At 41.9% G+C, this 143662-nt stretch overlaps 3 protein-coding genes and 1 long non-coding RNA gene across 6 annotated transcripts in view; 3 read left to right on the top strand and 1 right to left on the bottom strand.

The window, feature by feature from the left end:
* KIF13A (kinesin family member 13A) overlaps positions 1-11617 on the top strand; it is a 197838-nt gene extending 186221 nt beyond the window's left edge. For 2 of the 3 annotated variants that reach the window (XM_032861617.1, XM_032861616.1), the window contains 4 exons: positions 638-789; positions 1317-1421; positions 7344-8132; positions 10556-11617. In XM_032861617.1, coding sequence (XP_032717508.1) covers positions 638-789; positions 1317-1421; positions 7344-8132; positions 10556-10576 — 1067 coding nt within the window. In that variant the 3' untranslated portion in view covers positions 10577-11617. The remainder of the gene's footprint in view (positions 1-637; positions 790-1316; positions 1422-7343; positions 8133-10555) is intronic. The other variant, XM_032861618.1, reaches the window with a different exon arrangement.
* An 18422-nt stretch (positions 11618-30039) lies between these two features.
* LOC116869961 lies at positions 30040-43288 on the top strand. The gene is made up of 4 exons (XR_004383156.1): positions 30040-30245; positions 34925-34997; positions 42393-42449; positions 43246-43288. It is a non-coding gene; the product is annotated as an uncharacterized LOC116869961 (long non-coding RNA).
* A 781-nt stretch (positions 43289-44069) lies between these two features.
* NUP153 (nucleoporin 153) lies at positions 44070-114625 on the top strand. Its single transcript, XM_032861615.1, has 22 exons — positions 44070-44202; positions 58242-58467; positions 67887-68135; positions 68253-68392; positions 68476-68604; positions 74136-74252; positions 74344-74388; positions 74498-74554; positions 76685-76828; positions 80263-80315; positions 80568-80694; positions 87925-88062; positions 89022-89120; positions 90165-90255; positions 94699-94824; positions 96712-97329; positions 100322-100516; positions 103742-104626; positions 107018-107374; positions 108033-108305; positions 113953-114127; positions 114408-114625. Exons 1-22 carry the CDS (start codon positions 44092-44094, stop codon positions 114490-114492), a joined length of 4440 nt encoding a protein of 1479 aa, XP_032717506.1. The 5' UTR covers positions 44070-44091; the 3' UTR covers positions 114493-114625.
* A 5420-nt stretch (positions 114626-120045) lies between these two features.
* FAM8A1 (family with sequence similarity 8 member A1) lies at positions 120046-127849 on the bottom strand. The gene is made up of 5 exons (XM_032861614.1): positions 126970-127849; positions 125707-125827; positions 123968-124091; positions 123101-123240; positions 120046-121616 (listed from the first exon to the last, which is right to left on the bottom strand). Exons 1-5 carry the CDS (start codon positions 127685-127687, stop codon positions 121472-121474), a joined length of 1248 nt encoding a protein of 415 aa, XP_032717505.1. The 5' UTR covers positions 127688-127849; the 3' UTR covers positions 120046-121471.
* Positions 127850-143662: the final 15813 nt, after the last annotated feature.

Genomic DNA, 143662 nt, shown 5'->3' with positions numbered 1-143662 from the left:
TAAATGACATTGTACCAGTGAATTGGGAAGAAAATACATTAGGAGGGAAAGAGGCCCCTAAAAGTAAAACATGAGTCAGAGCAGGAAAGCGGAATTTCTCTTCCTTAGTCAAACGGAGCAGGTGGCTTGAGGAAAAACGGGGCTCGCAAGAAAACATATACAGTATCCATTCCTTGAATATTTATTGAGCCTCTACTTGCTATCCACAGTGAAAGATTCAAAAAGGTGCCATTCTAGATCCTGAAATGGAACTGTGGAATGAGATACATAGAAAATAAGATAGTGCAATGACAGAGTGCCCAAATGCATGGAAGGGTCACAGACTCCAGGATTTCAGAGCAACGGAAAACCAGCACGAGTTGAAATCAGTCTCGTAGGCAGCGCTTCTTGGGGGGGGCAGGGGGGCGGATCTTGAAAAGAAGTAGAAAATTCAGTTTCTTGCTTTCTTCCGTGCTCCCTCGCCCTTGGCTGACTCTTTGTGACTCCGTCACCACCTCTCCGCTCTTGCCCACACCGGTTTCGGTCTTTAGCCAAATATTAGCCTTGTTGATTTCTCTGTCAAACTGGATATTCCCGTGTCTGGGGATGACCTTGCTTCTGGTGTGCCTGTCAATCCGTTCCTGTTTGTCTTCCCCAGGTTGTCCGTCAGAGAACCCCCACGCCTTAACAGTCAGTCCTTTTAAAGCATTCTCTCCCCAGCCACCAAAGTTTTTCAAACCTTTAATGCCGGTGAAAGAGGAGCATAAGAAAAGGATAGCTCTTGAAGCCAGGCCACTCCTCAGCCAGGAGGTAAGTGCCGCTGGTCTCTGTAGGGGGCGGGGGGGCGGGCGAGGAGGATCATGTTTGGGGGCTGGTGGGGGACGGGGCAGTAACCATGCCCGTGGACGCATGGGGGTTCCATGGGGTCATGGCAGGATTTCTTGCGTGGTGCCCTTGATGTTCTTTTCTGTGTGTTTCCGGCTTTTCGGAGTTTGGGGTTTGGGGGGTTTTTTTGTTTTGTTTTTTTTAATCTTCCAAGTGAGAGAGAGAGAGAGAGAGGGAGAGATGTTCCCTGGGTGTTTTGAAAATACGACAGGTTTTTTTTATTTGTTTGTTTGCTTATTTTTACATTAATAAAACCAAGGGTGCGATTGGCCATGGCGTGTGTGTAGTCTCGTCAGAGTCCCTCGGTGATTTGACCGCAGCCTGCCAAACTGCACCCCGTGCATGGGATTAGCAGTGTTTGCGTTGCTTTTCTAACCGGCACGTCCGTGCTGTGTGTTCCGGCTGTCGGCGTCTTCCGTATGTGATGCATCTGTGTGTCTTAACCTTTGCAGAGCATGCCTTCCCGACAGGCACTTAACCCGGGCTGCACTGTGCCCTCAGGAAGCAATGGCAGCAGCATGCCCATAGAGCACAGTAGCAAACGGGACAGGAAGATTGTAAGTTCTGGAACCATGTCTGTCGTCTTGCCTGGTGGTGGGTGTAAGGCGCTTTCACAGACAATCATCCAAATCCTGTATAAGACGTTAAAAGAATGTATTGGGTCTCTGCTTTTTTTTTTTTTTTTTTCTTTTCTTTCTTTTCTTTAAATGTGATCACCGGTAATGAAATTTTGCATGAATGTGGCCATGACCTGTGATTTTTTTCCCTAAGTGTTCATTCTGTTTTATTTATCTTTCTGCTCAGTAGCAACTTGCTTAGAAAGGGGAACAAGGCACTCTCACGGGTTCTAGTCTTTAAAAAGCATAACCATGAGGTCACTGTCACTGATTCTGAATCTTTCTGATGTGCCCATGCATACTGAGCAGATTCTGAAGTTAATCTACCTAGAGGAGTTGCACTTACTCGGAGTGAGTACTCGTGCACTGAGCCCTGGGTGTGTTTGAAAGCTCTTTCCGCATTGCCTGATGCCCTTGCCCAGCTCATTCTGTAGCTTGTAGCCCCCGCTGTCTGTTTGCCATCTCAGGGAGCCTGTCCTCATTTGCTGGCAAAATAGGGCCCAGCTCCGCTGGTGTCGGTCTTGCTTCTGGGATGGCTTACCTGTACCTCAGCCACAGGTAGGTAGAAACTCTACCTGTAAAAGTCATTCCCCCAGCATTTGGTTTTCAAATTACAGATTAGAAAGTAATTTTTAAGACACTGTATACTTTTGGGTTATCAAAGATACCTCTGTTAGAAAGGAAAAACAAAAAACCTGTATTCTCGGGCCTGGAAACAGTTGTCTTAGTTTGTGTCTCAGCTTTCGCTTTCCCATGGCTTCCTAGGTGTGTGTGTGGTCTGATCTGCAGGCAGTGCACGGGAGCTTTCCTCTCCCAGCTGCAGCGTGGCAGACCCAGTCCCAAGACTCGCTGGTGTGAGATCCTAATGGTTCTAAAATGTGCCCTGCTCCACACTGTGTGACCCTAACCGGAACCAAACCCGGCTATGCAGTCGGCCAGCCGTCTGCATGCTTGGAGTGCTGGCAGGTCCTCAGAAATGACCTCATTCCTCCTGCCCACTGAGGTCAAAGAAGAGCCACCATTTCTCCCTCGCCTCTGTCCCTCTCCCCACCATTGCCTCTGTGTTCTCCTGGCCCTCTATTCCAAGTCCCCATTGTAGTTCCTGCTGGAGGAGAGGGTGAACGCAGCAGCCACCCCTGTATCTCTGAATCCTAATGAATTGCTAAGTCACTTACTTGACTTCCCTTTGCTTAATTAATAAGGCAGCACCATGGGCTAAAAAGGCCACGTGGCAGCTTGTTACCCCTTCAAACACTCTGGCTCTCTGGCTGATGGGACCTGCCTGTTGGTTGACGTGGAACTTGCCGCCATGTTGCACGAGTACTGAATTTACTCCTTTGTTACTATACATTTCTGTAGAACATCCCATCGAGAGACTGCTGGATGACCCTTCTGGGTCTGCCCGGCAGATGGCTGCCCTGTTGACAGAGTTTGCCTCATCATTTACTTTCCTTGTAATGTTTTTAAATAAAACTCACCTCGGGACTTTCAGCTAGCAGAGGGTAGGAGGGAACCAGCCTCTCATAACTCAGCAGCCCTCAGGTAGCGGGGAGGCTCTGTGTGATCCAACACACCTTGAAGTCTGCTGAGCAGGGTTGGTCTTTCTTGCTGGAATCTTGAGCGATCTGCCTCGATCCTCTGTAGAAATCTGGCTCAAAACAACAGCAAAAACAAAATCTTTTTAAAAAATGAGAGAGAGTGGTGTTCAGCTGGCTCAGTCGGAAGGATATGTGACTCTCGATTTCTGGGTCACGGAGTTCTAGCCCCAACTTGGGTGTAGAAATTGCTTAAATTAAAAAACCTACAAAAAATTTTTTTAAATAAGAGAAAGAAATCTGTCTCAATACTCTTCATCTCTGAACCTGTTTTTTATTTGTTTCAGATAGCCCCGTTTCCAGGATGTTTTGGTAGATTTTAATGATATTACTTGCTTGCTCTGAGGTTCTGTTTCTTTTCAGGAAGTTTTCATTTTATTTCTTCCTTTTGCAAATGGACATAAGCTGCTTTATTTCTTTCTATTTCTTTATTTCTTTGTTCTCCATTCACTCTCCTTCCTTTTCCATTCTTAAAAAATCAGAGTATGAATCAGTGGTTTGGTCTGATCAAAGGAGGTTGAAATCATTTTTTACAATTTCACATAAAATGTGGTATTCTATAGCTACTCTTGATTCTTTTATTTTGTCTTATGTTCACTTAGCCAACATATAGTACATCCTTAGTTGTTTTTTTTTTTTTTTAAGATTTTATTAATTTATTTGACAGAGATCACAAATAGGCAGAGAGGCAGGCAGAGAGAGAAGGGGAAGCAGGCTCCCACTGAGCAGAGAGCCCGATGCGGGGCTCGATCCCAGGACCCTGAGACTATGACCTGAGCCAAAGGCAGAGGCTTTAACCCACTGAGCCACCCAGGCGCCCCCATCCTTAGTTTTTGATGGGTTCAATGCTACCCTTGATTCTTAAAGCAGCGTTTGTTGTCTCATTAGTTTGGGAAGATACACAAGTGTACTTTGTGTCTTGTTTGAATAAGATAAAGGCAACAATACATCTTTGGAGTCCATCTTGTTTTTAAGTCATGAAGCAGAGAGAAGGGTAGAAAGGAAAGCACTTCTCCCTGGAGTCTTGCATAGATAGCATATGGTTTATTTCTCCATTTTACAGAAGATGAAACAAAGGACTTGAGTGGCATGCCCAAGGTCTCCCAGTTACTGAGAGCAGAAGAACAAAGGCCCATCCCTCCACAGAGAATTGGGCTGACCCCAGTGACTTTAGGTGCTCCCCAAAATGGTGCCGTTTCGGTTGGCCTACTGCTGTTTCTAACAAGGGCTGCTGGCCTCCTAGCACCATGGACAGAAGTGCTGGGGCCTAGGTTGATACCAGTCCTTCCAGAAAGAGAAGGTCTCCGTGCAGGACAAGTCCCCATTGCAGTGGAAATGAAAATCACTTTAATCAAGTGAAACTCCTTACGGGGAGTCACTGCTTTCATGAGGGTTTGGATCCCTTCTTAAAATCAAGCTGTTTCGTCTCTAGGTAAATAGTTGCATAAACCGAATTGCAAAAACCAAATCACGAAGACTGTAGCTAAACAGGGGCTGGAGAGCTGGACTCCATGTTTCCCTTCTAGGGTTAGGGTTCTCATGCTTTGTGTCCTTAAGACATAGTAGGAAGGTGTTAAGCTTAGTCTCCTTTCAGATGATGAGTATTTCTGGAGTTCTATCTAACCACATTCCCTTAAGGTGCAGTTTAAACCAATTAACTGCTCTTCCCCTGCCCCCCCTTAAAGGCAATAACTTGATAAACCTTCAGTCTGTTTACATATTGGGAGATGTTTCATCTCTATTCGGTTTTTCTTTTTTTCTGGAATTACTTGTCCCTACTCTGCTAGCCTCTCTCTTTGGGTTATTCCCCTTCCCCCAGTCCCATCCCAAGTGCACAACTATGTGCTGATCCCGATTTGAACTTAATCTCTTGAGGCTTTTGTGGACTCTTCAGTTTTTCCCAAGCTCCTTCTAATCCTTTAGGAATAATTTTTTATCTTCACAAGTTTGACAGATGTGCACGCGCCTGTTTCTACCCAGTAAACTCATGACTGAACGTTTCATTCAGCAAAGCTGTAGTTTAGGATAACAGGCCTTTCCTCAGTCTTCAGAAGAAATACCTCCAGGCATAAAAAGAGCTCCAGATTACGAATTCTCACATTCAGATTTTGTTTTTCTTAGAGCACCTAATTTACAGTAACTAATTACATCAAAGACTCCCAGTCTTGGGAAATTGTATTTCTTTACCATAAATCAGAAGGACATATAAGGGGGAGGGGGGCACCTGGCTGGCCGTCAGGAGAGTATGCTACTCTGACTTGGTCTCAGGTGGTGAGTTCAAGCCCCATGTTGGGCGTGGAGCCTACTTGAAAAAAAAAAAAGGAAATGTAAGGATGCAAACACTAGAAATTCAATTTTGAGTCCAAACACGTCAAGTAGAGAATCTATAAAATACAGGCAAAATTAGTGATTCAGTTCTGTCCAGTCTTTGCTCCTTTCCAAACATTCTCCCCCTCCCCCTTTCTGACAGTGCTCCCTAATGTGGAGGGTTGCTAAAAATAAGATGGCAAGATTAGTGTTGCCAAAAATTTTGTTTTGCCAGTTTCTGGAATTTTTATCACTGGTACTTAATATTCACCTTTGATTAATAGCCACGGAATTAAGACAACTGATGCTTTTACATAACGTATATTCAAGTTATTTTAAAAACTAAGGAGCACTAAAGAGTATTATAGTATTGATTAGGTAGTTAACATCTTACGCAAAAGAAAGTATTACTCTAAAATTCAGTAGATGAAATCGGTGTTCGCTTGTGAACCGCTGTCTGCCGTAGCCTTCAAGCACGCTCTTCTTCCCCAGCCTCTCTCTCCTCCTCGGCCTCTTGAAATGACACTTTAGTGAGTGAGGTTAATGTTTTGGTTGCCAGTCTTCACAGTCTCCCTGTTACTATACTGAATCAACTTTCCATCCAGTGAGACAGGGTCCAGGATTGTTCTAAGAGCAAGGACCCAAAGCCGGGACACCCGGGGACCATGGCTATTTTTGCTCCACACTGGTATTCCCAGTTCTTAGGACAGTGACTGGCATATAGTGGATGCCTGATGAGAACTCACTGAAAGTCATGTTTCAAGAGGAATATTTGCAATGTCGCCAGATGTTTATGAGGTTGATTAAAATGGCTAGATAGTAATATCATCTTTTTCTGTTTTTAATATTTTATATATTTATTTGAGAGAGACAGAGATAGTGAGAGAGCACAAGGGGGAAAGAGAAGAGCAGACTCCCTGCTGAGCGGGGCTTGATCCCAGGACCTTGAGATCATGACCCAAGCCGAAAGCAGACGCTTAACCGACTGAGCCACCCAGGTGCCCCCATTTTTTTTTTCTTTTTAAGTACGCTCTACATCCAAGGTGGGGCTCGAACTTATGGCCTCGAGACCAGAGCCACATGCTCTACTGACTGAGCCAGCCAGGTGCCATTTGTCATTTATTTCTATTTGAACAGAAAACATCCTTATGCTTCATGCTGTTTTCCACCACATACAGAGGAATTATCCACTCAGGGACTGACTGGGGCATTGAGAATACCCCCTTCTGTGTGGGTTTACCGGTCTTTACAAACAGAATTCTAAAGCTGTTTGACACGGAGATACTCTGTGACGTCTCAGCACCTTCCTCACCTTCTGGTTAAATCGTCTATCCCTGCTTCTCCAAACCCCTAGAAAGTGTTAACGGTAAGACTGTTAGTATTTCACAGCCTTACGGTGTTTCCTGTAACCCTGGGAACCAGTGTTGAAATTGCGTTCTCTGCTCTTTTTGCTGTTGAGGTCTTCATTTTGCTGCCTTCTCCCCCCATAAAATATCAGAAATCTTCCACAGAGTACCTTACTCACCCGCCCTTGGCTTCCCAAAGTGAGGATTGTGAGAACAAATGAAGCAACGGCTTTTCTCTGCCTCCGTCTGCCTCCCTCATTTAATTCCAAAAGGGAAAACATCACAACTGAACACCATCATTAATTAACATTAATTAAAAGTCTCCTGCATCTAAGCCAGTGAAGCAAGCATTTCCAGTCAGCACTGAGTGAGCACAGAAGAAATAAATCTCCTCCGTATTAGGTGACAGTGGGTTTATGCTCACAGATCTCTGAGCATAATGTACTTGTAGGCACAGTAGGTGACAAAATTTAACGAAACTCAGAAAGAAAGAGAAAAAAAAAACTGCTAAACATGTGAATGTGAATGCCTTTAATGGGAATATATTTGAAACCTGTCTCGACAGTAAAGTCCCTGAAAGGCGCTAACGAGTGACTTTACCTTCATTGCTACAGGACTCCGAGGAGGAGGAAAGTGACCTGGAAGCACTTAACAGGAAGCTGATAGGTTCACAGCCTTACGTACCTGTGGAGTTTGCTGACTTCAGTGTTTACAACGCCAGCTTGGAGAACAGGGAGTGGTTTTCTTCTAAAGTCGATTTGATGAACTCGCGGGTCTTGGAGAAAGAAGTGTCCCGCAGCCCCACCGCCAGCAGCATTACCAGCGGGTACTTCTCCCACAGTGCCTCCAATGCCACGCTGTCCGACATGGCGGTCCCTGCCAGTGACAGCTCAGACCAGCTGGCCGTGCAGACAAAGGATGCGGATTCCAGTGAGCATTACGGGCCGTCGCTCGCACATGATTTCAGACCGTCCAGCAAAGACTTGACAGAATTAGAAAGAGGCTTGGTGAAAGAGAAGATGACTTTGGTGCCACTCAAGGAAAACAGTGCCTTAGCCAAAGGGAGCCCATTGCCCCAAAGCATCCCTGAAAAAAATCCCAGAATCCTCTGTAGGACTGGCTCCTGTTCAGAACAAGATGCGTGCTCCGGCAGAAATGGCCAGCCAGCCAGAGAGTTCTGTCCCGGGGAAGTGACCGTAGAACACACCACAAAGATCCTTGAGGACCATTCTTTCACAGAGTTTATGGGTGTATCCGATGGGAAAGATTTTGAGGGTTTGACAGATCCTTCTGCTGGAGAGCTTTCGAGTAGAAGAAACCTACCAAATAAAACGGACCAGAAGAGTATCTCAGACGGGCCGCAGGACCCTGCCCAGCTGCATTCCTCAGCGGAGAGTGACAAGGTAATACATTCCAGGGGCCGTCCGTTGTCGTCCATGTCGGTGAGCCTGCCTGATGGTGCACCAAGCCCCAGAGGCACCTCGCCCCGCACACAGTAGGAGAGGTGGACTGCAGCACTGCTGACAGGGAGGCCGGGCCCCCGGGGAGCAGGCTCGCTCACTCAGCTGCCCAGCTGGCTCTGTGGGGCTGGGCGCCTGTTCCCGCCAGCTCCGAGTACAACGACAGAATACAGAGACCACTGGCGTTTCTTGGTGGCCTGCGGCTCGATGCCGAATAAGGATCATTGAATCTCCTGTGCATTCCCAGAGATGTTTAATTACAGGCTGTCCCACGCATTCAGATCGCACCCATCCTATTTCATCAAATCTGTAATTTCTGTAATTTTTAGATAAACCATTGTTTTATGTATTATTACCAAAAAAACACTTCCAATTAAACTGCAGCACACCAGTAATTGTCAGACGCATGCCAGTTTCAGACACATTAAAAAGGGGCGGGGGGAGGCCAGGCACGCATCACAGAATGGATTGAAAAAACAGTCACTTGGTGCCCAGCGCCGTTGAAGTTTGGGCTTTGGAAGTTAGCGGGTTGGTTTATTATGAGGTTGCATTTTATAGTTCCATCATTTAATTTTTTAGTTTAATTCCTAAACTAATGGAGCAAAATGCATGTTTGCCAACAGTACTGGTGAAAAGAGCAAATGATGTGGATAGGAGATCGCCCGCTTCTGAGGGCTCTTCTCCAGAGCTTCCCCTTCGGGATGAACATTTTGGTCCCACAGCCCCACTGCAGCTGTGCGAGGGCTATGAGAGTTCCCGAGTGGAGCAGAACAAAGCTCGGACCGAAGGAGAAAGATAATCTAGGAGGGTCATCATGCTGCCATTCGGTCTCTGCTTTGTTCAGGAAGTGATTCCGGTTTGGTGGCTTTTCCCCCACAAGCTTTACTCCCTTTGCATACCAGCCCTTAAAATTTCTGTGCGTGTCACCTACACAGCACACGCCTCCCTACACTGCAAAAACCTACAGAGGGATTCCTTACAATTAAAAAAAAAAAAAAAAAAAAACTTTTTCCGCAACATAAGGCTAGGAGTAAAGTGACTCGTGACTGTCCTTGGAAACAGAATTTTCGTTGGTTTCAAAGTCTTCGGCTTCCTTACCCTGGTCTTCAGGCGAGCCTGCCCCGCTGGCCTGATCGGCCTGTCAGTCCCTCTTGCAAGAATTCTCGTCCAAGGGCTGTTTCTTCCACCTCAAACAGTGCTTCTCTCTCTCTTTTAAAAGATGTTATTGATTTATTTGAGAGAGAAGATGAGAAGGTGGAGAGGGAGGAACAGGCTCCCTGCTGAGCAGGGAGCCTGACCCGGGACTTGATCCCAGGACTCTGGGATCATGACCTGAGCCAAAAGCAGTTGCTTAACCGACTGAGCCCCCCAGGCGTCCCCGAGTCGTGCCCCTCCAGTGCCCCTCAGCCGACTCACCGAGCAGAATTCAAGGCCCCAAGTCGCTGCCCTCTCACCTGACGTTCTGCTTCAGCACGGGATGGAGCGGGGGTTGGGTTCCCACCCTCTGCCACAGTGACAGGGCGTCCGAAGGCTGCACTGGGAAAAGCTGGGGCCACAGGGGAGGAAGCGGCAACAGTCCCTCCTCTCGTTCCATGGCTTCTACTGTTTAGAACCAGCAAACAGGAACAGAACAGACTGATTTTTGTTTTCAGAGGCTCCAGAACAGTGTTTTCCTGCCGAAGATCCTGCTTTAAAAGTGGAATTTAACAAAAATATTTGCGGTTATCAGGGTCATGTGGGATTATGGCAATTCTTTTTCTTTTCTTTCTTTCTTTCTTTCTTTCTTTTTTTTTAATTGCTTTAGTATTTTTGTTATAATACTCTTGGGTTTTAGTAAGTTGCCATAACAATTTTTTACCTTAGCTTTGGGTCTTACTGTCATTACTTTTCCTAGAAGCCTCCCCTCTGGGCTAGGTTTCTCCCTCGTAGAGTGTAAATCCTAGAACTGGATTCCATAATGAATCAGATCCTGTGGGTCCCTACAGGGAGAGCCCCTTGTGTGCGGTGGGTGATGTCCCACTGAGTGATCCCTGTGTGTACGTGCATGTGTGTGTGTGTGTGTGTGTGTTAGAGTTGGGAGAGGGAGGCCCTGTGCGTGTGTGTGTGTGTGTTGGGGGTAGGGAGGCCTGTGTCTGTGTTGGGGGAGGGGGGCCGTGTGTGTGTATGTGTGTATGTGTCGTGTGTGTGTCCGTGTGTGTGTGTGTTAGGGGTGGGGGGCCCTGTGTATGTGTCCATGTGTATGGGTGGGTGTTAGGGGTGGGAGGCCCTGTGTGTGTGTGTATATGTGTGTCTGTCTTTCTCTCTGTCTATGGAGTTGGGGGTGGGGGGTTCCAGAGCTTGAGCTCACCAGCCTCTCTGCTTTCTAGGGCAGCACGACCGCTCGGTGAAAGGCAGCCCATGCTTCCTCGCAGGCCACGGCCTCTCTGCTCCGATCGCCCTGTGGAAGCACCAGCACCGTCTTTAAAACCTGCTGCGGCCCAGCCGGGGACCTCAGACCAGCGTGGAGAAGCCGTGTGCTCCGTGGGCCACCTACCTTCTCCTCCCGAGCTGGGGGCAGCGGCACTTTGTCACTCGGGTGAATTGGCCGCCTCGGCCTTCCCAGAAAGCCAGAGAACCGAAAATCCCGGATTGAATTAAGTGGCAGTATTTTTGTTTTGCACTTAACTACTACACACACCCACTGTGTAGAAACCTCCACAGAGTCAAACAAACTCTATTCTTGTACAACAAATTTTAATCAGTTCTTACTGTAGAATCTGGAGTCAATGCTCTTTTTTTTTATAAATAATATATATGATGTATATGAAATGTATATCTATGTATGTCTGTTCAGAGACAGACAAGACTGCACATGAAAATGCAGATAAAAGTGGTTTGTAGAAAATCACAAGGTACTGGATTTGGATACACAGCAACTTAGGTCATCCTCCACTAGACGAGCAGATGGAAAAGATGGGGTTGCCTAAGAACAAGGTTGCAAACCCCTCTTTGCAGAAAAGATTCCAGAAGGCCGTTCTTTACAACCAAAGAACTTACGTAAGACTGAACGTGTCTGCTGTCCGTTCTTATTTCATGTGTACACATATGTCCGACTGCAAGTTCGGTGCCATGTTCCCCTTGGCGACCAGGCCCCTTGTAGCTAGCTGTTCTCTGTCCCGTTTCATAAGCACACTGAGAAACCCCACAGCTATACTCCGTGGTCTCCTGCCGGCCCAGCACCTGCCAACATGACCCGGGATTGTAACTGTTGACCGTGCCTGGGGCTCTGACTCCAGCCGTCCTTGTCCCTCGGTTGGGCCTGGCTGGGCAGGTGGGATGCGGAGAGCAGTATTACTGTAGGAAAACACGAGAACACGCCTGGAGTTGGGTGTGGGAAGGGAAGGGATGTTGATTTTTTGTCTTTTTGTGGGGTGTTTTGTTGGTTTTTTTTTCCCCCCGCTTCGGATTGGTAGGTTTCGTTATGTGGTTTTGCTGTTAATTATTTTACTTCAGTTCTGGAAAATGCTGAGGAGCTGGGATGAGCTCTGCGGGCCACAGGTGCCCGCTTCGCCACGGTTGCAGCAGACGGTTGAGCACAGAGCGCCCCGCCATCCGCACCTTCGCTTGCAGAGTCCCCCTGCTGACGGAGACATTGGAGGATGACGTGTGTGGGGATTCCGGCAGGAGTCCTTCGTGCGCCTGTCTGTAGAAGCCCGTGGAACTGGTGCGGACGTACAGCAGTACATGCCTGCGGGATGGAGAGAATGCGTACAGCCTGCTGTACCTTTTTCTTTACGTTCTCAGCATCAGTAAACGAGTAAGATTTTGGAGACGTTAATGAAAAGCTGCTGTTCATGATTTTGTGTATAGTGAGCTGACTGTAGTATTTTACTATTGTCTGTTTAAAAAAACTGTAATTTATATCCCCTTTCAACTTTATTGTATTTAATTGGTACAGATTGTGTGTATGTGTGTGTGTATGTGTGTGTGTGTGTGTGTGTTTTAGAATACAGACTGTCTAATTCAGATTTTAAAAAACATCCGTGGTTTGTCTTCAATAACTCTGCCACTAGCTACAGACCTAATTTCCCATGTTTGTATGTATATGCATCTAGCCTGAACAGAAGTAGTAACAGCCAGCATTCATTGAGGGTTTACTGTGTACTAGGCACGGTTCCCAGCATTCGCTCTTTGTCATCTTGCTTAATCCTCACAGCATCGGGTGCCGTGGGTGCTGCGGTTATGAAGTGTTTGATGCGGGAAAACCAAGGCAGAGAGGTGGGTGAGAGGGAGGGTGTCCTGCTTGCCTCAGTCTCCTCCCCGTTTCGTGTCTGATGACATGTCCTGGAAGAGCAGCCTCTGAAGGGAGGATGGGGCACCTTCAGAGTGCAGAAGGGTTGGGCCGGGTCTCACAGTTCCAGACTGACCAACTAACATGACATCCGCAGCAGACAGGCCATGGGGTGTCTTTTTTTTTTCCTTTTTCCTTTTTTTTTTTTTTGAGAGCGATCGAGCAAAAGCACCAGTGTGGGGAGAGGGAGAAGCAAACTCCCCGCTGAGCCCGAAGCCCTATGCAGGACTTGATCCCAGGACCCTGAGATCATGACCTGAGCCGAAAACAGACGCTTAACCAACTGAGCCACTCGGGTGTCCCATGGACAGACGAGTGTCCTACACAGACTTCCGGGACAAAGTACAGAGCAGGGAAAGTCCAAAGTTACTTGAATTCCATAGCATAGGATTGAGGGAGGAGAACAACTATTGAATATTTAGATAAATGATGAGTACAAATAGAATTCAAGACAAAATGAGCAAATTGTCATTCCTTCTGCTAGCATGAGATCTACAGTCTTTGGTCATCAGCTTTGTCGTTATGATTTGGGGAGAGCAAACTGGTTTTAGCTTGTGGGATAGTTAAATACAGGCATGTGTTTAACAGCTAACTTCCAGAATTACTCACATTTGCTTGTAGTTATTTGGACACACATTATCATAATGAAAATGTAGCCTTGCGTTTTTAGGGCACCAACTGACAGGAAGAATGACTTCATAAAAATACCTTCAGAGTTAAGTAAAAGCAAGATAATAATTCTACTTACCTTGCTCTGATCAATACTTATTTTGAAAATTACAATATTGAGGTTTTTTGAATGACTTGGGGGAAGAAAAAAAGAGCCAACTAATGACCTGATTGATCTTTATTTCTAAAAAGTAAAGCTTTCTGGTCATGTCATGAAGAAGTCCTGACAAAACATGTAATTGAGTAAGAGTTCTTGCTTCCGTTTCTGGAACAAAAGGAGCCCCAAAGTAGAGGGAGTGTCTATTATTATTAATTATTATTAATAATTATATTATTATTATTAATAGAGGGAGTGTCATTCTCTATATGCCTGTGTCCCTGTACACAGGCATATAGAGAATGTTTGTGTTCATCCTTGAACTTGCTACTAGCATGAGTTTCTTTCCATAACATTGAGCCCACCTCCTACATTTTTTTTTTTAAGATTTTTATTTATTTATTTGACAGAGCACAAGCAGGGAGAGCGGCAGGCAGAGGGAGGATGTGGGACTCGATCCTAATACCCTGGGATCATGACCTGAGCCGCAGGGAGACGCCCAACCAACTGAGCCTCCCAGGCGCTCCTACCTTCTACATTTAAAAATGAGTCAGCCTGCGATACGCAGGTGTTTGAAGCTGGAGGGAAGGGAGTATGTTCTAAAGCCCGACAGTCTCCTTTCAGAGGGCCGGGTGTGACAACGCAGCCCTCAAGTGGGGAACCAGGAACAGAGTGGGCCCCGCAGGAATGCCAGGCTGGCCGGCGAGCTCTGCCCTTCAGAACATTATGAACTGGAACGAAAACATAATTCAAACTTCTGAAATTCAACCAGCTAATCCCTTAAGATGAGGGGAAAGGTCATTGTAGATCCGAGTGCCACTTAACGGCCATTCCCCCCCCCCCCTCCAAGATACACTGAATTATTTTAAGTTGAAATAAAACTTAGTCTTTATCTTTCATATGTTCTGGGGTGCGAATCACCTCGGTGTTCTCTTGGAAAAACAAGTTATTTTTGCCCTCTCTGAAGCTCATTGTCATTGCCCATAGTTCTTAGAAGACGTTAGCTCCCTCCAGACGATGTTTTGGGTGACCCCAGCACCATAACGAGAGCCCACCTGGCAACAGCCTCCATGTCGGAGCTTACTGCAGGTTTTCTCTGTGCCAGATTGCACCCGAGAAAGGAACTGTTGACTCCTTATGGCACCCTATTCATGAAGACATTGAGAGGCTGACTAGTAGAACAATGAATGTTTTACAAAGAAAAAGGTAAGTTTTCAAATTGGAGACTCTGGAAGAAAATCAACTTGAGGAAGGAAAAAAAGATCCGGTTTGGTTTTAGAATAGTATAAACCAACTCAACGACCCTTCACCATACCTGAAATACCCATGACTAGATTTTTTTTTTTTTTTAAGATTTTATTTATCTGATAGAGACACAGCGAGAGAGGAAACGCAAGCAGGGGGAGTGGGAGAGGGAGAAGCAGGCTTCCTGCTGGGCAGGGAGCTGGATGTGGGGCTCGATCCCAGGACCTCGGGATCATGACCTGAGCCGAGGGCAGACGCTTAAGGACTGGGCCACCCAGGCGCCCCAGACTACTTAGATTTTAAAACTGGGACACATGGGTGTTTGTAACGACTCCAAACCATTATTTTGGCTCTTCAGTCTCCTCAGTAGCTACCTGAACCAAACCACACGCACACGTCTTTACATTGCTTTGCTAGAGTTTGTCTTAGTCTGGCATGGGCTTTTGGGAATAGCACAATAGAGTAGATGTATTTTTCTTTGACTAATAATCCGAGCCAAAAACCACACCTTCATGTAATTGATTAGTCACCCTCGTTGACCCAACATAATCTGTACCTCGCGCACAGTCAACCACAAATAAGCCAAGCTACTTAAAAACGCCAGAGTTAAAATACTAGCCCCAGCAACTGCCAAGATAGGAACATTTCAGCAAGAATGAAGCTGTAAGATGTAGCCTCACTTGCCTTCAGGACTGTCCTACTGATGCTGTGAATGCCAGCTTCCCACTTCTCCCCTTGTGCTTTTACATGTAGAGGTATGTATTTGTGAGAAAGCTAGAGTGTTAGTTACCTATTGCAGCAAAATGAAGTACCCTTCCGCTCAGCAGTTTAAAATAGCCACAACCGTCGCATGCGATTTCCGTGGGTCCGGAATTCAGGAGCGGGCAGTTCTAGGTGGTTCTGGCTGCAGTTTGCTCAGAAGTGGTAGTCAGGATGTCAGAGCTGCCGTCGTCATCCGAAGGCTTGCCTGAGACCAGTTGCTCACCGGGTAGACCCCTCCGTGCTCTCTGAGTGTCCTCAGGACGTGGCAGCTGGCTTCCCCAGGAACTGGTCCTGGAGAGCACACAGAAGCCACCTTGCTTTTATGTCCTGGACTCACAAATCACGCTGTCACTTCCATCGCATTCTACTCATTCAAGTGAGTCACAAGAGCAGCCCCACTGAAAGGAAGGAGATGAGGCTCTTCCCCTGAAAAGAGGAATGTCTAAGTATTTGTGGACATATTTTTAAATCTCCGTAACTAGTTAAGGGTTACATCGCTGAGGTTTTGGGCCAGAGCAAAGCTAGCTAGAACTTAGGAGTGAATGTAGGAACTCACTCTTATTCATATAAGCAGTAGGGTCAAAAGGAAAGCCACGTTTTCATGGGGTAAAAGACATTAGTAAAAAAGTGAAAATATTAGGATTGTTTGAATGTGTGAGTTATGGCCAATAATGAAACCGCACCAATATTCCCGGCAGAGGCAAACGACCAGAAACTATCATGTTTCTATTTATAGTTACATTTTCACATTTGATTCTTTTCAGATTTGCTTCATTAGAGGCACAAGCACATGAATATATTTGATGGTTTTCCTCAAAATAGGAAATGAATCTTAGGAAAGTCAATCCCATCTTATTAAGGCAAGTAATGGTAATGATCAGCTTTAGAAATAAAACTGCCAACAAAGGCTTTTTTTTTTTTTTTTTGGCTAAAAATATTGACAGTGGGAGGATTGTCTTATTGCAATGTGATACACACCCAACTGTTTGGATATAAGCAAAAGGATTCAAAGCTCTTGAAGCTTATAAAATGAAACTTTTAAAAAATTTGTTTATTTTTGAGGGAGCACAGTGGTGCTGGGGGGGAGAGAATCTCAAGCCGAGTTCACTGAGCACAGAGCCCAATGCCAGGCTCCATCTCACAACCCTGAGACACGACCTGAGCTGAAACCAAGAGTAGGATGCCTTATTAACTGTGCCACATAGGCACCCCTATAAATGAAATCTGAAATCCCAAACGAGATAACTGGAAAAAGGAATTTGAGAAGCTGGGATTTGGGGGGAGGAGCTGAGACGGAGTAGTGGGAGGAGCCCAGGCCTGCCTCACCCCTCGGACAGAGATAAGTCAGATCTTTCTGAACAGCCAAGAAATCGATCTGAGCACCTACAGCACAAACCGAGTAACTGGAGGGAGAGAAGAGGCCACATCACAGGAGGTTGGCAGGTGGGGGGGACGCGGCTTGGGGGAGAAATGGATTGCAGGTGCCATAGACGGGAAGGAGCCCTTCGTGGAGAGAGGCAAGAGAGAGAGAACAGTGCACAAGGGATTGCTTAAGGAAATCACTTCCCCAAGGCCACTGAGGTTTTGCAACCTGGGGTGGGGGTTGCAAAGACTGGAGTTTTAGAGGTCAGTGGTGTGGCTGGTACAGAGCCCTGAGGGTGCTGCATTGCTCCTGTGGAGAAGGGGTGACAGGTAATCAGGGGGGCAGACCGCGTGACCTGCAGATCACAGGAGACGCACCGGGAGAGACTTTGCTTTTCTTGGAGCACATCTGAGAGAGGTGGCATTGCCTCTCTAGGGATGAAGCCCCCGGCAGGTACCATTTCCCTTCCCCCGCCCCTCGGCACAGGCACGGAGACACCTGCGGAGAGAGGCTAACAGGGACCCTGGCTCTTTACTGCACTTTGCTCCCGCACACTGCTGTGAGCGCCCTTCTGGGTCAAGCCTGCATTAATCCCAGCAAGATGAGAGCCTCCCCTTAAAGGCCAGCACAGGTCTCCTCCACACCAGGTGGTCCCTAAAGTTTGGAGTTTTAAAACTCAGCCAGCCTGGTCGAGATAGAGTCCAGAGTGCAGTACACAGCTGCAGGCAGGCAAGTAACCGGGACACAGACAGTGTGAAAACAGCCACCTGAAACACCTAGGATGCACAGGGGGATATTACGCGCTCTTCTGGGAGGGCTTCCCTGACAGCAGCAAGCATGAGCTCCCCTCTGAGGAGCTGGCCAGTGCCATTCCCTCCCCCACCCCTCAGTGTAAACCGACCTCAGTAAACAGCACAGCCCCAACACTGGCTGCCTAACCTGTGACCCCAAGCCCCACCCCCTGCATTCAGCTGGTACTGCATCTTTCTGGGAAGTGAGCCTGAAAACCGGCAAAGCAGGCCCCTCCCCGAGAAGCCCAGGGCAAACCTGCACGGGCACATCTACCCACCAGAGAGTTCTGCAAAGCTTCAGCCCTAGCGGGGATTGCATCAGGTCTCTTAGCAAGCGGACCAGAGCACACCTGGTTAAAACTCACCGCACTCCGGCCAAGGTGCAAACGCCACTCACTGCAGGCAAGGACAAACTCTGCAGAGGACAGACCTGAGGGATCCGGCGGCCAAAACCCCGCAGCAGAGTGCACCCAGCATACACCAGAAGCACCATCCTGCACTCCTGAAGCACCAGACCCCGGACATCCCATGACCTCTTCATCAAGTCATCACTCTCAGGAGCAGGAAATATAACAGGCTTTCCTGACACAGAGGAGACAAGAGATTTAGACAAAATGCCAAGGCAGGAATTCACCCCAAAAGAAAACAAGAGAAGGTCACAGCCAGCGATCTCATCAAAACAGATATAAGTAATTCACCTGATCCAGAATTTATTTTATTTTATTTTATTTTTCAGATTCAGAATCGAAAGCAACAATCATAAGAATACTAGCCGGGCTTGGGGAAAGCAGAGAGGACATGAGGGATTCCCTTACCACAGAGATAAAAGAGCATAACACCAAGCAAGCCAAAGTGAAAATGCAATAACTGAGATTCAGAACCAATTTGGATGCAATGACCACAACGATGGAAGAGGCAGAGGAAGAAATAGGTGATAAAGAAAATAGAATTATGGGAAATAATGAAGCTGAGCAAAAGAGGGAAAGAAAAACCATGTATCACGGAAGTAGACTTAGGGAACACAGGGACTCCATGAAACAATAACATTGGTATCAAAGGAGTCGAAGAAGAAGAAGAGGGAAAGGGGGGCAGAAGGTTTATTTGGGGAAATTATAGCTGAAAATCTCCCTAATTTGGGGAAGGAAACAGACATCCAAAACCAGAAGGCACAGAGAACTTCCATCAAAATCAACAAAAGCAGGTCAACACCAAGACATATACTGTAGTTAAATTTGCAAAAATTTAGAGATATAGAAAAAATCCTAAAAGCAGCAAGACAAAAGAAGTCCCTGACTTACAAGGGAAGACAAGTAAGGTTAGCAGCAGATCTCTCCACAGAAACTAGTGGCATGATACAGTCAATATGCTGAATGGGAAAAATCTGTAGCCAAGAATACTGTACCCAGCAAAGCAGTCATTCAGCATAGAAGGAGAGATAAAAAGTTTCCCAGACAAAAACTCAAAAGGAGTTTGTGGCCATTAAACCAGCCCTACAGGAACTATTAAAGGGGACTCTGGGAAAGAAAGACTAAAAGCAACAGACTAGAAAGGAACAGAGAAAATCTTCAGAAGCAGTGACAAAACAGTATTAAATGGCACTAAATTCATATTTATCAGTAATTACTCTGAATATAAATGGACTAAATTCTCCAATCAAAAGACTTAGGGTGTTAGAATGGATTTAAAAAATGATACATCTAGGGGCTCCTGGGTGGCTCAGTGGGTTAAAGCCTCTGCCTTTGGCTCAGGTCATGATCCCAGGGTCCTGGGATCAAGCCCCACATCGGGCTCTCTGCTCAGCAGGGAGCCTGCTTCCCCCTCTCTCTCTGCCTGCCTCTCTGCCTACTTGTGATCTCTGTTTGTCAAATAAATAAATAAATAAATCTTAAAAAAAAAATGATGCATCTATATGCTGCCTACGAGAGACTCATTTTCACCCTAAAATTACGGCAGATTGAAAGTGGGGGGATGGAGAAACATTTACCGTGCAAGTGGACATCAGAAGAAAGCTGGAGTAGAAATACTTGTGTCAGACAAACTGGATTTTAAACCACAACTATAACAAGAGATGAAGAAGGGCACCCTATCATAAAGGGGTCTATCCAATAAGAAGATCTAACAATTGTAAACAATAACAAAGAGGAAGTCATTGATAATAATAGTAATACAATAATAGTAAGGGACTTCAACATGCCACTTAGCTCAATGGACAGATGACCTAGGCAGAAAATCTCAAGGAAATGATGGCTTTGAATGACACACTAGACCAGATGGACTTAACAGGTATATTCAGAACATTCTATCCTAAAGTAGCAGGGTACATTCTTTTCAAGTGTGCATAGAGCATTATCTAGAAGAGATCACATACGAGGTCCCAGATCAGGCCTCAACAAGTACAAAAAGACTGAGATCATACCATGCATATTTTCCAACCACAAACCTATGAAACCTGAAGTCAACCACAAGAAAAAGCTTGGAGGGGAAAGAACATCCTACTACAGAATGGATGGGTCAACCCGAAAATTAAAGAAGAAATTAAAAAACACATGGAAACAAAGGAAAATTAAAACACAACAGTCCAAAACCTTCAAGATGCAGCAAAAGTGGTCATAAGAGGGAAGTATACAGCAGGCCAGGCCTACCTCAAGAAGCAAGAAAAATCTCAAATATGCAACCTAAGCTTACACCTAAAGGAGAAAAAGAACAACAAATGAACCCTAAAGCCAGCAGAAGAAAAGAAATATAAAAAAGATTAGAGCAGAAATAAATGATTTAAAAACAAACAAAACCCTGGTAGAACAGATCAATGAAACCAGGAGCTGGTTCTTTGAAAAAATTAATAAAATTGATAAACCCCTAGCCAGACTTATCAAAAAGAAAAGAGAAAGGACCCAAATAAATAAAATCACAAAGGAGAGGGCGCCTGGGTGGCTCAGTGGGTTAAGCCGCTGCCTTCGGCTCAGGTCATGATCTCAGGGTCCTGGGATCGAGTCCCACATCGGGCTCTCTGCTCTGCAGGGAGCCTGTTTCCCTCTCTCTCTCTCTCTGCCTGCCTCTCCATCTACTTGTGATCTCTCTCTGTCAAATAAATAAATAAAATCTTAAAAAAAAAATTAAAAAAAAAATCACAAAGGAGAGAGAAGAAATCACAATCAATATCACAGAAATACAATTAGAATATTATTTAAAAAATTATATGCCAACAAGTTGGGCAATCTGGAAGAAATGGATAAATTCCTAGAAAGATATAAACTACCAAAACTGAAACAGGAAGAAACAGAAAATTTGAACAGACTGATAACCAGCAAAGAAATTGAATCCGTAATGAGAAATCTCCCAACAAACAAAAGTCCAAGGCCAGATGGCTTCACAGGAGAATTCTACCAAACATTTAAAGAAGAGCTAATACGTATTCTTCTCAAACTATTCCAAAAAAAAAAGGAAAGGAAGGAAGACTTCCAGTTTCCTTCTATACAACCAGTGTTACCCTGATAGAAAAACCAGATAAAGATGCCACTAAAAAGAGAACCACAAATCAATAGCCTTGATGAAAATGGATGCAAAATTTCTTTTTTTTAATTTAATTTTTTAATTTTGGGGGATGCTTGGTGGCTCGGTCGGTTAAGCTGCTGCCTTCGGCTCAGGTCATGATCCCAGGCTCCTGGGATCGAGTCCCGCATCAGGCTCCTTGCTCAGTGGGGAGCCTGCTTCTCTCTCTGCCTCTGCCTGCCACTTTGCCTGCTTGTGCTCTCTCTCTGTCTGACAAATAAATAAATAAAATCTTTTTAGAAATGTTTAAATTTTTTAATTTTTAAATTAACGTATAATGTATTATTAGCCCCAGGGGTACAGGTCTGTGAATTGCCAGATTTACACACTTCACAGCACTCACCATAGCACATACCTTCCCCAATGTCCATAACCCCACCACCCTCTTCCTACCCCTCCTCCCCACCCCCCACAACCCTCAGTTTGTTTTGTGAGATTGAGAGTCTCTTATGGTTTGTCTCCCTCCTGATACCATCTTGTCTCATTTATTCCTTTCTTACCCCCCAAACCCCCCACATTGCCTCTCAACTTCCTCATATCAGAGAGATCATATGATAATTGTCTTTCTCTGATTGACTTATTTCGCTCAGCATAATACCCTCTAGTTCCATCCACGTTGCTGCAAACGGCAAGATTTCATTTCTCTTGATGACTGCATAGTATTCCATTGTATATATATACCACATCTTCTTTATCCATTCATCTGTTGATGGACATCTAGGTTCTTTCCATAGTTTGGCTATTATGGACATTGCGGATGCAAAATTTCTAACAAAATACTAGCAAATCAAATCCAAAATTACATTAAAAGAATCATTCACCATGATCAAGTGGGATTTATTCCTGGGTTGCAAGGGCTGTTCGATATTTGCAAATCAATCGACATGATACACCATCTTGATAAAAGAAAGTATAAGAACCGTATGGTCCTCTTAATAGATGCAGGAAAACATTTGACAAAGTACGTCATCCATTCTTGATAAAAACCTTCAACAAGGGGCACCTTGGTGGCTCAGCTGTTAAGCGTCTGCCTTCAGCTCTGGTCATGATCACAGGGTCCTGGGATTGAGCCCCACATCAGTTCCCTACTCGGCAGGAAGCCTGCTTCTCCCTCTCCCACTCCCCCTGCTTGAGCTCCTTCTCTCACTGTCTCTCTCTGTCAAATAAATAAATAAAATCTTAAAAAAATAAAAACCTTCAACAAAGTAGAGATAGAACATACCTCAACATTATAAAGGCCATATACAAGACACTCACAGCTAAAACCCTCAATGGGGAAAAACTGAGAGCTTTTCCTCTATGGTCAGGAACAAGACAAGGATGTCTGCTCTCAACACTGTTAACATAGAACTGGAATCAGCCATAACAATCAGACAACAAAAAAAAGTAAAAGACATCCAAATTAGCAAGAACAAAGTCAAGTTTTCACTCCTTGCAGACCACATATTATTCCGGGTAGAAAACCCAAAAGACTCCACAAAAAAATTTCTAAAACTGATAGACAAATTCAGTAAAGTTACAGGATACAAAAATCAATGTACAAAAATCAGTTGCATTTCTATACACCAATAATGAAGCAGTAGAAAGAGAAATCAAGGAATCAATCCCCTTTACAATTGCACCAAACCTCGTAAGATACCTAGAAATAAACCTAACCAAAGAGGTAAAAGACCTATACTCTGAAAACTATAAAACACTTAAGAAAGAAATTGAAGATGATACAAAGAGATGGAAAAACACCCCATGCTAATTGATTGGAAAAACAAATATTGCTAAAATGTCCAGACTACCCAAAGTAATCTACACATTTAATGCAATTCATATTAAAATACCATCAGCATTTTTCACAGAGCTAGAACAAGCAATCTTAAAATTGGTATGATTTGTAAAAATTTATACCACAAAAGATCGTGCAGAGCCAAAGTGGTCTTGAAAAGGAAAAAGAAATCTTGAAGCATCATAATCCAGACTTCATATATTACAAAGCTGTGGTTATCAAGACTGTATGGTACTAGGGGCGCCTGGGTGGCTCAGTGGGGCACCTGGGTGGCTCAGTGGGTTGAAGCCTCTGCCTTCGGCTCAGGTCATGATCTCAGGGTCCTGGGATCGAGCTCCACCTCCGGCTCTCTGCTCTGCGGGAGCCTGCTTCCTCCTCTCGCTCTGCCTGCCTCTCTGCCTACTTGTGATCTCTGTCTGTCAAATAAATAAAATCTTTAAAGAAAAAACAAAAAAAGACTGTATGGTACTAGCACAAAAACAGACACATAGATTAGTGGAACAGAATTAAAAAAACCCAGAAATAGACCCACAACTCTATGGTCAATTAATCTTTGACAAAACAAGAAAGAATGTCCAATGGAAAAAAGACAGTCTCTTCAGCAAGTAGTGCTGAGGAAAACAGACAGCAACATGCAAAAAAATGATACTGGACCACTTTCTTACATCATACACAAGAATAAACTCAAAATGGGCAAAAGACCTAAATATGAGACAGTAGACCATCAAAATATTAGAGGAGAAGACAGGTGATAACCTCTTTGATATTGGCCATATTAACTCCTTACTAGATATGTCTATAGAAACAAAGGTAGCAAAAGCAAAAATGAACTAGTGGGACCTCATCAAGAAAAAAAGCTTCTGCACAGCAAGCGAAACAGTCAACAAAACTAAAAGGCAACCTTTGAAATGGAGAAATTTGCAAAGGACATACATAATAAAGGGTCAGTATCCAAAATATATAAAGCATATGTAAAACTCAACACCCCAAAAAACAAATAAGCCCGTTAAAAAAGTGGGCAGAAGACATGAACAGACATTTTCGAAAGAAGATGGCCAAAGACACAAGAAAAAATGTTCAACATCACTGATCACTAGAGAAGTACCAATCAAAACTACATTGAGATATTACCTCATATCTGCTAGAGTGGCCAACATTAACAAACAGGAAATGACATATTGGCAAGGTTGTGGAGGAAGGGGAACCCTCTTACACTGTTGGTGGGAATGCCAGCTGGTGCAGCCACTCTGGAGAGCAGAATAGAGGCTCCTCAAAAAGCTGAAAATAGAGCCTCCTGACGACCCAGCAATTGCACTACTAGGAATTTTCCCAATGTTCATAGCAGCATTATCAATGATAGCCAAATTACGAAAAGAGCCCGGACGTCCATCAACGGATGAATGGATAAAGAAGACAGTATATAGACAATGGAAAACTACTCAGCCATCTAAAAGAATGAAATCTTGTCGTTTGCAACGATGTTGATGGAGCTAGAGAGCCTTACGCTAAGCCAAATCAGTCAGTCGGAGAAAGACAAATACTGCATGATTTTGCTCATATGTGGAATTTAAGAAACAAAACAGATGAAGGGGGAAGGAAAAAAAGAGGCCAACATAAAACAGACTCTTTATAGAGAACAACCTGAGAGTTGCGGAGGGGGTTGGTTAAATGGGTGATGTGCATTAAGAGCTAATTACTCTCTGAGATGGGCACAGGGTGTTGTATGTAACTGATGAGTCACTAAATTCTACACCCGAAACTAACAAAAAATAAAAATAAAACAATTTTTAATGAACAGTTTAAAAAGGAAAACAGGTTAACAAAAATTTAAAATTAGCTAACGAAAAATGGTACAGGTATAGAGAAAAGGATTTCTGGATGGCTTCTTCCTGTTTTAGTGTTCCGTCAGCTCAAACTCAGCACTGGGGCTCTTTTCACCTCCCTGTGGTCTGTCACCCAAGCTCCCAGGATGGGTCTCCTCAAGATGGCTCTTATTCTGTCAGCTGGAGTAGGCACCTCTAATTGGTTGTCCTCTGCTGCCTCCTGCTGACCCCTGGCTGAGGAGTACCTTCCCCCACCTAATTTTGGGGCACAGACCTCTGTCCTGGCTTCATCCACCATTGCTGTCAGTCATGGTCAGTCTCCGGAGAAACTTAACTGCAGGGAAGGTTCTCCCAGGGAACTGGCAAACTCCCTGGGCTGACCAGGTTTCCCTGCTGGCCTGGCACCAGGCACTTTTGAGACTCAGCCTTTCTGACACCCAGACCTGGGTTGTCCGCCACACAGTCCCTGCAATGGCACCTGGGACTGTGCCTTTGTATGGTGAAGCCTGGACTTCACCATAGTGAAGTGACCTTTAACTCTGGGCTCTCTTCCGCAGCACTCATGGGGTTTTTCAGGAAGTCATCCAGGCCATAAGAAGGCAAAGCTGCACGCTTTCTGCAGCTCGTCTCTCCAATCTCTCTGTACCACCAAAACGAGGCTGGGAGGGCACCAACAGGGAGAAGCAGAGCACTGGCCTAGGCAGTCTCAGATTCTCTCTCCAGCTATCTTAGCTTCTAATGGTTTTGCTGATGTCTTACCCCAAGACATGGGAGACTGGATCCCCTCTTATGGTCCAGGAAGCACCCAAATCACAGGCAACAAAACAAAAATTTAACAAGTGGGACTACATCAAACTGAAATGCTTCTGTAGAGCAAAAGAAATGATCAGCAAAATGAAATAGAATGAAAGAAAATATTTGCAAACCACATATCTAGGAAGGAATTAATTTCCAAAATTTATGAGGAATTCATACAATCCGGCAGCAAAAAACAATCTGAATAAAAAATGGACCAAGGACCTGAAAAGACATTTTCCAAAGATATACACAAGGCCCATAGGTTCATGAAAAGGTGCCCAACATCACTAATTATCGGGAAAATTCAACCCAAAATCACAGTAAGATATCACCTGATGTCTGTTAAAATGGCACAAAAACAAAAACAAGAAATAACAAATGCTGGCAAAGATGTAGAAAAAAGGGAACCCTGGTGTGCTTCCGGTGGGAATGTAAATTGGTACCACCAATATGGAAAACAGTATAGAATTTCCTCAAAAAATTAAAGGTAGAACTGCCGTATGATTTAGCAACTCTGCTTCTGGGTATATATCAGAAGGAAGTGAAATCACTGTCTCGAAGAGGGATCTGTACCCCCATGGCATTGTAGAATTGTTTGCAATAACTAAGACACCGAAATAAGCTCAGCGCCTATCAGTGGGAGAACGGATTAAAAAAAACATGAAAAAAGAAAGAAGGAGGGAAAGAAAGAAGGAAAGAAAACAAAGGAAAGTGTAGTGTATAAATATAATGGAATGTTATTCAGCCATAAAATGGAAATCTTGCCATTTGCAACAACATGGATGGACCTTGAGGACGTTATGCTAAGTGAAGTAAGTCAGACAAAGAAAGACAAATTCCGTATGATCTCACTTATATGAGGAATCCGAAAAATCCAAACTCAAGAAACAGAAAATAGATTGGTGATTGCCACAGGTGAAGGACAGGGAGTGGGGGAAATGAGTGGGCACAGTCAAAAGGTACAAGGTTCCATTTGGAAGATAAGTAAGTTCTGGAGATGTAATATACGGTATGGTGACTGTAGTTAACAACGCTATATTTTTATGTCTGGAAGTGGCTATGAGAGCAGATTTTAAAAGTTCTTAAACAATGCACGTAATGGGATGGATGTGTTAACTTATTGTGGTAACCATTTTGCAATATATACATATATCAAATCATTACGTTGTACACCTACACTTATACACTATGATATGTCAATTATACTGTAGTGAAGCAGGAGAAAAGAAAAGAAAAATTTTTAAAATACCGATCTTCCTACTTCTAACCTCGTACTTCTCCCACTCATCATATAGACAGCAGAGTTAGCACTTCTGCTCAAAGAACATTAAATACCCACTCTGTAGCATGTCTTTTATTATATCATCCCATTTTAATCCCCGGAACAGTCCCTACGATAAACATCATCACGCCCATTTTACAGATGAAGAAACGGAAGAAAAGAGATTCGAGAAAACGTCTCAAGGTCAGAGTGGATGGGAATGGCCATCCCAAGTCTGTCGGACCCCCAGCTCAGCTCCTCCTGCTGATCCATGCTAATCCTGCTTAATCTGACTTCAGACCACCTTCTTGGCTCTGCTTTGTACAATCACGTCCTTGCTCCAGGCTCACTGCACTAGCGTGGACATCTTTTCTCCGCTCTTCATCAGATCAGGTGCTCGCCCTCTTACACTACGATTGTCCTTAGTTTTCAAGGACTACTTCAAAATCAACTCAGAGAAGCATTCCCTTATCCCCTTCACCTATCTCTCTTTGTGCTTTTTTTTTCAGGATTCAGATTTATTCTCGAAAGTTTTTAGTGTATTTTGCATCATAATCGTATTTGCATGCCTAGCTCGCCAATTAAACTTTCGGTTCCTTTTCCATATTCGCACACCATTACCCTTCCTGTGCCCCACATTCACTACAGGGTTTTGTAAAGATGTTGGATGTATGTCAAATTTTGACATTCTTAATTTTAAGAAAAGAGCTGGTGTAGATTTTCTATTTATGATACCGCTTTGCTCTTTAATCAAGGTTCACTGGAGGAAAGGGTCTTAAAAATGCTACAACAGAATGTATTTCCAGTCAGCCAATCCATGAAAGAATCAGGATAAAAATAAATAATAAAATCAATCAGTGGGCCAAAATAGTTATTTATCAGTTAATAGGAACTGAGACAACTTTTTCTCTTTGTGGTATAAATCAGTGATTTCAGGAGAGGTTGAGGTTTAATACCTTTGTTAGTTCATTTTCATGTGTGTTGGGTTTGGGGCGGAAGAGGACCCAGAGGAGAATGATTAATCTGCCTTGTTTAACCTGAAGTCCTTGACTCAGCGCTCCCTATACCACACTTCCAATGTAAACCCTAGGAAAACTTGAAAGCCACTGCCAATAATTTGAAGCATTGTCATAGAAAAGGAATTTGAATTGGATACAACCCTCAGTGTAGAGACCAATGAATGTAAGAGCTCAGGGAAAAAAATTTAACTTTCACAACATGAATTTTGAAACAACCAGAGCTGTCCCAGGAGGTCAGAGACCAAGGGAAGTCTAGTCATCTCTTCCCATCACTTGTTCTGAAAACACAATAACACCTTTGTTCAAGTAATTGCCTTCAGGTATTTTTGGAGCTAGGTAGTAATGCATGAGGCTATTCTGAGTTACTTGAATGAGTAAATTTTTACATAGTAACACCAGTGTCTTCTGGCCAGTTAAACTCAGGATCAAGGGCCAATAGAAAGGCTCTTCCTTAAGGTATGTGAGAAATCTGGGCAGAGCTAATTGGAGCTAAGCAGCCATTTAGACATCAAATTTGTTCTGCTTGAGGCATGGGAAGCACTATAATTTAATGGCTTTGGAGTCAGAAAGAATTGGATTCAAAACAGTGTCAAATATTTGACAACTCATCAAAGGAACTTACTCATGAGCCTAGCACATTGTAAAATTTCAATACACGTTGTCTCTATTTTGTTCTCTCCACACGGCCATCATCCTGGTCCTACCAATCATTTGTTGCCCCTCAGAAGAGAGAACTAAGAGATGAACATTAGGAAGGAATAATAAGGGGCGCCTGGGTGCCTCAGTCGTTAAGCCTCTGCCTTTGGCTCAGGTCATGGTCTCAGGGTCCTGGGATCGAGCCCCTCATTGGGCTCTCTGCTCAGCGGGGAGACTGCCCCCCACCCCCTGCCTGCTGCTCTGCCTACTTGTGATCTCTCTCTGTCAAATAAATAAAATCTTAAAAAAAAAGAATAAGAAGATTTTTAAAAATCATTCAGTGGGAGCACCTGGGTGGCTCAGTCGGTTGGGCATTCCGACTCTTGGTTTCAGCTCAGGTTGTGGTCTCTGGGCTGCGGAATCGAGCCCTGCGTTGGGCTCTGGGCTCAGTTTGCCTCAGATTCTTGGTCCCACTCCATCCCCCTCCCTGTCCCTGCTTACTTGTGCACACACTCTCTCTCCCTCTATCTCAAATAAATAAAATCTTAAAAAAAAAACATTCAGTGAAGACAAAATAAAAACCCTGAACAGTGCAAAACTCGAAGTCAGGAAATATCTACTTTTTGACTAAGTCGCAACGTGGAGTGTACAGCCTGTGCTCTGTAGGCCTTGGTTTCCTGTAATGAAACACAACACGCCAACTCCAGAAAATGTGTTAGATGAGTGAGTTAACAACAATGGAAATAAACAACTTGCCACTCTTCAAGCCACCCCAAAGAACACAGTCTTTGTTTAGAAACAGATAAAATGGCCCACGCATGTTGTGGGGAGATCACCTCTTTGGGCAAGAGAGCCCTGTGGGCAGGACTTGCTGGGAAGTTTCCCTCCAGAGCAGGTCTGCCCAGTTCCTGGAGCTCACCGAGGAGCAGCCAGCAGCCCAGCTCCCCCTCAGAGAGAACAGCTGTGGCCAGCAGGACCACTGCCCACCCCTCGGGAAGCACGGCCTCCACCCCCGGAGAGGAGAAAGCCCAAACACTGCGGGCAGCTTGCAGGAGTTGAAGAAATGACACCCCTTCGTTGTGGGACTGGTCTGGCAGGATTCTGTTGTTCCTTTCAACCTGTGGAATCTGATTTCTCTGCTCCCAAATTCCTTCTCTGGGTCAGCCTTTCAAGGAAAAAAGGACATGGTGTGGAAGAAAACTCATTTCCTTTACCAATTAATTTTTTTTTAAAGATTTAGTTTTTAGGGAATCTCTACACACAACATGGGGCTCAAACTCACAACCCCGAGATCAAGACTGAGCCAGCCAGGCGTCCGTGGGTCCCTTCATTTACAGTAGCTGGCTGAGCGCTCTGTGGGCACTTGAAATGTTACAATATTTCCTGATCGATCAACTTAGAAGAGATACTTCTGCTTAACTATCTTTTTTTTTTAATTTTATTTATTTATTTGTCAGGGAGAGAGAGAGAGAGAGAGAGAGCTTACAAGCAGGAGGAGCAGCAGAGGAAGAGGGAGAAGCCGGCTTCCCCTGATGTGGGACTCAATCCCAGGATCCTGGGATCGTGACCCAAGCTGAAGGCAGACACTTAACGAACTTTGAGCCACCCAGACGTCCCTGCTTAACCATCTTTAAAACGAAAAGTGTATTTTTCCAGGGTGGAAATGTGGAGTGAGATAAAATGTAAATTTTCTTTTTTTAAAAAAAAAAAAAAAAAAAAATATTGGGAGTAGCTTAGGCTACACTCCCTTCTCTGCCTCCTGTCCAGGATACTCCCCTCCCTCATTCTTCAGGTCCTTTGCTCTGTTATTTGATGTGGAGTAGTATTCTGATGTCATAATAACACACATGACTTTTTGTTGAGACAAGTCAGTAAGCCTAGCTGACTTTTATAAATTATCATCAACCATCCCAGAGGGTCTTTCCTGCCATCACTTGTGAGTGATTTTCTGCTGGTGTGTCTGTTATCACTCCCCAGGACATAATCCTTTAAGAAAGCCAATTTAGCTCAGCACTCCTAACCTCATTTTGGAGTAAAATAGGCCAATGATCCTGCCAGCCTAATGTCTCCTATCTACTTAGCCATAGCCACTTTTTTTTCTTAAAAAAAAAAAAAAAAAAAAAAAAGGTGAACTGTTCTTCCAAAGGAATTAAGGTGTTTAAACAAATCAATGCAAACAATTTTAAAAATCCTACTTCATGGGCTCAGTCCATAGAGCGTGTGACTTTCAGTCACGGGGCTATAAGTTTGAGCTCCACACTGGGGATAGAGATGACTTAATAAAAAAAAAAATCTTACTATAATTTATCTACTTTGGGACTATTATCTTAATCACTTGGGTAATTCTTCTGGAAGTATCCCCATGCTATGAAAAACTAGATTACTTAGATGTACGGATGATCTTTATAAGAACCAAGCAGCATTGAGGTCTCGGGAAACAGCTTTGCATTTGACACAGGATGGAGATACACTTTTGGCACGGGCCCATTTGGTGTGTTAGACTCAGGTTTTCTTGGAACCTGGACAGGACACCAATGTCGGAGAAAAGTAAGATAAAACCTCGAGGAGAGATGACAGGTCATATGAGCATCCTCTTGGCCCCCAAGTGACCTCCCCTTTGAAAGATGGATCTGGAACCTTGCACTAGATTTTGGTTCCGTGCAGGGAATCTTTAACCAGCTATCCCATTCTAGGGGAAAGGACGAAAGGGAAAGAAGGCAGAAGGTGTAGGAAAGAAGCGGTCAGAGAACCAGCGCGACTGAGTATGTAAGAAAAGTGACAAGAGTTTGTTCAAATACGTGTTTTAGTTCCACTCCAGAGATTCTGTAGGTCTGGGGTAGGGCCTTGACAATCCATGTTTTACATGTTTCCCATCTGATGCTGATGGCCAGAATTTGTGGACTACTGTGGAAAGGCAAAGCTTACACCTGAACAAATCAGGATCCAATTTGTTAGCCTGGCTTTGGAGGAAAAAAAAAAAAAGGCCCAGGGATGTTTTAAATTAATTAATTAATCTATGTTCTCCTACCCTCTCTCCTCTTCAAGCACCTAATCTCTTGTATTCATTGCCTCGGGGGAAAAATAAGCCAGGGTGAAAAGGAAGCAACCTTCCAGAATCTTCCAAAAACCTAAAATCCTTAAGGGGATTAGACGCACAGGAGAAAGGTTGGAGAGCTGGAGGATGGGGCTGTTGAGGAGGGTGGAGCCATCCCTAGAAAAAAATTGAGAAAGACTGTCTAGGCAGAGAGGATATGGGGCACAGAGACAAGAGGACACAAGTGCCTTTGCATCCCCTAGGGGGAGGGGCCCTGGGGAGAGAGCAAAGCCAGAGCCAGTCCATAAGATTCAATGGCAAAGTGTATCGCATTTCACTCTCCAAAGTCAGAAGTCCAGCAGTGTAGAAGGACACAGAGAGGAAAGGCTACACTGGGTACTGAGGCAGGCGAGGCCTTCAATTGCTGCAGAAAGTGTCTGAAGCCTTAGGATGGTACAGACGCTGCACCTGAGGAGAACAGGGAAGAAAGCACGTGAATCGAAGGAGCCAGAATTTGTGTGGGTGGACAACATCAAGAAATAGTTGCCCTTGGGGCGCCTGGGTGGCTCAGTGGGTTAAAGCCTCTGCCTTCAGCTCAGGTCATGATCCCAGGGTCTTGGGATCGAGCCCCGAGTCAGGCTCTCTGCTCAGTGGGAGGCCTGCTTCCCTTCCTCTCTCTCTGCCTGCCTCTCTGCCTACTTGTGATCTCTGTCAAATAAATAAATAAAATCTTAAAAAAATAAAAAAAATAGTTGCCCCCCACCTTACTCCCCACAGCATTATGGAGCCCTAGAAACAGCTCTGGGGAAAAGCGGGTGGGGAGGGGCATGGTAAGACCTGACTTGACTGGGTTTGTTTTTGCTCTCGCTGAAGAAGGCAATTTTGAAACAAATTCTGTTGAATTAAGTATAAATTTACATTTTTTTGTACCCCTGAGGTGTGGACACAAGATTCAAGTCGGCTGCCCTAGATGTTACATCAAGGGAATTATGGGGGCATCCCATGATAAACCATTTAACAGCTTGGAGCAGGTGTGTGTGTTGGAGGGGGGAGGTGTGACGTGCTCACAGCTGAGGTTCTGAGATGCAGCCAACAGCCAGGGTATCTTCATTCCAGGCTGAAGATCTTGTGTAGAGTTGTAAGTCACTCCAGGATACACGCACTATCTCTGGTTCTAATTTAAGACATCTCGAAATAGGGCAAAGAAATAGGGTGACCAGATTTAGCAAATTAGTTGTCCCATGCAATATTTGCAGCATTGGGGACATACTTGTATTAAAAAATTATTCATTGTTTATCTGAAATCCAAATTGAACTGGGTATCTTATATGTTCTCCAGCAACGCTGCAAAGAAGGGAATTCACTTATCAGAGTCTGGGGCCCACTAAGACATCGGCCCAAGTACCCCGATCTGGTTAGCAGAATCCCAGGCTACCACGGAAATCTTACCAAGGCCTTGCTGAGAAGCAGCTGGCCATAGCTCTGTGAGAAGAGACAGGATGTCAGTGGGCTCAGTAGCTTCCCGAAACATCTCGCGCTCCACTCCTTCCATTTGCCCTGCCTGTGGGAAGTTCTAGAACGCCTCTTGGCTTAATGAAAAAGGCACAGGTTTGGAAATCAGTAGGACCTGTGTTCAGAGCTTGTCCCTGGTGCATGACTTTGAGGGAATCACTCAACCTTTCTCTTTCAGACTACTCCCTCGAAGACTTACGAGGATGAATGGTAGTGCGGCCAGCGAGGGGTGTGGCATGCCGTGGGTACTCCAGAACGCTATCATTTCATGCACTTAGTTATAAATACGAGTGTAGGAGACTTGAAATTCTCTTCCTTGCTGTCTTCCTTGCTTCCAGAAGGCCCCACTTTGATACTGCAGTTACTTGGGGACACTGTTGGTCCTATAGCAAAGTTCAGTCTATGTATGTATGTCTAAAGTATACATTTAAAAATTTTTTTAAAAGATTTTATTTATTCATTTGACAGAGAGAGAGAGAGAGATCACAAGTAGGCAGAGCAGCAGGCGGTGGGGGCGGGGGAGCAGGCTCCCTGCCAAGCAGAGAGCCCGATGTGGGGCTCGATCCCAGGACCCTGAGATCATGACCTGAGCTGAAGGCAGAGGCTTTAACCCACTGAGCCACCCAGGCACCCTTACCCATCTATTTTGACAGAGAGTGTGTGCACTAACTGGGGAGTGGCAGACAGACAAAGAAGCAGGCTTCCCGCCAAGCTGGGAGCCCGATACACAATTTGATCCCGGGACTCCAGGACCATGACCTGAACCAGAGGCAGACGCTTAACTGAATGAACCACCCAGACGTCCCTAAAGTATACATTTTTTCTTAAAGACTTTATTTTAAGTAATCTCTACACCCAATGTGGGGCTTGAACTCACATGCCTAAGATCAAGAGTCACATTCATGCTTTAACTGAGCCAGCCACGTGCCCCTACAGTACCTTCATTTCAACTTTTTAGAATTTATTTACATCTAAAGAAAGCAATGACACCCTCAAATTGTACTCAAGTCCCCAGGTTGAATGTCCTGATCACTGTTCCACTGAGCCAGGGTTGGGGGACAAGGCTGGTCCATGTTCAACTTTCACCTGCCTGGCAAGGTGTTTAAAATCGGAGGGGGAGACAAACCACGAGAGACTGCGGACTCTGAGAAACAAACGGAGGGTTTTGGAGGGGAAGGGGGTGGGGGACTGGGGGATCCTGGTGGTGGGTATTAAGGAGGGCACGGATTGCATGGAGCCCTGGGTGTGGTGCATAAACAAGGAAATCTTGGAACACTGAAAAAAGAATAAAATTTAAAAAATAAAAGTATGACGAAACATAAAAAAATGTAGAACATAAACTTAAAACGATTTAGGTAGTGTACATTTTCCAAATGAAATTTATCCGCATCAGTACATATTCAAAATACTTAAAAATAAGTAACAGTACAGCCGTCATCCCTAATGGCAGGAAAAAAATCATCACCACGTTCCTACCTGCCGAATGTGTGGCCCAGGATAAAATAAATATATGTGTCCAAGAGCATCCCGAAGTTTAGGGTATATATCTTTGTCCCTTTGGTTCACACTTCCTGTTTTGGTATAACCCCTCAGGGGAGACACCATTTGCATCAGATTGTGGAAATTGTGGAAATGTGATTTTTTTCTGTTTCCCTCCAACACTGCAATTAGTCCATGGTCTGTGGTGAGTTGTATTTAAAAGGAAAAGAGGGAGATTAAAGGTGGCTTAACCATATAAGAGTATTTAAAAAAAAACAACAACATTCATTTTAAAGTATTTTTGAAACACACAGAAAAAATAATTCCATAACATAAAAGTTGTTGAGAGGAATAACAAATTGCAAAACCTATGAATATGTCCTCATCCAATCAGTAAAACACACTTCTCCAATTTGTGCCCGGATAGGAGAGGTTAGGAAACCGTGAAGTGGCCATAAGGAAGGTCTTTTCTTTTGAATGTATTATTCATCCGTCATTCATTATTTAGGGCGTTAGTAAGTGAAACTCGTCCCTTCTGCACCGCGATTCCTGCAAGGTATCCGTCATCTTCCCTTCGTTTATTTTCACAGCTTTTTAAGTTCAGTCAACAAGGAGCCAATCTGGACTGAGAAGACTGACCTATGGAGAGTGAACACACCAAAGGTGAGTCCAGGTCAGCTGTGGACCCGGTGGAAATTTCGACCAAGTTCTCCGAAATGGCAGGTTGTGACTATTTGTTGGAATTGAGCACTTTCTCTCCCCTTCCTCCTCTTAGCGCCCCCTTCTCTCTTACACACTCCTTAAACAGCTCCCCCTTTTTCTCTATTGCTCACGTGGATAGACGTGTTCAGTGAACGTTGCTGAAAAATCCAAATAAACGGTCTGACCGGTCTTGTTTAGACGACATGGAAACGGCCACTGGGCGTTTCTTTTCCTTCGCTTGAAAAGAGGACAGAGGGCTTCTAAGAACTATTGGATTTCCTTTTTCCATCTCCGTTTTTAAGACTTTTCAAAGGATCCAGTTCTAAAGTTAGTGATGGAACGCACGAAGGGGAGAAGTCTGCTTCCTTTTGTTTGTAAACCCAACCCAGTCCTTAAGAGAAGGAAGATGCCGGTCCCCGAGGATGCCTAGCTTCAGAAGGGTCAGCCCATGGGATGAGGAATTAAGGGAGAGGCATACTCATAATGGCCAATAGTAAAAACAGAAAAAGGGCTTTTCCTTCCCGATCTCATCAACTCCCAGTGCCCTTTTATAGATTCGTCTCCTTACCACCCAGCTGCAGACCTTACCTGTTTCCAGTTCCTGCAGCTCTGCCTGGCCCAGTCTAGTTGCAGAGAGACGAGGGATTATACTCCCCTGTTAGCAAGCATTAAGCTAAGATCTCAGCACTTCGGTTGCAAGGGATGGGCCTAAAAACAGGTGCTTCTTGTAGGAAGTGCTTGTGAGTCACTGCTGACTCACAGCGGGGGCAAGATTTTATGAGCAAACAAGTGAAAGAGAGCTGGTTTAACTGTTACTAATTTAAAGCATCTAAGTTAGGGTTTGGATTTAATTGTGGCTGGCAGAGGCTGTTTGTTGCTTGGTTCCGGGCTGTGTGGAGACCTATGTTCTGCTTTGATGTTTTAATTCTGTGCACGGCATACGTGCTGAACTTAAACCTTCCGGTGCGAGGTGGTTTTCCTTCCCCGGGGGTGGCGTGTTTAAGCAGACTTCGCTCCATGTCTGCGGGGTTGGTTTTTGTTTGTATGGCAATACTGCCTACTTAGTATTGAATGTAGTAGCATAGTGAACGTCCCTTGCATTTGCATTGGAGAATATTTGAAAAGTTCTTTTTTGGCTTTTGGATTTGAAGGACCATATTTTTGGTAGCCCACGATATTCTATGGTCTCTGTAACGGATCCAGACAAGGTGAGACACGTTGAGGACAGAGGCCACGGGTTACACATACCGGCTTCCAATTCATCTTGTTAACCAAGCATTGTCTGTTAAACCAACTCGGCTATCCAGGATACTGGAGAATAAGGATGTATTAAATCCAGAACATCATTTCAGGTAGCATCTAGCTTCCTTTGGAAAAAGAAACCAATGAAAATAAAAAGAAAAAAAATTGTGTAATTCTGTTTTGCTGTGGACTAAGGTGAAACGTACCAAACGTTAAATAAGGGGGGAAAAGATCTACATGCTCTATAAGCTGCTGGTTCATCAACTCTTAAAATTGTTGGTTGTTGTAGACTAACGACGAAGGGGAATTCCTAAGCCTGCTCCTTACAGAAACCTTGGATAGCTCATTGCCTTGATGCCTCGATCCATAAATGTTCAAAGGAGCAAATGTGTTCATGTTTGGCTTCTAGGACGGAAGGTGTATGTGAGTCTTTTAAAAATGATTTATTTCTTGTATTTCATGTTTTATGCCTTCCTTATTGTAGGAGGAAATAACTCTAGTTGTGGGGGAGGAGGAGAGAATTTTTGATGACCAGCTGCAGGAAATCTTTAGACTAAAGGATCCGTTATGATTAATTTTTTCCCAGAAGTAATTTTTGGAGAAAATCCTGCATCTGAATATTGTATTGATTTCATAACACTTACGTAAGGGCCCAAGCTATTAGAAGTAGGTAATCTACTGAATTGTTTTGGTGATTGGTCAAGTGGAAAGCTGTTATTTCTGTTACAGTTTAGGAAAGGTGAAAGCTATACATTTTACTTCAAGTTGCCTGACTTCTTTGCTTGCATTTTAGTTACTGGATGCCAACACAGTACTGTGAATCTTTGCTCTTAGGGTTTGTTCCTGCTTGCTTTTATACCTTAACAGTGATTTTGTGAGTGCTTTGGGAAGAGGAAAGTTAGCAACTCTAAGGAAGTAATCTGGTATTTCTTTTCTTGGCTCCTAGCTTCTTGGATTATGAGTGGATTTATTCTACATCCACATCCCTTGTTTCTCATGAGTTAACTCTAGAAAGACAACTTGTACAAATAAGGATATTTGGGATTAGCAAAATGTTCTTTAAATATCTATGCACAAGTATATTTCCTAACTAATGTTTAGTTTCAGACACTTAACATTTCAGATGTACTTTATAAATTTCAGTGCATGGTTAATTCTCAAATGGGATGTACATACGAGTCACCTGGTACCTTGTTAAAAATGCAGATTCTGACTGAGTAGGCCTGGAATGGGCAGAAACCCTTTACCAGCTCCGGGGGGCCGGTGCTGCTAGTCCATGAGTAGCAAGGGGCCCAAAGACCCATTTCAACCGGGTAGGTTATGCCTTTCTTGTGGTGGTGGTGGTGAGATGATGTGTACATTAGAGCTGATAACATGTCAATTCACAGAATGCTCTTGAAAAGAAACATCATCATGAATCAGGATCTGATAAATCCAAGCATTCTCTACAAATGCTTTAAAAAAGAGAAAAAACGAAAAAGTTTAGTCCAAGTAAATTGAGTTTTGCAGACATTATAGTTGTACACAGCTTGCAACCTTAATGATGAGTTTAGTTTTTAATGTAACTGGTTAATTATATTTTAAAAATGAAACTAAGCCAGTAGATTTATATTCAATAAATGAATTTAGTAGCATGTTTTTAGAATTTAGAATGTAGAATTTTGGGGGTGAGTTATTAGTGTCAAGTTCTAGTGGTTAATAGACCATAATGCACTAAACTTTAAGAGAACTCAGGAAAATAGTAAAGTGTAATGCACTCTATGAACAGAGGTTGTTTTACTGTTTGGCACACTGACATATACTAGAAACTACCATATATACGTCCTCAATAAATGTTTTTTAATATTTAGATTATGTTTATAAATGGCTTATAACTATCCACATCTTCCTTTAGCCCTGGTCTCAATTGTTTATACTTAATAGGAGTGCATATTTGAATATTAGACAAAAATGTTTAATCCTAGTTGATTCATTAACTGTCTTGTTAGGATGGAACTAGTCTTCCTGAATTTGGTTCTTATTCCATTCAATAGAACTGAATTTCTATTTAGAATTGCTAAGTTTAAAACAAGCCTTAAACTGTAAAAGGATATATGTAAACACATATATGCCAAAGGCTAGACTACATTGACATAAGTGGGAAGAGGAAAAAATTTTATATGAGATGTTAGAATTAAGTGATATATGTAGTTAATCAAAATTTGATATTAGTTGGTTCATTTAGTCTTAAGTATAGCTTTATTCCCCAAAGGCAGAGAACACAGTAAGTTAATGAGAGCAATAATGAGATGCATCTTGAAATAGCCTCCCGATGTTACCGCCCTTCTTCCTTAAATACAAACAAAAACCCAGTTAACTTTCTAGAATCTCAGCCCCACGTTGGATTTTCTCCAGTTAAGACTGAAGTGTATAATGATTTAAAAAAAAAAGAAATGAATTTCACCTTATTTTCCTACACAATGAAATGCTTGATAATAATTAGCACATGAAAATGTGTGTGGAGATCTATCCAAAATTCTCAAAAAAAACAGTAATTTGCTTCAATAGACATCACAGTGGATACTTCATTTTATGTTAAGATAAAATAAACACATAGTTTTCTAACTTCTTATAATTGTCATCTCTAAATACCCTCTTGGCCAGAATTGACTACCTTTTGAAGAATGTATAAAGACTGTTTTTCAATCTGGATTGGGCTTAGACTAAACTGTATTTCAGTTGAAATGAATGGGTATTTCTTATCTCTTAGAGCAGGGTCAGCAGCCTCCCTGTGTGCTCTTGTAATGGGCAGACAGTTACCATATCGTACCGGGGTGGGGGGAATAAGTTTTTTGGGGGGCGGGGCAGGCGCCCTGGTAGGAACAGGCTTTTCATAAATTGCCATCTCTCCCAATATAACCAACCATTCTGGCTGATAAAACTGGGTCCAGGTTTAAGAAAAGTGAAGTTGGGCTAATCTTTGTTGGAAACTTGGTTATTGGGAAGGAATTCCCGTGTTTTTTCTGAGGTTCTGCTATTTGGTCTGAATATAAATAGCTTTTAGTTTTTCTACTCATCCTTCACGGTATTCTTTTGTTTTTATGATATATTTTGAATTCTGTTGATCTTGCTTATGTGGCTTCTCTCTGAATTTGGAAGCCTGATGTATGACATCCTTTCCACCCACACGGCCCAGCTGATATATTATACACTCCCATCCTACTACGTATCCTCATGTCCCCATGCCATGGTGCGGGTCATGTCCCCATGCCATGGTGCGGGTCAGTGCATTCCCATGTGATCCTAAGCCAGATATTTGAGTCTGGTCTTTCCAGTGCTATCATACCTTAAAGTTGGCAAACGTCCCTTCTCCCTACGCGGTAAGACAGAACAAATATCTAAACATTTTAGTTGGTGTAGAGGTCATCAGAGAGAGAGAGAGAGCAAGAGAAAGGGAGAGGTTTCTAAGGTATGCTAGTCTCCATTAAAGTGGAAAATCATCTTTTCAAAGAAAAATGTTTTAAGTGGTAGATGGGTCTCTAAACTGGCTAAAAAAATGACAAAGTGAGGGCAAGAGCATGGGCTTTGCAGTTAGGAGGAGGAGAAATCACTCAAATATTGACTCTGCCATTATTTTAAAAATATTTTTAAAAAAGATTTTTAATTTATTTATTTGACAGACAGGGATCACAAGGAGGCAAAGAGGCAGGCAGAGAGAGAAGAGGAAGTAGGCTTCCTGCTGAGCAGAGAGCCCGATGTGATGCAGGGATGCGGGGCTCGATCCCAGGATTCTGGGATCATGACCTGAGCTGAAGGCAGAGGCTTTAACCCACTGAGTCATCCAGGCGCCCCTAAAAATATTTTTTAAAGAGTTTTTTTATCCCCTTAATACCCAGTTTCCTTATTTGTAAAATGATAATAGTTTCTCTAAGGATTGTTAGGATTACACAAGAATCTCTCTAGTATATCATCATAGGGATTTGTTCATGATACTCCTGAATGCTTTATCATCAAATAAATAAATGAATTTGAGAAATAACTTGTTACACAGTATAGAAAACAAATGAGCAGACTCAGAAAGCTTATATAAAGCAATTTAGCTGTATTCATGAGTGTATTATTTATCATAATAAAATAGAAACAGCCAAAATTGGTAATAATTAGCTGTAGTATATACAAAGTGATTGCTATGTAACACTTTTCTGTGTGTTCAGGATATGGAAGTGAGGGGGAAAAAATCATTGTCTTCATGGAGTAAGGGAGAAATGAGTTTCTATTAAAATACACTCAATGAAACAACCCAAAACTTAAGATAACTTCTTAGAGGTCTAAAGATTGATGGGAAGAGAAGTTAATAATAAGGAAAAGAATGAATAAAAAAGATAGCTAGTTCATAACACAAAATTTCTAAGGGATATCCTCCAATTCTGTGAACTACAGAATCTTACTAGTTTTTAAGGGATTAAATTCATCATCTATAGGAATTGGCTAATTATAAGTACTAAATAATAATTATTCCCTTCCTCAAGAACCTGTTAATTCCTAATACGGCTGGGATGATTTCAAGAATCCCTATTATTGCTCCATGTCATTTGATACTTTTTTTTCTAATTTATATATGGTATCTGTTAGAGAAATGTTCATTGTATGTTTGAATGTGGGCAGAGTCTTTAAATTTTATAATCAGAATAACTTGATTAAAATTCATTCTATTACTAGTAATTCCTAACTGAAGAATGAATCCTGTACCAAAAATATATGAGGAACTCTAGGTTTGGCGATTTGTAACTCCAAAGTGAATTTCAGCATAGAAACAATGTTATTTTTGAATCTCAAACTATGCACAAGAAGTAATTTCATCCCACAGTAAGGCTGATACTATTTTAGGGTAAAATTAGGCTGTAGGAAGTTTTGAATGCGAATTTCTTCTTGCCTTTTATTTCTTCTCTGCTGTTAAGCCTGGTAACATTTCCAATAACTCAGTAACATGAATGTGGGACTAATGTATTATTCTTCCCGCAAATACTGTTTCACTTCAAAGAAATAACTGTAAAGTGGGGTAAATAATTGAAATCAAGGCTAAAGGGGGATGTGGATTTTTCCATACCTCAATTCCTATCACTTAAAAAAAAAAAAAGATTTTATTTATTTGAGAGCGAGAGAGCAATAGCACGAGAGAGTGGCAAAGGGAGACGCAGACTCAGGGACGCAGACACAGGCAGGGAGCCTGACATGGGGCTCCATCCCAGGACCCTGAGATCATGACCTGAGCCAAAAGCAGATGCTTAACTGGCTGAGCCACCCAGGTGCCCCAGTTCTTACCAGTTTTCTATTCTGAAATTTTGTCTTAGGTTGGCCTAGCTCTTTTTCACATGTTCCTTTCAAAGCCTGGATATGAAGGTTGTCCTCCACACACATCAAATAACAAATCACCAAGAAAGGGATGATTTTTGAGTCCCAGCCAGTTCACTCTCCTGTGCCGGAAATTCTGAATCTGGTAGGGTGAAAAGGGAAAATGAGATGGGCTACAGTTCCATCTTCCATGTATGCAGCCCAATGAAAGATTCAGGTACAGATCTTCCCCATGAGTTAGCTTATTAGGAACTACTTTGCTCTGCTTGTCAAAAACCTAGCTAAGAGCTGTGAAAGAGAAACAATTGTATCTAAAAAGGATGAGGAAAAGTATGTACACCTGAGGGGTCTAGTAGGGCATTGCTGCTGGAGCCTGGGCATGGAGGTAGGAAGATCAGGAAAACAGAGGAGGAAGTAGATTAATTTTGTCTGCCATAGTTGGCAACTCCTTATAATCTTGGTGATTATTGTCAGGGGCACCAGGGAAAGTCCTTTGCTCTGTAAACCAATGCCTGATACAGCATGTTTCCTTAGGTGCTGAAAGGCATTACAAAATCCGAGGTACTGTACATTTGGTTTCACAATTTGACTTACATGATTTATAGAGTGCTTTGAATGGTGCAGTTTGGTGGTAGAGACGGTATGAATGTCTTAGAGTTCATTTGTATCTGATAGCTGGATATTACATGCTTCCCCTCTGAGCAGTTCTTATGAGCTATACATTTATTCATGCTTTCATCGGAACCAACAACCTGTTGAGGTAAATATTCATTCTATTTGCAGATGAGGAAGCTGAAGCTTAGAAAGAGGATCAGTAACTTCCCCAAGGCCACACAGCTAGTAAGTGATAGATCTGAAATTAAGTCTGAGTCCAAAGATACTATTAAGCTTTAAAATCAATTGTCTCAAATGAAACACTAAGCCTATATGTGTGTGTGTTTTTTTTTTTCCTCCCCAGCAGGCTTTCCCCCCTACTCATTTGGGCACTCGTTTCTACTCTTAAAGAAAAATTGGGTTATAGCCGTGGCTTTGACTGCCTGGCGTGAAGGTGCCACCTGAATTCTCCGAACCCCTCTTCGGTCAGTTGAATGGAAGGGCAGAACCATGAGACCACCAAGCCCTTTCTAACGGTCAATTCCTACAATCTCTGTACTTTGTGGGTTCAGTGTTTGATCCCAGCTTACTTACTTTCCTAAATATAATGTTTTCTATTCGGAGCAAATACATTTATACTTTTATGGCTGGCAACCTACCACTGACCTCTAATGGGAGCTGACTGCGTGGGTAATAATTGTAGTCACTTACTGCATTTCTTGTATACCAGGACAGGTACTACGTACTCTACCGAAATGAGCACAACAGCTCTATCCCATGGATTTTATGGTTCCCATTTTAGAGAGGAAGAAGCCAAGGCTCAGAAAGTTTTGATTTATCCAAGGTCAAGCTAGAGAGTGGTGGAACCAGAATTCCATCCCCTCGTGTTTGACAGCAAAGCCCTTACATGTTAATGGGACATTAATGAAACGGTATGCATTTTCTAATTCCGCTTTAGGCTTCAAGATCTCGGACGTTGTTTTTTAACCATTAAAAAAAAAAAAAACAACTGTTCTATATTAGCTCCTGTTTTTGATTTTAGTATCTATCTGTTTTACCAACCGATGGCGAAGCAGAGTGAACGGGGGTTAGTTTTTACGTTAAACGCCTCTTTCAAAGTCTAAGTTTACCGCTAAGCGCAGTGAAAAGAACGGAGCTCCTGGCTTTGTGCCTCTGCGCGGGTGCGTGGATCTCCTTCCGCGTCCTCGCCGAGAACTCGCGTTCTTCCGCCGAACTACTCTTCCCAGCGTGCCGCGCGCCGAGAGCGCGGGCTCCCCCGGCCCTCCCTTCCTCTTGGCCTATCACCCGGTCGCAGTATGATGATGCAAGCGCGTCGGGCGCTGACGAGTGACGGCGTTCTGGCTCGCGACCGCGGCGGCGGCCTTAGCAGCGGCAATAGGCGCAATAGCGGCGGCGACTGCAGGGACGACGACGACGGCGGGGCGGGCGCTGTGCGCAGAGGGGAGGGGTAGGCGGGCGGCGCCGGCGGCTTCAACTGCGGCAGCTACGGCTAGGGCGACGGAAGAATCCCCATCAGCCGGCGGTCGAGTTAGGCCTAAGCAGCGCCTGGAGGGGCTGGCTCTGTCCTCTGCGGGGGATCTCCATAGAGACCGTGACATACACAGAGGCGGGGGTCCGCGGGAGGCTGCCGGACCGGAGCCAGCTCCTCGGCCTCTGTCGCCGCCACCGCCGTCCCTGGTGCCAGCGCGCATTTTCTCTTCACTCCTGCTCGAAACCTCGCGCCTCCTGGTGTGGCCGTGCTTCAGTGTGCGGGCAGCGAAGGCGGACTTTTGGGCCGGGGCCGGGCGGGGGGGGGCTCTAAGGCCTCCACCTCTGCCTCTCCCGCCCCCTTACCCGCCCCGAAGCGGGAAGCCGCGGAGGCTCCGCCATGGCCTCGGGAGCCGGAGGAATTGGAGGGGGCGGTGGCGGCAAGATCCGGACGCGGCGTTGCCACCAGGGGCCAATTAAGCCTTACCAGCAGGGGCGACAACAGCACCAGGTATGGGACCCCGACGCGGTGGCGTCTCAGCGGGTCGGGAACTCAGCGGGAGGGAACAGGCGGTGAGGGGCCCTGGCGCCCCACGTGGAGCGGACGGTAGGGCCTGAGGAAAGGCCCGAGCCAGGCGGCGGGATCTCAGGCCGCTGGGGTGGCGACGGGAAGTGGGCTGAGACAGGCCCATCTTTGCGGCACACACGTGTGGTTCAGGCCGCCTCCCTCCCCCCCGTCCTCCCCCCGCCTCTGGGCCAGGGGCTTCCCCAGACTGGCGTAGGGCGGGAACGGAAATTCTAGGCCTACGATGCGTTTTTCTTTCGTTTTTGGCGGGGACTGGGAGGTTTGAGCGTATTACTCAACCTTCTCTCGAGGGAGAAAGGAGAATATGTGGCTGGAGGTTCGTATGCTTGCTGTTTTCTACTCTCCCGCGTTTCAGTTTGTGTGGGGAGGGGGCTGTCCTAGGCAGTCTGCTTCCGAGGCACCCGGGGGTGGGGATGGGGCGCTGTTAAACAGAAAGTGGAATAACTTTGTTTTCATCCTGTTCATTCCGCGTCTCCTCCGCCGGTGTCTTTCGATCTGAGAGCATCTGCTTTGATTTTTTTTCCGAAACCCCCGTAACCTGGTTATAGTTACCCAGGCCCTGGGGCATTTTGAAAGTCCCTCTCCACCCTTACGTCTTTTCTCCGCTGCGAGACTCTTTCCTCCCTTCCTCTATCCTCCCCCCACCCCCATCTTAGTTTGGAAGCTAGAATTGGCTGTTCAGTACAGTTGAGCCGGACTCCAGTCCTGATCTCATGCACGAAATATTTTATTTAATTTTACGGGACGTATTCTAGACGTTTAGGTACTTTTGACACCCAGGAATGTTGGAGGTCTTAAATAATGAACCACCTTGCGCACTTACGGGTGTTTGAAATTATGAAAAGGAGTTTATCCTGACTGTAAATGAGACATTTTGAGAAAATCCGATTTAAAAAAAACTTTTTTGTTATGGGAATTGAGTAGGAAACTGTTAAAAATTTATTTTAATAAAGTCACTTACAAAACTTCTCAGTGAGACTAAGGTGCAGGTATGTGTGGGTCTTAAACTTGTTAAAAAAACAAAAGTATAGCAAAAGCGTCTGATAACTTGTTGCATCCTGTTAAAGGTAGAATTCCTAGATTGATTTATTCTGGATGGTGATGGTTTTTGAATAACATGTTTGGTGATGGGTGTTAAGTTGTATCATTAAAAACAAAACTTTTAAAGTGAAAATTTGGGGGGATTTTTTTTTAATAGTAAAAATGGTGATTTACAGTATTAAGTAGCTCTCTGCTAATGGTTAGAAGTCTTGACATTACTTTCACCTCTCCCTGGTTTTCCCCCAGATATATACAGAAAATGATTGTTTTTCAGATTTCTTTGTGAGGAACCAGGGGTACTTGCAGGCTAGTTTAAGATTAGAATTCAGGTCACACGCCTGGCCACTTAACCTAATCCTTTTGTAGAGGGGAAGTTAGACACACATGCTTTCTGTTTCCCCTGAAAAATAAATGTCTTTGAGTGCTTTTTAGATCTTAAAAGAAAGTTACTATATAAAAAGTGAAATGTTTTAAATACATGTATTGGATGGTCTGGACAGAGTTTAGAAAACACCTGATATATTCCAGGTGACAAAAGCTACAATCACAGCTTATTTTTAAATGTACTTACCTACTAATCTAATTTTGGGGAGATGATGCCTTAACATCATAGTACCTATGATCAAGTTGTCTTAGAGCTGATAAGATTTTGGGCTGTTTAGTTTTGTTTTAGAGTTTGATAATTTATCATTTCTCCCTATTTAAAATAGTTTTAGCTTCTTGTCCTAGCCATTTAACTGAAGAAGAAAATACATTTTAGCTTTTGGATTGTGATTAAAGGTGTTTAGGTGTTTGGGGTTTCTTGATCAGCACAGCCAGTGTTACTTAATATTGGCAGAAACTACTAAAGTGTCCAGGAGTATACAAAAAAATGTTCAATTTTTAAAATCTTAAAATAAAGACTGTCTTTAGTCCTGGCTGGAACTTTTGTGGACTTGTAGACTCCCTGCTTGCTGTCTTATGCTGTCACCTCTATGTTTTGCAGCAGCTGCTGAGTCATCATGAATAGCAAGGAGCTTCATGACATGGCATGTTTTAGACTAATGTTATTTGATTAAGTTTCCAAGGGTTTCTGGGCAAAAATGAAGTTTTTGGTTGTGTGGTAGAGGGTTGGAATAAGAATGAGAGGTCTGGCACTGTTCATGGGTGTTTGCCATTGCCTGTCAGGCCAGTTAGCTTGGGCAGTCATGCAGTACCTGCAATTTTTGCATGTGTTCCTCTGACTTGTAATTTCCTCTTTTGACTTCTGGTTTAGCTCTGCTGAGATACATCTAAAGATTATATTTTTTTCTTTTAACTTCTGATCTTTAAAATGTCATCTTGCTTGGAAATTTGGAGACAAATCCATTGTCTTATTCAACTAACTGAAGGGTAGTAACTTAAAGAATTGTAGAAGCAAAAATGAAGAACAGCCCTGAATAATGTAAGTTGATCATTTTCCCTTGCCTTCTGTACTATCCCCTAACTCAGCCCAGATGCCTTTAGGGAATGGTATCGTTTTCCTATCTGGTAGTGAACAGGACACTAAAGAAGATGTGGTTTTTGTCACTGTTTCAGTTTCCTTTCCCATTTCTTTTTCTTTTTTTTTTTTTTTCTTTTTTTCCTTTCCCATTTCTTATGCAGATTGTCAGGTCCAGGAAGTCAGCTCTGGCTATTAAGCTTTTCTTAATAGTCACCACAAAAAACTTGAGTCCCTGGGGAAACCAAAACCTTGCCTGGGAAAGAGTCTACTGCCACCTCCTGGTGAAAGGGAATTACTTATTTTTGCCCTTTTTTGGGAGGGGGTGTGTTAAAGAGGTTTTTGTCTTCTGGCTTGGAGCGGAGGGAATCCACTCATTTTATCTGCCTGGTTGTAGTTTATCTTACACCAAGTCAGTTTTTGCATTTAGCTATTTTAGAAAAAGGAGGGAACCCCTTTTTTGAGTAGCTTATTAGATCAGGAGTCTCCACACTTTTTTTGTAGAGGGCCGGATAACGAATATTTTAGGCTTTGTTGCTGCAAGTTCTTTGTTTTTACAACCCTTTAAAAAATGTAAAAATCGTTTTTAGCCTGAGGCTTTTATAAAAACAGGCTGAGGGCTAAAATTGGCCCACAGGCCATGGTTTGCCTAACCTTGGTTTATATGTTAGTTTAGGATTATTATTATTTTTTTTTTTTTTTGGTTTGGTAGTTTCTATATGATACTTTCTCCCAATATGCCCCACTTGGGATCTGATGGGGAAAAACTATTCTCAGTTTTGTAAAGTAATGATATTCAGACATGGAATACCTAAGTCATTCCAGAGGTCACTAAGTAGTTTTGTCTTTATTTTTACCTTTATTTGCTTTATTTTATCTTATTATTATTTTTAAAAGGTTTATTTATTTTAGAGAGCAAGTGAGCACGGGCGGGAGGGGCAGATGGAGAGGGAGAGAGAATGTCAAGCAGGTTCTGTGCTGTGCAAGGAGCCCAACTTGTGGCTTGATCTGATGACCCTGAGATCTGGACCTGAGCTGAAACCAAGAGTCAGGTACTAAATCGACTGAGCCACGCAGGGTCGCTATTTGTTTTATTTTAGATGTTAAATACTATCAGTGGAAACAGAACTGGAAATAGTTGGTAGGGAAAAAATGTACTATAATGCAGTTAGAGCATCCAGGTTTGAATCCTGTTCTGCCAGCATTTAGGGAAGCTATTTAAATTCTCTCCGCTTAATTTATGCATCTGTAAAATGGGAATGGTTGTGAGGGTTTAATGAGATGAGTAAATCTCTTACAACAGGACCTGGCATATGTATAGTAAGAACTCATTTGAAATCGTTGGATTAAATACAACCTTTTGTTTGTTTTTATTTATTTTTATTTTTTATTTTTTTGAAAAATTTTTAAAGATTTTATTTATTTGACAGAGACCCAGCGAGAGGGGGAGAACAAGCAGAGGGAGTGGGAGAGGGAGAAGGGAGAAGTAGGCTCCTTGCCCCTGTGCAGGGCTCCATGCCAGGACCCTGGAATCATGACCTGACCCTAAGCAGAGGCTTAACTGACTGAGCCACCCAGGCACCCCTGTTTGTTTTTAAAGATTTTATTTATTTATTTAAAAAAATTTTTTAAAAGATTTTATTTATTTATTTGACAGAGATCACAAGTAGGCAGAGAGGCAGGCAGAGAGAGGAAGAGAAGCAGGCTCTCTGCTCAGCAGAGAGCCCGATGCGGGGCTCCATCCCAGGACCCTGGGATCATGACCTGAGCTGAAGGCAGAGGCTTTAACCCACTGAGCCATCCAGGCGCTCCAAGATGTTATTTATTTATTTGAAAGAGAGAGAGGGTACACGGACAAGCAGGGGAGAGCAGGATGCTGAGGGAGAGGGAGAAGCAGGCTTCCTGCAGAGCAGGGGGAGTCCAGCGTGGGACTCTATCCGAGGACACTGGGATCACAACCTGAGTGGAAGGCAGTTGCTTAACTATCTGAGCCACCCAGGTGCCCTAAATACAGCCTTTTGATTTACATGTTTGTCTCTGAATTTTGCTGCCTCTTAAGAGATTTCTTTCCCTTTATGTACTCAAGCTCAATCTTTTAAAGACCTGTATTGGATTTAGGGACTTGTTTACTGGGTGATGAGGTGGGACTTTAAACTGTTACCCTCTTAAGTACTTATTTTCAAACACATTGTCTTCATAGAAATGTCAGTTATTGAGTGTATCGAGGAAAATAAATCAAATATTAAGGTCAGTGCATAGTAGGTTTTTTGTTTGTGATGAGAGGCCCTTGTGTGTGATATTTTAGCAATTCACTTACCAATGTTTTTAATAAAATAAATGACAACAAAGCCCAGGGATTGTCTCCATATCCCGGAAAGTCCCCTGATGAGGCCAGTATATATTAGTTTGAAATAAAATCAAGACTTTGGTCTGAGGTCATTAATTAAAACCGTTTTCTTTAGGCACAGAATATTATTAGGACGATGTAATGACCTCGTGTTTTTAGAAATGTTTTATTTGTAGCTACTTAGCTTGTCCTGGTGTAATATATTTATTTTTAAGATTCTTCATGTTAGGAAGCCTGATATAAAGTCTTGCCCCAAGATACAGTTTACTTTGTTTGCTATCAGAAAGGGGATGGTAGAATGCCTTTCCTGTGTATAAATGTTTCAGTTTGCTTGATTTTGCTGATCTTCTTCATAGTGTGATTTGAAAAATAAACTCTTAAATCCAGTTTTCAAATAGATTATTTAAGAAAAGTGACAATATCTTGCAGGTAACTTTTAGTAGGTTAAAAACTGCTTTGGGCTTTATTTGGTCTCCTATGGCTAATTTCAAAGGATTTAGGGATTTCTTTTCTTGTCCTTGTTTGGTTACTTTTAATTATTAATACTTGCTCTATAATATGGATAACTAAAAATAAGAGACTAAGCCAGGTCATGTTTCTCCTTACTGCATTAGGGCAGAATTTTGAGGGATGTTGAAATTTGTGGCCAGTCGTAGTTTAAAATTTTTTTAGCCAGCATAATTTGTATGAGTTTTTTTTTCTTTTTTTCCCTCCATCTCTTGAGGTGGAGCAGAGAAATAAAAATTATGGATTTTAAGTGGCTAGCAGGATTTGGAATGTGGATAGGTGAACCTTAGCTGCTGAATGACTATTGGTAGGTTGTAAAATAAGACAAAGTAGCTTCGATTTGGAATTTAAATTCAGATGATTGAAAACAGATTCAGTATGACCACATTAGAATTTGAGTACTTCATTACTTTTTTCGCTCATAGAAATAGCTGTGAGTTAAAATTATAATAGAGATGCACTATTAAAATCGATGGTAGAATAGATATATTTTAAAACTGGAAATAACTGAAAGGTTATGATGGCATCTTGATTTTTATTATTTAGCATTTAAGATTTTTTATAATTAAATGTTAAGTCTCATGTGAAGTCTTGGGTTCTTAGCCCTTATTCTTCGCTTGGGCTTGGAGGGAGCCAGGAGGAAAACTCATTAGGGAAACTATGAAGTAAGACTTTAAAAAAAAAAGGGGCGCCTGAGTGGCTCAGTGGGTTAAGCCTCTGCCTTCAGCTCAGGTCTTGATCTCAGGGTCCTGGGATCGAGCCCCGCATCGGGCTCTCTGCTCGGCGGGGAGCCTGCTTCCCTTCCTCTCTGCCTGCCTGCCTCTCTGCCTACTCGTGATCTCTGTCTGTCAAATAAATAAATAAAAATCTTAAAAAAAAAAAAAAAGACTTTCAAAAAACGTTTGGAAAGGAGAACCTAGCGACACAGGAGTTCAGTGGGTAAGGAGAGTGTGCACAGAACATTGGAAGAAAAGGAAGTGACAGGTCTCAACAAAATAAAGGCATCCAAAGAGCAGATAGAAGTCAAAACAGAAGATGAATTGGGATGCCTGGGTGGCTCAGTCGGTTAAGCATCTGCCTTTGATTCAGGTCATGATTTCAGGGTCCTGGGATCAAGCCCCCTGTCGGGCTCCCTGCTCAGTGGGGAGCCTCCTTCTCCCTCTCCCTCTGCCCCTTTTTTTTCCTGCTTGTGCTCTCTGGCTCCTGCGTGCCCTCACTCGCTCTCTCTTAAATAAAAAAAAATCTTTAAAAAAAGAACTAAAAAAAGAACTGAAGACAGATTCTATTTGATATTTATAGTTAGAGATCCAGTGAAGTTATTTGAGAGAGGAGATTTTATAATCTGAATACTACTATTTAATAGAGGACAATGTGGAGAAAAGAGAGTTGAACAGAAGTCAAGAAAACTGAAAACTAATAGAAATAGAGAGTTAGATAAGGAGAGGGAAGACCATATACCCTTGGTAAGGAGTTGGCCTTGTGGGAGAGATGTCTTTGGTAATTCTGAGATGACGAATTGGTGAAAAGATACACAAGAAAAGAATGTCTTTCGTTACAAAAGAGTTCTGAGTTAGGATTGTGGAAAAGCCTTGCCCCTCCTCCACCCTCTTTCATTAATCATTGAATTCTGATTAAAAGTAATTTGAAAAGCTAATATAGTCACAGTGTCTTACACACTGATTGTGCTTAATATCTATTTAGTGTTGAATTGGATTTACTTCTGGTCCCAGATTATTTATTGTAAATATCAGTGGTATTTCTGATACTTTGCCATGTTTGGCCAAATGAAGAACCCTTAGTTCTTGGAAAGAAAGAAAAGACTCAGTTTAACTCGTCCACATTTAAAGATTCACTCTTAATCCTTAAAATTAATGTCGTTGTTTATGATTACCTAGTGTAGACTTTGCTTTAGGGTTAAAAAAATTTTAATGCCCCATTTGTTTTGTTGATTTTTCTAAGCCCTTCATTAATTTGCTTTCTTTGGCTACCTTTCTTCATTTAGTTGGCTTTATTTGTCATTCCAGAGGATGGTTCCGTTTTCCCATATTCTTGGACTGCTTTCACAAGTTGTTTTTTTGGAGGAAGGGGTATTAGTGTGACAAAAATTATTTTTTCTTAAGGTGAAAGTATTAAACCAAGAAAATACATGGTTTATTTTTGAATTCTAGATTTGCCGAAGTCCTTTTTAGCAATTTGTCACAGAATATTTTTATGTGGGCATAAGAGATTGGTTGAGCAGTGCAGTTGTGGATACATTTTTTTTCTTTTATTGCAGTTGTAGATAAATTAAGAGTGCATCTACTCATCTGTGCACAGTACAGGTAGGTGCTTGTCCTCACAGAGGTGATGCCCTAGTGGAGCTGATGGACAGGTTGCCTATCATCCTGCTTGACAGTTTGCCATCGTGTGGGAAGTACAGGGGGTGCCTGTCCCAGACTGGAGGATCAGAGAATGTCTTCTGTGGAAAACTGACATCAAGTTACAATGGGGGCAGTTTGGCTTACCACAGAAGCCTCTGAAAGTAGAGAAGTTAATCTTGTGTAAAGTAGAACTTCAATATTCACACCGTAGTAGACCTTTTACTCTATGTACCTCTCTTTCCCTGTCAGAGGTATTCCCCCCTCCCCCCCCCCCCACTTAATATCATAAAGTGGTTTTCCTTCAGGTCCATATAGGAGGCTGGTTTGTCTCATTCCCATAAAGACCTGAAACATTGTCTATAAAGAACTGAAAACGTAGACCTTCTTTAGTAATAGCTTTAGAGGAGCTTTCTCTTTCAGAAGAAAACTACTTTTCCCCTTTTCCAGTTTCCTCACTCTCTCACTTTTCCATTTAGTGGCTGAAGTATCCTTTGGTAACAAGTAGCTCTCCCAAGTATACTAGATAGACAGACTCCCTTCCCTGGTTATAGTCTACCCAGTTCTGTGCATAATCAGATTTCTATTTTCCCTAGCAATTTTTAAAAATTCTAACATCTGGTAGTTATTTACTGTAACGAAGTGTGTTAACTAAGTCTTTTACACTGGAAATATGTTCAAAAGTAGGCTTTTATGTTTACTGATGGTTTCATTTTCAGAGTTGATATTATAAAGTAGGTATTTACGAAATTGATAAAATGGTATGATGTATTCGATAATAAGATAATCATGGAAATAGGGTAGTTTTTTAGGCAAAAGTTTATATTGTAGTTAAACTTGTACGGCAGTTAACGTTTACCACGGCCCTAATTGGGAAACGGGTCTCTTGAGTTTTAGGTGATTTTAGGGCGCTGGTTCTCAAACTTTAATTTGCATGAGAATCACCTCAAGAGCTTGTTAAAACAAATTTGCATTTCTCACTTGCTCAAAGGTGACATCAATGCTGCTGATTTGAAGACTTTAATTTGAGATCACCGTTTTAGTCCTATAATAGTGACGAGATAGGTATAGAACAAAAGATTACACACAGATTCGCACACATGCACACACATATGATTAAAGAAAGATATAAGTAGTTATTTAAAGTTTATTAAATTTTGTATTTATTAATTAGGTTACAGAAGCTTAGACAGCATGTGCCAAGGACAGTCCTATATTTAAGACTTTGCACTTTTTGTTCCCTCAGTCTATAATAGTTCAGTAGAAATTTGCATGGCTAGGTCTTTGCTTATATAAAATAACTATCCCATTTTGCTCTGCTGCTTTATTTTTGTTCATAGCATTGAATCACCATATTATGTGTTCCTATTATATTTACTGGTGTGTTTGCTCCCAGAGAGCAGGAACTTGTTTCTGCTGTCTCCCACTGTTCCTTGCCTGACATGTGTGTGATCAGTAAGTGTTGATTGAATGAATTGAATGGACAAAATAATGTCTGTGTTTACCTTTATAAGTTAGACAAGATTCTAAAATATTTTACAGAGGTAAAGATTGGATGTAGCTTCTGAGTAACATGAGTGCTTCCCCACCTGTTGTATGTGTTTTCCTTTGTTGATAAAGCTAGGACTGACTCTTTAATTTTCATGTTCATTAGGAAAAAAAAAACTAACATGCAGCACTGCTTTATCAGCTAGGGACCCTGCAAGAAACGCGTTCACTTGAGATGGTTCATCTGAAATTATCTATAAGAAAGAGTCTACATAGAAATATGCTGGTGGTTAAAGGAGTAAATACTGGATAGTAAATACTGGATGCCCAGAAATTAGCAGTAGTGGGAAGCTGCTATTCTTCCTAGGACTGGAAAGGATAAGGAAGAAATAGGTCTAGCTGGAGTGGAGGAATGGCCCCCTGGCTGGAGCAGGGTTCTAGAGGTGGGATCCTTGATCAGAGAGGAAGCCCAAGAACAACTTCTCTTTCCTCCCTTCCATAATCTCTAGTATCCCCTGGTATTTTATGGGCCAATCCTACCTTCTGGTAAGAATCCAGTTTGGTGGGATGGCCTGTCAAGGATGGAATGAGGGGAAGAGCAAGTGAAGACCAAGACGGCATCAAATCTGTGATTTTGTAGATTTCATTCTGTAGGAAGAGCTAAATTTATTGAGAGAAATAAATAAAAGAAAACCATTAATAATAGTACAGGTAAAAACCATGGCTAAAGTGTGGGGCTCACTGGGAAGATACTTCTGTGAGCTGTGGTATATTCAGCTCAGTCCGCTGTAAGATCTGTTTTCCTGATTAATTATAGAGTATCTTACGTATATTTTAATTACTGTCTGACTAGTGTTCCACATACATATGTTTTCCAGAAAACTCTTAGAATTTAAGTATAATTTTTATTTGCCTCTTTCAGAGGGACCTTTTCCCTGAAATGTAATTTCCTGAAATGTATCTAATTTCCTAATACCTTTGACTAGAATGGTCGTTCTCAAACTTTAGCTTACATAGGACTCACATGAGAAGGTTTGTTGCAACAGGTGAGCCCTGTTTTTCTGAGTCTAGTAGGGCTGGGAGAGGGCTTGAGGGGAAGCTGACATTACCAGTAAAGGGATCACACTTTGGGAACCATTACACGAGAGTCCACTGAGCTTAATTTTTGTGGTTGCCTTAGGATCATTTACCCTCCAGAGGTATCCTGAAGTTAGGGATGTTGGTTTTCTATAATGGTTACAGGTCAGTTTAAACACCTGTGTTTCTTTTTACTGTCAAGATCTTCGTGCTGCCCTTCCTTGTGCCCCCAGCAACTCCTCTCTCACTGTCCTTTTCTTGTGCTAGAGCAGCTGCCCTTCCTTGTGCCCCCAGCAACTCCTCTCTCACTGTCCTTTTCTTGTGCTAGAGCAGCTGTGGGCCATGATCAGATACATTGGTTAAATTTTAGTTGAGAAAAGAGAAGGATCCAAGCAAAGTTCATGAACTTTAGAACTAGAGTGAGCTTTATTTTATCCATTTTGACTGTTCAGTTTTGTTCACTGATTATTCTCCGTAATACCTAATGCTGCCCCGTAAGTGACCTTTGGTGAAGTAGGGTATTACTTTTAAGTTGTTCTGTACCTGCCCCCTCCTTTTTTTTTTAATAATTTTTATTTATTTTTAAAATTTCTTTTCAGTGTTCCAGAATTCATTGTTTATGTACCACACCCAGTGCTCCATGCAATACGTGCCCTCCATAATACCCACCACCTGACTCACCCAACCACCCCCCCGCCCCCACTTCTCCAAAATCCTCAGGTTGTTTTTCAGAGTCCATACTCTCTCATGGTTCATCTCCCCCTCCAATTTCCCCCAGACCTCTCCTTTTTTTTTTTTAATTTTTTTTTTTTTTTTTAAGATTTATTTATTAGAGAAAGCACAAGCCGTGAGAGGGGCAGAGGGAGAAGCTGGCTCCCCTCTGAGCAGGGAGCCTGATGCAGGGTTCGATCCCAGGGTCCTGGGATCATGACCTGAGCCAAAGGCAGACGCTTAACTGACTGAGCTTCCTAGGCGTCCCTAGAGATTTTTTATTTATTCGTTTGAGAGAGAGCAAGCAAGTGAAAGCAAGGGGAAGAGGCAAACAGAGGGAGAAGCAGACTCCTTGCTGAGCAACCCCCCCCACCCCATGTGGGACTCAATCCCAGAACCCTAGGATCATGACCTGAGCCACCCAGGTGCCCTGGACTTGTCCCCTTAAGTGAGTAGGGATCACAGGGAATCTCTGATACTTTTCGTAGCCTAACACCTTAGAAGTTCACCAAAGAATTTATTTTACCTTAAATTCTTGCTATCGTGCTTTAGCTAACTTATTGCTTCCTATCAAGTTACTTTTTTTCAAGTCTTATTTAAATAATGTTATATCTTGTAAGCACTTTCCAATCTTTTGAAACATATAGGAAGGGGTAAATAAATCTTTAAGTATAAATAATAAGTAAAAGTAATGAATATTATAAGTATATTTTATGAATACTAAATTAAGGATATAGTTATATAATCTTTCTTTTCAGAGGAACTAATACTGTGTAACATTAGCATTGAGGAGGGGAACAGTGAATTTGTGCTTTTCAGTAGGGAGTCTTTTTTATAGGCCTGCTGGCTTCCTATGTTGCTGGAGAGCTCACATCGTTATAGTTTGGTTCGTTTCTGTTCGGAGAATAGGTGGAAAAATAACTACATATTTCCCAGTTGATACCCACACCTTTCAAATAGTGGAGAAAATACTATTCAAGTGCCAGTATCAGAAGTGTGTTCTATCTTTTCTGTTGACAGAGTATTTCAAGGGCCTCTTTGTTTTGGGTTAGCTTTCGGAGTAGATTTATATATTCTGCCTTGATTTTTTTTTTCTTCAATATTTTATCTATTTATTTAACAAAGAGAGATATTGAGAGAGGGAACACAAGCAGGGGGAGTGGGAGAGAGAGAAGCAGGCTTCCTGCGAGCAGGGAGCCAGATGTGGGGCTCCATCCCAGGACCCTGGGATCATGACCTGAGCCGAAGGCAGACGCTTAACCGACTGAGCCACCCACGTGCGCCAGTGTCTTAATTTTTAACTGTTGTTTTTTGTACCTGTCAATTCATGTATTTCCTCCTGTGATTCTTTCTTTGAAATACTACTAATGCTACTTTATGAAGGAAATCATTGCCTAAACCTTGGTTATCTCACCCCAGTTTGTTTCTGCTAATTTTTTTCCCTCCTCATTAGTAATAAAATTATCCGTGTGGTTCTGTTATATTTTTGGAAATTGTGAGGTGCTTTCACGTTATTTCATTTGGTCTTCATTATGGTTCTCTCAGGTTGGAGTGGGTGTTACTGTTGTACGTAGAGTAAATCAAAGTGAAGGGAGGTACTCGAACTTTTCCTAGATCCTACCAATCCCAAAGCCTTTCCCTTAACTCTCTCCCTGGGTAAACCACAGTACTTGTGTTTGTACCTTAGACAAATTACTTAAAACTTCACTGTCTCTCTTCGTCTATAAAGTGACATTATTAATATCAATTTCATAAAATTATTGTGAGCATTCAATTTAATATGTATCAACTACTTAGAACAGTGCCTGGCACATAGCAAAGCTACAATAAATGTTAGGAGCACCGATAGTTGTAGCACATTTTTTCCCTCCCCTTACCGGTTGTCATAATAAAACTAATTCCTTGGACCTTCAGACAACGTGTGATGTAACAGAATTTTCCCATCAAAAAAACTTGGGTTATTTATTGAGTTTATTATGTTGGATTAATTGTTAATATGTCTTAAAAAACCTCATTTTTAGTTGTCCAGGTTTTTTTCTGTATTAGCGTGCGATAAAATAATTGTTTAAGGAAGCTGTTGAAGGTGTTATTTATATTGCTTTTTTTTGCAGTTTTATATCTTTATTTGACGATCAGCGATTGGTTCTCATCCATATTAAGTAGATTTTTTTGAAAGTGGTGACGGGTACATAGGGAACCAACGTGTAGGGCATGTTTGGTGAATCTTCATCTCCGTTATGGCTTTCTGGGCAATGGTGCATGGGTATGGAACGGAACATTCCTTATTCCTTTGGTCCAGACAGCTTTTTTGAGCCTGGTGTCAGTGTGTACATCTGGAGTTCCCATCTCCTTTATGGCAAATTTCTGGATCGCTTGGAGTGCCCAAGGGGCACACATGCTTCCTGAAACCCACTCCATGGTTGTGCTTGTGAACGTGGGTAACGTATTCTCTAGTCACTATCTCGTTGATGGCAGAGAGGCCCTTCTTATCTCGGAAGCTAAGCAGGGTCGGACCTGGTTAGTACTTGGATGGGAGAAAGGCCCTTCTTCTTGCCACCCTTCTTTGTAGGAGTTCTGCTGGGCCCTGGTTGGAAAGGAAATGTTGCTTCTTTTAATATTCTAGAATCAAAATAGAGATGACTTTTCTTTGATATTATAGTATTTTAGTGCATTATTTTATTATTCAAAGAAAAAAGTATATGGCTTATTGGATGGTCCGTTGGCGTTTTCAAGGGTTAGGACACAGGCCGTTCGGAGCGGTTACTGACTCACGGACGTATGCGTATGGAAGAAAGTGGGTATTTCATAATGTCTACAGAATTTGTAAAATACCATCACGTCAGCATTAACTCATATAACCGAACTTTAGGAAACTTTGTTGAAAGTAGTCACGATTTGCTTGAGATGATTTCTGTTTAGGTACATATTTTAAGAGATAAATTTCTAAAACTGTCTTATGTGTTTCTTCCTCCAATAGGGCATTCTTAGCAGGGTTACAGAATCTGTTAAGAATATTGTGCCAGGATGGTTACAAAGATACTTCAACAAGAATGAAGATGTATGTGGCTGCTCGTCAGATACAAGAGAGGTTCCACAGTGGCCAGAAAATAGAGAAGATGATCATTTGGTCTATGCTGATGAGGAGAGCTCTAATATTCATGATGGGAGAATCACTCCTGAGCCAACAGTCAGTAATACAGAAGGTACGTAGCATGTGAATATTTTGTTAGGTGTGATAGGTTTTCATAAATCTTCTCACATTCCCCTACTTTAGTAAATCTCATTGGGTAGTACATAAGCTGTGTAGGAGGAGGGTGATCCGGTTCAAATGAGTTATTTATCAGCTTTTTGTTTAGTAAGGGAGGTTGATGTATCAGTTAGGAATGCAAGCTCTGGGATTAGACTTGGGTTTTGAATTTTCAGACCATCAACTGTCATGTGGCTTTTGGACAAGAGAGTCTGTTTTCCCCTCAGTATCCTCATAATTGTTTTGATATAGGTCATGGCACTAAGGCAACACTATATAAGTGTGAACTCTTACAGTGAAACTGTGATAATGCCTCCCCCAATACTAGAATTAGGTGTAGTATAACTGCAGTTGGCTCCTGTCCTTTCTGCGGCACGCTCAGCTGGGTCATTTCGTTAGTCTTAGAATTAAGTGAGCCTGCATTTTAATGGCTTGAACGTTTTTGGATCCTCTTACGGCATTTTGATGGGGTTTACAAATATTCAGTAGCTTCAGATAATCCATGAACATGGCATATTTGGAAATATTTTTCTGTTATTTCACTGTATATAGTTTTTACAGCTTTATTGAGATATACTGTTTCACATACCCATTTAAAGTGTACAGTTTAATGCAAAAGAATGAAACCGGACCACTTACACCCTACACAAAAATAAAGTCAATTAAAGATCTAGATGTGAGATTTACAACCATAAAAATCATAGAAGAGAGCATAGGCAATAATTTCTCTGACATTGGCCATAGCTACATTTTTCTAGCTATGTCCCCTAAGGCAGGGGAAACAAAAGCAAAAATAAACTGTTAGGGCTACATCAAAATAAAAAGCCTTTGCACAGCGAAGGAAACCATTAACAAAACAAAAAGGTAACCTACTAGAATGGGAGAAGATATTTGCAAATGATATATCCAGTAAGGGGTTAATGTCCAAAATATATAAAGAACTTCAGCAACTCAACACCAAAAAACTCCACAAACATTCCACCTAAAAAATGGACATAGGATCTGAGTAGACATTTTTCCAAAGAAGACATAAAGATAGCCAACAGACATATGAAAAGATTCTCGATATCAGTCATCAGAAAAATGAAAATCAGAACCACTATGAGATATCACCTCACACCTGTCAGAATGACTAAAATCAAAAAGACAAATAATAAGTGTGGGCAAGAATTTGGAGATAAAGGAACCCTTGAATACTGTTGGTGGGAGTGTAAATTGGTACAGCCACTGGGGAAAACATTGTGGAGGTGGAGGTTCCTCAGAAAATTAAAAGTAGAATTACCATAGGATCCAGCAGTTCCACTACTGGGTATTTAAAGAAAAAGAAAACACTAATCTAAAAAGATAAATGCACTGCTGTGTTTATTACAGCATTGTTTATAACAGCCAAGTTACGGAAGCAGTATAATTGTCCATCGATCGAGAATGGGTGAGGAAGATGTGGAACACACACACACACACACACACACACACACCGGAGTAGTATGTGACCATGAGAAAAGATGAGATCATGCCATTTGCGACAACATGCATGGACCTAGAGGGTATTGTGCTAAGCTAAATAAGTCCGAGAATTAAAGACAAAGCCATATGATTTCAGTCATGTGGAATCTAAGAAAACCAGATGAAACAGAAAGCAGAATCAGAATGATAACTAGGGTGAACAAACTGATGGTTGCCAGAGGGGGGTGTATGGAGGTGGGCAAATAGGTGAAGGTGGACCGGAGATACAAGCTTCTAATTAGGGAGAAAAGAAGTCACGGGGATGAAAGGCACAGCACATAGTCAGTGTTGTTGTTGTAGTGTTATATGGTGACAAGTGGAAGCTGCACTGGAGAGCATCCTGTAATGTATGAACTTGTTGAATCGTATGTTGTACGCCTGAAACTAATGTCATGTTGTGTGTGAACCTGTACTCCAAAATTTAAAAAGATAAAGTGTTCCATTCAGTGGTTTTAAATATATTCACGGCGTGGTTAAACCGTCACCACAGTCCGTTTTAGGGCATTTTTGTCACCATCCCTGTCACCACCCCCAAACCCTAGAGCCATTAGTAGTCATTCCCCATCCCAGGCAACCGCTGATTTGTCTCTGTCTCTCTGTAGATTTGCCTAGACTGGACATTTCATATAAATGGAGTCACAGAATATATGGTCCTTTGTTGACTGGCTTACTTCACTTAGCATATTTTCATGGATCTTCTTTTTATTGCCAGGCAATATTCCATGGTAGGGATAAAACTCCATTCTGTTTATCCATTCATTAGTTACTGGACATTTGGGTTTTTCCACTTCTTGAACATTATGAATACTGCCGCCTGAATATTCATGTGTGCAAGGTTTTGTGTGGCTATGTTTTCTCTTGTGTATATACCTAGGAGTAGAATTGCTAGGGCACATAGTAATTCTGACGTTTTGAGGAATAATTGTTTTCCAAAGCGGATATATCATCTTGCCTTCCCACCCACAGTGTATGAAGATTACAATTTCTTTACATCCTCACCAACATTTTCCAGTTCTAAATGTTTTTTTAAAGTTAATTTTTTGTGGTTTTTTTGGTAACCTCTACATCCAACATGGGGCTTGAACTCATGACCCTGAGATTAAGAGCCCGGGCTGACCCAGCCAGGCATCCCTTTAATTTTTTTATTATAGCTCTTTTAGTGGGTTGAAGTGACATCTTCTGGTTTTGATTTGCATTTCCATAATGACCAGTAATACTGAGCATTTTACCATATGCTCATTGGCTCTTTGTATATCTTTGGAGAAATAACTATTCACATCTCCTTTTTCCATTTTTAATTGGATTATTTGTCTTTCTGTTGTTGAATTGGATGAGGTCTTTGTATATTCTGGATGTAAGTCCCTTATCAGTGTAGGGTGTACAAATATTTTCCTCCTTCTGTGGATTGTCTTTTTTACTTTCTTGATAGTGTTCTTTGAAGCACAACAGTTCTTAAATTTTTTTTAAAGATTTTATTTATTTATCTGACAGAGAGAGAGAGATCGCAAGTAGGCAGAGAAGCGGGTTGGGGAGGGGAGCAGGCTCCCTGCTGAGCAGAGAGTAGGATGCAATGCGGGACTCAGTCCCAGGACCCTGAGACCATGACCTGAGCCAAAGGCAAAGGCTTAACCCACCAATCCATGCACGTGCCCTAAAAGTTTTTAATTTTGATGAAGTCCTGTTTATCTCTCCATGTGTTTCTTTATATTTATTTTCTTTCACTATATGTTTTAGCTTATAAAAGTTTTCTGACTATGTGTTGAAGTCTTGTCTTGCCTAAATAATTGAGGTGGGTGTATGGCCTGTTAATTTGGTGGATATAGTAACATCTTTTCCTGCCTGATTTGCTTGTCGTGAAACCCAGTGAGAATGAAGTGGGCCTGAAAAAATGATTCCCAGTGTGGACAAATGGCTTACCTAAGTTTTCTTAGTAATTCTCAGTTTGGCTTAGTCTTTAAATGTTTGCTTATTTTTTGTTAGAATAATTTGGGAAGTTCTATTATCTATACTTTGGACAGATTTCTTTCAAATACATTACCAAAAACCGCCTTGAGGCTTTATCTAGTAGGTCTATGCTGACTGACTTCATGTCATTTTTTTTCCTGGGCACTTAAGGGGGACCCTGGCTTCTCCTTTCGTTAGAGACTTCCAGTGTTCCCGGGCCAATATCCACAGTGACTGACACGATTTTCCATCTTAATGAGCATGCTTTTGAGGATTAACTATCTTGAAGATTTAATTTAGTTCAGGGGTGAGATAAATGGAGTGTTTCTCATTTTACATCTGTAAAGTTCTTTTTTGCGTGTGTTTGTATTTTCAGTAAAATAATGGAATTCGGTGGTTTGCCGAGGTCATTTCCAACTTGGATTTTATTCATTATGTCACTAAGGTTATATCATACTTTTCTGTTACATGTATAGTATACATACCTTTGTGATTTAGTGTCTAAAATTACCATGGAAGATTTCAAACTGCGCAGGTAAGGAGGATAGTGCAGTGAAACTCCCACGTACCCATTACCCGGCTTCAAAGACAACCAACTTATGGCTGATCTTGTTTTCTCTGTTTGCACACTTACCCTAACTTCTCCTAATTATGTAGAAGCAAATTGTGAGCTACTTCTTTATAGTAATTTCAGGAACTTGATAGCATTTCCCACCTCATTCTTTTTTTTTTTTTTTTTTTAAAGATTTTATTTATTTATTTGACAGACAGAAATCACAAGCAGGCAGAGAGGCAGGCAGAGAGAGAGGAAGGGAAGCAGACTCCCTGCCGAGCAGAGAGCCCGATGCGGGGCTCGATCCCAGGACCCTGAGATCATGACCTGAGCCGAAGGCAGCGGCTTAACCCACTGAGCCACCCAGGCGCCCCTCCCACCTCATTCTTACCTTAAATCTGAATCCTGCTCCTATCTTTTTCTTTTCTTTTCTTTTCTTTTCTTTTTTTTTAAAGATTTATGTATTTATTTGAGAGTGAGCATGAGTGTTGGGAGGGGCAGAGGGTGAGGGGAAAGCAGTCTCTCCACTGAGCAGGGAGCCCAGTGAGAGGTTGTGGATCATGACCTGAGCCAAACGCAGACGCTCAACCAACTGAGCCACTCATCTGCCCCAATCCTGTTCTTATCTTAAACTTTTAGTCCCAGATAGTTCTTTTCTGGGTATTGGATTATTCAGTAGTTGTAATCACATAATATGTGATTTAAAATACCATTGATAACTCCCCAGTGTGATGAATATAGCTCTTACTAGAGAAAGAACTGTTTACTCTAAAACATTACATTTAAATTTGACAGTGCATTCTCAAAAAACAACTTAGATCTCTCTGCTCTTAAAGTGGTGTCAGATCATTCGAAGCTTAAAATAATGGAAAGCTTAAAGCAGTCCTGAATGTTGTTTACTCAATATTAATTTTGCCAGTGTAACTTTTGTATTAATAGTAACTGGAGCTGGAGGGGATTATGCATTCTTCAAATAGTACAGGGCAGTACGAACAGTTATAGAATCTGTGGCCCATTTAAAATCTGTTCTCTGCAGCTTTCTGCCTGTGTACTTCGTTGTGTTGACTATCTTAATGATGGTGAGCCTTTGGGTGTCTGGGTTTCTTCTGCTAGGTTAGTGGAATCTGAAATAATGTACAGGTTTCATTGAGTTAGTTATGAGTTCAAGCCTCGGAAAGACTCCACAATGGCATATCTAGTACACTAGTCAGCAGTAGATTGAAGTTGTGGACTGCTTTGTCTAATCGATACCATGTGATTATAGGTATATTCTTAGAAACTGAGTATTTGTGGCTGATAGAAATCTACAGGTGACATTGCCTTATTTACTCACATTATCCCAAACTGTCTTTGGGCTTGGTTTTGGGGGTAAAGAAGTCCTGTAGGTATTAAAAAGTAACACTGCTTTTAGCATCATGCCTTCAAGTAGATGTAGGTCATAATAGATTTCTTTTTCCTTTATAGTTTCTGTGTAGACTAGATTTAGCAGATGTCTGCCCATAGCTAGAAAATTGTCCCCTTGCTTTTATCCTATAGGATAAACTGATGCAGGGATGAGAGAATGAGATAAGTAAAAAACAGTTTCATAGTATAGTATACTACAAAATGAGAATACTAAATACCCCAAGAAACATTTCGGCCTTTATGTAGGTGCATCCTGACTGCAGAAAAATTGAAATAATGTGTAAATGCCAAAAGGTTTAACTGTCAGTACCAGTAGATTTTCAGACTCTAGCCAGTATCTATCTTGAGTGAACTTGATAAGAAATTATTACATATAAAACAATTTAAATGTCATATTAGATTTTTAAAATATGGCTTTTTGTGAATAGTGATTTTTTTTTTTTTTAAGATTTTATTTATTTATTTGACAGAGAAAGAGAGCGAGTGAGACAGCACAAGCAGGGGGAGCAGTGGAAGGAGAGGGAAAAGCAGGCTCTCCTTTGAGCAAGGAGCCCAATATGGGTTTCGATCCCAGGACACTGGGATCATGACCAGAGCCGAAGGCAAATGCTTAACTGACTGAGCCACCCAGACGCCCCTCTTTTTGTTAAATTCTAAGTGTTTTATTCTTTCGATGACATTGTTAATTGGGTTTTTTGTTTTCTTTACTTTTCTTTTTTCTTTCTTTTTCTTTTCTTTTCTTTTTTTTTTTTTTTTTTGATTTTAGTTATTTATTTGAGAGAGAGCAAGAGAGTGGGTTGAGGGAGCAGCAGACTCCCCACTGAGCAGGGAGTTTAATGCAGGGCTTGATTCTGGGTCTCCGGGATCATGACCTGAGCCGAAGGCAGACGCTTAACCCACTGGGCCACCCAGGCACCTCTGGAATTGTTTTCTTATTTTACTTTTCAGAATGTGCATTGTTAGCGTGTAGAAATAGGTCACTTTTGTGTAATCTGTTATTTTGCTGAATTTGTTTATTCCAGCAGGGGTGTGTGTGTGTGTGTGTGTGTGTGTGTGTTAATGTATGTATGTGTGTAATATTTAGGAGTTTCTGCATATAAGCTGTATCATTTGCGAATAGAGATATTTTACTTCTTTTCCAATTTGGATATCTTTCTTCTGCTTGCATTACAACTCTGTCCAGAGCTTACAGTACTGGTTAAATAGAAGTCGGTAGAGCAGGGGTCCTTGTCTTGTTCCTGAATTTAGAGGAAAATCTCTTTCACCACTGGGTTTGATATTAGCTGTGAGTTTTTCATATGTGGCTTTTATTAAGTTGATGTTTCTTTCTAGTTCTAGTTAAGTGTTTTTATCTGCATCTTATTTTTTGCATAATAGCACTCTGAAACTAATCCAGAATTGTTTTGTATTGCCTATGTCGTTAAGTATTTTTGAAGACCTACATTTGGGAAGAAAGTTACAGCATAGCAAATGCGGTTCAGCAGTACATTAAAGAACAGTAGAATCTTCTTACTGGGAAGAGTTAATCTTGGGATGTAACGAATCATTCATCGTGAGGGTTTTAATATAATTCAGCATATTTATAGGTGAAGTGATCTTACAATTTTTTTCTTTCTGGTAGATATTTAATAGGCATTTGCTAAAACTTAAAGTCCATTCTTCTTTATTTCATTTAGAAGTTGGATTCCACCACTTCTATAACATGTTAGTCGTCCAAAGGCCACAATCGCATGTAATGTGAAACATTAGAAACATTCCCATTAAAATCAGATATAAAATGGAAGCCCATTGTTACTACTTCTAGATGTTAAAGATATAATTATAGAGGATGTCTGTATATGTGTAAGTATTGGGAAGAAGGAGGCAAAATGATCCTTGCCTGCCAGTAATAGTCAGAAAACCTAAGCCAATTGATTAAACAAAACAAAACAAAACTTGTTAGGCTAAGAGAATTGTAGAAGAGAAATTAATCACAAAATTAATACAGGAAAAAACCCCAATAACTCTTACTTACTTTCTACTGTCCAGTGCCCTTAATACTGGTTTCTGCCTGCCATGTTCTGCTTGGATTCCAGTTTTCTCTTCCAGGTCCGGAAATGTACCTAGGTAGAGAGTGGGATAGCGATAGGGCTCACTTTTTGAGTTTTCTATTTATTTTGAGTTTTTCTATTTTAGAGTGATGTTTTTTATTGTCTGAAAGATGTCCATTTTGTCTAGTTTAATAATTATTTAAATTTATAGTAGAAGGGCTAGTCTGGAGGCCTAGTTATTCTAGCCTGTGAGTCTTTTTGTAAACTTGAAAAATGATTTTAAAGTTCTTGAAAATATACCTGAAGATGAATAGAGAGATTCTGAAAAAGAATAAGGGGAATGTGGGGGGTAGGTTGGAGTAACTTTTACAGTTACTAAATGTGTTCTAAAGTTAGAGTAGGTAAAACATTCTCCTGCTAGTACAGATATATCACTGGGGAAAGAAGTGAAAAGCCTTTTGGAACTTAGTATTGTGGTAGTGGTGGCTTCTCAATCAGTGATTAAAAGATAGCTTGTTTAAGAAGGTTATTTTAGAATATGAACAGGCTAACCATTTGGAAAACAATGAAGCCTGAATCATTCTTTCACTACTACATCATAACTGATTCCAAATGGACTCAAGATTAAACATTATATTGAAATAAAAGTGACAGTGCAGTACCAAAAAAAAAAAAGAGTAAAATTTTTAATTTCTTACAGTCTTGGAATGGTAAAAGTCTTTGTAAACAATGTGCAAGTTATTTTCTGTACTGTAAAAGACACCCATCAACAAAATGAATAGGTTCAACCAATGGTGAAAAATTGTTTCAGATCATATCACAGGATCTTACTGATCAAAAATTAGATTTTAACTTATTTTATTAGTAAGAGGAACTATATCAGTAAGCAATTAATAGAAAAAATGTAAATGACCAATGAATATAGAGAAGGATGCTCAGTAGCCCTCTCATTTAAGTAAGTGTAAGTAAGATAATGATGCAGCTTGACGTAGTAAATTGACAGAAATCAAAAAAGGTTAATAGCCAGGATTAGGATGGTGAAATGTACTTTGTCATTTGCTCTTTGTGGGAGTTTAGCTTGACAAGATCACAGTATGTCTCATAAGCAGAAACGAGCACACACTCTGATCAGTCCCCAGAGCAGTACCGATGTAACGGTTTATCCCACGGAATCTCATACCTTGGTTACTCAGGCAGCTCTAGGGGCTCAACTCAGGCTTACTGAATCAGATATTTCTGTGAGTAGCTTAAGAGTATTTGTTTAATAATTTCATGTTTCTGTTATAGTTTTAGAGAACTGTGGATTAATCCAAAAGAATATTCTGAAAAGTACGCAGATATCAGTGCATATATGTTTGATGGAGCATTGGGAAAGTAATCACATAAACATAGTCAATGCCTGTGATAAAATACAACGTGGGCTTTAAAGCGAATGCTTTGTATATAGAGACAGTTATATTGGTAAACAGAAAAACAAATCCTAGAACTGGATGCATCGTGTGATTATGTAATTAGGGACAACATTTATGTGTGCATATAAAATATCTGGGAGGATACACAAATTTAATAGTGGTTGTACCCGGAGGAAGACATCCTTTTTGTTTCATGACTTTCTTCTATAGCTTCTTTGATTTTATTTTTTACAAGCAAGTTTTATAATACCAATTCAAGGAAAAGAAAAGGACCATGCACTTTTAGAAGTTGTATGTGAACCCTGAAACATGGTTTGATACTTGGTTAAGTAAATTCATTGCAGTTAGATGAAATCTTGTTTGGCTAAAGAATAGCCTAAATTGGGCTTATCATGGGAGGCTTCAGTGACTTGCATTGAACCTATATTTATTATATAGTTTTTTTTTTTTTTTAAGACTCCATTTGTTGTGATACTGTATTGCTTTTTCTAAGCTGTGTATTCATAATATATATATATTTTTTTTAAAGAACCCTCAACAACTAGTACTTCTTCAAATTACCCAGATGTATTAACAAGGCCTTCTCTTCATCGGAGCCATATGAATTTCTCCATGTTGGAATCTCCTGCATTACACTGCCAGCCCTCCACATCCTCGGCATTCCCAATTGGCAGTTCTGGATTTTCCCTTGTAAAGGAAATTAAAGATTCTACCTCTCAGCATGATGATGATAACATCTCAACTACCAGTGGTTTTTCTTCAAGAGCTTCTGATAAAGGTATTCTTGGCATTTGGTAGTAGAGTTGAATTTCGTGGGATAGGTTTTCTTCTGCCTTGTAATTTCCATTTTCTTGTAATTAGTGCTCTTACTATGCCGTGCCTATTTTTGTTTCAGATATAGCTGTTACGAAGAACACTTCAGTGCCACCTCTGTGGTCCCCGGAGGCTGAACGTACTCCTTCACTCTCACAGCACGCTGCCACCAGCTCGAAAAAGCCGTCATTCAACTTGGCTGCCTTTGGAACACTTTCTCCTGTGAGTGTACTAGTAGGATTTGATTGAATCACATTGGTTTTGAGTGTTTATTGCTCATAATTTATTGTTGTGTTTCTGTGCAGTCACTTGGGAATTCTGCAATCCTTAAAACAAGTCAGCTTGGAGATTCTCCGTTTTATCCTGGAAAAACCGCGTACGGCGGGGCGGCGGCGGCCGGGAGACGGCCTAGACCGCGAGACACCGCGCGCCAGGTTGGTTTGAGTAGGAGAAGGACTGAGAACCTAGAAATAATAATAGTAACAATAATTGACAGATAACTCGTGGACCTCAAGTGGGGTTGTGGTTTGGCTACTTTTTTTTGGTGAAGTGATAGAGCTGTGGGTTAGAAACATTCTTTTTATTTAGGGACTATCTGAACATTATTTTGACCCAAGTGAACATTTATTCATTACATTTGTGAGTGTGTTCTATGCATCTGTGCTTTAGGAATTAATTTAGGAGTTAATATTCCTTTTTTTAAAAATTGAGGTGTAAATTATGTTTAGTAAAACTTACCCTTGTTAGACTAATTGAATTTTAACAGAATACATACAGTCGTGTGCCCACTCTGCAAAGTATTGAATAAACGTTTCCATCACCCCAAATGTTACCTTATGCTTCTCTGTAGTTGACCCCTCTTTCTGCTTTCCATCCTTTGGCAACCACTGATCTGTTTTCTTTCGCTGTAGTTTTGATGTTTCCAGAATGTCATTTAAATTTGATCAGTATAATTTCTAGCCTTTTGAATATGGCTCATTCTACTCAGTGTAATGCATCTGAGATTAATATATATTTTTGCCTATATCAGTAGTTCCTTTTATTGCTGAGGTGTAATTTGTTTATCCGTTCCCTAGTGAAAGGACACTTGGGTTGCTTCTGATTTGAGGCATTTCTGATTAAAGTGGTTATGAACATTTTGTGTGAACATTAATTTTCATTTCTCTTGGGTAAATACCTAGAAGTTGGCTGCTGGGTCTTATGTTAAGTATACATTAAACTTTTTATAATAAATTGCCGGACTGTTTTCCAGAATGACTGGCACCACTTTGCATTCAGTTTTTCTTGTTTCTTTGGTTTTTCTTTTCTTTCCTTTTTTTTTAATTTTAGCCATTCTGATAGGCATGTAGTGGTAACTCCACATTGCTCTGGTTTTTATTTATGAAACTGAGCATCATTTTGTGGGCTTATTTGCCATAAATGTATCATCTTTGGTGAAACATCTGTTCAGATCTTTTGCCCGTTTTTTGCTTTAAAGATTTATTTATTTATTTTTAGAGTGTGTGTGCACACATGTGAAACGGGAGAGGGGTGGGGAGAGGGATTCTCAAGCAGACTGCCAGCTGAGCTGGGAGCCCCATGTGGGCTTCCCATCTCATGACCTGAAGATCGTGTCCTGAGCCAACATCAAGAGTCAGACACTCAACCAGCTGAATAACCCATTCTCCTCTTGCCTGTTATTTAATAGGGTTGTTTTCTTATTAATGAGTTTTGAGAGTATGTTATTCCTTTATTAAGTCCTTTGTTAGATATATGTTGTGCAAACCTGGCTTAAGTCTTTTGAAGAGAAGGTTTTTACTTTTGATGGCATTTAGTATATTGGTTTTTTTTTTTTTTCTTATATGGTTCATGCTTTTAGTGTAGTATGTAAGACATTTTTGTGTAAGCTAGTGTCACAGATTTTCTTCTGTGTTTTCTAGAGGCTTTATAGTTTGAGGTTTTAATTTAGACTTCTGATCTGTTTTGAGTTAATTTTTGTCTGGTATGTATCATGTCAGGAGGTAGGGATCAAGATTTTTTTTTTTTTTTTTTGACATAAGGGATGTCCAGTTTTTCTAGTACCATTTGCTGAAAAGTTTATACATTCTACATTGCCTTGGCCTCTTTTTTTTTTTTTAATTTTTTATTTATTTGACAGAGAGAGGCACAGCGAGAGAGGGAACAGAAGCAGGGGGAGTGGAAGAGGGAGAAGCAGACTTCCCACTGAGCAGGGAACCTGATGTGGGGCTTGATCCCAGGATTCTGGGATCACGACGCTTAACAACTGCGCCACCCAGGCGCCCCTTGCCTTGGCCTCTTTATTTGAAAATCAGTTGACCATATATGTGGCTCTGCTTCTTGACTTTCTATTATTTTCTATTTCTGTGTATTCTTTGGCCAACTCGAAACTCTCTTGATTACTATAGCCTTACAGTAATCTTGAAATCACTAATGTGTGTCCTCCAGCTTTATTCTTTTACAAGTTTTTTTGGGTTTCCTAGATCTTTTGCTTTTTCGTAATTTTAGAATCACATTACCAGTTTCTGCAATATACTGAAATATTGATTAGGATTGCATTGAATCTAAAGATGAATTTAGGGGAGAATATACATCTTAATAAACTCGAATCTCCCAATCCTTGAACATAGCGTGGCTCTCCATTTACTTGTCTTTTTGAAATTTCTTTTATCAGTGTTTTGTAGTATTCATCATACAGAACTTGCACATATTTTGTTAGATTTATACTTAAGTTTTCATGTTGTTTGATAATAGTTGAGATATAATAGCCCAAATAGTCTATTGAGTAAATTGAAAAGTAGTTAAGATATCTTCCAGCAAAGAAAACTTCAGCCTCAGATAACTTCCTTGGTGAATTCTACCAAATATTTTAAGAAAGAAAGAATACCAGTTCTACACAAACTTTTTCATATAATGGGGCACCCTTCCCATCGTATTTGTGAGAGCAGCATTACTCTGATACTGAAACAAACTAAAGAATAAAAACCATGAATATCTCCACAGATGCATAAAACACATTTGACAAAATTCAGTGTCCAGACATGATAAAAATTTTCTGTAGCCTAGGGAGTAAATGGAGATCTCCTCAGCCTGTTAAAGGGTATCTATAGAAAATCTTCAGCTAGCATCATACTAGTGGTGAAAGACTGAGTACTCTTCTCATCAGGTCAGGAAGAGAACGAGGATATTTAATGCCATGCTGCAGGTCTAGCCAACGCAGGAAGAAGAAATGCAAGGCATAGACATTATGCTTATCTACATAGACAAGCCCAAGAAATAATAAAAAAAAGTTATCAGGGGCGCCTGGGTGGCTCAGTGGGTTAAGCCGCTGCCTTCAGCTCAGGTCATGATCTCAGGGTCCTGGGAACGAGTCCCGCGTCGGGCTCCCTGCTCAGCAGGGAGCCTGCTTCCCGCCCCCCTCTCTCTGCCTGCCTCTCCATCTACTTGTGATCTCTCTCTGTCAAATAAATAAATAAATCTTTAAAAAAAAAAAAAAAAGTTATCAGAACTTATAATTGAGTTTAGCAAGATCACAGAAGACAAGTTCAGTATACAAAATCACTTGTATTTACATAAGTATTAGGAAAGAACAAGTGGAAATAGATAACTTTTAAAAAAATAAATTCAAGGTGAATTCCACCATTCTGTGTTTTGCCCTTAAGAGTTTTTTGAAGCTCATAAAAATGGTTTTGTTGTGTATATTACTGTGCTTGCTTTTACAGATTTTGACATTTTAAAGATGGAGAAGTAATTATACTTGCAGTGTGTAGGCTTTTCGAGAAGGGAGTCTGTGTGAAGATGACAGTCCATAACAAACACAGCAATGGGATAGAAACAAGCATATATATATATATATATATATATATATATATATATATATATATTTAATTTTATTTTATTTTTTCAGTGTTCCAAGATTCATTGTTTATGCACAACACGCAGTGCTCCACGCAATATGTGCCCTCCAAGATTTTGTTTTGTCTTTAGTTTCTTGCTTTCCTAATTGGAGGATGATTTCATGTATATAGTTAACAGTAATTAGGAGTTTTATTTCTGAAAGTGTTCATGAAGGGCAATATTTTGTTATTTTAGGAAGTGTTAACTGAATGTTAGAGTTACACAGGGAGCTTTTTCTAGAGCTTAACTGGATCATAGTACTCCTTTAAACATTTTTTTAAGTTAAAACAATAGTTAAGCGTCTTAGTATAAGATAGGATGATGCAAGCCTATGATTCATAGAATAGGCCAAGTCAGAGTGTACTCTTGCTATTTCTTCCTTTCTTACATTGAATCTTACACTTTTTAATGCTAAGTCGTGACGTACCTTTAAAATCCTTCTCAGCACAGGCTTCCAAATGTTCTATCATTGATATTTGGGATGAATCTATTACTCCTTTCCCTAGAGTGTTAGAGCTGGGAGATACATTAAAGATTCTCTAACTCAGTTCTGTTTTATTGATTAGCAAATCGAGGCCTTGAGTGGCCCGTGGCAAGTAGAATCCAGTGACAGGACAGACTATCATCATTTCCTAGAGGATTTTATTTATTTATTTATTTTTTATTTAAAAAAAAAATTTTTTTTTTTAATTTATTTGACAGAGATCACAAGTAGGCAGAGAGGCAGGCAGAGAGAGAGGAAGGGAAGCAGGCTCCCTACTGAGCAGAGAGCCCGATGCGGGGGCTCCATCCCAGGACCCTGGGATCATGACCTGAGTAGAAAGCAGAGGCTTTAGCCCACTGAGCCACCCAGGCGCCCCTCCTAGAGGATTTTAATGTTGATCTCGTGTTTGCCAAAGATTTTGGCCTGAACAGCAGTCTTTAATGGGCATCCAGTTAATAAAACTGTTAAAGAATACTTGAAGCTACTCTGAAAATGTCATTAAATGTTTGGTATCAGAGAAACATTATTTATAAATAGGTATTATGACTCAGTTTTTCGGATGTTAGGAGCTATTTGTAGAAACTGCGTTATGTTTCGATTGTGATAATATCTTTATATCAAGCATTGCCAAATTGTTTTGTGGTAGTCACTTGGTCATTGGATTGTTGTAATGGATTCTTGAGCAAAGAAACTGTTTTAATTGGAATTTGTAAACCCTGCTTGCACATTAAAGGATACTTATCTATTCTTTATAAGGGGTTTTCCTTAACTCCAATTTTTTTTTTTTTTAAAGATTTTATTTATTTATTTGAGAGAGAGATCACAAGTAGGCAGACAGGCAAGCAGAGAGAGAGAGGGAAGCATGCTCCCTGCTGAGCAGAGAGCTGAGATCATGACCTGAACCAAAGGCAGAGGCTTAACCGACTGAGCCACCCAGGCTTCCCCTTAACTCCAATTTTAAGAAGGTTAAGGATCATGAAGAAATAGCCCGAGTGTTTAAAATTTTTCTTATGTCAAAATTTGAAAAAGGAGTTAGTTTAAAAAATTTAAATTTCCTTTACAATAGATACTGTAGCCTCGTTTAGTTATCTTGGAATTTAATTAACTAATACCTGGAATAATATTTTAATATAGTTCTCGTTAATTTAGTTCTCTCTTTCATTTATTTATGTGTTTTTTATTGAATTACAGTTGCCACAATGTTGTGTTAGTTTTAGGTGTACAGCATAGTGATTGAACTATGGAAGTGTTCTTTGATGTAAATATCAGGGATAAATGGCTCAAGGTAATGGTGAAACTTTATAACAGTGATCTCACTTTTCCTACTTAAATTAACATAGCTGCAGATCTGTAGGTGTGGTGCGTGCTTATTTGTTTCTGATTGTAAAAGTAATTGGCTTTTCAGTAAAGGTATAAAGAAAAAATGTTGAACTTCATGCTTGATGACACCACCCAGAGATAAATTGCTTTTACCACATTAATGCCATTTCTCTTTGAATATTCATTCTGTTTTGTAAATATTTTAATTTCCTGAAATATGGGCTTTAGAGTTAAGGGTCCAGAAAAATAATAGTGTTCACTTTATAGGCACCAGTCAGAAGACAGATGAAAGCTAAGCAGCTTAATGCACAATCCTATGGTGTGACCAGTTCAACAGCTCGGCGAATATTGCAGTCTTTAGAGAAGATGTCAAGCCCTCTAGCGGTAAATTTTTAGAACCACGATTAAACGCGGGTGTGTGACAATTTGAGTTTCGTGAAAAATCTTAATTTTGTTACTGTTTCAATATTAACAGGATGCAAAAAGAATACCATCTGTTGTTTCTTCTCCCCTGAATTCTGTAAGTTGACTTTTAAATCTCTTTTAGAGATATATTTGTATATATTGGTGATGAAAGTCATACTTTTCAAAATTTCCAATTTATTCTAATAGTATTTTTACTTTTTCAGCCTCTGGATAGGAGTGGAATAGATACCACTGCAGACTTTCAGGCCAAAAGGGAAAGGGTAAACCTTCTTCTGCATTTATTAAAGTTTCAGCAGTTTTGTTATATTTATTTTTAAGTTAGTAAATATACAAATTGAATTTGATAGTCATTAGGGAACATGTTTGAAAGATAAGATTGTTTTGCTTGGACATTATAGCTTCTTATGAGAGCCTGCCTTAGTACAGATCTGTAAGTGCAGTAAATGCTCAGTCATAATTTTTTGGTTAATTGGCATTTCCGTTTTCAGCATCTTGGTAGTCTACCTTCCGATAAATAAAAGAAGGAGTAAACAGTGCATGAAGTGTTTAGTAATCATAGAAGTTCAGTGAACTAAAACCCTCATTGAGCATAGTTAGCTTTGTAAACTTTCCTCATTAACAAACACGTCAAATCTGTGGTGTGTAATAGAATTTCAGATTGCTAGATCTTTCATAAGTCAGCCCAAAATACTGTTTCAAGGTATGGGAACTAATATAAAATATAAGTTAGTATCTTGATAACACTTCTTGTGTTCTATTTGGTAAAAATTAGCTTTGGAGATTACTCTGGGGGAAAATGAAATGCTTAATAGAGTTAAAGAGGTGTATTTTTTGTTAGTTATACTTGTGGCTAGTTAAGTATCCTTCGAGAAAGCAGATTCCCAGATCTTATTTGTGAAAGCATTTATTGCAACACCAGTTTCCCCCAGAAGTAACTGATAGCAAGAATCATAGTTTTCTGACTTAACTGTGGGAACTGTGTATAAGATACTGGTAAATTATAATTATTTTCACTGAAACTTTGCAGAGAAGGGGTAAAATTGAGGGGTATTGGGCGAATAGTGTTGCTTTACAGTTTTTAGGTGTTTGTAATCAGGCAAGAGGGAATCCATTATTAGCCGTTGTGATAGGATTAATTTATGGCATTAGCTGCTTTTCTCAAACTCCTGGTTTATATCAGGTTGTTTAAAAAGAAGTAAATGTAAAAAACTGCTGTAATACAAGTTCTCATTGATTAAAGTTTTATTAAAGGTTGAGTATAGTATCAATAGAATTTTATTAATGGATGTTAGGATATATAAAGGCCAGAATATAATATTGTAGTTCATGTTTCACAGATGTGATCAGAGCAGTCTGCAGAATAGACTCTCTCGTTGAGTTGTAATATCACAGTTGTGATGAGGATTTAGGGAAGAGCTAGAATACAGAGGCTTTGCCTTGGAAACCAATGTTGTTCACAGCTGTTTCAGAGTGAAAGGACTGTATTCATAGCATCACAGTGTTTGGACAGAGTAGAAGTTCTTGGCTTTATAGTCCTCTTACACCAATAGAACTTTTACTGTGTTTCCTTTTTGCAAAGGACTGTTGACAAAACACTTGTGTGCTTAGATAATAATGCCAGTTTATTTTAGGATTTGAAAATCTTAACAGAGTTTTACTCTGTTTTGCTTTAGTTTTTTAATAATAATAGAGGAAAATAAACTTGGAGAGAGGTTTGCTCATTTTTGGGCAACTATTTTCATAGCTAGTTTGTTTATTTTTTTTTTTTAATTTTTTTTAAGATTTTATTTATTTATTTGACAGAGATCACAAGTAGGCAGAGAGGCAGGCAGAGAGAGAGGAGGAAGCAGGCTTCCTGCTGAGCAGAGATCCCGATGCGGGGCTCGATCCCAGGACCCTGAGATCATGACCTGAGCCGAAGGCAGAGGCTTTAACCAACTGAGCCACCCAGGCGCCCCTCATAGCTAGTTTAAAAATAATCTTATTTCCAGTTGAAGGATATCTAAAAAGTAATTTGGGGAAAACATGGCAAAATCAGTTTTAGTTTCTGTATTCAAAATTCAAACTGTGAAAGCTTAGATTTGTAGAACAGTTTTGAATATAGTTTCCATTTTGTGCATGTGCACATATATGTGAAAAGTCATTCAGTCTAGAAAAAAATGGTCTGTGAAACCCATTTGGAATTTTTTATATAGGTTTATAAATATATATACCTTTGGTTCTGTTATTGTCAGTTTTTCCTTTTAGTGTTTGTTTGCATTCTCTGGGTATTTCTCTAAGAAGTACTTGTAGTCTCTAGGTGACATTAGCTATTGCCTGATAAGTTTTAGATATGTGCTGATACATACTTGAAAATAAAGGTTTGTCTTTGATTTCTGATTACCTATTAGGTGGACTCTCCGTATCCTCCTGTTCAGAGACTCATGACCCCAAAGCCAGTTTCCATAGCAAATCGAACTGTTTATTTTAAACCATCTCTGACCCCGTCTGGTGAATTAAGGAAGACTAATCAAAGAATAGATAAAAAGCACAGTGTGAGTATGTGTTTATTTTCACTCGTCTTTGAATATTGATTAAAATGAGTAAGAATAAGATAGAAGTACTCTACCATTGCAGTGTAGCAACTAGATAATGCAAAAGTTTGTGTGTTAGTGATTACAAATGGTATGCCTTTCAGATGGCTAGCACCTTGATCAAATCCGAAGTTAGTATTTACTAGTAACACTATTATGTACTTACGATTTAGATGAAATAATTTTGCTCAGAATTGCTTTATCTGTGTGTTTTGTTTGGATTATTGTTGAACTGTTTGAAAATAAAATGTCATGTATCTGTTCATCCCTAAAAGTACTGTGATGCGCATTTCCCATATGATAAAAGATATGATAAATCTTTTTTTCTATATTTATCATATATAGTTTTTCTATATTTATCATATCTGAAGAAATTGATGTCCGTTCCTTCTTAATATTATATAATATGTAGACCACACTCCCGTGTTGTTTATAGTTTTTTGAATCAGAAGCTAAGCAGATTTCACACATTGCTCTAGATCTCAGGCCTTGACCCTCACATTGTTTTTGTTTTAAAATAACTGCTTTATTGAGATGCGATTCACATACTGTACCATTCACCTGTTTGAAGAGTACCATGGTGCAGTGGTTTTTAGTATATTCAGAGTTGTTCAGTCATCAGAACAGTCGATTTTAGACCCTTGTCCTCCCCGTTCTCCCTCCCCTCCCCAAATCTACACCTGTTCGTAATCACTCCCCACCCCCTCCTCGCCAGCCCTAAGCAACCACTGATGTGTCTCTCTGGATTTGCTTCTTCCGGACATTTTGTATAAGTGGAGTTTTAAAATACGTGGTCCTTTGTGACTGACTGATTTCACTCAGCATAATGTTTCAAAGGTTCATCCGTGTCATCAGAACTTTATTCCTTTTTATGTGGCTGAATAATTCTTCCTTGTTTGGATATACTAGATTTTGTTTATCCTTACTTCAGTTGAGGGACCTTGGGTTCTTTTTATTTTTTGACTGTAATGAATAACACTGCTGTGAATGTTTGTGTATAGGTATTCTGTAGTCCTGTGTTGTCATTTTTCTGGGGTTTGTACCTAAGAGTGGAATTACTAGGCAAAATTGGTTTTTGAAGAGACCAGGACAGTTACCTAAAATGTCCTGTGTTTGGGTTTGTTTTCTTGGGCTATTTAGCTAGAGTGTATTTTTTATATTTATTGTATTTACATAGTATCTTACGTTTATGCCTTTACTTATCTTTAGTTTCCTTTGGTCTTCATAACCTAATTTATTAAAAATTTTCAAACTGAAGTTGAGAGAATAGTACAGTGTTTACCCATTACTCCTGCATTCACCAGTCATTAACACTTTGTCATATTTGCTGTATTAAAATTTTAAAAACGTTTTAAGAACAATGATAAGACTTCACGGTTTACTATATTTGTTCTTCCTTTACTGTGTATTTCTTATAGATAAGAAATTCCCTTAATGTAATAAATACAGAATAATTATCAAAACCAGGAACTTAATATTTTACAATACTATTATCTAATGTACAGATTTTATTTAGATGTTGCTAGTGTCTCAGAGGAAAAAAATTCAAGATTATGTATGCATTTAGTTTTCTTTCTTCCTTTCTTTTTTCTTTTTTCTTTTTTCTTTTTCTTTCCTTCCTTCTTTTCTTAGAAAATAAATTTTTTTTTTTTTTTAATTTGAGAGACAGAGAGAGAGAGAGAGCATGATCAGGGCAGAGGGAGGGACAGGCAGACTCGGAGATGAGCAGGGAGCCTGACGTGGGGCTTGATCCCAGGACTCTGGGATCATGACCTGCGGTAAAGGCAGATGCATATCCCACTGAGCCCCCGACATACCCCTGCATTTAGTTTTCATATCTCTTCATCTCCTTTAGTCTAGAACAGTTCCTTAGGGTTTTTAGTTTGTTTTTTGTATTTTGTAACATTGGTATTTCTAAAGTACAAATAAGTTACTGTGTAGAATGTCCTACAGAATGTGTAATGTTTCCTCATAATTAGATTCCAGTTACATCCTTTTTATTTTATTTTTCATTTTAGAGTGTGTGCAAGCACGAGGAGGGGCTGAGGGAGAGGGAGAGAATCTCAAGCAGACTATGCACTGAGTGCGGAGCTTGACTTGGGGTTTGATCTCAATGACCCTGAGATCATGACATGAGCTGAGACCAAGAGTCAGGTGCTTAACAAGCTGAGCCGCCCAGGGGTCCCCCAGTTATGTACTTTTGGTAATAATATCAAAGAATAGATGCTGAGTTCTTCTCAGCCTGTCCTCTCAAAAAGCACATGCTATCAGTTGATCTCAGTACCAGCAGTATTATTATTAAGGTGGTGGTAGTAGGATTTCTCCAGTGTAAAGTTACTATTTTTTTTAATCTTTTGTAATTAATAGGTATATTGTGGGTAGATAACTTTGAAAGGATAAATATCCTTTTAGTAGTTAATATTATTGGTGATTTTTGCCTAAATCTATTGTTTATAGATTGCCAAAGGGTGGTTTTCTAACTCCCCCATTCTTTCTACATTTATTAGTTGACATCCTCCTGGAGGAGAAGTTTTTCTTTTTTCTCATTTATGTGCCTATCTGTGTATGTGTTTTTTTAAGTCAGCCTTATTTCTCACATTCTATAGATTATAGTTCTTTATTGGTATTATTATGATGTTCATATTGTGCCATTTGGCCTTTGAACTGGCTCCTATGTCCTTTTTGTATTTCCCTTCAGTTTTTGAACACTTAGTTGCTTTTGATATAAAAGAATCAAGGCTCGAGGTATCTGAGTGGTTCAGTCAATTAAGTATCCAACTCTTGGTTTCGGCTCAAGTCGTGATCCTCGGCCTTGTGGGATTGAGCCATTAGTGGGGCTCTGCAACCAGCAGCGGGTCTGCCTGAGGTTCTTTCCCTCTCCCTCTCCCCCTCCTCTCTCTCTCTCTCTCTCTCTTGCTCTCAAATAAAAAATGTCAAAAAAAAAAAAAATTCAAGTTCATCTTGTAAGTTTCAGGTCCCTGCCTTGTATTTTGCTCTTTCTCCAAAGAGCCATGATATCCTTTCAATGGAGGTACTTAAATTGTAGAGAATCATTTCATAGAGAATGTCCTTATAAACTTGCTTATACCTTTAATAGGCCATCATGAGAGATGGGTAGTAAAAGTATTTCTGTGGTTTCTAAGTATATTAACTTTGTACACTTACTACCTTTTTGTTCAAAGGGCAGTGTGCTCAGTGACCTTTTATGTGTGTAATCACGTACTTCAGTTACCATTCAGAAAGCAGAGTATAGGTCACAAGTTTTAGGATTCACTAACTAAAAACCCATCAAATTTCTGATTGCAAATATTAAAATGGACGGACAAAAGGGAAGTATTCAGAAAATTAAAATGAAGAAGCAGGCATGTAAATTTGCTGTGCTCATTTTGTTCTAGACCGGGTATGAAAAACCTGTGACGCCAGGACAAACTAGAGAACAGCGAGAAAGGTAATGTCGTCTTTATAGCTAAAGCTTCCTTATATTTCATTTGTAATGCCTGTTTTTATGTATTTTTTTCTGACATTTAAGAAGGTTAAAAACCAAACTTCATGCACAGAAATCTGTCACCTTTTTAAAATCACATTCAGCTGTATATTTCTTTTCTTGTTAGCAGTTCTAATTTTTAGGTATTCAGTTAGTTAATAAGTTATGAACCAGAGTAATATATCATTTGTTTTAATTTTCTTTTTCTTTGCCTAGTGGCTTTTCTTATCCAAATTTCAGTATGTCTGCAGCCAATGGTTTATCTTCTGGAGTAGGTAGTGGAGGCGGCAAGATGAGACGAGAGAGAACGCACTTTGTTCCATCTAAGCCTCCGGAGGAGGAGGTAAGGTTCTATCCTTCATATTCTTGAAGTTTATGGGAAACTCTGGTGTGGTGGTGAGGGGAGACCCTAAAGGGTGGGGCTTGGGGGAGACCCAGCATAAGAACGACTACTCTGCCATTGGAGCAGTCCCTTCCCAGTGTGAGTGTGCATGCACATACGTGTGTTCAATACCTCCTTCACTGTGACGACACAGAAAACCTAACCTAGGACCTTAAACCCCATGGGTGCCGCTAAAAAGCCATAATTTTTCATATAAGAGAATTAACAATTGAAATTATTTGACCTTGGGAATATTATTGTATCATTAGGTAGGTTTTGCCTGTTTCATAAATGGATTAACTGTGTTCTGCTCTCTTGACATTTTCTTCATATTATTTGTGAAGCTTATCAGGGTTGTGAAAGGTAATTCAAGTTGTGTAATTTCACTGTTACAGATTTATCCAATCTGAAAATTTACCCCACCCTGTTCTGCAGGGTACCTGTGGGTTGAGTCCTGACACGTGCTGAGGTGAATGTGTGTGCACTTCTGCTTCGGCACGTGTGGTGTATTCTCTAGGCTTTTTCTAGAATGGCCTCGTTGGGTTCTAAGGGATGATACACATCTTCACACGTGGTGTTGCCCTGTTGCTCCTGAAGGTAGTTTAAATACTTCCTTGCACATGACAGTTGGTGGATATGCTTTTTCTTCTTTCTTATGGGTACTTTTTTTTTTTTTTAAGTCTTTGCCAAGGTGATGGGTTTGAAGTGTTACGCCATTGGACTTTCATTTTGCATTTCCTGTTTACAAGGGAGGGAACCCTCTTGTGAGTCTCTTGGTCATTTGGGGTTTTTATTCATTTTTTATGGATTGTTTCTTTCATTGGGAAGATTTTTTTGGAAAGATTTCTGTATATATTCTGCAAATGAAAGTTTGAAAAAGATAGGACTAGTTGAAGATTGGGTAAATTAATCTTTCTACAGGCTGTATTTTCTAACTACTTGGAGTTGACTGCAGGCCTTCTTTCAATCTTTTTACAAGTGAATTTCAGCCTAACTGGATCATTTGATACATAATGCTTTATTTTTTGTTTGTTTCTAATTAAAATTTCATTTGTAACTTCTTCATTGACTCATGAGTTTTTAAGGAATTTTTAGATTTTTAAACAGGAGGTCTTCTCTAACAGTTTCTGTTGACTCTAAAGTCATGTTTTGGTTGAAACTGTACAAGTCGGTACTGCTTTCCTTCTTGTCTCTTGGTGTGTTTTCCAAGGTTATTTAGAGTAGGCAGTCTATTTTGTTTTCATTTCCTTCATCATCCCTTTTCCCATTGGGCAGTTTGGTAGTTGTGCCTCTCTGAAGGTACCAGAACCGTGACTGCTTTGGCCACTTGGACTTTCTGCCCCCTGGGCTGTCTCACGGTATATGGCATTATGCTGGGGGCTCGGCTCCTGGACTGGTCTAGGGGTTCTTTTGTTTTGTTTTGTTTTTTGTTTTTTTTTAAGATTTCATTTATTTATTTGACAGACGAAGGTCACAAGCAGGCAGAGAGGCAGGCAGAGAGAGAGGGGGAAGCAGGCTCCCTGCTGAGCAGAGAGCCCGATGCGGGACTCGATCCCAGGACCCTGAGATCATGACCTGAGCTGAAGGCAGAGGCTTAACCCACTGAGCCACCCAGGTGCCCCTGGTCTAGGGGTTCTATGTGTTGCTCTCCTGCTGGAGTGTTGTGAAGGGAAGGAATGTATTAATGTATTCTCTTATTTTGAAAGCAAAAGTATTGAATGCCATTAATGACACAGTATAACAAAATTTGTAGCTTTCTTAACCGATTTTCTTTTATTGAAGCTCTTTATGTAAACTTACTTTTAAGAAATGGGTTGTCTTGCTTTATGTACGTAAGGAAATTAGTATCTGTGGATAATATAGCTCATTGTATAGCCTGTTCTTTACATGAGCTTTTATATTTCTCAGTAGAATTTGTGTTTCTAGCTTTCTGAAGTTTATCCCTTGATGAGGAAAACATCTTGGTTTGTTGTTTGCCAGATAACAGATTTGTGAATTTTGCTTATTTCTGTTCAGTTTCAACTTTTTAAGAATATATTCCCACGATCTTTAGCTGAAGTTTAGGTTGCTGTCTGTGGTTTGGTTTTGGCTGTCTTACAGTTGTGTGTTTATGTGACTTTGCTCTATCAAGATGTTGGGAGGGGGATGAAAATTTATTGATTTACTTTTACTCTTGTTACTTGGTATACTGTGAGGAGCTTTATCAAAGTCTAACCCTGCAGACCTCTTTATCACCTCCTCCCTTCTCTGCCCCCTCTCCATTCCGGCCAACTGCCAACTGCCAACTTTGCATCCCAGGATGCCTCCCCCAACTCCTGTCCCTAGTTCTATTCTACACTGGAGTTAGAGTCTCTGCGTTTCTGAGGAGAGAGGTACCAATGGGAGGCTGCCCCAAATTTCTGCCCACCCTGTGTTTTTTTAATCTACATAGAAGGGGTTTGGGGTGGATGCTTTTTATTTTGTTTTCAGTGCTGGTTTTGTTTCAGATAACGAATATGTTTAGACCACTAGTTCTTAATTCAGTTACAGTTAATAGGAACTTTTGATTAAGGATGGAACACTCGTTTTTATGGCTATTTTAATGGGCTTTTGGGATAGGTCAAATGAAAGAAATTTTATTTTTAGTGGAGTATAAACAAATTATGCTGATTTTAGGTACTGTTGGTATGTAACAGAGAGTGCTGGTACATTTTGATTCACTTCAACAACCAGGTTAAACAGAACTTTATATTGTAAATAACCCATTTTGCATTATGAGATAGTAGAAGTATGGTTTTGCTCTCATTTCTTGTTAGATCTCAAAATGTGTAAGGATTGTGTGTTAGTCACTGAACATTTTGGCATTTTGCCTCTACTGTGATACCGGTTTGATTTTTATAATGAAAAAGCTTATTGATAAAGAGCAATGAGTATATAATACTGTTGAGCTGTGGAGATTTAATTGCTTAATATTGTCATGTCAGGTACAGGCCTGCTACTGACGGACTATGAATGATGTTGGTCAAATTAATTCTTTTGTACATCAGCTTGTCTGTAAAATGGAGATAAGAAAAATAAATAGATTGAGTTTGTGTCTATGGGATGTGTGCCATTTAATGGCTATATGATCTTAGACCAAACATCTCCCAGTAGAAACTTCCTCATGGGAGATAACCAGTGTAAAGATACTACAGAGGTAATATATAGTAAGTCACATATTTGGTGATTGTTGTGTTCAACTTGAAGTACCTGGAAGCATCTAATTATAATTTTTAACTGTCTTGTAGACTTGGGGGCCCCACTTCTGATCAACTAAGTCAAAATTTTGGTGAATAGGAATCAAATTTAGAACTTGTTCAAGGTCAATGATATAAAGAACCAGTATGGCCAAGTCTGTGGCTTAATGAGTTGGCATAAGTAAGACACAGGTTATTCAGTTGATGTGGTGTTGTATGGGTCTAAAAGGAAGATCAGATGAAAATTCCCTATGGAAAGAGCCAAATGCATCTTTGTTTGCTTCTGCTCCCCTCTCCCAATTTTGATATATACCCCGAATACTTCAAACTACAGTCAAATATTTGTTGTTTTATAATTGAGCAAAAATTTCTATGTAGTAAAATGTTAAATTCTTAGGTGTAACCATTTAATGAATTTCACAAATGGTTATGCCTGTGTAACCCTAACCCTTTTCAAAGTGTCACACGTTTCTGTTGCTCCAGAAACTTCCCTCGTGCTCCTTCCCAGTCAGTACTCATCACCTCCTACTCCAGAGGCAATCACTCCTCTCATTTCTTCTGTCCTGTGTTGGTGGTGCTTATTCTAGAATTTTCGTTTCAATACAATTGTCCAGGGTGTGTGTTCTTTTGTGCCTGGCTGCTATGAATAAAGCTGCTGTGAACATGCTTACAGGGTTTTTTAGACATGTGTGTATTTTCTTGGGGTAAATCACCTAAAAGTGGAGGTGCTAGGTTGTATGATACGTGTTTCACTTTTTTATAAAAAGATTTATTTATTTATTTAAGTAATTCCCAAGCCCAGCGTGGAGCTTGAACTCACATCCCCAGGGTCAAGAGTTGAATCCTTTTTCAGCTGAGCCAGCCAGCTCCCCCCAATATGTGTTTAACTTGAAACTGCCAAACTATTTTCCAAGATGAATAATATTGTACACTCTCACCAACAATGTATGGACATTTCTTTCACTCTTCATCCTTATTAAGTTGTCATCTTTTTAATATTATCCATTCTGCTTTGTATATGGTGCTGTTTCGTTGTAATTTTAATTTGCATTTCCCTGATGCAATGATGTTGTATTCTAGTTTATGTGCTTATGGGCTGTGTGCTTATTACCAATCCTTTTTGAGGTGTCTTCAGGTCTTTCGCCCTTTTAAAAATTGGGTTTTCTTATTGAGTTGTGGGAGTTCTTTATAAATTTGGATCCAGATACTTTGTCAGATACATGTCTTATATTTTCTCTCAGTCTGGCTTGCATATTCATTTTTTTAACAGTATCTTTTGATTAGCAGGTGTTCTGAATTTATCCTTTTTTAAAAAAATTATTTTTTAAAGATTTTATTTTTAAGTTATCTCTGGCTCCTATGTGGGGCTCAAACTCACAACCCTGAGATTAAGAGTCCCATGTTCTTCCTGCTGAGCCAGCCAAGTGCGACGTTATTTTTACTGTTCCTTCTGTCCTAAGAAACCTTTGTCTGTCTCTAGGCAATTCTGTGTTTTATTCTAGAGGACAGTAGTGTTTTTATGTATCTTTCTGATTTCCTTTTTGATTTCTTATATGATCTGTGGGTTATTTAGAACTGGGTTTAGCTGTGATATTGTTTTCAAATGTATTGACACTTGTTTTGTAGCCCAGCATATGGTCTGCCTGATGAACCTTGAAGCCTGTATTTTAGGTTTTCGGGTACTGTGTTATATAAGGTGTCCGATGACTGATCGTATTTCTTAGATCTTCTTTGTCTTTGCTGAATGTTTTTTCAGTGTGTGGGTGGGGTGTGTCGTTTTAATCTGTCAAATTGTTGAGAGATAGGAGTTAAAATTGTCCACTTCCATTTGGTGAACTTGTCTTTTCCTATTATGTCCATTTTTATTTTACATGTTTTGAAGCCCTCGTTAAAGTGTGTACCTTACGCATTGTGGTTCCTCAGTTTCCTCTTAATATTACTAAATGTTCTTTAAAAAAAAAAAAAAAGTCTGTGCAAGTATTCTTTGTCTAGAAAATCTCCTATATCTGGTAATCTGTTAGTAGAATAAGGCTTCTTAAGTTTATGAATTGTAGGTTGTATCTTTTTCCATCTGTTTGCTTTTAGCCTATATCTTTTTAAGTGAGTTTCTTGAAGATGATATATGGGTGTCTTGCCTTTTATTTTTTATTTTATTTTATTTTTTTTAAAGATTTTATTTATTTATTTGACAGAGATCACAAGTAGGCAGAGAGGCAGGCAGAGAGAGAGGAGGAAGCAGGCTCCCTGCCGAGCAGAGAGCCTGATGCGGGGCTCGATCCCAGGACCCTGGGATCATGACCTGAGCTGAAGGCAGAGGCTTTAACCCACTGAGCCACCCAGGCGCCCCTGTCTTGCCTTTTATGTATTTTTTTGCTTTTTAATTGGAATATTTATAATTAGTGTCATTATTTATATGGTTGGATTATGTCTCCCATTTTTCTCTGGTTTTCCCATTTGTTTTTTGTTCCTTTTGAAAGCTGTCTTCTTTTGGTTAGTTGACTATTTGTTAGAATTATATTTTAATTACTTTGCTCTTTATCTCTACCTCTTCATGTTACTTAGTGGTTCCTTTTGAGATTATGTTATGTCCTTAACTTTCACATTCTACTTTGTGTTCATACTGTACCGCTTCCTGAGATATTTAAGAATCTTGCAACTTTCCATAGTTTGATTTGCCTCCCCTCTTCTTTGGTATTTTAGATTATACTTGTTGTCATCTGTATTAAAATTAGATAGGCTATAAACTCTCAGCATCTAATTTTCACTTTCTTTGGTTGTATGTATTTTCAAGAAATTAAGAGGAATACAAGTTTTTTGTGTTTGCTCACATACCGTTCATTTCTTCCAGAAACTTGAGTTCCATTTGGTATCCTATCCCTTCACCCTGGAGAACTTGTAGAACAGGTTTTATGGCAATAGATTGTCTTAGTTTTCTTTTATCTGAAAGCATCTTTATTATTCCTTTGGGGAGAGGAGGGCTTCACTTTACAGAGGTGTGATTGATGTACTGTAAAAGACATCCATTTGAAATACTCAGATAGTTTTAGCCAGCAGGAACTTTCTCAAGTCACATACTTCCCACTTGTGGGTGGCAGCTGGAACTCTTCAGTCTCAGTTGGCTGCTCGGTGTGTGCCTTACATGCGAGCAGCTTACACGTCTGCTAGAAATTTGGACAGTTTACGTGCAGATTTATATGCTCCTCATTGCCGCATTTCTCCCTCATTTTCTCTATCTATGGTCACTTATTCCGTCCTCTAATTCCTCCGTGAACAGATTTGCTTTTCTCTCAGAATTTCAACTATGCAGAGGCACCAATTCACAGAGTACAGGAAACTCACTCCGTGCCCCCCTCTTCTTCCAAGTGCTTTTTTTTTAATCTCTGTAGTTCCTGCTGCTTCTGGTTGCCCTCCAATGTTTCCAGATGGTTGTTTCTTTCTATTCTGTTCAGATTTTAAAATTGTTATATGTCAGGTCCTTGGTCAGATAACGAACTACTCCACCATTAGCAAAAGTAGAGCTCTCTTTGTTTGCCCTTAACCTGGGTTGTTTGAGATTTGGGATGGTCTTTACTATATTGGAGTAAAAAAACCAAGGCATTTCACCAAATTAACCAGTACTGATGTTTATTAAATGTTTATTCTCTATGCTGAGCCCATATATAACTTTATGTTTTAAATTAATACTACAACTATTTTTTTTGTTTGTTTGTTTGTTTTTTTCCTCCGTTTGAGCCATCAGGAAGTTGGTGCTGAGGGCAGTTAGGTTTACAAAGCCACCATATCTGGTAGCACAGCTGGGATCCAGATCTTTTCAGGTCTTTTGATTCAGGAGCCCACGCTGGTAACCCTGTATGGTCCTACCTTCATCCCATTCCCAGTTTGCCTGTAACTATAGCAGTTCTTCCTGAAAATAAGTAGGGATAGAACAGTGACATGAAAGATGAAATCTATCATTATGAAACCTGTTGTGTTTTAGGAAATGGAAGTACCAGTATTGCCGAAAATCTCTCTACCCATCACCAGTTCTTCACTGCCTACCTTCAATTTTAGTTCCTCTGTGATCACAACGTCCTCTCCATCACCCATTAGTTCTTCACAATCATTAACAAACAAGGTACAGAACCATTATACAAGTAGAGGTGATTTTTGTTCTTTATTTTTAAAAATTTAATATTCTGTTAAAAGCAATGTTAAGTTCTTGCTCTGGAAGTTAATAACTCAGACTAAGAAGAGAAAAATGGAAATGGTGCTTTGCTTTTTTAAAATGTATGTTATAAAAGGCTACATTATAATGGAGTGTTTTTTAATTCTGATTTCATGCCTTAGAGACTGATGATTTTGTTTCCAAACATTGTTTCCAATTAAGATGCTTTTTTTTGGTAAGAATGAGGTTATTGTTTTTATTTCTCTGGTAGGATTAACTGCTCCTGAAATGTTTCATGCTTTTGCCTTAGCTTTTTTTTCTGAAAGTATTCTTATAGGTGTTTTTTTTTTTCCTTTAAGCAGATACTCATTTCTAAGATAGAGTATATTCCTTTCCCAAGGAGAAGCCAGATTTTATAGCAGTTACAGTTTATTTTTAAAAAATTTTAACAATTGATTTTTATTTTTATTTTTTTTTTAGAAGATTTTATTTTATTTTATTTTATTTATCAGAGAGAGAGAGGGAGAGAGAGTGAGCACAGGCAGACAGAATGGCAGGCAGAGGCAGAGGGAGAACCAGGCTCCCTGCCGAGCAAGGAGCCCGATATGGGACTCGATCCCAGGACGCTGGGATCATGACCTGAGCCGAAGGCAGCTGCTTAACCAACTGAGCCACCCACGCGTCCCTAGAAGATTTTATTTTAAAGTTATCTCTATGGCCCATGTAAGGCTAGAACTCAGAACCCCAAGATCAAGACTTGCATGCTCTGCTGACTGAGCCAGCCACGCACCCCTTAACCAGTGATTTTTAAATCTAAAAGGAAGTTGTGTTTGGGTTCTTTAAAATAATTAATTTAAAGTTATTTTATTGTCAATTTCTTTCTCTAAAAAATAAAAAGCTTTTTATATTTTAATAATTTGGAAAACCAGGTACAAATGACCTCTCCAAACAGCACTGGCAGCCCCATGTTTCGATTTTCATCTCCAATTGTAAAATCTACTGAGGCAGATGTACTACCTCCATCATCTGTAAGTAGCAAGCAGGGAATGTTTCATATTTATTTTTTATCAAAACCGAGATGCCATTGGGGTAAGAAATAACATTGTTTTTCTTTCAACTTAAAACAAATTTCAGTGTACAGAGAATTTGAATGAACACCTATTTATTTTCCACTACGTATATATACATATAAGCATATATATTTTCTCATGACCATTTGAAGGTTAAGATACGAACCTCTTGATACCCTTATAGCTCTTCCATATGTCCCCTAAGAAAAAGGACATTCCTCTGCATACCTGCAGTATAGTTATCGTATCCATGACAATTAACATGATATAATAACAACAACATAGGCCATATTCAGATTTTCCCCCATTGCCCTATACGGTCCTTTAATTACTATTTTGTTTCTCTTGGGCCTACATCCAATTAAGATCAGGACCTAATTAACTAAATTGCGATTGCATTTGGTTAACGTGTTTCTTGAATTGCCTTTAATCTGGAGAAGTTTTGGGTTTTTATGCCTCAGAGTATGTATTTGTTTCTTTCTTTGTAGTTAAATATTTTGGGGAGATAATAAGTTTAATGTTTGAGTTGCCCCATACATCTTTGGCATGCATATCATTTTTACATGTTGCCTTCTCTTTTTCACTATGCTCTCATTTTCTGTCACAGCTGGATGTTCCAGATCATTTTGTAGTTTCCCTGTCGCATGCCTGAAACCTGTTCCATTGTCCATAAAGTCTCCTGCTTTTTATTAGAAAATGGTATTTAGAAATCCAGAAATGACCTTTAGGAGCACATAATTATTTTATGTACTGCTTTGAAGGAAAAAAAAAATGCCTAAGAAATGAAAAATGCTGTTTGATAGAACACACCATTCATTCTAAGAAGCATCTCAATTTTAGAGATTGTAAAATGTGAAAACCTGGAATACATGAAATTTGGTGGTTTTTTTTGTTTGTTTTTGTTTTTGTTTTTGTTTTTTTTTGACTTGGAATAAGAAAAAGCTACTTGATACTCATTTAAAACTAAATAGACTCTTAAAGGATACGTTTTCTTTTTTATAGATTGGATTTATATTCAGTGTGCCTGTTGCAAAAACAGCAGAACTTTCTGGCTCTAGTAGTTTTTCAGAACCAATTATAAGTACTAGTTCAGGTAAGTAAGAATTTCTCACAAGTTTTTACGTAAAAATAGTTGCATTACATTACATTAGTATTCCAAATTCTTTAATCCTTAGCAATTCTTGTAAATGTTTTTATTTGAATGAAGTTAGCTCTAAAAAGCAAACAGGAGCTAATACCAACCCTTGGCAATATTTTTAGTCTCTGTTTTTAGAAACACTTAGCTCACTAAATGGAAATGTTACAGTTTGGTTGTGACAGGGATTGTTATGGCAGCACATATATTCATTGTCTTTGTTTAATTAAAATAAGGTGATAGTTTAATATAAATGAAGTATTTCTAAGAAATTGAAGAGTTGTCTGTATTATTGAGGTGAAGTAGAATTGCAGTGGATTCTATCTCTAGGCTTAGTGTTCAGTTCACAAACATTTTTATGCGTTAAGGGTTATGCCGGCCTGTGCCGATAGTGATACATAATTTCAAGGAATGGGTGTAATTGAGGGAAAGAAATGAGTCATCAGAAAATTAAATCCTAGCCTTTTGTTGCGGTAGTGGTTGTTTTCCTTGCAAGTGTTTGCTGTTTAGGAAGTGGGGAATCATCTGGGCTAAAGATACTCAGGTCAAGAATTTCTGAGCAAGGGCATTTTACTCAAGAGATGAACAGCAAATGCGAGGGTGTAGGAATTAGAGAAAAAAACATGATAGTCTTTGAAATCTGTAGGTAATTTGTCATGCAGTTAAAAAATAGCTTTAAACTATAAAAATTATTGAATTTACACTAAGGAATTGGATTTTAATCTGAATGTAGTAGGAAGATGTTGAGTGATTTTAAATGGGGTGAGCTGGGTGTCAATGGACTGACAGCAGTGCCCATTGTGGGGGGGGGCATGGTTGGGAGTGGGGTTTTATAGGCTGAAATACCAGTTAAGTTCTTTTGCCCTATCCAGAAGTGTTTGTTTGACTCTCTTAGTTGTTTTTTTTGTTTGTTTGTTTTTTTTTTTAATCCCATAGTTTTGGAATTAAAACAAACTAGATCCTCCCTCAAAGGATAGAGTAAAAAATCAACAAAGCGAAAGAGCTAGGACATAGACGCTGGATGTTCTAGCTTTGGTGGAGCTGGAAGATAAGAGTAAAGATTGTGAGAGTGGCACAGCATAGGGATTTGTATGTTGCAGTCCTGTGTTTTATTGATTAAAACAGCCTTGTGTAAGAGAAAGAAGTAACAAGCACATTTCAGGTGTACTTTCTACCACAAGATTTTTTTCTTTAATGTTACTAAGAATTCATTGAGAAATAAACTTATTCAAATTACCATTTTCATGCCTGGTTAATTTTTTATGCCAGTTTTTATTAATGCGATTCTAACGGTAACTGGATGAGCAGTAATTTGTTAAAACAACTTTCGTGTCATTACATTTGGGGGAGTTATCCAGATTTTTAAGGCATTTTTTAGGAGTGGCATACCTAGAATTGAGAGTGATTCTCAGCACTTCTGTCATTAAGAAGCTGATTGAAAATGTGTAAGTGTAAGTCATGATTAATTACATTGTGGCAGGAGCTGACTTTTCCAGTTTGAGTACACTGCAGGGTATCTTTAAAATTGCCTTAAGTTACTAAAAGCATGTCCGTTTTGATTCTAAAGGAGGATAGACTGTGTTGAAGTGCTACAAGCATATGTTTTGTTTAGCCCTCCCCCGGGCCCCCCCTTTTTTTTGTTAAAGATTTTATTTATTAGAGAGCAGCAGAGACTACAAGCAGGGTGGAGAGGGAGAAGCAGGCTTCCCGCTGAGCAGGGAGCCCCATGCGGGGCTCCATCCCAGGACCCTGGGATCATAACTTGAGCTGAAAGCAGCGGCTTACTGCCTTCACTCAGATGCCTGCATATGTTTTGTTTTGACACAGTTATGAGGTAGGCACAATGTTTTGTTGTTTATTTTTGTTCCTGAGGTGAAATCGAGGTAAGGTAAAATGAATCCTTTATAAAGGGAACAGACTCCGTTGTGTTGAGTACGCTGGCTGTGTGCAGCGAGTCACTCACTGCAGTCTGTCTCGTTCCAAATAGTTTTATCCCTACTCCTGCAGAAGAGACCTGTACCTGCTAAACAGTCCTTCTGCATCTCTCCTCCCCCCGGGGCCCGGCAACCGCCCGTCGCTGTTTTGTTTCATTGTATGTGCCCATTCTGGAATCATGTAATAGGACTTTTTGTGTCAAGCTTCTTTTACTTACTGTTTTCAAGGTTCATGTATATGACAGTATGTATCAGGAATACACTCCTTTTTTATTTTTTTTGGTATTTATTTTTAGGATTTATTATTTATTTATTTGCTTCTTTCTTTAAGTGGGTTCCATGCCCAGTGTGGGGCTTAAACTCATGATATTGAGTTTGAGTCACATGCTCTACCGACTGAGCCAGCTAGACGCCCCAGTACTTGACTCTTTTTGTGGCTGAATGATATTCCGTTCTATGGATGTACCATAGTTTTCTCTTCATCCATTGATGGATATTTGGGCTATTTGCAGCTTTTGGCTGTTGTCCATAGCGCTGGTGTGAAGATTTGTACGCACGTATTTGTTTGAATGCTAGTTTCCATGCTCTGGGATATATACCCAAATGGTAGTTCTATGTGTAATTTTTTGAGGAACCACAACGCTGTTTTTCTCAGCCTCTGATCCTTTCACACTCCTCATAGCAGTGTATGATGCGTCTGATTTCTCCACATTCTCACCATGCTTCTTTTTCATTTGTTTATACCCATCCTTAGTGAGTTTGAAATGATGCTTCCGTTGTGGTTTTGATTTGCATTTCTCTAATGACTAATGGTGTCAAGCATATTTTCATGTGCTTTTTGGTCCTTTACCCTCTTGGGAGAAATGTCTATTCAAGTCCTTTCCCCATTTCTAAGTTGGTTTACCTTTCTGTTGCTAAGATGTAACCATTTTTATATAGTCTGGATACTAGATCCTTATTAGATACATGATTTGCAAATAATTTCTCCCATTAAGTAGATTGTCTTTTCACTTTTTTGATAATGTCCTCCACAAAGGTTTTAATGTGGTGGTGGTCAATTTTTTTCTTTGTTTATGCTTTTGATGGCGTATCTAAGAATTCATTGCCAAATCCATTGTCCTGACAATACCTTCTTTGTTTTCATCTAAGAGTTTTATCATTTTAGTTCTCACATTTAGATCATTGATCCATTTTGGGTTAATTTTTGTTTTATGACATGTGGTAGGATTTTTTGAAACTACTTGACCCACTCCTTTTAAATTGGCAAATGCTTACGAAAAACCTGGTTATTTATATTTTATTACAGAAAATTTCAAACATTTTAAGAAGTAGTAGACTGAATTCCCATGTACTCTTGACCCAACTTTGGCACCTAGCATTTTATAACCAGTCTTGTTTCTCTTTTCTCTCATTCCTCCCTCTCCAGCCCGGAAACACACCTATTAGTTGTATTGAAACAATCCCACACATACTTCATTTGTAAAACCTTCTCCCTTAGAAATAGAACCACAAAGCCAGTATCGTACTGAAAATACAGATTTCTTATTTTAAGTATAAGAATATGTTTGTTTTGGAAAGCTTAGGAAACCTAAAAAGAAGCAGCAATAAAAGTCAGTCATCACTATTGGCCACAATTAGTCTTTTGATGTATCATTCAAAGTCTTTTGGACTTTATAGTCTTTACCTATAACTGCATTTAAGGATGATTTTTGTGGCCACACAGCATGGCACCCTGCTGTTCTGTGATCACTGTTCTGTGATTGATGTTCTCAGATAGTTAGCATCTGTCATCCAGGTTTTCAATATGAAAACGGAAGGATCCTTTCTTTTTTTCTTTTTAAAGATTTTATTTATTTATTTGAGAGAGTGAGCAGGAGCAGAGGGAGAATCAGACTCCCCGTTGAGCAGGGAGGCCAATATAGGACTGGATCCCGGGACCCTGAGATCATGACCTGAGCTGAAGGCAGATGCTTAACTGACTGAGCCACCCAGGTGCCGGAAAACTGAAGGATACTTTGAATCATAGGATGAATTTCTAGAAATGAAAGAACTGGCTCAGTTTGGGAATTTCTTGTTAAGGTTTTTTGATCAGTCTTGTAAATTGTTGCGTAATCAGAAACATATTTCATGCAGTTTCTGAGCCTGCTCCCGTTGCCATCTCTTTTTTAGCATTTCAGTGCGGTTTTCTTGATTACCAGTTAGTTCCCAGTGAGGGATGATCTTATGTACAGTTTATACTTTCTGCCCTTTTGGGAAATACTGTTTCTACTTTCTTATAATGGTTAACCCTTAAGTTTTAAGTAAATTTATGCATTTAAATTTATTCATTATCTTTGAGTTACAGTGACTTTTTTCATGATACTTTAGAAGTTGGTCCAAATTGGCTTTGAAAGATCTTTTTAATACATTTAACTCAATCCAGTGCTTTTTCTTGGCATAATGTCTTTTACATTTAAAAAAATTGCAGCTCAAGATATCAGTGCAGTGAATAGTACAAGCTGTAAGAAGAAGCCAGATGAAGATTGTGAGGGCCCTTTTAGACCTGCAAAAACCCTGAAAGAGGGAAGTGTTCTAGATGTTCTCAAAAGCCCTGGTAAGTTAACAGCTGCCTTTGAAAATACTCTAAAATCTTAAGTACAAATTGGTGGTCTTATTTTAATGTTGTCTGTGGTATCCTTTAGGTGTTTAAAAAATTATGGCTAGTTTGATAGGAGATTGACTTGAAAGTAGTCATAGTCAGATGTAATTCTTTTGAAGTACCTTAGATATTCTCCTTTAGAATTCAGATCTCTCTCTCTCTCTTTTTTTTTTTAAGATTTTATTTATTTATTTGACAGAGAGAGAGATCACAAGTAGGCAGAGAGGCAGGCAGAGAGAAAGGAGGAAGCAGGCTCCCTACTGAGCAGAGAACCCGATGCGGGGCTCAATCCCAGGGCCCTGGGATCATGACCTGAGCCGAAGGCAGAGGCTTTAATCCACTGAGCCACCCAGGTGCCCTAGAATTCAGATCTCTTAAGAGGCAAGTATAGCAGGAGAAGAAGAGGGAAGTGTAGAAGGAGAAAATGAATTGCCTTTTAGTAGCGATAGGCCAATATGAGGGGAAAAAGAGTAAATAAACCTGATTATACACCTGGGCATATCTTTCTCTGATGGTAATGTTAAACTGCCTTGTTCTCAGATCATTGCCTAGTTCTTTCTGGGCAATGAAAGAAAGAAAATATTTGCTGATCCCAACATAGGTATATGTAAGGGACTGTGCTCACTTGAAAAGAAATTCGAGAGCTCATAGAAATAACTTGAAGGCAGTGACTAGAAGTCCTCAGTAAGTTTTCAGTGTGGAAATCAGGACAGCTGCGACTGCGATTGTGATGTCTGCTACAGGGATGTAAACATGTTTATAACGTGATGTGGTTGCTCAGAGAGAATTTGGATTTACTGAGCAGATAGACACGTCTAATTGAATAAGAATTTGCAGGTAAGGTCGGCTTCCACAGCAAAATTTAGGAGGATTAGGTTTCTTTGGTCTGGCTTTGTCATTTTAGAGATGAGGGTACTGCCTCCAGGAGTCCCAGTGACTTAGACGATGTGGCACAGTTGGGGAGAGCTGCAGAGCAGTTGGGCTAGAATCAGCTGAGGGGTGGTGGAGTGGCGTCGCATTCCTACAGTCCATCCTCACGGAGCTTATCCTCTGCATTCGTGGTGCCCAGCCCTCCTCCCTTTCAGTTTTCTTTAGCAAGAATTTGGAGGAGTCCTGTGTTCTTTTGAGGGAAATTAGGAAAACCTGAGAAAGAGGAAGGAAAGGAAATCTATTAACACCTTAAGATGGTTACTGTTAAAATTGCACCAAACTTAGTGACTCAGATTAGTCATTAACAAGATGGTCCATTTTAGATCACTGGGAGTAACTGAAGTATGTTTGCCTTTTTGCTAAAATTAGCTCGAGGTTGGATTAATCGTAGCCTTAGAAAATCTCTAAACAGTCTTCTGTATCCTCTTACCCTCCAATTTTGTTTTCCTTTTGTGTTAAAAGCTGGAAAAAGAGGTCACTGGGTTTGTTGGTACATGTACAACAAAGGTTAATTGGTCCGAAGTAAAGGATTGGAAGGTCATTCCCATGCGTAAAGCTGGAATGAATCGATTCAATTCAATGACAGCGGTTTTGGTAGTACCAAGACTTTCTCAGCTCCTGTTACTCCATGATTCTCTGTGAATAACTTAGTTGTCTGAGTACATTCAGTGGTTACGAAAAAGGTATACTTACAATGGGAAAGGTTCTGTGATTATATTGGAGAACTATGTGAGGCAATTTATTTGAATTAGGATTTGGTAACGTTCCACGGGCGTCTTTGAGTAGCATGAGCTCATCCTCCACGAGGGTAGACTGGGTCTTCCTTTCCATAGTTCTAGACCTTACCAGATGGTTTGGTTTTTTGTTCATTGGTTTTGTTTTGCTTATACTTTTCTCTTTCCCTCATTATAGGTTTTGCATCACCGAAGGCAGATTCTCTTGCTGCTCAGCCTCCTACCACAAGCCCAGTTGTTTATACAAGACCAGCAATAAGTAGCTTTTCTTCTAGTGGCATCGGGTTTGGGGAAAGTTTAAAAGCTGGACCGTCGTGGCAGTGCGATACTTGTCTACTCCAGAACAAACTTACAGACAGCAAGTGCATAGCCTGTCAGGCGGCAAAGCTGCCGCCCAAAGAGACTGCGAAACAAACTGGAATTGGGACACCGAGTAAAAGTGACAGATCAGCTCTTCCCTCCTCAGGGACGGGGTTCGGAGACAAATTTAAACCGGCAGTAGGCACTTGGGATTGTGATACCTGCTTAGTGCAGAATAAACCTGAGGCGATAAAATGCGTGGCCTGTGAAACCCCGAAGCCCGGGACCGGTGTGAAGCGAGTCCTTACGCTGCCCACAGCTCCGGAGAGCGCGGCGACTGCGACTGCCGCCTCTGCCACATGCACTGTGACCACTGCCGCCTTAGGGTTTGCAGAGCAGTTTAAAAGGCCCGTGGGCTCTTGGGAGTGTCCAGTATGCTGTGTTTTTAATAATGGCGAAGACAGTAAATGTGTGTCCTGTGTGTCTGAGAAACCAGGTACGTGTGTGGCTCTTTGGGAAAATTTTGTTCATTGTTTTAGTAGGACATTTAAATTCATTGTGTGCTAACAACCACCTGCGTGTACGGCGGCAGGGTGAGCCTTTCCCCTCGCACCTTCATTTCTCTGAGCCGTCTTGAGGTACGGTGACTTGCCTGGGGCTGGCTCTGTGTCTTCCCCGGGGCTCCGCGTTAACCAGCCCAGTACGTCCTTGGATGCTTTCTTTGCATCCTTTTGTATCAGAACCTTCCTGCTCGTCCCGGTCATTTTCGAAGTTGACTAGTACAGATGCTGAAAGATCTTAGAAGGGACAGTCTTTCTCAAACTGTTCTCCAGAACGAAATAGCACTTCGTCTCTTTCCCTCTTAGAAGTGCGGATGGCAAATGGTCATTTCCAGAGATTTCACGGAGGGTGGTCAGAATCTCTTCATGAGAGGCTGACTATTAATGGTGATACCTGTGCCTCTCTGTTCTCTGCCAGAGAGACTGCAGTGAGAGCAAATTACTGAATCATGAATGAAAAAAATTCTAACCTGGCAGTGAGAAAAAAGAAGTCAGGTTTGAGTTTTTCCTGTGTCTCTGTTCAAATTTGAAAAAGTTACTGAGATTCACAACTGGAAATGACTCCTTGCTGTTTTTGTAATAATATTATAGAATTGTTTGGTCTAGGTATATGGCAGCCTGGGTACTAAGTACAATCTTTTATGGATGCCCTGGGAATTATGCTTCCCTTTTTATTGCATTATTCATGGATATGTAGTTTTAGGTCTGCAACGGCAAGTTCTTTATTTGTTAGCCTCTACCCTATGTCTGAACATAAGGAGTGAGCCATATTTCTCATTCTTACTGCACATCTCCGCAAGAATAAGATTTCAGAGTCTTCATTCTGAAATAACTTTCCTTTTCCATCTGTCATTCCTCCTCCTCCCCTTAAAAAAAAAAAAAAAGGCAAGTCTTTGATCAAACAAGAAACCAGAATTAATTCTGAGTTGATTAGGAGAATAAAACTGAGTTAGGAAGTAAAAGTAATGTCAGCCATGAATAAAGGAAGCTCGTATATTTATTAAAGAAATCCCAGCTTCATCCTGTAAATGATGAGCCATCATTTTAAGCAGAGGAGTGATACAGTTAAAGGTGTGTATTTGACAGATTGCTTGGTGGCTTTTTGGAGGGTAGATCTGAAGACAACAAAAGTTGGAGGGAGACCGGAGGACAGATGAGGATGTTGTATCAGTAGTACGTGCGGGTAAAGGTAATGGCGACAGATACTAATGGAGTCAAACCAGGATGTCGAATAATGTACAGTTGAAGCCCTGTGGGTTTTGAAGTTGTGAAGTTGAAGCTGTGAAGTTGACAAATAATGTGAGGACTTTGGATATCCTAGAATGGGCGCTCTGGGCTGGAAATACAGATTTGGGAGTCTATTAGGTTATAGTTAGTTTTCCAAATAAGGCATGGGAGTAGAGGCTACATATACTGAGGGGTTGGTGGGAATAGAGAAGATGGCCCCAAACTGAACTCAATTAACTTAAGGGAGTGGCAGGAACGAAATTTTGGAACAGTTAATCTTTATTTATTTATTTATTAAGATTTTATTTATTTGACACAGAGAGCAGAAGGCAAAGAGGCAGGCGGGGCAGGGGGTGGGGGAGCCGGCTCCCTGCCAAGCAGAGAGCCCGATGCGGGGCTCGATCCCAGGACCCTGGGATCATGACCTGAGCCGAAGGCAGAGGCTTAACCCACTGAGCCACCCAGGCAGCCCCTGGAACAGTTAATCTTCTAGAGGAAGAACCAGAGAGGAGGAAATCCGAAAACTACGTGGCACTGGTTGCTTCTTAGAAGAGTGGTCCTTGGTGAACAAGAGCAGAGGTCGCAGTAAGAAGACCGTTACTCAAGCAAGAGCTGAGGGACGCTTGACACGGGGGAGCTGTAGGAGGCTCAGAAAAAGTGAAGGAAACAGGAGAAACAGGAGGGCGCTTCTAGCCGCGCTGCCCAGCTGGCCGGGGGCGCTGCACCCGGGAAGGAGACCACAGAGCTGCGGACTGCAGGTACTGTTTGGTTGCTCATGGGACTTTTGAGGATGGTGGAACGAAGATGCAACCTCGGGGAGCGGTTTTCTTGGCAAGATGGAGGAGAACCTAATGGTAGAAGAGACACCAGGTGCCTGGGAGAGGCGACAGGACAGCAGGTGGAGACGCCAGAGTGAATGAGCCCACTCATCGCACACTTGCTTCATGACGGCTTCGCGGGGCCATCCTTCCCATGCCCCCTCTGCTCCCCACAGACTTGCCAGTTCTGCTGAAGATTTAAATGGCCCCTCTGTGAATCCGTTCTTCCCCTGCTCCTTAGTCCGCTCTTCATTCCTCACTTCCCGTCCTGGCGATGGTGCTACTGCGCCTTATGTTGTACTTTTCCCCTTGTAGACCGTCAGCGCTTTGAGAAGTTAAGCGGTATTTCACTCATCCTCACGCCCTTAGAACTGTGGTATATTTTGGTACTTAATAAGTGTCGTTAAATAGCTAGGTTCTAACCAATGCCATGAAATTCTGTGTAAAAATGGTTGTTTCAAAGGCAGAGCCCTGGGCTTTGAAGTCGTGCAGTTGCTGTGGTCTGTGGCTGTGTATTTTATGTTAGACTACTGCCTATGACTTATATCTTAGATTTCAAAATGCTGTGCTGTTTGAAGAGATTTGACAAAGATTCTTAAGGACATTTTAGTCTCTCAGTCTCTGATTTCTGAGCATGTGTTGTTTTTTTTTTTAAACCATGATTATTCAAAACTCGGGTTAAGAGAGCTCATCACTAGGCAAGGTGAGTGTGAGCTGCTTGTTTGTAAGATTAAAAGAATTCTGATACGTCTATATTGTTTTTAACAGTGTAAAATCTATATTTCTGGCACTTTACACTAATTGAACATTTAGACTTAGTGGTACCTTAAGATATTGACGTAATGTGAATTAGAATTTTTTAAGTTTCCTTACTGTTTTTTAGGAAGTTCGGTACCTGCTTCAAGTAGCAGCACTGTCCCCACCTCTCTGTCTCCTGGAAGCTGCTTGGGATTAGACAAGTTCAAGAAACCCGAGGGCAGCTGGGACTGTGAAGTGTGCCTGGTACAGAATAAAGCAGATGCTACTAAATGTGTGGCGTGCGAAAGTGCAAAGCCGGGCACAAAATCTGAGTTTAAAGGTAAGGCATCGGTGTACCGCCTCCTTGTACTGCCATTTTAAAGTGAAATATATGCAGATCACTTCAGTCTCACATCTGAGTTACTGTAAAGCTGGGTGATTGCCTGGTCAGCAGTGAGGGGTTTTTTTGGTTTGTTTTTTGTTTTGCTTTTTTTTTTCCCTGCAATTGTTAAGGTACTGACTATTCTATCTTGTGTTGAGTCTGAGAATTGCAGATACTTGTTTCTGTTAACAGCCCTTTGGGATTTAGATGAATTTCCTGACTCTGGGGACTGATAATTGATTACTAGACATATTGTAAAACCAGTAGCTCTTGGTTATACAATAAAATGTCCGTTCATTGGTAGTCTGAATCGGTTATTCCAAGTGTACCTTATTAACAGAAATATCAGTGGATTCAGCATAAAATTTTATAGTACTAAATGTCAAGCCTAACTGTGAATTTTGTTCTGTATCTTGAGTAAATTTATGATAATGTTCTCATGAACTATCAACAAAATATATGTACTTTTGTGAACTATGAATTTTCTAGTTAAATTTTACATGAGAAAAAAAAAATCAATTTCCAGACTCTGAGAACCAAGTAATCTGGACTTGGGCTTTGGTTTCCCAGAGAATGTCCCAGAGAAAGGAGTCTCTTAATAATTTTGTTTCGTAAATACAAAGGAAGAACCTCTAAAAACAATTTATGCTGAACTGTTGCCGAAGGCCACATTTTTCAAGTCTTTATTGTCCTTTGTGACTTAATATTTCATATGAGATACATTTCAGTAAAAAGGTTGATAAAGCTGGGAAAGAGCAGAAATTTTAGATCTGAAATAGCAGTCAGGGAGAGGTGAGAAAGATTGTTACCAGTAAGGGAGGAGGTCTCAAAGGCGAGACCGTGAGGGCATTAAAGAATGAATGCCAAGTTTAATCAGCTTGTACCCGTGTCTTGGACTAATGACTTCCAGACTCTCTTGACTGGAAACCAAGCAGGTTTCCACCACATGTATAATGTATTTGTATGATTGATTGAAAAGTGTCACAAACCAATACTTACTCTTTAGTTTGTTTAAGTTACCCTGTTTCTATTCTTTTTCATTTTAGAAGAAAAATGCTGGTTGTAACCCACTAAATTAATTACATGGCTAAAGGGACGCAGCTGGTTTGAAAAACACTGCCTTTGGGGGGCGCCTGGGTGGCTCAGTTGGTCTGACTCTTGGTTTCTCTCAGGGTCGTGAGATCGAGCCCAGTGTTGGGCTCCACAGTCAGCGTGGAGTTTGCTGGAAACTGAGCCTCTCTCCCTCTTTCTCTCTTTCTCTTTGTCTGCCCCACCCCTACTCTCTATCTCTCAAATAGATCAAATAAATAAATAAAATCCCAAACTCTGCATTTGGGTGTTTTAGGTCACTATTTTCCAGTCCACTTGAGGTTGTTGTGTAGCTGTGAACCTCGTGGTCCTCTCTCCGTGCCCTCTCCCTGTTGTGCTATAATCATCATACCTTCAAGTCTGTGCCTTTGAGGCAGAAGTGAGAACGAGTTAATTATTGTCTTTAGCACCTCAAGTTTTAGCTTTCCATCTAATATCACTTGAGGTATTTACAGACCATGTGGAATGCTGCTTGCTTCTCAGGTTTTGATAATTTTTTAAGTTTCTTAGCAAAAGAAAGGGATGGGTCATCATTAAAGGGAGATTTGAAGATAAGAGGGCTTTGTCTCTATACGTGGATAAGCAGGGTTGATGGATAAATATCTTGGCACGTCAGTGATTCCTGTTCATTTCTAGTTTCTAAGCTACAGAAAAGCATTGTGAAACCAAGACTTTGATCTTGTCAACATAGTACTGTTTGTCTTTGTAAGTACTGCTTCTGCTTATGCAGGTCTTCTGGTGTTCTGAGGTTGAACTTCTTTTTAATGTTTGATAACGAATTTATTCACAAGATTTCAGACTCTGGCTATAACAGGATTCCTAGTGAAAAGTCTGTCTTTTGTCCCCATTGGTTCATTTTCCTTCCTTCCTCCCCCACCAGAGGGAATAACTGGTGGTTAGTTTCTCAGAATTCTTCCAGAGTTTCTTCATACACATGATAAGCAAATATACTCTTATTCTGTGTGTTCTTATTTCCCTCTAATTTGTTACAAAATGTTGTGTACCATACTGCCTTTCTGCCCCCTTGAATTTATCCTGGATTAGCTTGGACACATCTTTGCTCTTCGTTCACAGCTGCCTGGGATTGCATATGACATTTTGCATGTCAGTGAGTTTATCTTTAAAAATAAAGACTTAGGGGGAAAAAAAAGAAAGTAAAATAAAGACCTAGGATGTGAAGGTGATCTGGCTGTGCCGTCTGTCACCCCATTGATCACCGGGCTGGATTTCCCTGATCGGGCCGGCTGGCCTTCCCTTCCTCCCTATGGCTCCACATACATCCGTCCCAAAGCTGCGTGCTCTGTTCAAAGAGGACAACCTTCCCGGATAGAGGAGGGCCCTTCTCAGCTCAAGCGTGTATAGAGAGCAGCTGCGCTCCCCTGCTAGAACCTCCAGGCAAGCTCTCAAGGTCCATTCGTAGGAGCGTGTAGGGTGGTGAAGCTTCCAAGACTCCAGATGCATCCAAATGACGTGCTGCGTGCGGCAGTCTGCCTTTCTTTACAGAATAAATAAATAAATACTTAGCTGTAGAATTGTTGGGTCAAAGGATACATGCGTTGTAATTTTTAGTAAATACTGACAGTTGCCTTCCATGGATTGTGTGCTAATTACCCATCCACCTGTCCTGTAGAAAGTGTCTGTTCCTGCTCGACTCCTCACCAACTCTGCCTTATCGGGTTTGTTGGATCTCTGCCGGTGTCATGGATGAAAGGCGGCGTGTTGGTGTAGTTGGGAGGAGCGAGATGGAGTTCTCATGCCGAACATTGGGCTGCTGCTTCGTGTTCACTGCCCTTCACTCTTCAAAGGAGGCCTTTGCAGAATTAGTCCTTTTTTTTTTTTTTTTTAAGATTTTATTTGTGTATTAGAGGGCACGCACGAGCAGAGGGAGAAGGAGAAACAAACCCCCCTCTGAGCAGGGAGCCCAATGCAGGGCTCAATCCCAGGACCCCGGGATCATGACCTGAGCTGAAGGCAGACGCTTAACCAACTGAAGCCACCCAGGTGCCCCTCCAGAGTTACTCATTTGTTTTTCAGGGGGACATTTTGTTTGCGAGGATAGCGTTAACTCAGTGACTTGTGTTTTATATTTTGAAGGCTTTGGCACATCTTCCTCTTCTTCGAACCCAGCAGCCTCATCCTTCAAATTTGGTATCCCATCATCCTCTTCTGGACCTTCTCAGACCTTAACAAGCACTGGAAATTTTAAGTTTGGAGATCAGGGAGGCTTCAAAATCGGAGTGTCCTCAGATTCTGAGTCTCCAAACTCCGTGAGTGAAGGCTTTAAATTTCCTAAACCATTAGGAGATTTTAAATTTGGAGTTTCGTCTGAGACTAAACCTGAGGAAGCTAAAAAGGACAGTAAGAGTGAGAACGATTTTAAGTTTGGACTTCCTTCGGGCCTAAGTAACACAGCTTCGTTAGCTCCGTTTCAGTTTGGCGTGTCTAATCTCGGGCAGCAGGAGAAGAAAGAGGAACTACCGAAGTCTTCGTCTGCGGGCTTCAGCTTTGGTCCCGGTGTTATTAACCCCACACCTGCTGCTACCAACACCGCGGTGACCTCTGAGAGCAAGAGCAGCTTCAGCTTTGGAACCCTAGAAACCAAGAGTGTTTCAGTGGCTCCTTTCACGTGTAAGACGTCAGAAGCCAAAAAAGAAGAAATGCCTGCCGCCAAAGGAGGGTTCACGTTTGGCAGCATAGAACCCGCCCCTCCGCCAGCTGCCTCGTTGTTCGCGCTGGGAAGGACAGAAGAGAAGCAGCAGGAGCAGGTCACTTCCACTTCTCTGGTGTTTGGGAAGAAAGCTGACAGCGAAGAGCCAAAGTGTCCATCAGTGTTTTCCTTTGGAAATTCAGAGCAGACCAAAGAGGAGAGTTCTTCAAAGTCCACCTTTAGTTTCAGCGTGGCAAAACCAGCCGAGAAGGAAGCGGAACAGCCAACAAAGGCTGCTTTCACATTTGGAACGCCAACCAATACTGCGGCTGGTAAGTATTAAACTTTTTTTTTCTTTTTTTTTTTTTTAATAACGAGGCATCTCTGATCTCTGGACAAATGCAGCAGGTCAGGGAATGGTTTACACTGAACAGAGCTGAGTGAGACCAGGAACAGCTCTCTGGAAAGGAGCATAGGATTTTCCGTTTTCACTGCTCCATACCCCAAGAGGTGAAGAGGTTATCTACAGCTCTGATGGCAAGCCTGCAGGGTTGCACGTCTGTCCATGCTCCTCCCTTCTGTTTGAGCTCTGACAGTTGGGATTGGCCTACTGTTCAGGAGCGTAGGCCTGCCTTCGTAAGCTCATGAAATATTTTCTAACTCACTCTTTATGTACAGGCCTTCCTTCACAAATACAGTTAATCAGTCGTCATCAGGCATTTAAGGAATATAGACAACAAATATAATTTGTCTCTAAGCAGGGGATTATGAAAACTAGTATCCTGAAGCAAAAATGAAAGAGCATTTTAAAAACGTTCAAAAAACGTGCTTGGTGAAATGAAATCCTTCTGTGGGCTGAGCAGCAGAAAAACCTTAGATGATAGATTAGTGAACTAGGATTTGACAGAGCTCAGTTTCACGGACGTGCAGAGAGACTGGGTCCAGCCAGCCCACAAGTGCCGTTGCAGGAGGGGTGCTTAGCAGATGAGAACAGGACGGAAGTATGAAAGAAGTGACAGAAGAACATTTCCTTTGTGCAGAGAAAACATCTCCTTAAAAATGAAAACGGCCCACTCATTAGCAAGGACCAGTGAGGTTGTAGGACACTAAAGCCAAAATCCTGAATGCTTTCAGAGAGAGGAAAGCTCTTTGCCCTCAAACTTTGAATTTGTAAGACCACATGCTTGAAACAGTAGAGCAGTATCCTAAAAGTGAAAATGGTCTTGATCTTAAAATTTTATATCCAGCTGAAGGGCAAAATAGAGATGTTTTCAGACAATTTTATATCCAGCTGAAGCAAAATAGAGATGTTTTCAGACAGGCCAAAAAATAGAATGCCTGTGAACACTTCTGAAAATACACTGGAAACACGAAATGAAAAATTTACCTTGGGGAAAAAAAAATGGAAATCAGTGGATTTTTTTTTTTTTTTTTTGGGTCCATTGTCTGGACATTCAAAACACCCTCCAAAAAAGAAAGTAAATACTCCGTTATGTACAATTTGGAAAGGAATAAAAACACGATTAGGTCTAATTAGATGTAATCATGGTATCACTGTACTTTTTCCACTGAAACAGACCCTCTTAACCTCCCATTAATGAACTTGAAAGTGAGCCAGCGTGCTCCACTTTCTGTAAATCACACTAACACCCATACCATATCGCGGCCGGCCTGTACAGAGACAGCATTGGAACTGAGACCTCATTGGGAGAGTTAAAAAAAAAAAAAAATATCTTCAGGAAGGTGGGTGATTTCAGGCTCATATAAAACCAGTAGCTTTCTTCTAAATCAGCAAGAAATAGCTGCGCAAATGACCTGTTTCAGACCTGTTCCTGAGTGAGAGCATTGTCCCTCCCGGTGTCCTCGGTGTCCTCTCGCTCTGTGTGTAGTTGACTGTGGTTGACACACCTGTCACATGAGTTTCAGGTGTGCAGCATAGCTATCGGGCTGGGCCGCTGCCTGTGGTAGTCCGTGCCCGGCGCCGCACCATCTGTCCCCACACGGTTTTGGGACAGCACCATAGACTGTCTCCCGGTGCTGGGCCTTGTCACCTGTGATGGACTCCTTCCAGAGCTGGAAGCCTTCGTTTCAGTTCTGAGAGGAATTTCGGTGGATGTGACAAGCTAAGCTCATTTTAAAATTCACCTGGAAGGGAGAATGCACGAGAGATTTTGGAGAAAAGGGCAGGCACGCAGACAGGTTTGCTCCACTCGTATCAGACCATACCGCAAAGCCGCAGGAATTAAAACAGTCTAGGAGCTTAGGTAACTGCAGAGGGAACAAATGGACACGTACTTGGAAATTTAGTGTGTCCTAAGGGGGGAGTTATAAACGAGTGAGTGAGGACGGCCTGGACAGTAAGTGATGCTGTTGGACAGATGAGGGTCTTGCTAATAGCTCTGCAAGTCTCCCGCCATCTGAACAGGCGTCCAGACGTAGCCTCCATTTCGGGGGGTGGGATTGAAGGGATATTTTTTATTCTTACTAATCTGAATGCTGAAAGTTATCTGGTCTGAGATGCAGTCCAAAAGCCATCAAAGAAAAGATGGACATATTTGCTTACATCAAAATTCAATATAGCACGTCCATTTGATGAATTTATATAAAAAAACCTTAGTGGTTCTGTGTTCCAATGACTGGCTGGACTTGCACGGTAGGAAGAAGTGCCTTTCTGTAGTTCCGTGTCCTCAGAGTTTTGTGTGTCCCGTCACCTGTGTCTGCAGATCCGGGGGCCACGAAGCCGGCGTTCACCTTCTTGAACAGCAGCGCCCCCACGTCCAGCGCGCCGGCCCCGGCTGCCGCGGGGGGCATGTTCGGGAGCTCCGCCGCCGCCTCCAGCGCGCCCGGGACTGCCTTTGTGTTTGGACAGGCCGGCAACCCTGGGAGCGGCCCTGCCTTCGGGAGCGCGGCCGAGTCGGGCGCGTCTCAGTCGTTGCTCTTTTCTCAAGAGAGCAAACCAGCAACCACGTCGAGCGCGGCGGCGGCCGTAACCCCGTTCGTCTTTGGGCCGGGAGCCAGCAGCCACAGCACCGCCACCTCCGGCTTCAGTTTCGGAGCCACGACCACATCCAGCTCTGCAGGTACGGTGACGCGAGGAAAGCGTATGTGTTGCAGCCGGACGGGCTGGAACTGTCCTCTCCCGGCAGGTTAACTAGCGGGGACCTGAGAAGCGCCGGGCACCGCTAGGCCGGCTGCCCCCGGCGTGTTGTCACCTTTCGCTGCCTGGAATCTTGTCCATTTTGTGGTTCGGTTTAATATCATGAACTCGTTGGGGGGAGCTTTCTAGGTTCAGTGTCCTCTTTAGTTTTTCCAGGTGTTCTTTTTGAAACGTTGGGTGGTTGAGTAACCAGAAACCGGGGACTGTTTCATTCGGCGTGAGCCCGCAGTTGGTAGCACGTACGTGGGACCGCGCTAGTGGCCTCTGCCGCGGGTTAGGTAGTCGGGCAAGAGATCGCTTGTCTTCGATCGCTCTCTCTACCTGACAAAAAATGTGGCTGCGAAGGTGGGGACTCTGGCTCGTCAGCGACTTTGCTGATGCGCATTCTGTATGGTCTCACTGAACAATGGGCGAGGATTGTGCCCTTCGTGATCATCAAAACTGGCCTTGCTGGGGTTTGCTCAGCTCTAAGACAAGTGTCTGAAAAGAAGCTTCAGGTTTGCTGCTGACTTGATAGCAGTTTCTTGAGGATTATCTCGTGGTGGCTCTCAGGTGACATCAGTGTTTCTCTGGGCTTCTAGGATCCTCCTTTGTATTTGGCACGGGGCCTTCGGCGCCATCTGCCAGTCCAGCATTTGGTGTTAACCAAACCCCGACATTTGGACAGAGTCAAGGTGCCAGCCAGCCCACTCCCCCAGGCTTTGGAGCTCTGTCCTCGTCAGCGGCGTTGTTTTCTGCTGCCCCTCAGCCCACACCGCCTACCTTCGGGAGCGTGTCAAGCAGCAGCCAGCCTCCTGTGTTTGGACAGCAGCCGAGTCAGTCTGCCTTTGGGTCCGCAGCAGCTCCGAGTTCCGGTGAGTGCGCCCTGCCCACGGGGCTTGTGTCTGCTCTGCCCCTGGGGTCTGCATGTCTTCAGACAGAATGGTTTCTGAATTCTGAAACCATGCCTGTGTCTTCTTTCTTTTTTGTATTTTTATGTCTTTTTCTTTTTTAAGGATTTTATTTGAGAGAGAGAGAATGTGCATAAGCGGGGGGAGGGGCAGGGAGAGGGGTGAGCAGAGGGAGCCCAGCACGGGGCTCGATCTCAGGACCCGGATGGTGGCCCGAGCTGAGGGCGGACAGTTCACCGACTGAGCCACCAGGCGCCCCTGTCTTATTTCTTTAAATGTCTCTTGTACTTGGCAGAATAGAAAAGTATGTGTTGGGACTTCCCCTAGAAGCGACATTCCCAACTTTCATACAGTGAAGCACTTTAAGGCATTAGCCATGCAATTAAAATGTAGTTATTTCTTATTCTTAGACGTGCAGTATCGGTTCTGTCCCATTTCTCCCATCTAAACTTTGGGGCACTCCAGCCTAGATTTCAGCCGCATTTTCTAGTCCTCATTGTGATCGGATTTCCTTCGGGATGTCCTCCCCCCCGCTGCAGCTCTCTCCTGGAACAGAACCCTCCCCCCCCCCAGGCACCCAGGACACTGCTTTATGATCCTTGACTTGAATATTTAAACAGACATTCCCGTGTGTGGGGGGGGGGTTTGCATGCGCACGCATGCACACACCTGCTTAATATGGCTAATCACATTGTACTCTGAGGATATATTTCCTCAAAACTGTAGGATGTGTAGTTTTCTAACCACGAAATACGACTTCATACAGAAAAGCCTGAGACAGAAGTGAGCAGTGTGGTGTCGGAGCAGGCGCGTGGCTCGCCCTGCGCCAGCAGCCACCGGCCCCCGCCCCTGGCTCCCTGCTTGTTCACGGGCCTCTTTCCTTGCCCTGACGTGTCTGGGCTTTCGTGGCGATCTCTTTCCTGGGGTTTTATTTAAAGCTAACTGCTGACCTGTGAAGCTCTACAGAATATCATTTTGCCTTATTTTTAACTCTGTGTAAATGGAATCCACACTGTTGAGTCTCCGGATTCGCGCGGCTTTCGCTCTGGCAGAGCTCACCCGTGCCAGCGCGTGTGGTGTGCTCAGTGTCCCTGCCGCACAGTCAGTCAGGTTATGAACGTAGCACAGTTTATCCATACGCTGCTGCTGAGTCTGTCAGAGTTGTTTTTATTACCAGTTAGGAAATGCACCTCTGCTCATTCTTGTGTATGTGCCTGGAGGCACACATGCATGTTTTTCGAGGGTATATACCAAGGGATTGCCAAACTAAAAGGTATGCGTGCATATCTTAGACTTCAGAAAGTAATGCAAGCATATCCTGACGGATTGTGCCCGTTCGCATCCTACTACATTGTATGAAGATTCTCATATTTTGGGTCTACTGGATTTCGTTTTCTGTGAATTTTTTTTTAAAGATTTTATTTATTTGACAGAAAAATCGCAAGTAGGCAGAGAGGCAGGCAGAGAGAGTGGGGCAAGCAGGCTCCCTGCTGAGCAGAGAGCTGGATGTGGGGCTCGATCCCAGGACCCTGAGACTGTGACCTGAGGCTTAACCCACTGAGCCACCCAGGCACCCCTGTGAATTGTTTTTTAAGGACTTTTTTGGCCTTTTTTTGGGGGGGGCAGTTTCACTTTTGCTCAGTGATTTGCAGGAATTTTTTATGTATCCTGGATATTAGTACTTTGCCAGTTAGTACAGGTAGCAGAATTTCTGCTGGGACCTGTGTTAGCCATTTTAATCAGGACGTATGGATTCTTCTCAGCACGTGGAGTGGCACAGTGCAGCCTCCCTCCACACGGGCGCCCTTCCCCGCAGTCCTCCGCCAGTGACCGCTGTGTGCTTAGATCGGTTCTGAGTATGCAGGTGCCATATGGTACAGTGCACTTTGCTTTTCTATACAAAAATTTTTTTTTTTTTAATTTGACAGAGATCACAAGCAGACAGAGAGGTAGGCAGAGAGAGAGAGAGAGAGAGAGAGAGAGAGAGGAAGCAAAGCAGGCTCCCTGCTGAGCAGAGAGCCCGATGGGCGGCTCGATCCCAGGACCCTGGGATCATGACCCGAGCCGAAGGCAGAGGCTTAACCCACTGAGCCACCCAGGCGCCCCTTCTATACAAAATTTTGTTTTGTCCAGCATCAGTGATCCCGGTCTGTGTTAGTAATTTCTTTGTACCTGTCATTAGTTACAACTTTAGCTCTTCTCCCAGTCATACAGATTGCTTCTCAATCTTTTCATATACGTTGGCTGCTTGTTATTTAGTGTTGGAAGGAAATTTTTCACAGAATCTTCTCACCCGTTCCTTCTACCAGGCTTTCTAGGCTTGCTGTTGAACTGTGGTCTTGGTATCTCTCTTCACTGTTCTGGAGATTGCCCTTTGCCTCCTCTCTTTGCTGGAGGATGTCAGTGTCTTGTTCTTTCTTATTCCTTTGTTTTGAGAGAGCAGATCTTCCAGTGATTTCTTAAGTCCTCAGGGAAGAGAATTTTGAGACCTTACATTTCTGGAAGTATCTTTATTCTGCGCCTGTGTTTGGTAAGATTTTGGTTGAATGCAGGTTTCATTTGGAAATAATTTTCATAGTTGTGAAAGGATTTCTCCATGTTGGACTTTCTGGTTCTCTCAGAGTTGCTCTGGAAGTCTTTCTTGATGTTTGCTTTTGTATGTGTGCTGCTGAAGTAAGCACTTGATCTTTGCTTTTGGACCCATTTCTTCTTTCTGAATCTCACTGGATCTTTTCATTGGCTCCAGTGTTCTGACTTACCAGGAGGATGTTCCTTAATCTGGATCCATTTTTACCCATTGACTATGAAGAATTTAGTTTTGTCTTTTTGTCAATATCCATTCTTGGGAACTTTCTGGAGTTACTTCTTTGAAGATTTTTGTGCCTCATTCTTTAACTTCTGTTCTTTTTCCCTTTTTGTCCCTTCTGTCCTTTCTGGAAAGATTTCTTCCATTTATCTTTTACTTCCCCTTTGATCAGGATTTTATTTTTGCTAATTTGAGACATTCTTTTTTTTTGTTCTGTAGGTGTGCCCTTTTTATATTCTTAATGTTCTTGTTTCAGAATTGTTACCTGTTATTTCTTGATATTAATGATGAGGTGTGGGGTTTTCTTTTCTCCCCTTTACCCTGTAGTTCAATCCATTTTCTACAAATTGCTTTTCTCATTTGGCTCTTGGTGTTTCTTATGAAATACTTTCCTCAACTTTCTGGGGCTTCTAGGCTATCCACTCAACAGTTGTTTTTTTAAATGGTAGTAAGAATAATTAACACGAGATCCATCGTTTCAGCAAATTAAGGGCACGGTGCAGTGTTGTTAACTACAGGCCCCCCGTCGTACTGATAACGGCTGCACCCCCGCCTCTGGTGTAACTGCGCTCCGCACCCGTTGGCGAGCCCCTCTCCATTCCTTTAGTTCCTCTCTCTCTCTCTCTCTCTCTCTCTCACACACACACACACACACACACCCCAAACCCACCCCCCACCCCACAGCCACCCTTTTTCTCTCTGCTTCTGTGGTTTGGCAGTTTAGATTCCTCATGTAAGAGAAGTCATGCGGTACCTGTCGTGGGTCCGGCTTATTCCACTTAGCATGACGTCCTCCCGCTTCAGCCAGGCGCTTGCGTGTTGTTTCAAGGCTGAACAGTGTTCCTGTGTACGAACCGCCCGTTGTTTCATCTCCTCGGTCGGCGGACATTTAGGTTGTGTCCACATCTTGGCTCTTGTAAATAATGGTGCGGTGACCTCGGGAGTCTGGATGTCTCCTCGAGGCCCTGATTTTAAATGTTTTGGAGAAATACCCAGAACGGGGTTGCTGGATCATAGGGTGATTTCTATTTTTAGTTATTTTCTGAGGCGCCTCCGTACTGTTCTCCACAGTGGCTGCCCCAGTTTGCATCCCCACCCGCAGAGCACGGGGTTGCTCTCCTTCACGCGCTCGCCAGCACCTGTTGTTTCTTGTGTTGCTGATTTTAGCCCTTCCGACAGGTGTGAGGCGGCACCTCACTGTGGTTCTGATGCGCACGTCCCTGACGATGCGTGGTGTTGAGCATCTTTGCACATGTCTCTTGGCTGTTTGTGTCCTCTTTGGAGAAATGTCTGTTCACGTCCTTTGTCCATTTTTTAAATCAGGTTATTCGGGCTTTTTGGCTGCCAATTGTAGAAGTTATAGATTTTGGATATCAGGTCTTCATCAGATACATGGTTTGCAGACATCTTTTCCTGTCCAACTCATAATTTTACAAGTGTGGGATACCTCAGTACCACTTGATAATTCTTCGTGCATCGAGAAGCTCATGATCTTGAATCTCACTGTAGGTTCATCTCATGGGCCTGCTTCCTTAGGAAGACCTGGATCTTGGTATCAGTGGGTCTTTCCTTAAGAAGGTCAGACTCGGGGCGCCTGGGTGGCTCAGTGGGTTAAAGCCTCTGCCTTCTGCTCAGATTGTGATCTCAGGGTCCTGGGATCGAGCCCCGCATCGGGCTCTCTGCTCAGCAGGGAGCCTGCTTCCCCCTCTCTCTCTCTGCTTCTCTGCCTACTTGTGATCTCTGTCAAATAAATAAATAAACTCTTAAAAAAAATAAAAAAGGTCAGACTCCCCAGAGGTTACTCCCAGTCTCCTGCCTAGAGGGTGTGCAAACTCCCGATGGCCTGTGCTCTGGGAGCCGAGTCAGGGAGGGAGGCTGCGGCTCTCCTACTTGTAACGTCAGCTGACTTTTAATCCTTCTGTGCCATAGGATGTCCGTGCCTTTGTGTGCGGTCGCCTAGTCCAGAGCCTGAAGTTCTCTTCCGTTGGGGTAGAGGAGAAAAGTGTCTTGTGGTACGGGGAGGAGCGACTTGGGTACCTGCTTCTCACACAGATATTCTCCCATCCTCTTCCTCCTCCTTCTTCTTTTCTTCTTCTTCTTCTTTTTTTTTTTTTTAAAGATTTTATTTATTTATTAGACACACAGAGAGAGAAATCACAAGTAGGCAGAGAGGCAGGCAGAGAGAGAGGAAGGGAAGCAGGTCCCCGCTGAGCAGAGAGCCGGATGTGGGGCTCGATCCCAGGACCCTGAGATCATGACCCGAGCCGAAGGCAGAGGCTTTAACCCACTGAGCCACCCAGGCGCCCTCCTTTTCTTTTTTTATAGTCACACCTTCATTCTCCCTTCCAGAGGCCCCTGGCTCCCAAGCCTTCGGGTATGTTTAGTGTAAATGAACTGCGCCTGTGCTTTCCCGGCTGCCAGCTTGGTACTTGGCTCCCGTCAGCCTTCCGGCGTCTCCATTTGGTCGCTGTTGTCTCCTCTCTGTCCCCCATCTTCGTAAAACTCCCTTTACTCTTATTTTAACATAATTTTTGAAGAAGTTAGCGCAAATGTTGTGTTGCTTCGGCTATCTTTAAGCGGAAGTCCCTTCTACCCAGTTCTCCTTGGTCACGGGTAAGTTGGGTCACTCGTCCGAGGGTGTCCTATGTTCCGTGAGCCGGCGGAGCAGACGGCTCATTTTCACTTTCTGTGAGTGACGGTAAGACCGCTTAGCCCTTCCCGCGTGTTTGTATGTGAAGGTCCGAGTCTTTACCAGAAAACTAGCATTTTGACCTTGGTGAAGTGTTTCTGCTTTAACCGCCGCAGGTTCTTCAGTTTTCCAGTTCGGCAGCAGCAGCACCACCAATTTCAACTTCGCGAACAACAACCCGTCGGGAGTGTTCACGTTCGGGGCGAATCCCGGCACCCCCGCCGCCTCGGGCCAGCCCTCCGGCTCCGCGGCCTTCGCGTTCAGCCAGTCTTCGGCCGCGTTCACAGTGGGGTAAGGCCGCGCGGCGGGAGGGGCTGCGGCGGGGCGGGCGCGCGCCTGCGCGGAGCGGGGCTGGGGGGCTCGTCGCGGCCCCGGGGCGGGCGCTGCGGTCAGGCCAGACGCGGGTGTTGGCCGCCGTGCCATGCGCGGGGACAGACGGGGACAGAGAGCGCGTTTCCTTCAACCCCCCCCCCCCCCCCCCCCCCCCGCCCCCGGTCGCAGGTCGCCTTGTGCGGATGCTGAAATGTCCCCGAGCACCGGGTGACATAACGCAGTTCTCGCTTTTTCACAGGTCAAACGGGAAAAATATGTTCTCTTCTTCCGGAGCTTCGGTTCCTGGCCGCAAGATAAAGACTGCTGTCAGGCGCAGGAAATAAAGGTCGCGGTGTGTCCCACACCACGTTGGCAACTGCTGGTGCCCTGCTTCTCAGATCCCGGCCGTACTGTGCGTGGTGGGGCTGGCTGTGGTCAGACCTGCCCGACGACTTCCTGAGTTCGCGCCCCCCCCCCCCCCCCCCCGTTCCAGAAACAATAATCGCTAGATCGGCGGCTGATTCTGCAGCAGAAATAGGATCCCGCACATGACCCCCGATTGGGCGCAGGCCGCCGCGCCCCGGACGGAGCCCGCTCAGCGGGTGCTTTGTAGGGAGCCTCCGTGCGCGCCGCGCTGCGTGCCCGGGTGCGCGCGGGGGGACGCGTCGACGTTGTAATTATATGGGAGGAATTCTGTATAGATTAGAGAATGTGGAAGTGAATGATTTCTCTGCTGAGTTTGTGCTGGTGTATGTGTGGAGTGAGTGAGTCGGGTGTTTTGTGCACTAAAATTTTCTGATAGAGGAAGCCTGATTAAAGAATGGTCCATGCTAAGGACTTATTAGATCTAGTGCGTTCTCCATTTAATAATTATATGCTATTTCTATATTTTCATTCTCCTATCACCTGTCTTGCCTTTTTCATTATTTTATTATGAAACTGGTGTAAATACAATTTTGTTTCTGTACTTTTTTGGCATAACATAAATCTGTGAACTTGAAATTTTAATTTTGTGTTAGAGAATTTGTTTGTTCTTTGTTTAGTCTCGTCTCAGATTTTATTATGTAAATCCCATTATTCAAAGTTGCCTAAATCCATTTAGAAATCTTTAAAAAAAAAATTGGGGATTCTTAAAGTGAATTTATTGGCTTTTCTGATCCAGTTTTGTTTGGACCAAAAACCAGTATTGTACAAAGTATTAAGCATATATTTTTATATTTACTGAAATGGACTGTGGTGACTTTGGATAATAAGGAAAAGTTTAATATTAAAGCCATGTTTATTACAGTATAATTAACATGTTAAACCATGGGATAAATGCCATCAATAAAAAATTATGAAATATTTTTTGTTCTAGTGTTAACTTATAATGAAGGTACCAGTGTTAATGGAAGGGAACCTTTTTTTGTAAAGGTTCGCCATGTTTCAGAGAAATTCCAAAGAATACATTTAAGTGATTTGGACAACTCCTACGTGAAGGGGAAGTGTCTAGCGGTAAAACATAGAGAAGGTACCCTGCTTTTTGTCTGGTGCTAGGAATCACGCCTACTTTGCATATAAAATGACCTGCCTTTTTAAAAAGTTGAAAATAAACACACGTAACCATTTGTTCGTATCTGTATCTTCCTTGAGAGGCGACTAGATAGTGTTTACTGATCAGGTCTTGGAGACACATGCCGAAAGCAGCCCATAGAAATTGCATGGTCCTTTTGTATGGAATTCTTACGGATTCTTTTACTAATATCCCCTCCCCCCCCAACTGGATCTCGTCTGTGGTTCATAAAAGACCTGTTGGGACAGCATTTGCTTGATTTTAGACTTAATTTGAGCACACGGTGATTTTGTGCGGACTTTCGTTTTGCTTAACTTCTGTTGAAATCCAAATTCAGAACTTTAAAATGTTTACGAGCTATTTTGTGTTTCTAATTTTGCAAAGATATTTTTTGTTTTGAAAACATCTTGGGCCATTATCTGGTGCTGGTTTGGGGAGAGACATTTTATAATTCTCACTTTATTAATAATACACATTTGACGCAGGCCTGTTTGGGGGCAAATGATGGTGAATACCGGAAACCTGGTTTTAATGCGGAGATGTTAATGCCTAACTAAGTGGCAGGTTTGTTCATTATCTGCCATCCTCTGGGCCCATATGAATGGGAGTATTAGGCTTTCTGCTCTGGGAAAAATTTTCATAAGAAATGTGCTAGAAATAGTTATTTAGTATTCTTTAAAACAAGTTGACTGAAAATAAAGGTGGCTTAAAAATGAAATCTTCTGGCACCAAAGCTGTTGTCTACAGAGCTGTAATCAGGGCTCGGGACTTGGATTTTCTGTCTCCGTTGTCGTTATTCCCAGGCTGCGCATGTGGCTCCAGACGACATGCACGAACGCGGCTCCAGCGGCAACCCTGCCCCTCCCGACTCGGTCCAGCAGAGGCCTCTCCTTCCTGGACTGGCTCCGGCGGCAGACGTACTTCGCAGCCACTCTCTGTGACTCTGACGGCGGTCTCGGACAGGCCTCGGTCCTACGTTGCCTACACAAGTGAAAATTGAGGGCAGTTTGTAGAAGAAGGGGAAGTACCCCGGAAAGAAGCCACTTCTCATGCTGGAAGACTTCGAATGCCTGAGGTCCAGGCCTGAGGATGGCACTTCAGGTACCAGGTTGTTTCGAATAATTTATGATTTGGGGCGTTAAGAAAAAGTGTAATTTAGACCACTGAAAAATGTCTTCAAGCTAGCTGCTTATTAATGGTTGTTAACAAATCCTCTCCCGAAATTGTTCGTGTATTTGGGATTTTATTTGAAATTAAAGTGGTAGACTAATTTTAAGTTTGTAACCAGGCTATAAATTAGTCCATTACTTTAATTTCAAATAATAAAATCCCAATTTTAAAATTTTCATTATTCAAGTACTGAGGACATACCATGTTACAATAGTTTCAGGCGTACAGTGGGATTTGATAGTTCTGTACGTTACTTAGTGCTCACCACCGTAAGTGTGGTCACCATACGTGATTATAGAATTATTGACTCCTTCCTGTGCTGTCCTTTTCATCTCCATGACTTCATTTGTTTCCTGGGTCTATTTAAAGTTTGAAACTCAATGAAAATGTTACAAAGGTTAGCCTGTGTGTTGAATGGAAACTGACATTTGGTGTAGTAAAACTGGGGAAATGTGTGTATTGGGTCTAGCGACACGTGCCAACTGAATTGACTAGTGCTGTGGGGCAACTCTTAACAAGCTTACCTCGAGGTCCGCTGTAGTTCGTAGTTCCAGAAATGTAGGTTGTGCCTCAGCTCCGAACAGCACATTGTCTGTAGAACTCAGACCCGGCCATTGTTTAGCTACATTGAGTTTATCTGTGTTCTTCTTCTTTTTTTTTAAAGATTTTATTTATTTATTTGACAGGCAGAGATCACAAGTAGGCAGAGGCAGAGAGAGAGAAGCAGGCTCCCCCGAGAAAGGAGCCCGATGCGGGACTCGATCCCAGGGCCCCCGGGATCATGACCTGAGCTGAAGGCAGCCGCTTAATGGACTGAGCCACCCAGGCGTCCCTTATCTGTGTTCTTCTTGAGGAACCTGTTTTGTATCCTGTCCTCCTCCTCTAGATGTGTTAGAACAGGAAATGCTTGTAAGATCAGAATGAGGTTTAAACTGCCCAGCTCAGTCATTTACCAGCTATGAGACTTTGAACTTCCGGTTCCCTACGTGTAACATGGTTCCTTAGTATCTTGCATAGTAGTTGGGAGGGTTAACCATTTTAAGGACAGAATTAGTTGAACATCAAGCATAGTCATCTGTGGGTAACTTCTGAGTGACTTCCCTAAAGAATATACCCCAAAAGGTAGACTTTGGCGGGGGGTAGACCTCTTTTTTCTGAAAGCACTCTAGCTGACTGCCATTCTCCTAAAGGCCGGGAATGCGAGAAATTTGTATTTGGAAGCAAGGGTTCCCTTAAGCAGGAGATTCTAGAGCAAACTTCAAGTAACAGTCAAAAAACAAAAGCATTGGTGATCAAGTATTTATTGAGATAAAGAATACAAAGGTGGCATACAAATTATTAAAAATAGAATGCTGAATTTTATTTATAGGCAGGCCATCAGATACTGTTCGTGGGTCAAGCCCTACTCTAATGACCTGCGAGGATATACACATAATAATAGTTTGGAACGAGGAACTTCACCCAGGCAAGCACATAGTGTAAAGATTTTGGCCTTTGGTACAAGGGACGGGGAATGGCAAGTACCCGAGATGGTACCTGTCAGATTTTAGGAATACTGGTCTGATTTGGGCATAGTCTTCAAAAGAAACAGCCTGTTTTAATAGGGCTAAGTGTGGACTGCAAATATTTAACATCCCTGTCTCTCTCACAAAGCGCAAGACTTGCCAGTAGTTTCAACTCCTTTCTCCTTTCCTCTTGCTGGAAATACTGATGCATGAGTAAAACCCCCACACAAGTCACTTAAGGGAACAAGTCCTTTTAAAGCAGAGTTAAAACAACTTTTACTTGTCATTTAAAGCAATAATCACTAAAGACTTAGTGTTATTTAAATAAAAGGGCCCTCAAATATAATGTATTTTTTCCCCAATCCTAAATAGCGGGGGAAACTGGAAAGTAAGTGTTTAAGTGGAAACAAGTGACTTCTGCACCAGTGCCACACAAGCAGCAGCTGGAAATACTTTATAACGCGTTACTGTCCAAAAAGTTGTCGGCTTTATTTTTATGGTCGTAGCTTGGTCTAAAAATCAAGGCTTACATCCTCCCGTTTACTTCCCTAAACCCAGCATGGACTTCAGTGCGTCAGGCTCTTCTCAAGGTGCGCCAGCCGCCTGTAGTCCTGGGTACGGAGACTTTTCTAGATGCCCACGCTACCTGCCTGTTCTGCGCTTTTATTCAAGCCATAGTCACTGCAAGTGGTCTTAACTTGGCTTGACTTCTAATTTTGTTCCCTTAGGACTTATCTTGTAAAAGTGATGAATAATGTTTGTACTATGAAAACAACTTTCTTTTTGCCTTTTTAGGCCAGAGTTAAAGCATGAGAATTATACTTGGATACAGAAAATCAGCATTTCTAGAAATGAAAAAAATAGAAACGTGTTTTTGAAAAGACGGAGGCTCAACCCCTCACAACCCTAAGAGAAAAAAGTGACTCTCCCTTCTTCCCCACTGTTTTGTCATCCCCCCCGCCAATGATTTGGAAATCAAAATCTTTTCCTGTGTGCTGAATTCAAAATACAAACACACTTGCATTTTGTTAGAAAGGCAGAGTAGCAACAGAACTTGTATTTATTTTATCAGGCTATATAACTTGGATCCCAAGATGGATCTAAACGAACCTGCATCCAGCTAGGATTCCCAATAACTCATATATAGCAAATGTGCAATATTGTAAGAATTAAACTGGGCTACTTGCTTTTGTTTGGCAATAGAAATAAAAGCCTAGATGGTGAACCTTCTAATTATCTGAGAGGAAATTCTACATTAAAGATCTATTCCAGAGCTACATGGCTGATGGACACTTCAAGTTGAATTCTCCATCAGTGGCCAAGAGAGCGGTATCCACTGATGCTAACGTATACACTACTGAGTGGTAAGTTTACGTAACATTTCCTACTGTGTCTTTCTACTGTGAAGGGCCAAACACTTTAAACATCTTCCCAGGGGCTACAAGTGAGTGATCTGTTGAGTACTTTGGCACACTTAATAGGCTTTCTGTGATGTTGATTTAATAAAAAAATTTGAAAAACATGGTTTATGAAATCTTACAGTAAAAAGATTAATAAGGGTGCTGTTCAGGTTTCTATAGACCTCAAATGTGAATATTTTCAGTTTTAAATTCAAAGAAAAAACCTACATACCTCGCGTTTGCTATTTGAGGCCAAAAATAAAGTCCAGATTGATCTTTTAAGCAATCTAATTCTGAAGTATCCAAGACAGGCTAGTGTTTTTTGGGAAAACAATGTCAGGGTTGGAAAAAATGCCTAAGAAATAAAACTTCTCAGATATATCTCAATACTGTTAACTGGGCCATTTAACAAAAGCATGCACACACATTTAAAACACTAAGCTTTGCTTCAGTAGAAGAATAAAAATGGTAATACACAAAGTGTTACTTAACAATTCCCTCAAAACGTCATCCCTGGCAGGCCCCCCAAACTTAGAAAAATGTATGGAAATGGTAATTGTCTTTGTTGTAGAAAGAACAGTTCATAATGGGAAAACTGCTAATATTTCACAGGCTACTAGTATTTTATCATGGAATACTAAGATTAATATTTGACTCGTTGATGTTTCAAAAGTCATGGAACTATATAAAATATAATAAAAAGAAACTAGCTAGTATGTGACTACCTGGTGTAGAAATAGAAGGTACATTCAGGACACTGAACAGCACTAACACTTGCTTCATGCTGCACACATACTGGGAATATTGTTTTACAGTAAATATGCAACAATTTGATGAAGTGCTTTTCCCCCACATACTTATCGTTTGATTTCGGGCACTAAGAACACTTGCACATGAATTTCAACTTAAATTTACGGTGAAAATTTAGGTGACCCCCCCCCTCCTCCCCCTTTAAGAGCAATCACTAACTTACCTTTTCTTTAAAAATAATCAATGATAATAGAGCAGTAGGGCTGAATACTTTTCATCATCATGCAAAACTTGCCCCAAACACATGTTGAACAGGAACAGTACTTATAAAGTGACATCATTCCCACAATACACTGCAGTACAGATCTGAAAACTTCAGGTGAGGGAACTGCTAGGCCTGCCTCCTCTGCCCCTTTGTCTTGCAGCTAACTCCCTTCCTCCTAGGACGGGGGCCAAGTGCATTACCAGATTTGTGTCTCCACTCCGTCTCCCCAAAAGCAAAAACAATTACCCCAAGAAGTGTTAACTAAAGATGCGTTAATGTGTTTACAAAACACAACTGGACTTTTTCCATCATTTTGGGATAAACCAAAATAAATTTTTGAAAGTTTCATCTGGAGATTTCACAGCTGAAAATGGCTTTCAGCAAATTCTAAAGCCTTAGATCTTAAGAAAGTATATATTGTCCATTGTTGATTATAAAACCACTTGCCGCCTTTTCGATCTGAAAATTTTTAACACTTGAATTTAACAGGTTTTTCTTCTGGAAAAGTTCTTTGGCATTCAAGTAAAATCAGTACTTTCAGAATAGTCACCTGCATCACACTGGAGCGACTGCTTTAATTTCTAAATCATCAATTAGTGTAACTCAGGGATACCGATGGCCTTGACACATAATTTAGTCTTGTTACTCCAGAGAGTATGGAATTCAGGGCTTTTGGAGGCATCATCTGACCCCATTTCTTTTTACCACAATTGTTCCTGCCACAATGTCATAGGCTGTTCGATTATGCTGAAAAAACAGCAGTGTGATGAAAGCAGGAAAAAAAGAAGCAATAGAAAAATTCTTGATCAAAGCTCGTATAGTAGACCTAGAAAATTAAGGCAAAAAATACCAGATAAGTTATATACCAACCACTAAGAGGTTAATACTATCCTACACCAAGTTTAAAATACATATATATTTCAAACATACATTCAAAGTATTGAGCGTTTTTACCTTCGATATCTGAGTTACTTTCAAATAGCATTATATTCTGATCAAACCACCTGGGTTCTAAAGACATCAACATAAGAGTAAGACTTCAGAACTTCCACATGAAAAGCACTGATAAGTATTTCTCAGAAAGCGAACTAAAGGTTTAGAGTATTTTCTCGGATATTTGGCTAGAAGAATAACTGTTCCCTTTACTTACCTTTTGAATATTCACTCGTGTGGGTTTAGTGCTTTCTACACTATATGCTTCCTGCAATCCCCTCTTCTACCTTCTGTGAGGCTCTGACAGCTTAAATTACTGTGTATTCTTTCTTTGGGGGATGCTGTGATTAAAGAAAGCTTTACAGAGCTTCCAAGTGTGGCTCGGAATGGAGAATTCTCCTATCAGTGTTAGATTTCTGCCTCTCCGTGCACAGAAAGGCTGTAGAGAAAGCGCGTGGCTTGAGTGTGGCTCTGAATGCAGACTGGCTGGTGTCAGATCCCTCTTCAACTACTCACTCGCACTCCATGTCTGTAAAAAGGGGATAACGGTACGGATGGTACCTGGCTTATTAATACGTATTGTTTTAAACAAGGCCTGTTATGTAAGAGGTGCTCAATAAACAGCCATTACTGACTCTCATTAAAAGCAACCAGGATTATAATCATCACAGAACTGTAAGGAAACTTGAGGATATCTGCAAAATCGAGGCTTCCAGAGTCTCTCCTGTATCTTTATAGGACACCGCAGCTCTGAATCGTTGTGGCGGCAGTTCCAGCATCTTGTTTTTGGCCCAGCTGACTGCCGCCTACTTAAGTCTCTACAACTCCCATCATCATCATGTGTACCTCTCCCCACAGAGCCCGACGCCGCCAGCCGGCCCTGTGTCCTGCCAGCGGGACAAGCGCTCTCGTATGGGTCGAGAGCTGGAGCTGGGTGTGTGCAGGCATATCTGCCCGAACCCTTGCTGCCCATTCACGATGGGAGAATGACACGGTTACTACCACATGGAAACTGGAGGCGTGAGGCAGATTAGTAACTGCCCCAACAGCCACTGACTTAGAGAATAACCAAACTAGGTACGGAGCACGGATAGAGACACCGCCACCACCCAAACCCCCTCGCAACTTTTATTCCATAAAATGATTATCTTGAAATTGTACACTGAAGAGGGGTCTACAATCCACAACCGTTGAAAACCTCCAACTTTTCAGGTTTAAACTTAACACTGGTTAATACCATTACACGCCATGAGAAAAAAATACCAACATCTTAAAAATACTGTATCAAATGGTATAACTTAGAACTAACTAACATTGAATTCTACACTTAATTATTTTCATACGTATGTAGGAAATTAAGCCAAGAAAAGAACTTACGTTGTAATGCTAACATTTGAGGAAGGAATCACTAAAACCCGACTCGGTGCAATAAGCACTGATGTGTCACACGTCACCACGCGAAGGCCGAGCAGGAACTTTCCTGGGGTAGCTCCACCTGCTCCCCAAATGCAAATTATCTAAGGAAAGAAGGAGAGTTTAAAGATTATCTATTTGACAGAGGGAGAAGTCAGAAGTAGGCAGGGAGGCAGGCGGGGGGTGGTGGTGGGGGTAGCAGGCTCCCTAATGAGCAGAGCGCCCGATGCGGGGCTCGATCCCAGGACCCTGGGATCATGACCTGAGCCTACGGCAGAGGCTTAACCCACTGAGACCCCCAGGCACCCCGAGAGAAGGAGAGTTTAAAAATAATTTACTAGCTCAACTCTACCAATTTTAAAGATAAGTTTTTTTGCCATGTTATTCATGTTTTAAAATTTTAAGTTGAAAGAATCTCAGAATATTGGGAGGTCAACGCTGTAAGGCTTCTCAGCAAGTCTTTTATACCCTCAGTACCACAAGAGGTCTACTGTAAGATTTCTCTGTGACCCATTTTCTTTTTTTTTTTTTAGCAATTTGTTTCTATGGAAAAATACATTTCAAGTTCCACAACCAACTTACAAGTATATTTTTGGACCACGAGACTCAAATATGTTATAAAGAAATTGTCTCCACTCAAAGTTCTTCTTTTTAACTTGAAGAATACTACGTTAAAGAACATGTGGAAAAAATTTTAAAAAGAGGTATTTGAAAGAAACATGAATAACTATAAATTTCCATTACTTTTTATTTTGGGTTGATCATCTAAAATTAGTTTGTTAAAAAAAAATAACTTGTTAAATGTGAATATTTGCTGAGTCAGTAGCTTACCTCATAGAAACAAACTAACAATCTGTATATAAGAGCCACAATCATCATTTTCTGCAAGTCTTCCATTGATGTGTCTTCATCTATTTCTTCTATTATATAATGCATAGCAAACTTAGAGATATCCCTACACAAAACAATAGTTTGGGGTTATAAAGAATTAGTTACCAGAGCAATTTGCATTGGTATTTTTTCCATCAGTGTCCCAAACTTCAACTGAAATTCTAAATTAATCTTTAGGTTTCCACACATTTTAGTTTCACAATACATTCATTAGCTTGTTCAACAAACAAGCAGCACTATTGTGGGCAGGCATCGTACTAGCCTCAGGGACTCAACGATCTCTGCTTTCTCGGAGACTCTTACCTACCAGACAAAGCACAACAACAACAAAGTACCAATGAAGTGGGATGGGGGTGATGACGGAGAACCACAGGGTAGTAGGGAGACATGTACCAGGTACATTTCACTTAGGGAGTGAAGGCTTCCCAGAAAGGACGTTTGAGCTGAGATCGTGCGTAGGAAGAGAAGTTAGCCAGACGAAGAAGGGGGCCGGGGGAGTTTCAGGAGGGAGAGACTAGCGAGAGCGCGCGCATTGGAAGAGAACAAGGCTGTGATGGAGGCTGTAAGCAGGATGGCATGGCTCAGATATTAAGTATAGCAGGTCACAGCAATTAAGAAATAAGAGCATCTGTTAAATGATATGAGGACAAGCCTTTATCCTAATGGCAGTAAGAAATCACTGAAGAGTTTTAAGGTGGGAGGGGCAGAATCAGAATTTACGATCTCTTTGGTTTTATTATGAGAGACTGGACTGAGATAGAGCAGGAGATGGCAGACCGAGATACCAGTCAGGAGAATTTTGCTATGATCCAGATGAGAGATGATAATCACTGGACTGGGGAGAAGCAGTGACAATGAAACAGTACAGGGACAATGGTCTGAGCCTGAAAAGAAAGGAGCTGGTACCTGGTTGGCTGTGTGGGAGGTGGGAGAGAGTGAGTCGCGGAATCAAAGTAACACTCAGGTTCCTGGCAAGGGCCCTGAAATTTCACCAAAGGGTTTGTATCTTGGCACACTTACTACCTTTGTATTTATAAGTTCTGGGCTTAACTTCTGGAAGTAAACCCAAACTTCAGTCTACAAAAAGGAAGTATGAACCTCTACATCTCATGCTGGTGGTACAATTGAAGACTTCATATGAAATGAGCTCAGCGCTTAGCATATATAGAAAGGGCTTAGCAAATGGTCACTGGTATGTAATTATTCATGTGAAAGGAGGATCATTCAAATAAACCGCTCACTTCGCAGTTCTCTTGGGACTTGCCTCGATGTATAAGCTCTCCCATTTGGAAAAGCCTAACTGATTATCAACACTTCATCTACCCAAAGCTCTTTATGTTTTTGTTTTTACTCTGAATGGGATAGTAAGAGGGAAATTAATGCCTAGTCTAATAAAATGGTTGAATAAAAAAAAATCAAATGTTTACCTACTTTTGATAGGTGAGATTCCCACAGATCTTTCAGAACTCATTAAGTGTTTTTTTCTCTTTTTGTACTTATTTCTTAAAACCAAGAAAACAAATACGACCAAGCTCCTTGGAGGAGCTCCCAGTAGGAGAAATCATGACACTGGCACACTGACTGTCCCCACAGTCACTTGCGGCCATGACCAGAACTTCAGAAAACAAGACTTCTATGCAGTAGACATTAAAACCTTTCTGCAAATAACCTTAACTTACTTTATTCCACTGAGGTGCATAATGCTTAAGACAATGGTTGCTTTTATAAAGAAGAGAATAAAGAAATCCACCATCTCTGCCATAAATCTGTGGGCCAAGGATGGAATAACATACTCTCTGCCTGTAAATTAAAAAAAAAAAAAAAAAGGAAAACTAATTATTTCACATAGGCCTCAGAACCCAAGCTAGGTAATAAATGGAGAACACAAAGTCAAGGTATAACCAGCTAATAAAAAAACAAGTTTAAACCCCGCAACAGTTAATGGTATTGACTCCATCAGTACCACAAGCTATTTATTCCACTATTTACTGAACAGCTTAAAGTTTGCTTTCACCACCTTACGGTTTAAAAAATGATTTCACAGATACTAAATTATTTACGGCACTCAATACATTTCACCGGGACTCAAAAGCATACCCTGGTGATCACCAAGCCTGTGACACAAAATTAAACTTTTTAGTAAGAACCCAGGTTAAGTATAGACAATTACAAAGTAAATACCTGTGTTCCACATTCTACCCCCTCTTCATTTAGTTTGTCTTGCTTTTCTGTGTAATAAATCCAATGATTATCAATCTGACATCTTAAGTTCTGAATGGGATCAAATTCAGGAAAACTAGATCTTGTCTCATATATATGGCTGAACAAAGTAAACAGAAAGTCTAACAAACTACAAAGCGTAACTAGTATTCTAATTCCCATACAGAAGTAAACAGACAATATTACAAAGAACATCAGTTAGGGCTCAAAGGTTCATAACTCCGTCTGCATTCATGTAAATCTCCTTTCATATCCGTCGGTTTCATTAGTTCCCCTATCAATGATACCGATACTACTCTATATCATCATAGACCGCGTCATGCCTAATAAATCCACGTCTGGCTTCTTCCCAGCACTACCCGCACCCCCCGACCCCGACCCCGCCCTCAAAGTGGGTTTGCCACCCGAGAATGAAGCTCTGAGGTCGGTCTCCACAGCACAGAGATCAAGGGGCTAGTCTCCTGGGCAAAGATTTCCTTACACGTGGAGACGACTAGTCCCAGGAATAAGGGGATCCGGTCGGAGGACCAGGTCTAAAGGAAAAAGAAACCGTACAGCCTCGCCGCACACTTCAGGAACTTACAGCCTGGGCGAACGACAGCTGAAGAACGCAGAGAAATAGCAACCCGAGCAGCAGCAGCGGTTACAGAGGTCGAAAGCGTGGCCGCTCCCCTAAGACCCTTTCGCTCCGCCCCGCCCCGCCTCTCCGTCGCGCTTCTCACCTGCCTGCCGCCCGGTCTCGCTCGGGGTTCGCGAAGGGGCGCCGGATCCCACTCTGGTCACTGGGGTTGTTCGGGCGGGTCCCTGCCCGTGCGGAGCCCGGGCTCCCAGGCCCGCGACCGGAGCCGCGGGGGTGATGCCGGTAGCCGCTCTCGGGTCAGGCCCGGCGGCTGCGGCGCTCAGGAAGTAGAAGGGGTTGTAATAGCCCAGCTGGAGGGGCGGCAGCGCCGCGGCCTGGGGGGCGGCGGCGCCACCGCCCGAGGGGTAGCTCGGCGGGGGCGGCTGGGGGCTGCAATAGGCGGGGAAGGCGGCCAGGCCGCTGTGCCAGGTGAGGTAGCCGCAGTAGGACTGCCACAGCCACTCGTGCACCTGCCGGGAATACTCGCGGGCGCTCAGCCGCGCCGGCCTCTCTCGGGGCGCGGCGGCCTCGGGCGCCTCGCGGCCGGCCGGCTCCTGCAGCCCCGCACGAGGGCCCGGGGCCGCCTCCCCGCACTTCCCGGGCTCGCGCAGCGGCTCCGACTCCTCAGTGGTGCCCGCGGCGGGCGCGAGGCCCGGAGCGGGGGGCCTGCCCGGGGCCTGGGGTTCGGCCTGCGGCCCGTCCCGGGGCCGTGGGGCGGCGGCGGCAGGAGAGCCTCTCAGGGAAGGGACGGGCTCGGGGTCTCCTCCGCCGTCGTCCTGCCCAGGAGGGCGGCCTCGGGCTTCCTCCGGCCCCTCTGCCATCGTCGCCTCAGCAGCACCCTCGGCGGTCCTGTCACTGCGCCGTCTCCCTCCCCCACTAGCCCCTCCCTAACGGCCCGGTCGCCACCGCAGCGGCCGCAGGCGTCAACAATCCGCCACCGGAAGCGGAAACCCCGCCTCTCCCCGGCGTCGCAGGCCGCTGGGCGGAGCCGGGGAGGGCGGGCGTGGAGGAGGGGCTGCGTGCGGCGGCGCGGGCGTCCCGCGTCGGGCGTCTCAGCTGACCCGAGCTATTGGGTCATCGGTTGTTCGGACCAGGTTCCCCGCTCCCTCGCCACCTCTCACGGTCTTAATGAAGTCTAAGGCCGGTGGCCTCCCCACATCATCCCCTGGGAGGTGGACTCAGGCTGTCCCAGGAGAAATTGCGGAGGGAGGAGGAGGATTTCCGAGGGAGGTCGGGGGTCCCAGGTTTCTGTGACCGAGCCGCGACTGTTCGGGTCTCCCCAGGCACAGGGCTTGTTGCTTACTTCCGCCTGCATTCTTTCCAGTGAATCAGCCTTGGCCGTGTGTACTCAAGACAGTGACGCAAGACCTGTCCGCGTAAGGGGTTAAGAAATGAATAACCAAACTACAGTATGGCTCGGCTGCAGGGATTTTCAGTGCAAAGGAAGGGAAGTGGGATTATAGGGATTATGCCGATTTAAGATCGAAACTCGTCCTTATGCCGGAGCTAACCTGTGTCGCTAAAATCTTACTTTCCATTGCTGTAGACTAGCAAAACTGCCTTTCCTCAAGCCATCTTCTCGGCCTTTAGTGTATATATTCCTTTATACTCTGTTACGGCAAGACCCGTTCCTATCCCAGGGCTTTGGAGCCTTCTCTGAATACTCGGGCCCAGGCATGATTTCCTCTTCCTCTGAACTGTATATAGCACCTTATATATTTATATTTTAATATACTTCCAAGTGTCATAAAGTTGATTAAGTGATGTATGCTTTTGTATCGCGGTACCATTCTGAAGACCTTCAGGGACTAAGTACCTCCCAGGGGATGATGTGGGGAAATGTGGTTACGCTTGTTGCTAGTGATGTCCAGAATCATTCTTGACTGCCTTGGGAACTAGAATAGTAAAAGGTTTCACTTTTGCCCTTAACAGTTTCAGTAGCTCATAAGATTAAAGGGAAGGACCTTTCATGAAACACTCGAAGACCTATTTAAGACAGTATAAGTATAATAAGAATCCAAAATAAGGGAAGGATCATGGTGGTCTATAGCTAGCAAGGTTACTCTTAACATGTTTGGTTTTAAGAATTGTGAGGAAGTTGTAGCATTTAAGCAAATAAGCATTCCAAGTCTGGAGGGTTCTGGGACTGGGGGTGGCAGGAGAAGCAGGAAAAAATGACGATGATATGGAAGGAGTGTGAAATATTGCAGTTATTAGAGGCATGGACTTTGTTTTCAATATCATTGATTAACACGTGGCACAGGCTGCATAGTAGATATTTATACTAATCAGGACTCTTGCTTGCAATTGGCTTGTAACTGATTTGAGAGAGAAAAACTAAGTGAATTCATGACTTGCATAACTAAAAAGTTCAGGAGTAGTTCAGGTTTCAAGGATATCTGGTTACAGGTGATCACTTCAGGAATCACCTATTTATTGGTTTATTTTCCGACTTGCCTTTTGAGTAAAGTAAGAGTGTTTCTGTTCCAGTGATTAAAAACAAACAAACAAACAAAAAACCAGAACTCTAACTAGCTTGAATGAAAGAAATTTTTGGCCTATGTAAATCAACAAGTTTGGGGTTCTACATAATATGAGAACATTCAACAGGACATCTAATAGGCATCCCAAAAGAGAGAAGAGAGGCAAAATTCAAAGCAATAATAGCCCCAAATTTTCTAGAATTGAAGAAAGATTATGCTTTAGATTGAAAGATCAAGTCTTAAGAAAATAACACATACATCATGATGAATTTAAGCAAAGAGAAAATTTAACAATCTTAATAGTAATCAAAACATAAACTACTGACAAAAAATGACATTTAGACTGGAAGCCAAGTTTTCAAAAGTAAAAATAGGTGCTGAAGAGAGTAGGATGAATATAGGTAGTACTGAGGAGAAATTACTGACAACCTAGAATGTTAGAACCAAGTAAACAATACTCAAGAATGGAGATTTGATGTAATGCACTGTGCCAATCCAAATAACATACCGATCAACCCTATCCCTTTCCATGTCATTCAGCTAAGGATTGAAATCCCAGGGATGTAGAAAGAGAAGTATTTATGACTCAAAAATATAAATGGATTCTGGAAAGCTGGTAGTACATAAGTTTTGAATCTCCATGGACCCCTACAGAGAAATAGACTAGGTAGTGAAACCAAAAGTGCATGAAACGTTTACAGCAAAACTAACAAACAGATAACACCACAAGCCCCAAAATGTAAGAGGATGAGGTCAGACCACACATGCAAAACATGCACAGCGGTCAGTGCCAAAAAAATCAGATCAAAATTGTAAAGATGTTAAAGTGATAAATAAAAAGCAAAATAAATCAGAGTAAGAAGAACTCAGAAATGAAGTAATAGAACTCAGGAAAGAGGGGCGCCTGGGTGGCTCAGTGGGTTAAGCCGCTGCCTTCGGCTCAGGTCATGATCTCTGGGTCCTGGGATCGAGTCCCGTGTCAGGCTCTCTGCTCAGCAGGGAGCCTGCTTCCCTCTCTCTCTCTCTCTCTCTCTCTCTCTGCCTGCTTCTCCATCTACTTGTGATCTCTCTCTGTCAAATAAAATCTTAAAAAAAACTCAGGAAAGAATTAGAAATTTGAAAGGAGAAGAGATCTGAAAAGAGTACCAAACTAGGAGGAACACAGGAGTAAACAAACACAACAGATAGTGTCCAAAGAGAACTAGAATTTGAAAATGAGATTTTTTTAAGTCCAAAAGAAGTTTAGAGAAAGAAATGATGGACACTGAAGATTGGCAAAGAGGATCCAGTGTATGGATAAAGAAGCTCCCCCACCCCCATAAGGAACACCAGAGCCAATTAACAGAACAAATACAACGCGTGGTAATTTAAGAGAACTTTTCCTGAAATACAAATATATTTTTGTATTTATATATATTCACACATGCCCCGTAATATATATTCATATGTATATTCACATATCTTTTTAAAACCTCATACTGAAAAAGCATACTGTGAAAACAATGAATAGCAAGGTGTATTCTAGTAAAAATGACTGCACCTCACATTTTGGTCATTTGGGGCAACATTATTTTTTTAAAGATTTTATTTATTTATTTGACAGAGAATAAGCAGGGGGAGCGGCAGGCAGAGGGAGAGGAAGAACAGGCTCCCCGCTGAGCAGGGAGCCCAAAGTGGGATTGATTCCATCGCAGGACCCTGGGATCATGACCTGAGCTGAAGGCAGAGGCTTAACCGACTGAGCTACCCAGGTGCCTCTAAGGCCAACATTTAGTAGAGAAAGAGAAAGAAAACTGGATTATCATAGGACTTCAACATTACCACTTCACACGAGGAGAAAATGGTAAAGCATTTAACATATTCAAAGAAAGAAAACAAGAACTGAGGACTTTATATTCGACAAAACTGACTTTCAAGTATAAAAACAGGCAATAAAAACAGACAATGACAGAAGGACAGTGATGAACATTAAATATTTAATTACGTGTAGCTCTAAGACTAAATGAGGGTGCATTTCAGTCAGCGTGCATTCAAGTGACAGAAACCGCAGAGTAATCGGAATGGAGAACGTTTGCTATAAAGCATTATTAATGGAATTGGAGTGAAGGGAAGTTGGAGGGTAAGAAGCAAAGAGAAGTCCTACCACGTAGGAGCAGTAGATTTGGGGAACGGCCACCACTCCCAGCACTGAAACTGAATGCCCAAGGAAGGGCTCCTCACCCCCACCCTGGGGCTGAGGTCTGGACCTTGTTGGGGAGGGCATGACTGGGGCTCACTGCTGGACACAAGCTCACAGAAGTGTGGCCTCAGTGGGACTTGTTAGAAATCCTCTCTCTGGACCGTGGGAGGAAGCTGTCCACAGGGTGGCTTATCTCAGGTGCCCCATCTCAGAATCCACCGCCAAATATCCAGAGAAACCACTTAAAGGAAGGCGCTTGGCCAGCAGCTTGCCACTCTGAAGCCATCCAAGAGAGGGGGTGGCCTGGGCAGCTGCTGCGTGTTGGCCACACGGCAGTACTGGAAGGAACCCTCTCTTCCGTGGGAGCCCAAGGAGGTAAGCGCATGAAAACCGGAAGGGGAAGCCTCTTCCACCCCCGTGGCTCTCCAGTGCCGTCTACTAACCGAACCTAACATCTGACCAACTGGCATGGAAGGAGTATTTACAGAGTTCAGCCCCATTATTGCAGAGCAAGTGAAGATTTGGAGCCCAGAGTCCATAAACAGACGTCTAATATAGGGTTAAGAGAGAGTGTCATCTGAGATGGATATATATTCTGAAATATTGATACGAAATTTCTATAAAACTGGAGGGGAGTATGGGAAGAACGTAGGCAAAAAATTTTAAACTTTTCAGTACAATGATGGTAATTTTTTATTTTGAGAGTGTGTGTGTAATGTTGCATAAAATGAGTAATTATCATTAGTCTGAACTCTTATCTATCTCTTGTCTGATTTTCTGGTTCTTTTCAGGAAGTCATTGTCCTTATCACCTGCACTGTGGTCTTCAAATGCCATGGTTCACTAAAAGAAACGGGCTTATTGGAGGGTTGGGTGATTCTATATCTGGGGCAGGAAATGCATAGAATGAACATGTTATGTCTTGTTATACCAGAGAGCAGAGGAACTATTAAAGCCTTCTAGGGTCATGTCCAGCAGACCCAGAAGCCAACTTCAAGAGTTCCCTTTGGCCAAAGATGGGATAATTTGAGTTTCAATAAAGGTAATAATTAGAATGAATGGTAACACATTACATATGTCTAAATACAGGAACTAAATACAGAAACTAAACTGGAGTCTGATCAAGTGTCTGGATCTAACTGCCGATTTGTAGGAAACAAAAGACAAAAAAGCATGTTGAAATACACCCTTGGTCTGCAATCTGCAGAATCCAGACTGAGGAACTGTACGAGTCAATCCGCTGAGTTCGGCAAGAGATACACTGTAGGAAAAGAAAGGGATGGGGAGAACCATTAGATTAAAGGAGACTGAAAGGGCACCTGATTAAAGAAAAGAGCAAGACTAAAATATAATGTCTAGGGGGATTCACTGAAAGAAATACCGAAAAAGTGATCAAAGTCAAGGGAGAGGGAGGGGTTTGTAATTGGGATGGGGCTCACAGACAGGCTCCAAAATTCTGTTTTTTGATTTGGGAAGGGAGTACAGGGATGCTCCCCTTCTAATAAACCATCACATAGAAATGGAATGTTTTACATTCACACCTAAACGCTGAAGGGTATACTTCAGCAAAAAGGAAATGTAACACAGAAACAAGGAGGGCAATGCGAAAAAGAAATGGCTTTAAAAACCTTAGATCCTCGCACAGGTCTAACCGCTGAGTTATATGAGATTGAGAAAAATCATCTTAAGCATGGTGAACTGACCCCATGTACTCATCTCTTTTCCAGAACTCCTGTTGAAATGAAACAAAGGAATAAAGTTATAAACTGACAAGATAGAGGTAATTTAAGGAGGAAAGCTTGGAGCGGGAGGTATAAGGTACTTTGCATGGTGGAAGTGAACACAGTGCTGACAGGAGGGAAGATTAAGTAAGTGTGTATCAGTGACTCCTCGCCCCAGTTTTTCTCCCAGCCCCATTTTTGAAATTCCCATCAGCTAAACCTATGCCTCCCAAGCTAGATATTGTAGTATGCTTCTTTTGAGAAACGACATGGTCCCAGAGAAAGCCTCTATGTTGCCATTCACGGGTCCAAGAACAAGAAGTTTGGTTTACCAGCTTATTACTTTATCCTGAAGCCTACCAGAAGATCAAAATAAAAGTAGAAGGTTAGAGAAAGAGCTTTCCAAAAACAAATCTATTAATATGTTGGACTTGTGGAGAATAATATTGACGAACACTTGGCAGTTAAAAAAAAGACAGCTGGATGTGTATAAAACCAAACATTTTAACCCACTGACCCACCCAGGTGTCCCTAAAATCAAACATTTTAAAAAGAAAGGCCACCTTAACTACCAGGAAAAGCAAGCCTCTCCTTGCTACCCAGAACGAGGTCTGTATGCTGGTGTTCTGAGTTCCTGTCGTAACTTAAAAATGTTTACAGTGTCTGGAGCTCTTGCTGTCCTACAGAAAAAGGAGATGTCCTCAAGTCCTTGAGGAAGTACAACTTGGATGGCACCGACCTTGATTTCCAAATGGAACGGTACATCTACAGAAGGAAATGTGATGGTTACATCACAAATCTGAAGAGAACAAGATAGAAGCTTCTGCTTGGCAGCTCCGGCCATTGTTTCCATTGAAAACCCGGCTGATGTCATGATGTCTAGGAATCCTGGACGGAGAGCTGGGCAGAAGGGTGCTGCTGCCACAGGGGCCACTCCTGTTCCTGGCTGCTTCCCTCCTGGAACCCTCCCCAGCTAGATCCGGGTCGCTGTCTGGGAGTCACTCCTTCTGGAAGATACTGATCCCAGGGCTGACCACCAGCCTCTCAGAGAACTGTCCTCAGGGAACCTGTCTCCGTTGCTCTGTGAAACACAGACTCTCCTCTGTGCTGTGTGGATGCCGCCATCCCAGCACCAACAAGGAGCTCCCTGAGCGGGTCTGATGCAGATGCTGGCCCTGGAGGTTCTGTGCACACACGGTGACATCTCCTGTGAACTCCCGTGGCAGATCACGCCTCATCTCTACTCCAGAGATCCTGAAGAGATGGAGAAGAGCTTGGAAGTCTCACTGCTGCCAGAAAGACTGCGGCCTGGGAGGAATTCCAGCATAAGCGGACTGCTGCACGCCCCAAGTTCACAGCCACTCTGCCGAGGTCAGAGGCAGGCAAGGGGGCCCTCTCTGCCCACGCACCCGTTCCCTATTGAGGCCTGGCGCGCTCAGCCTGCCAGGCAACACTGGTCTGCGGCTCCCACTACGCACACTACCGGATGTGTAGGAATGATCCCTGAGAAGACTCTGGCTGTTCTTTTACAGACTTCCAAGCAGGAAATGGAAATAAGGGTGATGGGAAATGAACAGTTAAAAAAAAAATACCAGAAAAAATAAAAAGCTCAAGAAAGGAAAGGAAACATAGTCATAATTGCAACTTGGCTCATCATTGAGGACTATTTACAAGTCGTAATAGCAGTACTGTTGTTTTAGCCCAAACTGTCACATATAACTTTGAGAGGATGGGAAACAGAGGAGGTGGAGGAGGCCATGAGGTAGCTAAACGTGGATCTCCTATACGGAATTGCTGACAGACTCCTAAATGACATGACCTCTAAAACTGAGCTATAAAGAAGTTGAAGTAAACGTATTTAGAAATATGGAAGCAAATGTTGGACGAAACAGCTGAAAGCATTGGAAGTACTCAGGGTTACCTTCATGGAAATTAAGTGGAGGCTCCCTTTTTTCAAGACACATAAACCTGTTAGGAAGTTAATGTAATATTCTGATTTTGTAAAAGCAAAAACAAAAAACACTGCCGCCAGCAAGAAAATAAACGATATCTGTGTTGCGAACACATCTGCGAGTTTGTGCAGTACACACCCTACACTCCAGTGATCTTGCTTCCAGGGAGCGGGACGGGGTGCCCAGAGTGGGGAAAGGTGGGGCAGAGTTTTGCTGTTTTTCTTCTACTGTTTGATTAAAAACAACAACTATATTACTCTGATGGCGAGGAAGGAAGGATGGACGAGAAAGAAAAGAAGAAAGAAGGCAGGGGGCTGACTCCATGACTCAAAAGAGAAGGTTCAAATAATATCCCTGGGATCTGGCTTCCGTGTCAGCAAAGCACACTCTGCTGTTAGAGTAAAAAAAAAAAAAAAGGCTTCCGCCTTCACATTCCATATTCCTAGTCTGTAGTATGTAGCTGCAGCTGGACACTTTCTGTGGGTGAGAAGTTGTGTGCTAACACAAGTTGTGTGCATATCAGTCGAGGGACAGGAGAGTCAGCGAAAGAAGACAATAGTAGTGGGAAAGAACTTTTATAGAATCAAACAAGAGTAGGTTAGGAAAGAAAATGTCTGAAATATAACAGAAGAGTCAAGGAAGACAGAGATGGAGAAAAGAGCACCGAATTGAAGAGGACATGGCTGACTTTGAGAGGACGGTACCATGGAGCCATGGAAGCCGAATCAATCCATTGCCGTGATTTACAAGGTCTGGTTCCTGGACCAGAAATAGAAGCAGCACCTGGGAATGTGCTAGAAATGCAAATTCTTGGGATGCTCATGAGACCTTCTGAATCAGAGGCTCTGGACCTGAGGGCTTACCAAGCTGTGTTTTAATAAGATTTCCAATCGGTTCTGAGACACACTAAAATTTGTTGGCAGGGTACCATCCCTGCGTGACTGATACCCCCTTTCCCTGCACAGAACAGGCATTTGAAAGCTCAGTAAAATCTGCGGTAGCTGACATCATAGAGTTGTGTACATCTAGTGTCCAGGGGGCCATTTTCATTTTATTTCTTCTGCATTTGGTATGAAATGTTTTGGATTTCAGATCGATCCAGACTAGAAAATTTTAAACACATTCGATAGTTTTAGTTGCTGTAAGTAACAAGATGGCGGAAAAGTGCCTTTATCTTTATCTGATCCTTCCTCTGGCCTCCGAGGTTTGGGAGGACAGCTGGTGTTTGGCTGTGTGTGTGTGGCAAGAACACTTGACATGAGATCTGTTCTCGTAACAGATTTGTAAGTGTACAATACGGTATTGTTAACTGTGGATGCTGTATCGTACAGTGGGTCTCTAGAACTATGCATCCTGCCTAACAAACTTTATATCCATTAGCTTTTGGATTTTACTATCAAGGATCCTTTTCTCCTTTGAGCAACAGCATCCTGTGTATGATTTGGAAAACTGTCCCACCCCCATTCTTTCGATACTTGTGGCAACGGGACTGTCGAGCATCATTCTACCAACATGCCTCACAGCTGGGCCAACGGGTTTTTGTCTCAGTAGAACCTGAGTCTTGAACAGTGACTGCAGTGGCTGGGTACCCATCAGTCGAAACAGATCGTCCGTGAGCTTGTTACTGGATCCTTGGAGTGTCCCTGGTTCCTAATCACTTTACAGGCCACTCACTTTTACCTTTGATTCTGTGAATTGCCCATTATTCTCGTCATCCTCCCCAGCCCCTTGTTAGCCAGAGTCAGATTCTTTGGATTATAACCCAGAAATAGTAACCATCACAGGATAATATTCACAAAACTGTACCAGCTGAACCACACAAAATAGACTTATTTTTCATTATTCAGCGTTTCACGGGAGAACCATGCCTCCGCCCATTCTTAATATGTGGTTCTGATGAGACTGACTGTGGCCTCTGGTCCTACACCTCAGAGTATCCACCAGCCACAGGATCACGGATGGGTCATCTCTGGGATTTTGCCGTCTAAAAGGAGGTGCCCAAGGTTCACTGGACGCCAGCTGCATGCAACGATGGTTCTTACCATCCCTGTAGCTGTCGGTGGCCATTTTTTATGCCATGTGAATGACTTTGCCTGAAAGTGAAACCAACGTAGAGAAAGGTGGGACTGAGAGATAGAGAAACACAGAAAATACTCTTGTGACCTGTTTCTCTCTTGGATCCAGTGATGTCTGAAACCATCTCCTTGAATTTTAGAGTTGCTCAAACTAGTAAGTCCCTTTTCCCTTTGCTTCTGTTACTCATAACCAAAAGAATCCTAAACCAGGGTGGGATTCCAGAGTTCCTCACATTCCCTTTTTCGTTCTTGTCAGTGAACTAAATAGCTTACAATTTCTCTCCAACATTTTCCAGGAGGAGAAGGAAGGTCGATCCCTGTTTATAGCTTTTTTTTTTTTTCACTTAAGTGTTTTATTTAATAGTTGGGAAATGAGACATCATTCAGATGTCTGGGATAAGAATTAAATTAAATCATTAATACTTCAATGGCCTGTTTATAGCTTTTTACAAGTATTCGCTTTCAACAAACTTCCTTAGAGCTGGGTCATAAAACACTTCAAGTTGCTCTTGAAAGCATTCCTCCTCATTGATGACGAACCAGTGCCCAGGTCAGAGGCCAGTGATGCCGATGTTCCTTCCTGGGTGGGTAGCCCCTAGTTACCTGGGCATTGCACTCCTCTTATTCCTATAGTCTGGCTTTAGTCATTTCAGGAGTGCTGTGCACCAGTGGGTCCCAGTTCTGGCTGCACACTACGGTCTCTGAGGAGCCTTTAAAAGCCACCCGTGTTGGGTCCCACCCCTAAAGATTCTAATCTAACGGGTCTCAATTAGGCTCTAGCCATCCATGTTTTCTAAAAACTCCAAGGGCAATTCTGTGCAACTAGATTTGGAAGAGTCGCTGATACACACTGCATCTCTGGATTGGCCTAAATGATTCTAGCTAGAAGGTATTGGTGATTCTGTTCTCCGTGGGTTCCTCAAGTGAGTATGTCGATTTTCTCCACTGCATCGATGGGGTTAGGTCCCAAGAAACCCAGCATAAGTGGGGGGAAAACATTTAATACATATAATCTACAGAATATCATACTCAGCCTACCTTACATGGGCTTAGAATTACCCTATAGCTGGGCAAAATCTCGTGTAGTTGGTGGAACACTGTTCTGACAGTGAAAACGGAACGGCTATATGGGACGGAGCAGTTGGTTGTGGGTGCGTTCGTGGTTCACCCTACGGATCGCTGGGCCGGCCAGGAGCCGCCGCTGCACTGCATCACGGGACAGGATCACACCCCACATTGCTAGCCCCAGAAAGAGCCGAACTCAAAATTCAAAGTATGGTTTCTATTGAACGCCTGTGACTTCCGCACCATTGTAAAGTCAAAAAGTCCCACCATCGTAAGTCACGAATTGTTTGTAGTCCTTTCCTGAGCATTTTAAGGGACAAACACTATGCCTTGTCCGAGGAGTACAAAGGTGAGTTAAGTCCTGTCTTTGCAGTTCAGGGGACATAGTAGGTGAGAAAAATTGATAAGTAAGTACTAGGCCAAATAAGTGTGAGCCTGAAGAAGGACTGGCCAGTTCTATTTGCCAGGAGATAGAGGTGTGACTCGGGACGGGCTTTATATAGGAGGTGACTTTGGGCTGAACTAAGTCTTAAAGTATTTATTATAAGACCACTAAGGAAGGCTCCAGGGAGAGGATGCGAGAGGAACAAAGTTCATGGAAATAGCTAAGCTGGTGTTTATGGTCTGGGATGGACTGAGTAGAGATAAATCTGGAAAAGTAGGGAGGGGCCAGGGTAGGAATGGCTTTTGTCCCTCATAAGAGAGTTTAGGACTTTATCTGGTGGACAGCAGAAGCTATTGAAGGGATAGAAACTTGGGGAGATAAACTCAGTCATATTTGTTTCTTTAGACTCATCTCTCTGCTGGCCATGCGGGTGGGGGGGCGGGGGATGGGATGGTGTAAGATTGAAGGCTGGGACTCCAGCAGGAGACTGTCGTTTAAATGCAGGGACAGAGCCTCAGCCAGGACAGCAGCAGGGGGATGTAGAGGAGAGGAGGCATTTGAGTGACAGTAAGGAAGGCCAGCTTCTGGAATTTGGTGACTGCGTGGATTTGCGGAGAGTGAGAGAAGCCACAGGGTCTCTAGCTTAGATGCCTGAGCGAGTGGATAGTGACACCATTCATGGAAATAAAAGAAGGTGGAAGGAAGCACAAGATGGTGAAAGGTAGGACCATGAGATGGCCCTGGGATCTCCAAGGGGTACTGGCTGTTGACTATCGTGTGTCTGGAAAAATACAGACTGTGGACTCCTAAGCCTGCAAGTGGCCCTTCGAGTGATGAGTAGGTGGAAAACTCTGAAATGACAAGAAAAGAAAGTCAAGAACAGAGGCCAGGGTCATACTGAAGAAGGATAAAAAAAAGAGAGAGAGAGAGAGAGAGAGAAAATAGTGGGGTGGGAAGGAAAGTGGGATTGATTGAGCAGCAGAGACTTTCCACGAGAAGGGAACTACACCTGGTGTTGAAGCCGTGAAGGAAACCAAGGAGGATGAAAATGGTGGTGGGCCACGCTCCCGCTTTCTCCCTCCTTTGGAAATAGCAGCACGCCAGTCTCCCCTTCCTGATGACCCCTCTCCCACTCTGTGCAGCTGAGGTGGGGTGTCAGGGCCTTCTGCTGGTGGGGTGGGCACGCACCCACGCTCAGCCAATTGGGCACTTGGGACTTGGAACGAGTATACACTTCTTATCAGCATCAACCCCTGATAAGACCGCTGATTATCTCTTGCTATCTATACTTCTTCCTTTAATTTTAGAGGCTGCGATAGCCTTCCAATATATATATATTTTTAGAAGATTTTTAGTATTAAGTAACCTTTGCACCCCACATGGGGCTCACGTCTACAACCCAGAGATCAAGAGTCACACGCTCTACCGACAGAGCCAGCCTGCGCCCTCCCCATAAATTCTTCTGTGTAGCTTGGCAAGGGCTGGTTTATTGTCTTTTTAACTAAAGAGCCTTCACTGGATATGGCCAGTAGGAGGTCCCTGAGGGTTTGGAAAGGTGAAAGGTTGATGGCAGAGAGAAGGGAAGGGAAGGAAGTAGAGGTAAGAGAATTCTTCGAATTCTTCGAGGAGTTTGTTTTAGAAGAGATAGCGTTAGGAGAGTAGCTAACTGCTTCTGCTATGCCTGAATGCACGTTTTGCTAGGACCATGGAAAAGAGTTCTTGAAAACTGAGCAGCCACGAATCTGTTGTTTTAATACTGATTTCTCTCATTTTTAGTGAGATTTAGTCTATCAATGTATTTCACCTGTTCATACTGATGGCGTATGACAGAATCACCCCATGACGGGCAAACTGCTCTTTAAAATGTCCACTTCAGGAATAAAGTTTGGCTGATTTGATACAGGGGTAGAAAACAATTTGAAAAAAATGATAAAACCACCACCACCAAAGTTTTCTTCCCGAAAGATGTGTAGTGTACCAAATAAAAGATGACATTTAAAAATACTTTGATTTTCGGGGCACCTAGGTGGCTCAGTTGGTTAAGCATCTGACCTTGATTTTGGCTCAGATAATGACTGAGATTGAGCCCCAGGTCTGGCTGTGCCCTGGGCCTAGGTGTGTGGAGCCTGCTTAGGATTCTCTCTCTACCTCTCTTTCTGCCCCTCCCCCCTAAAATTAATAATAATAATAATAGTAATAATAATTTGATATTAGTACTAAATTCTAGAAATACACATAAAATAAGGCATCCTTTTTCTCTAGCCAAACTTGGAGTGAATATGATGCTTTTCTGCCCTCTAGTGGTTGTGAAAAAAGCACCGAGAAACGTATCCTCTGCTTTTAAATATTTTCGAAGGATATATCTTCTTTATAACAGAAGTTTTGGTTTTAGGAATTCAAAGCGATTTATAAACACATCAGCATTTGCAAGACGCACATGTTCTTGAAAGCAGGCAGAATTCAGAAAGCAACCCAAGTCTTATATAATGGAAACTGACTTTAGGCATCCAGTAGGTGGAGGAATTTCGAAAGCTAAAAACTACCAACACCGTCCAAACGCAACCCCAGAACCCGGGGATCGTAAAAATAATCAATCTGGTCTTCATCTGATCCTAATGGAAACCAAGGACTGTTGACCAGCTCCAGGTTATAGGTACGTATACACCTAGTGCCCTTGAGATGCCTGAAACGAAGGACTGTTTTCGGGCTAGAATTATATTTTACTTGGAAATTTGAGAATTGGGGGAGAAATAAAAGCTTTTAAGGTATGGATAGCATGAGATAAAAAGCTGAAAATAAGTAGATGTGTGCAGGAAGTGACATCAGGAGGGAAGGAGCTGACAGGTGCCCCAGCCACACGTCAGAGAGCAGTGTGGTGCCCAGAAAGGTCCAGGTGGGGAGGTAGAGTGTGGCTGCATTGCATTGCAAAGCTATTATGAAAGACAGAGGACAAATGTTTACAAAGTGTTAGTACAAATGAATGTTGGAAACATCCATTTTTTGCCTCTGTTCGCTGGGCCTTCATTTATTGGCAGGGGCAGCGACCAATCCAGGGAAAAGCCACAGAAGCTCGTAGGCAGCCAGCTCCAACCAACCCTTCGGTGCTCAACTCACAGCCTTCCCTTAGAGTTCATTCCTTGGCCACGGCACCACTCCTTCCAGATTTCTCCCTGAACTCCCTCCAGGATGAAACCAACTAGCTTAGGGTCCCTCTCTCTCTCCTCATTATCATTTACTTTATTTACATGATTTCTCCCCATTGTACCATCACCTATCATTAAGCCAGACGTGAACTCAACCCAACTCCATCCAGTTCCCACTCTGCTCTTGGCCTACTTGCTCTTGGGGGTCAAATGAATGAAAAAGTCCTCAATTCTGGTTGCTTCTCCACTTTCTCTTTGTCTATGGAGTTTTGTTGACCTGTATGCTCTTCTAAATTTAATATCCTGACTCACTTTATTCTTACCAGGATAACTTATTATCTATCTATCTATCAATTATCTATCTATAAAAGATTTTGTGTATTTGGGGGCTGAGCAGGGACTGACTCAGGCTCAGTCCCAGTCATGAGGTCATGACCTCAGGTCATGACCTGAGCTGACGTCACAAGTCCGATCCCCAACCAACTGAGCTACCCAGGCACCTCATTTATCTTCTCGTTATATAGTAATTTCTGCCACCCCCCCACCTCTAATGAATTTTGTGTACTTAAATAGGCCATGTCCTGTTTTTGCCTATCAGACTGGAAAAATTAAGAAGATTGATGGTACCCCGTGCTGATGAGGTGTGGAGAAATAGGTTCACTCCTGCAGGGTTGAAGAGAGTATGCGTTTGCACGACTTTTTGCAGGAAATTTTGGTAGCACCCACCAACATTCAGAATGTCTCAGTTTTGGACTCCTGAATTCCCCTCTTAGGAATCTGCCTTTCAGACATATGAGCACTAGGGTATAAAGATACAAGGCAAGCTTATTTCCTGTAGGATTATTTGTAAAAGTAAACCAATGAAAATAAATGAGGTAGCCATCAAAAATTAAAAGCTAGAAATCGAGAGCAGTAGAGTAATTTGTCAAATTCAATAACTAGTATTTTGAAGAAAAAAAACAGTACAGTGAAAACTCTGGCAATGTTAATTAAGAAAAAAAGAAACTACAGTTATAGAACATTACGGAAGAACATATAATTGAAAACACTGAAACAATTAAAAAAAATCCCACAATATGACATTTAGTTTCATTCTAAATAATCCAAATGGATTTTTTTAAAAGATTTTATTTATTTATTTGAGAGAGAGGGAAAGAAAGAGAGCATGGTAGAGAAGGGCAGAGGGAGAGGGAGAAGCAGACTCCCTGCTTAAGCTGATCCCATGACTCTGGGATCATGACTTGGGCCAAAGACAGATGCTTAAATGACTGAGCCACCCGGGCACCCCTCAAATGGATTAGTTTTTAGGAAAAAAAAGTTGCTAAAATTGACTCAGGAACACAAAAACCTAAAGATATTTATACCTGAAGAAATTAAAAAAAATCAAAGAACTGACTGTCTAATAGCTAATCTTTCTGTTATTTTTAAATTCTAGTTTTCTAGCCTCATTGTTTTGAGCTCAGAAACAATGCCTGTGTATTTTTTGCGTTTTGGAATTTGACGCTAGTTTTGAATTACTGAATGATCAATTTTTAAATGTTTCATAAGATACTGGAAAAACAGTCAATATAATTAGCACTTTCTAGCTAACCTGCAGAAGTCAGAATATTCCTTCTTTGCCTACCTCTCATCTATTTTTAATTGCAAAAGTAAAATCTGCCTGTTATAATGAATTCAAGCCACAAATAAATACCTTTGCGCTCCAAAGGACTGTCACATTGTCTCTATAGATCTTTCTACATTTTCCTCTACTTTTTCAAATGCAAAAAATATTGTTATGATTCTTTAATATTT

Source organism: Lontra canadensis, unplaced genomic scaffold, assembly GCF_010015895.1.
Source record: "Lontra canadensis isolate GAN:19392208 unplaced genomic scaffold, GSC_riverotter_1.0 scaffold21, whole genome shotgun sequence".
NCBI classification, from domain to species: domain Eukaryota; kingdom Metazoa; phylum Chordata; class Mammalia; order Carnivora; family Mustelidae; genus Lontra; species Lontra canadensis.
Note: the sequence above shows the minus strand (reverse complement) of the source record. Positions and strands in the feature narration are given on the sequence as shown.

Coding starts and splice junctions, on each gene's coding strand:
- NUP153 (XM_032861615.1), top strand. CDS start 44,092: ATGGCCTCGGGAGCCGGAGGAATTGGAGGGGGCGGTGGCGGCAAGATC. Junction 68,136..68,252: donor TTCAAGAGCTTCTGATAAAG/GTATTCTTGGCA, acceptor TTTTTGTTTCAG/ATATAGCTGTTACGAAGAAC. Junction 80,695..87,924: donor CTAAGCCTCCGGAGGAGGAG/GTAAGGTTCTAT, acceptor GTTGTGTTTTAG/GAAATGGAAGTACCAGTATT.
- FAM8A1 (XM_032861614.1), bottom strand. CDS start 127,687: ATGGCAGAGGGGCCGGAGGAAGCCCGAGGCCGCCCTCCTGGGCAGGAC. Junction 124,092..125,706: donor ATGCACCTCAGTGGAATAAA/GTAAGTTAAGGT, acceptor TGTTTTGTGTAG/GGATATCTCTAAGTTTGCTA. Junction 121,617..123,100: donor TCAAATGTTAGCATTACAAC/GTAAGTTCTTTT, acceptor TTAATTTTCTAG/GTCTACTATACGAGCTTTGA.